Consider the following 144,179-nt stretch of genomic DNA (forward strand, 5'->3'; position numbering starts at 1 on the left):
AAGGAGGCCCGGCGACGGCGACCCAGGCGGCGATGGTCTCCCCTGTCGCGCTCTCCCTCTCACTGCTGTGCAAACTCCCGTCTCCCTCTCTCTTCGTGCTCGCCGGCAGAGGCAAGATGGCGGCGACTCAGCAAGGATGAGCTCCTCTGGTTCGGTGACAGATGCGCGGCTCAGGCTCCAGGGACAGGACGGCGGCAGACCCTAGTAGCAGCGGCAGCAGGTGTGGCTTCGACAACACCCAAGCGCGGTGAGGATGCAGCAGAGCCTTGCGACGGTGACTGGCGGCGACGCTCCTCCTTCCCCTCTTCACCGCAGCTTAGTCCCCCTCTCCCTCTCTTCTACCCTTTCCCGACTCAGCCTCCCCTTTCTTTTTCTTTTCTTTTGTTCAAGAAGAAAAGCAAGCTGCGCTTGCTATTGCTGCTGGGTGAGGGAAACATTGTGGGTGTTACGGCTGGGTCTTGGGGGAAAATGGGTCGGGTTATGATTTTTAGGGTTAGGGTTTCATTTTCAAAAATTAAGGTTAGGGGTAAAATGGTAATTTCAAATGAAATTAGAGATAATATAGTAATTAGAAATAAATTCTAGTCCAACAATAATAATGTATAAAAATACTATTTGCTCCTCTATTTTTACAAATTATTTTTAATAAAATGTCCCAACCAAATAATTAGAAATAATATACTTAATTTCTTCATTTTCCAAAATAGCAGTAATAATATTTAAAATATTACTTATCTAATCCAATTCATATAAAATCCTTATTATTTCATAACTATCAACCTTATACTTTAAATATAGAAAATAATCCAATAATTATAAAATTGGATAATAACCATAACTTATCTCAAATCCAATAAATCAAAACTTGCCTTAATTATCTTTAATAAAATAATCTCTGAAATTAAGGCTATAAATAATTGTAGGATTTGAGACTTGATCATAATAAGACTTTTCAAAGATTCTGGGCCTTACATTATCCATATGTATTTACACAAGTAGGATATACTTCCAATACATATGTCTTGAAATAAACACTCTTGGACTCTCTTTGTAGTGTATTTGTTGGAATAAATGAAGTCTCAACTCAAAGTTGCTGCTGTTGTTGCTATTAGCTAGCTTTGGATTCAGCACTCATTCCATGGTTAGTGTCACTATTGACAATACATTTGGTTTTTGTAGAGCAATTGGTAATTGACTCTCTAATTGATGTAACTACACTAGAAGGATAACTTAATATTAATGATATTTAAGCATTTGTATTTGATATAGTAAGAAGTGTATTATTTTAGTGATTACTAGTTTACACCCTTTTGAAATTTTTTCTGTATCTTTCATGAGAATTGTGATTCATTTACGGGTAGTAGGCTATATTAATCTGTTTTTGACTAAATTGGCTTAACTTTGAAGCTTACAATTGTGTATTGAATTTAATTGGATTATCTTGTTTTGTGGTGATTTTATGGAATTTCTGAACCGAATTGGTGTTTAAGACTTATCTTTGAGTGTGTTTACTATTTTTGATATTAAAAAAATAAATTTTTAATTTGAGAGTATGTAAATGAGATGAGATTAATGAATGGTTTGAAATTAAAAATAAATAAATAATTACAGAGTTTGTGGAGGTTTGAAAATCTCACAAAATAGTTATTTTGTTAAATTAAAAAATTAATTTGTGGAGGTTTTAAACTGCCACAAAAGTGATAGTATTACTTTGTTGTATATGTAAAATGACTAAAATCATATTACTTTGTTGTATATGTATCAATTTTTTCCCACAAGTTTATGTACTAGTCATTCTACAAACATTTTATGATGAGTAAACATTTTTAAGTGTAAAATTATAAAAAAAATAAATTTCTTTAGAATAAAATTAATGTGATTAAGTGTAATTTACTTAGATGTGATTAAAAAATAATTGAATAACTATGTACCATAAAAAAATGATATTATTGAAGGATAAAATTAAAATTTATTTCTATGTATCGTTTTTGTTCCCAAAGTGTTTGTCCTATTTAAGTCCCTAACGTTTCAAAATCGTCTCAATTTTGTCCCGCCGTCAATTCCGTTAACAGATTCCTAACAGTAGGACAATATTAAGTCAATTTTGAAACGTTAAGGACTTAAATAAGACAATTCAAACGTTAGGGACAACTTTAAAACTTACCCCAAACGTTGGGAACAAAAACGATACTTAACTCATATATAAATACACGCAGTGATTGATGTAATAACTAATTTTTAGCTAGTATCCATGAAATATTTTAGAATAATATATAAAAGATGGTTATTAGTGATCAGGTCACTATAACTCGGTGGTTATAAGCTATAATTTGAAAATTAGATCAAAAGAACGTTACGATTTTCATGACTTATAAACAACCATAACTCGCATTGTTGCACATAACTCGGCCATTACAATCCGGTTCATCTCGTATTACTCGATAATTGCCACCTATAACTCGGAGAACAAGTCAAACAAATAGATATAATCATTCAAGTAAAATAGAAAAATAACTTCCTCGTACGTCATCCTAATAGCTCGAAGAAGTAATCAAAACAGACATTGGAACTTTAAACATGACCTCACTATAGCCCACATACGTTCTCACTAGCAACCAAATATATTTGAAAATGATAATATCTCCATAAGTAAATCTATATAAGGTAAATCAAGGTAAAAGATAAAATATATCTGAAAATTTAATACTCACTCACGTCACTCTCACTTTTTTCTTTGAAGTATTACTGACTTGAGTGTCAAAATACTTTTTGTAGTTATCCAACTCATCTGATGTTCTTTAGAGTTCGATGTATACCTCATTCGTGGAAAAGATAGGACATGTCTTCCCTTCTACGATGAGCTATCCCTTGGACAGACCCTTTTACAGCAAGAACAATTAGTTTAAGTCAGATAAACAGATACTAAAAATACCCGGAATCATTAAATTTGTGTAATCTATCTATTTATATTTCTAATATAAATTGTAATATGAAAAATTAATCTTAAGGACCACTTATAAGATTTAATTATTAAAAGAGTTTTCTATTTAAATTATTAAAAAAGGTCTATTTAAAAAAGTATATAAGAAGAAAGACGAAAATTTTATTATAAATAGACAATAATACTCTTTTGTTAGATTTCCCTATATTTCTCCTATCACAGGCTTGGTATGACAATTTTTTAAAGAGGTGTTTGCATTTTTCAAAAGTAGAAACACTACTTTATTTGTATTTGATAAATAAAGAAGTTTATGCGTTTGTAAAATTGTAGTTTTTTAAAAGTTAATGTGTTCTTTTTGAAAGTACTTAACGAGAAATTTTTTAAAGTTAACTTATGCTTGTCAAAATTAAAAAATTTAATATAATTTCATATACTAAAAATTCTGTATTTAGGAAGAAAGTAGGCTAAGCTAATGTAAACAATCATTTTTCCTCTATCCTTTTATGAAATTTATCGATTTTTAGAAATACTTAGCAACAATATAGAAAGATAAAGAAACATGCGACTATAGTGTGTGATTCACGTAAATAAGACCAATTAATCACTAGACCAACTTAGTTAGATTTAGTTATCATAAGAATTTATTCATGTAATTAACAAGACCATAAATAAAAATAATAAATTAATACCCTTGTTAGCATAACTAATATTATTGAATATTTTAACAAGGAAAAAATTTAAGAAAAAAAATTGAAATAAGTAATGTAATAAAACAAATATCATTAATATTAGAGAGACAATAATTAGTAATTATCTTATTTAACTTAATATGAATATTTTCATGCATATAACATCTACAATTATGCATTTATTATATTTAATATTTACTCAATTATTCAAATAGAAATTAAGAAATGCAAAATAAAGAATCTTTGCATAATAATAAAATATTTTTGTTCAAATATACAATGAATGGATGGAATTTAATATAAATGAAGAAATTAATTTCTATTTTTCAACTTGTTAATTTTTTATAATAAATTTTATAAACATCTTTTCCCCATTTATGAAAAAAATCTTCTTATTTAATGTATTTTGACTTGAAAAAATTTATTCAAAATTTCTGTTTATTGTCCTTCCATATTTGCCATGAATTACGTCAACATTTTTTTGTTCTTTGTAGAACCATTATAAATAGGATGATTGAAAAAACTTGAAACATCACAGAGTTTGTTATTCTTATGTATTCTCTAAATAGTTTTAGGGCTAATGACTTCTTTCTCTTATCAATGCCATTCCAAGAATCGTTGCTTGGTATCAATGATTTTTCAACATTATATACAGAGATGATGATAATGATCATGACAAAATCAAATCACTTCAATAAAGTACCAAAAATTTCTATTATTATACTTGAGGAGGTAATTATCCATATGATTTTTTTCTAAATTTAATTTTTTAGCTATACACAACATGTCGTATTACAAATAATATCTTGCCAGTGCCATGAACAAACTAAAATAGCTGGAGCAATATGCATGACTTATGTTTTTTCTTTTGAATTCAAGATGTGTTGCAGCTGAAGGAGTCCTTGCAATTCATTATCTCAAGATAAATGTGATGATGGTAGTGAAAGTGGTGGTGGTGGTGGAATTGTTGGAGGGAGGAGTAGATAATAATAAGTGAAGGTATAAAAATAAATAGATAAAATTAGAATATAAAAATGAATTTAGATAATAGAGATAAAATTAAAATTTATTTTAGAAAAATGTTACAGGATTATAAGAATTTATTATGTTTAGCTATCATTTTTAATTATAGCATCAATCTAATAATTCATTTAATTTGGTAATTCAACAATATATTTTAGTCTATATTTTTAAAGATCAATGCCTAGCTAATTAATAATTAAAAACAATAAATTCTGATCTTCTAATATATTCTTATTATTTTAAGTATTCAGGTAAAATTAGAAAGCATTTATGATTAGCTAATGATGAACATGTGGCTAGAAATGGAAAAAGAAAATTTTCAATTTGTTTAGGCAAAGATTTTTCTCATATCTACATATATTTCTCATGCAACTATATTACGTGATAAAAAAAATACATGAACATGCCAAATATGAAAGGCAATTAATGAAAATTTAGAATAAATTTTCAAGTCCAACTATTACATTAAGTTCCCGCTATTCACAGTATATTTTAATTATTTTTTGTTAAAATAACTTTAATGCATGATACAAGAATGTATTTATATGACTTGACTTTTATTTATAACTTGAGATATTGGTAATATATTATCAACGCAAAGACTAACAAACATTTTGTTTAATTACATAAGGGATTTTGCAACACAATCTTCACGTACAATATTTAAGAATGGAAAATTGTGGTCGTTAGCGAAGATAGATGGGTTTTTTTTTGTTATCTTTTCATCAAATCATTATGTGCATAGACAAAAAAAAAAAAAGAAATCATAATGCACATGAATCATTTTTAGCATCTTGAAGCAAAATAATATTACCACTATCTCCAAATCTTCAAACTTAGATCCAATATTCGATCTCCACTGATTGGATCCGTTCATCATATATTACATCTTTGATAAAAAAGGAAATAAAATAAATTTCAAATAAAATGAAATCATTCATAAAATTATAAGCTTATAATTAAAGAATCATCATAATTGGTATACCTTACAATTTAATGAAAATACTTAGAACATGTGTACATAGCATCATAGTACACTACAAGAAAACCATAATTTTGCTACGCTTTTAAAGCATGGCGAAAAGTGAAAAAAAGCGTAAAGATAGCTTTTTCGCTACGCTATTTGAGCAACCAGCACGCTTTTGAAAGGGTCACATCTGCTAGTATGCCGGTTGCTCTATTGCAATGCTTTTGGTGACTATGGCCACGCTTTTTTTGTCGCCACGCTTTTATCTATTGCCACGCTTTTAAGCGTGGCCGTATGCGAGAGGATATGGCTATGCTTTTAAAGTGTGCCAGTAGTTAGATACGGCTACGCTTTTAAAGTATGACAATAACGAGAGATATGGCTACGCTTTTAAAGGGTGCCAATAGCTAGAGATATGACTACTCTTTTAAAGCGTGCCAGTAGCTAGATACGGCTACGCTTTAAAAGCGTGCCAGTAGCTAGAGATATGGCTACGCTTTAAAGCGTGGAGAAAAGTGGCTATTGTATGGAATAGCGACGTTTTCAAAGCGTGGCTATAAGTTTGTTCAAGTTCAATTATTTTTTTTAATCTTCGTAATAAAACCTAACAAAATTCATAGATAATGTAAAATTTAGACAATATACAACCTTCATAACAATTTTAATTACGATTAACAATATAAAACCTTCATAAACTTGTACACCAAATATAGTGGTTGATAACATGACAAGCTCTAACAAAAAACCAAAGTCATAATAACTACCCATAACTTTGTAATACATGCATTACAATTCCAACAACTATTACATTATCTATTTCCTTTACATACTTAACTACAAATATGAAACTTCATGATTACTAATCATCCATTACAAATATGAAGCTCACATGCCTCCATATTGTTTGACATAAAAGAGTTGATCTCCAGAAGGATAGGGTTTGTGATAAGACCATATGTTGTTGGATCAATTTTTCGCAGATCCCCTCCATACATTAGGGGAGACTTTTGTAACACCCTACCACACAGGGCTTTACACCTAGGATGTAAAATAGAGGTGGCGAGGTGCTACGACCTCTAAAAATAAAATACATACATATAATAGTAGAAATAATATAATAAACTAGGAGCCTTGGAAAACGGGTAAACAAATTTTGCAAAAGAAAAAGCGCATCGCTCGAGGAAAAGAATTACTTGCGAGCTAAGAAACCTAAAGGTTCAAGATAAAAATAGACGAAAGAGTAACAAGAGTGCCAAGAATACAATGAAACTAGATCTTGACTCAGCCTGCGAAGCCAAGGTTGGCCGGAGAATATTTACATATATATATATATATATAAAATACAGAGAAAGGACCTTAGCCCTCCTATAACCTCTAAGGGGAACAAAATAATCAAGTATCTTGGAGAGCAAGCTAAGTACATATATACATATATAAGTAAACAGAAAACCCAAAATATCCCAGACTACTCTGCTTCAGGAAATCCAGACGCCTAGCGAGGAGCCTCTCAACCTGCATCTGAAAACAACAACACAGTTTGGGATCAGAACCGGAGGTTCTCAGCATGGTTAAGGTGCCACGCGTATAATAAATAAGGTCCTGGGAATGCCAGAGGCAATCTAAGAAAAAGCCATAATTAGGGGTAGGTAATCTAAGCTATTCCTAAACTTACTCAAATTCAAACCAAATATAACTAACAAACCTTTTTCACCCTTCCTCCGTTCCTCCGCCATCCATAAATCATGCAGAGACAAGCAAACAAACAATTTCACTCACAAGTAAGAAGCAGATAGTGCAAATAGCAAGGATAGCAGGTAGCAGGATATATATTCAATTAGGCAATCTCAGATAATGCATAGTAATCAAAACAAACAAATGCACATGATGCATGCCTGTCCTATGGCTGATGAGGCTCATCTGTCGGTTATCCAACAAACCCGACAAGTCCAAAAACCTTAGACTGTCCCCCATCACGCATCCCCATGAGTCTATGCATAGATTTCACATTCATATATCATTCAAATCACTCACTGGGGCTATCCATACCCGAGAATTTATACGTGACTGGTCACCCTTACGACGTAGGGTCAACAGAGTATCGAGATCCAACCTGGAACACGTGGTGGCGAGCCACAGTTCTGTTACCCAGGGAAACTCATATCTCAGATATCATTCATAAGCCATTTCATATTTATAATCAATATATCATCATTTATCAAGCCATGGCATTAAACTTCCTTTAACATTCTCATCTTCTTTATAAAACTCCTTATTTTACCACTTACTTCACCCCCAAGTTATCTTATTTTCCTAGCTTCAACTAGCTATTGGTCTTAGTACCAGACCTTAAGTCTAAAAGGGAGAAAATGAAGGTTTAAAAGTGGAAATTTGGTATGAAACAGCCAAAATCCAGTTTTGCAGCAGGCAGTAGTCATACGTACGCGTATGCCACGCGTACGCGTGGAGCATACAGCAAGTCATGCGTACGCGTGATCGTGCGTATTAGCTTTTCACGCGCGCGCATGGCTTCTCGGGCATACGTCGCTAAAATGCCACGCCACGCGTATGCGTGGATGGACGTTTTCCCAAAATGCAGAATGCCCAGAAAGCTACATAACCAGTTTTTAACCTGCATTAATCCAGTTTCATACACCAATTTTCTAACGTCCATAACTTGCTCTACAAAATTCCGTTTTTCACAAAATTGATATCGTTTAAATGCTTGTAAAACCATCTTTCATTTAAAATAGATCACATTTCCATCCAATATTTGAGGAGCAAGTTATGGACTTCCAAAGTTCATTAAAATCCACATTTTACCAAAAACATACCAACCCCACTTTTGCCAAACTTACTTATCATCACTCACAAAATTTGCATATTTTCCATATATTAAGCCTTATTCCATTAATACTATTCACCAATACATTCATATTCACACCAATACAGAAAACTCATGCAATAGTCATAAATCCACCCTTTCCAACCATAAGCTTCCATTTCAAGAATTCATTAACCTATTTCCTTCATCCATTAATAACACTCATAAATCACCTTTAACTAACTCAACAAGCCATAATCACCAAATTCCATTAACATATATCAGTGTCATCATCCACCTTTCTTTAACAATTCCAAAAGCACATATATATCTAACAATGTCAACATCTCATACTCATAATTTTTCATCACAAACTCAAGCATTAATATACCCAATATCATCATAAAGCTAACCATTTAATGCATATAACTACTTCAACTTATCCTATAAGGCACTAGCCTTAGTTTTCACACAACCTTACATATTAAACACGCGAAACCTAAACCATACCTTGGCCGATCACTTTATTCAATCTAAGGCAGCCTCACAAGCAAGAACACAGCCCCCAACGCTCAAAGAAACCAGCCACAAACCAAGCTTCAATCACCCATAAGCCTTCAAACACTCACTTTTCACTTCCAATGCATATATATGGGCTTAATTTGTACCTAATACACACATATATATACCTTACCACTCCCACACACGTAGCAACTCAAATCTAGTAAGCTCCACAAGCTAAATCGAGCCTAAAACACCAAAATTGAACAATTTTCAACATAATTGTTCATGAATTTTCAAAATTGGGGGAAGCTGGCTGAGAAGGAAATAGTGATTTACCTACCAAATTGTTCCTTGGGTTTTGTAGAGCTCGTTGCGGTGAACGCGTAGTCACAAACGGTTCGTCAATCGGAACTCCGGATCAAAAGTTATTGAGAGATGAAATTGAGTGAGGGTTTGGAAGCTTACCACATGTTCTTCCCCCTCCTTTGCATCCTCAGCGTGTTTTACATGCTGGAAGGAAATAAAATAAGCTTCAGTTCATTATATATAATAAGTTGGTTGGGCCCACGGGCCTAGTTCGGGTCTGGTTCGACTGGTTTGGCCCGTTCGGCGCAATTTTGGGCCAAATTCTTTGAAATTAGTGTCAAAATTCTCGTTTTAAAGAGCTCTATCCTATTTTGATATTATTTTTGCATTTTTAATTTTCCTAATTAAAATTCAATTTATTGTCTAATTATTTACGGATTTTAGCGGGGTTTACATCCTACCTACCTAATTAGGAATTTTGCGCTCAAAATTCAGATTCAGTTATCTGAAAAGAGGTGTAGGTAGTCCTTCGGTATAGTCAGAGTTTCTTGAAGCTGACCCCGTTACTCGAAACGTCCATCTCCTTTCATTTAAACTGGCTTAGGTTGTAAGAGATGAATTTGTTTTAGAAGCGTGTTTCAGAAGTTACGAGATATGGAGTACGTTGAATAGGTTCAAAAGGTACAGTAGAAAATTATTTGGTACGCCACTAACTATCAATATTCTCCAAAAATTGAAATGATCTAACTTAGCGGGGTTTAACTTCATAGTTCTTGATTGCTCATCTAATTCTAGTTCGTTGAAGTAATCTTCAGAAATAGGTATCTTCTTCCTTCCAACTTGAGAAGTCTTCTTCTTAGATCTGCCTATCTCTTTTGTCGGCTTTCATATTGAGAATCCTAACTCAAATTTGTGTAACTTTTTCTCTGTTGTCTCGGCTATCACATTCAGGAACTAAGACGTTCGACGTTTCGGTTTTTGATTAATTCAGAGGTGTTTAGCATACTGTGAAGTCTCACCTTCTTCCTGATGTATAGTCTTATTAATATCCCTAATAAGTAGTTTGCTTCGATAGGGAAAATGGGTCTGGTCACTTGGTTCACGATTCCCTAACAGTATCACCTTTTGTCCTAGACCTCGGCAATCTACTACAAAATTGATGGCTATTCTCTTTTACCTTTAATGTAGAACCTTCGATGGTTGTAGCATTTCGCACGGCTTCTAGTGGTCTCTCTTTTCTTTCCCATGCGTTGAACATGTAATCACATAGATTGTCACTTCGTTCTTCACTCTGGCTGCTCAAAGTATCTTTTGGATTCGTGATATGTTTTATAAATCTCAAGGTAACTTCAAAAATCCTCTCTTGTAAGCTTCGGACAACAGTTTCTCATTTCGACTTCCGATTTTGACACATAACCTCTCTTGGCATCTTCTTGATTCAACCGGCTTCAGCACCCTTAGTAGCTCCTTATCACCGTTATTGCACTCCTTAAGTCCTTGACTCTACGATCTCTATTTCGGCATTAGGCATATAAATCTCTTCTTAGTTCCCTTTTGTTTACCAGGCTTCGACATCTTCGGTAGATCTTTACCGTCTTCTTACGCCCCGAGCATTTCGTCCTTGCTACATTTTAAGACCGCAATAGATTTAGTTTGACTCCTTTAGCTATACCCTTGATATCCAATTTAAAGTGCCAATTTACCTAGCCTTCCTTCCTCTGAAATTTATATCCAAGCATTCCCTAGAAACTTCTTACTCAGGGCGTCGATTACCATTTCATGATGTTGTATTTACACGTATCCTAAACCCTCTGGTAATGTATCGCACTACTTCTGAGTTGTTAACTAAGTTCGGGTATCCTGATTACTGGATTTGGGGTTAATCCTTCTCTTGGAGTTCGAAAGCTCTCTTTATATTTGGGTATCCATGTAACCGATGTATTTCTAGCGCGTTAAACTAATCATAGGCTTTGTGGTCGGCAAGAATGTAAAGCTCCAAAACTCTTTTTGACGGTGCACGCTTACATGCTTCATCTTCCGTGTCCAAAAGTCTTGCTCTTAAGGAATCAACATCTCAACAGTTGCAGCTATAATTTATACGTGATACTAATATGGGCTCGAGTTAATTTTCAAAAGAACATTAAGCTCGAAAAATGAATGAGCATTACAAACGGTGTTCGTAATAAGTTAGAAAGAAAATCTTGTATACGGTTAATCAGGATTATACCGAAATGATGGAATGCACAAGGAGAGGAACCTAGGTGCATCTCAAGAAAAGAGTTCAAATTAAAGACCTTTGGTAGAAAGAACAGGGTGTATAGAGTTAAAGAAGTCTCAGCTGATTCTGAAGAACATGGTTTGCGAATAAGGGCAACTCTAGTCATAGCGAGCATATAAGATTCAAGGATTGCGCGTTTATACCAAGACAAGCTCAGACTCATCCTGGAAGAAACAAAATTCATGCACATAAGGAGTAAAGTTAGAAAGATAGTCAAGCCATTTAGGAAGAGCTCCGGATAGAATGTCAATGTAGGTTTCAAAAGAAGGATTAGATCGAGTCGCGAAGGTTCGTTAGCACACTCTTTCTGCATATGGCTTCCTGCCGTTCTCTTCCTTATTCTCTGGCATAACCAGTGCTTCCCACAAATAAATAGTTGGTTAGATGATTCCCTCTTCTAGTACTCCCTTTCACTCAAACTTAAATTCTACCGATTATAATAATGTCTTTGCTTGTGGTGCGATTGAAGTTAATCCGGCTTCCGGTACTAAGCTTATCGCAAACTCGCTTTCTCTCTGAAATGGAAGTTCTGACACACCTTCAAGAATTGTCTTAGAAACTTTCTCGTATAGGGATTTGGTTTCATCTTCACTTTCCTCTTAACAATTAATAGCTAAAGGTTGAATTTGCTCTATTCCTCTTCCTCAAAGTTTCACCGTCACTAGATTCCGAACAATAACTCCGCGTAGCCCTCAACACTCCTGATTACTTAGATATGGTCCAACCTGCTTCCACTATACGGTCCAACCTGCTTCCACTACTTCACTTAATCCTTAACCTTCAAAAGCCTAACCACTCCTCTAGGTTAGCTAAGTATCACTTCGTCTCAACAACCAATAGTTTTCGAATAATTATCGACTTGGGCCTCATGATTACTGAAACTTGTCATGCGTCACGAACGAATATTACATATCAATGGTATGCAAGGAAGTTAAAAATTCAACTGCTGGTTCATAATTACCTCGGGTCTAAAAATCGGATTCGGTTGCATTCTGGCTTCCTCTGTATGAACAATTCCAAGACATATGCCCTGGTCTCCCGCACTTGTAACATACGCCTAATCCGGCCCTGCATGGTCTGTTTGGATGGTACTTCTTGCATCTTGAGCACCTTAAGTCATCCGGTTGAGCACTAGTTTGCCCTTCTGAATTTAGATCCGAACGGTTGTCGTTCCTTCGGTCATTGTTCTGGCACGGGGAATGTGAAGCAACAAAACGATTCTTTTTGAAATTTTGGCTCCTAGGTGTAATATGTCCCTTTTTCTTTGTAAAGGATTCCCAACGATTATTCCTTGCTGCCTCAGTCCTCCTTGAGCTTTCTCCCGTCGCCTGACCCGTGTTAACTTGCTCCGAATAACCCACTGGCTCCCATGTATTCGGAACATTATGTTCACCTTCATATTCATTATCACCATCATTGCCAGTTCCAGCTTGTGGTTCCATCCCATCCATCACTCGGATGGTCGCAGCAGCAACAATACCAATGGCAGCAACAACACTCGTCATTGCGGTTACGATATTAGTCAAACTACCTAACGGTATGGTCACCTCATTAGCTCTCCGTCCTCGACCTCGATTACGCCCAGGACCACGCCCACGAGATGCCATTTGGTTCCTGTTCACACCAAATAAGTGATATCAAGGTGATCAGTCTCAATATCGCGAGTCTAGTGTTTCACAATTCCAAATGCATGCTCATGAGCATTCATGCCACTTATATCAGTTAGATACCCTATATAGCATGTATAGACACCCGGAGTATGCCTAGAAGTATAGTCAGTCCGTCCCTCAGGCTCAATAGGAACGAACTGCTCTGATACCATAATGTAACACCCTACCACATAGGGTTTTACACCTAGGATGTAAAACAGAGGTGGCGAGACGCTACGACCTCTAAAAATAAAATACATACATATAATAGTAGAAAGAATATAATAAACTAGGAGCCTTGGAAAATGGGTAAACAAATTTCGCAAAATAAAAAGCGCATCGCTCGAGGAAAAGAATTACTTGCGAGCTAAGAAACCTAAAGGTTCAAGATAAGAATAGACGAAAGAGTAACAAGAGTGCCAAGAATACAGTGAAACTAGCTCTTGACTCAGCCTGCGAAACCAAGGCTGGCCAGAGAATATATATATATATATATATATATATATATATATATTAAGTATCGCAAATACCCAAAATACAGAGAAAGGACCCTAGCCCTCATAACCTCTAAGGGGAACAAAATAATCAAGTATCTTGGAGAGCAAGTTAAGTACATATATACATATATAAGTAAACAGAAAACCCAAAATATCCCACACTACTCCGCTTCAGGAAATCCAGACGCCTAGCGAGGAGCCTCTCGACCTGCATCTGAAAATAACAACATAGTATGGGATGAGAACCGGAGGTTCTCAGCATGGTAAAGGTGCCACACGTATAATAAATAAGGTCCTGGGAATGCTAGAGGCAATCCTAGAACCCCGTCATAAAATTACAAAACTTAATTTCTAAGCAAAAGCCATAATTAGGGGTAGGTAATCTAAGCTATTCCTAAACTTACTCAAATTCAAACCTAACATAACCACCAACCCTTTTCCACCCTTCCTCCGCCATCCATAAATCATGCAGAGACAAGCAGACAAACAAGTTCACTCACAAGTAAGAAGCAGATAGTGCAAATAGCAAGGATAGCAGGTAGCAGGATATATATTCAATTAGGCAATCTCAGATAATGCATAGCAAAAAAACAAACAAATGCACATGATGCATGCCTGTTGGTGCACGAAATTGTGATGTCCAGGCTCGAACAATCCCTGGCAACGTGAGCAACTTGGTACGCGTAATCGTGATTACACTTGAATGATGTAGAATTCATGGCTCTTTCTTTCCCTGGCAATGGTGCCAAGAACATGGTGCCAATACCATGGTTCACAACTTCGATACAACTAACCAGCAAGTGCACTGGGTCGTCCAAGTAATACCTTACATGAGTAAGGGTCGAATCCCACGGAGATTGTCGGTATGAAGCAAGCTATGGTCACCTTGCAAATCTCAGTCAGGCAGATATAAAGTGATAATGGTGTTTTCGAATATTATATAATAAAATAGGGATAGAGATACTTATGTAAATCATTGGTAGGAATTTCAGATAAGCGAATGGAGATGCTTTTCGTTCCTCTGAACCTCTGCTTTCCTGCTATCTTCATCCAATCAGTCTTACTCCTTTCCATGGTTGGCTTTATGTGATACATCACCACTGTCAATGGCTACTTTCGGTCATCTCTCGGGAAAATGATCCAATGCCCTGTCACGGCACGGCTATTCATCTGTCGGTTCTCGATCATGCTGGAATAGGATTTACTATCTTTTTGCGTCTGTCACTAACGCCCTGCAATCGCGAGTTAGGAGCTCGTCACAGTCATTCAATCATTGAATCCTACTCGGAATACCACAGACAAGGTTTAGACTTTCCGGATTCTCTTGAATGCCGCCATCATTCTAGCTTACGCCACGAAGATTCTGGTTAGGAGATATAAGAGATACTCATTCTAGCTTATTTCATTTAGAACAGAAGTGTTTGTCAGGCACGCGTTCATAAGGGAGAAGGATGATGAGCGTCACACATAATCATCACCTTCATCACGTTCTTGGGTGCGAATGGATATCTTAGAAGCGAAATAAGAATTGAATAGAAAACAGTAGTACTTTGCATTAATCTTTGAGGGACAGCAGAGCTCCACACCTTAATCTATGGAGTGTAGAAACTCTACCGTTAAAAATACATAAGTGAAGGTCCAGGCATGGCCGAGATGGCCAGCCCTCTAAAACGTGATCAAAGGATCATAAGGTAATCCAAAGATGCCTAATACAATAGTAAAAGGTCCTATTTATAATAAACTAGTCACTAGGGTTTACATGAGTAAGTAATTGATGTATAAATCCACTTCCGGGGCCCACTTGGTGTGTGTTTGGGCTGAGCTTAAGTGTGGCACGTGTAGAGGTCCTCCTTGGAGTTGAACGCCAGTTTTAGTGCCATTTTGGGCGTTCAACTCTGGTTTTGGCTCCTTTTCTGGCGCTGGACGCCATATTTGGGTAGGAAGCTGGCGTTGAACGCTAGTTTACGTCGTCTATTCTTGGCCAAAGTATGAACTATTAATTATTGCTGGAAAGCCCTAGATGTCTAATTTCCAACAAAATTGGAAGCGCGCCATTTCAAGTTCTGTAGCTCCAGAAAATCCACTTTGAGTGCAGGGAGGTCAGAATCCAACAACATCAGCAGTCCTTCTTCAACCTCTGAATCTGATTTCTGCTCAAGTCCCTCAATTTCAGCCAGAAAATACCTGAAATCACAGAAAAATACACAAACTCATAGTAAAGTCCAGAAATGTGAATTTAACATAAAAACTAATGAAAACATCCCTAAAAGTAACTAGATATTACTAAAAATATACTAAAAACAATGTCAAAAAGCGTGTAAATTATCCGCTCATCACAACACCAAACTTAAATTGTTGCTTGTCCCCAAGCAACTGAAAATCAAATAGGATAAAAAGAAGAGAATATACTATAAATTCCAAACTATCAATGAAACAGAGCTTCAATCATATGAGCGGGACTTATAGCTTTTTGCCTCTTGAATAGTTTTGGCATCTCACTTTATCCATTGAGGTTCAGAATGATTGGCATCTATAGGAACTTCAGATTTCGAATAGTGTTATTGATTCTCCTAGTTCAGTATGATGATTCTTGAACACAGCTTCTTTATGAGTCTTGGCCGTGGCCCTAAGCACTTTGTTTTCCAGTATTACCACCGGATACATAAATGCCACAGACACATAATTGGGTGAACCTTTTCAGATTGTGACTCAGCTTTGCTAAAGTCCCCAATTAGAGGTGTCCAGGGTTCTTAAGCACACTCTTTTTTTGCTTTGGACCTTGACTTTAACCGCTCAGTCTCAAGTTTTCATTTGACACCTACACGCCACAAGCACATGGATAGGGACAGCTTGGTTTAGCCGCTTAGACCAGGATTTTATTCCTTTAGGCCCTCCTATCCACTGATGCTCAAAGCCTTGGGATCCTTTTTATTTGCCCTTGCCTTTTGGTTTTAAGGGTTATTGGCTTTTTGCTCTTGCCTCTTGGTTTTAAGAGCTTTTGGCTTTTTCTGCTTGCTTTTTTCTTTTTCTTTCTAATTTTTTTTTCGCCTATTATTTTTTTTTTCTGCAAGCTTTGTTTTTTTGCTGCTTTTTCTTGCTTCAAGAATCATTTTTATGATTTTTCAGATTATCAAATAACATGTCTCCTAGTCATCATTCTTTCAAGAGCCAACATATTTAACATTCTTAAACAACAACTTCAAAAGACATATGCACTGTTCAAGCATACATTCAGAAAACAAGAAGCATTGTCACCACATCAATATAATTAAGCTAATTTCAAGGATAAATTCGAAACTCATGTACTTCTTGTTCTTTTGAATTAAAACAGTTTTTATTTAAGAGAGGTGATGGATTCATAGGACATTCATAACTTTAAGACAAAGTTACTAACTACTAATGATCATGTAATGAAGACACAAACATAGATGAGCACATAACATAGAAAACGAAAAACAGAGAAAGCAAGAACAAGGAATGAATCCACCTTAGTGATGGTGGCGTTTCCTTCTTGAGGTACCAATGATGTCCTTGAGCTCTTCTATGTCTCTTCCTTGTCTTTATTGCTCCTCCCTCATTGCTTTTTGATCTTCTCTTATTTCATGAAGCATGATGGAGTGCTCTTGATGTTCCACCCTTAGTTGTCCCATATTGGAACTCAATTCTCCTAGGGTGGTGTTGATTTGCTCCCAATAGTTTTGTGGAGGAAAGTGCATTTGAGGCATCTCAGGGATCTCATGGAAATGAGCTTCTTGCGCCTCTTGAGCTCCATGACTGGGCTCTCTTGCTTGCTCCATCTTTTTCTTAGTGATGGGCTTGTCCTCTTTAATGAGGATATCTCCCTTTATGTCAATCCCAGCTGAATTGCATAGGTGGCAAATGAGGTGAGGAAAGGCTAACCTTGCCATGGTGGAGGACTTGTCAGCCACCTTGTAGAGTTCTTGAGGTATAATCTCATGAACTTCCACCTCTTCTCCAATCATGATGCTATGGATCATGATGGCCCGGTCTATAGTAACTTCAGACCGGTTGCTAGTGGAAATGATTGAGCATTGAATGAACTCCAACCATCCTCTAGCTACAGGCTTGAGGTCCAATCTTCTCAGTTGAACCGGCTTGCCTTTGGAGTCAACCTTCCATTGAGCTCCTTCTACACATATGTCCATAAGGACTTGGTCCAACCTTTGATCAAAGTTGACTCTCCTTGTGTAGGGGCGTGCGTTCTCTTCCATGTTTGGCAAGTTGAACGCCAACCTCACATTTTCCGGACTAAAATCCAAGTATTTCCCCCGAACCATTGTAACATAGTTCTTTGGATCTGGGTTCTTACTTTGATCATCGTTCTTGGTGATCCATGCATTGGCATAGAACTCTTGAACCATTAGGATGCCGACTTGTTGGATGGGGTTTGTTAGAACTTCCCACCCTCTTCTTTGAATTTCATGTCAGATCTCCGGATACTCATTTCTTTTGAGTTTGAAAGGGACCTCAGGGATCACCTTCTTCTTGGCCACAACATCATAGAAGTGGTCTTGATGGGCTTTGGAGATGAACCTTTCCATCTCCCATAACTCGGATGTGGAAGCTTTTGTCTTCCCTTTCCCTCTTCTAGAGGATTCTCCGGTCTTAGATGCCATCAATGGTAATGGAAAAACAAAAAAGCTATGCTTTTACCACACCAAACTTAGAATATTGCTCGCCCTCGAGCAATAAACAAAATAATAGAAGAAGAAGAAGAAGAAGAAGAAGAAATATGGAGAGGGAGAGGGAGATGTGGTTTCGGCCAAGAAGGGTGTAGAGGGGTGTGTTGTGTGAATTTGATGAAGAATGGAGGTCTTTATATAGGGAAGGAAGGGGGGTTAAGGTTTGGCCATATGGGTGGGTTTGGGTGGGAAATTGGTTTTGAATTTTTGAAGGTAGGTGGAGTTTATGAGGTAGGTTTATGGGGAAGAGTGGATGGATGTGAGTGGTGAAGAGGTGATGGGGAAGAGAGATTGAGGTGATTGGTGAAGGGTTTTTGGGGAAGAGTGTTTATGGGGTTATGTGAAAGAGAGTGGTGAGAAGAAATGAGTGGAGGTAGGTGGGGATCTTGTGGGGTCCACAGATCCTGAGATGATCCTGTGGGGTCCACAGATCCTGAGGTGTTCAAGGAATTACATCCCTGCACCCATTAGGCATGTAAAAATGCCTTTGTACCCAACTCTGGGCGTTCAGCGCCAGGTTGGTGGCCATTTTGGGCGTTCAACGCCCATTTGTGTGCCATTTTTGGCGTTGAACGCCAGAACCATGCCTGTTCTGGCGTTCAGCGCCCAGAAGCTGCCCATTTTGGGCGTTCAGCGCCAGCATCATGCTCTGTTCTGGCACTGAACGCCAGACAGATGCTCCTCCAGGGTGTGATTTTTCTTCTGCTGTTTTTGATTTCGTTTTCAATTTTTATATTTATTTTGTGACTCCACATGATCATGAATCTAAGAAAACATGAAAAACAATGAAAATAAAAGTTAGATAAACATTGGGTTGCCTCCTAACAAGCGCTGCTTTAATGTCAATAGCTTGACAGTGGGCTCTCATGGAGCCTCACAGATGTGCAGAGCTTTGTTGAGACTCTCCAACACCAAACTTAGAGTTTGGATATGGGAGTTCAACACCAAACTTAGAGTTTGGTTGTGGCCTCCCAACACCAAACTTAGAGTTTGACTGTGGGGGCTCTGGTTGACTCTGCTTTGAGAGAAGCTTTTTCTGCTTCCTCTCCATGGTTGCAGAGGGAGATCCTTGAGTTTTAAACACAAGGGAGTTCTCATTCCATTAAAGGACTATTTCACCTCTGTCAACATCAATCACAGCTCTTGCTGTGGCCAGGAAAGGTCTTCCTAGGATGATGGATTCATCCTCTTCCTTTCCAGTATCCAGGACTATGAAATCAGTAGGTATGTAAAGGCCCTCAACCTTTACTAATACATCTTCTACTTGTCCATAAGCCTGTTTTCTTGAGCTGTCTGCCATCTCTAGTGAGATTTTAGCAGCTTGCACCCCATAGATTCCCAGTTTCTCTATTACAGAGAGGGGCATGAGGTTTATTCCTGAACCAAGGTCACACAGAGCCTTAAAGATCATGGTGCCTATGGTACAGGGTATTATGAACTTTCCAGGATCCTGTCTCTTCTGAGGTAATTTCAGTTGATCCAGATCCCTTAGTTCATTGATGAACAAGGGAGGTTCAACTTCCCAAGTATCAATGCCAAATAATTTGGCATTCAGCTTCATGATTGCACCAAGAAACTTGGCAGTTTGCTCTTCAGTAACATCCTCATTCTCTTCAGAAGAGGAATACTCATCAGAGCTCATGAAGGGCATAAGAAGGTTCAATGGAATCTCTATGGTCTCTAGATGAGCCTCAGAGTCCTTTGGTTCCTCAGAGGGAAGCTCCTTATTGACCACTGGACGTCCCAGGAGGTCTTCCTCCTTGGGATTCACGTCCTCTCCTTCCCTTACAGGTTCGGCCATGGTGCTTATGTCAATGGCCTTGCACTCTCCTTTTGGGTTCTCTTCTGTATTGCTTGGGAGAGTACTAGGAGGGATTTCAGTGATCCTTTTACTCAGCTGGCCCACTTGTGCTTCCAAATTTCTAATGGAAGATCTTGTTTCATTCATGAAACTTACAGTGGCCTTGGATAGATCAGAGACTAGATTTGTTAAATTAGAAGCATTTTGTTCAGAGTTCTCTGTCTGTTGCTGAGTGGATGATGAAAAAGGCTTGCTATTGCTAAACCTGTTTCTTCCACCATTGTTAAAGCCTTGTTGAGGCTTTTGATCCTTCCATGAGAAATTTGGATGATTTCTCCATGATGAGTTATAGGTGTTTCCATAAGGTTCACCTAAGTAATTTACCTCTGCTATTGCAGGGTTCTCAGGATCATAAGCTTCTTCTTCATGAGAAGCCTCTTGAGTACTGTTGGATGCAGCTTGCACTCCATTCAGACTCTGAGAAATCATATTGACTTGCTGAGTCAATATTTTATTCTGAGCCAATATGGCATTCAGAGTATCAACTTCAAGAACTCCCTTCTTCATAGGCGTCCCATTACTCACAGGATTCCTTTCAGAAGTATACATGAACTGGTTATTAGCAACCATGTCAATGAGTTCTTGAGCTTCTGCAGGCGTTTTCTTTAGGTGAATGGATCCACCTGCAGAGGTATCCAATGACATCTTTGATAACTCAGATAAACCATCATAGAATATATCCAGGATGGTCCATTCTGAAAGCATGTCAGAAGGACACTTTTTGGTCAACTGTTTGTATCTTTCCCAAGCTTCATAGAGGGATTCACCTTCTTTCTGTCTGAAGGTTTGAACATCTGCTCTAAGCTTGCTCAGCTTTTGAGGAGGAAAGTACTTGGCTAAGAAAGCCGTGACCAGCTTATCCCAAGAGTTCAGGCTGTCTTTGGGTTGAGAATCCAACCATAATCTAGCTCTGTCTCTTACAGCAAAAGGGAAAAGCATGAGCCTGTAGACTTCAAGATCTACTCCATTAGTCTTAACAGTATCACATATCTGCAAGAATTCAGTTAAGAACTGAAAAGGATCTTCAGATGGAAGTCCATGAAACTCGCAGTTCTGCTGCATCAGAGAAACTAACTGAGGTTTCAGCTCAAAGTTGTTTGCTCCAATGGCAGGAATGGAGATGCTTCTTCCATGTAAATTGGAATTAGGTGCAGTAAAGTCACCAAGCATTCTCCTTGCATTGTTGTTGGGTTCGGCTGCCATTTCCTTTACTTGTTCGAAATTTTCAATCAAGTTGTCTCTGGATTGTTGTAATTTAGCTTCTCTCAGTTTCCTTTTCAGAGTCCTTTCAGGTTCTGGATCAGCTTCAACAAGAATGCCTTTTTCTCTGTCCCTGCTCATAAGAAAGAGAAGAGAACAAGAAAAGAAGAGGAATCCTCTATGTCACAGTAAAGAGGTTCCTTATTGTTAGTAGAAGAAAAGAAGAAGAAATTCGAACACAGATAGAAGAGGGGGTTCGAATTTGGTGATGATGTGAGGAAGAGATGTTAGTTAATGAATGAATAAATAAAATAAGATGAGAGAGAAGGAGGGAATTTTCGAAAATAATTTTTGAAAAAGAGTTAGTGATTTTTTTGAAAATGGTTTTTGAAAAAATGTTAGTAATTTTCGAAAATTCAAATTTAAAAATTAAAATAATTAATAAATTAAAAAGAAATTTTGAAAAAGGGGGAAGATATTTTCGAAAATGAGAGAGAGAGAGTTAGTTAGGTGGTTTTGAAAAAGATAAGAAACAAACAAAAAGTTAGTTAGTTAGTTGAAACAAATTTTGAAAGGATAAGAAGTTAGGAAGTTAGAAAAGATATTTTGAAAAGATATTTTTGAAAAAGATAAGATAAGAAGATATTTTTGAAAAGATATGATTGAAATTAGTTTTGAAAAAGATTTGATTTTTAAAATCTCAATTAATGACTTGATTCATAAGAAATCACAAGATATGATTCTAGAACTTAAAGTTTGAATCTTTCTTAACAAGCAAGTAACAAACTTGAAATTTTTGAATCAAAACATTAATTGATTATGTTATTTTCGAAAATTTGATATAAAAATAAGAAAAAGATTTTTGAAAAATATTTTTGGGATTTTCGAAAATAACTAAGAATTTTGAAAAAGATTTGATTTTTGAAAAAGATTTTGAAAAAGATAAGATTTTCAAATTGAAAATTTGATTTGACTCATAAGAAACAACTTGATTTTAAAAATTTTTGAAAAAGTCAACTCAAATTTTTGAATTTGATGAGAGAAAAAGGGAAAGATATTTTTTTGATTTTTGAATTTTTATGATGCAAGAGGAAAACACTAAAAAGATGCAATGCATGAAATTTTTAGATCAAAACATGTGATGCATGCAAGAATGCTATGAATGTCAAGATGAACACCAAGAACACTATGAAGATTATGATGAACATCAAGAACACATTTTTGAAAAATTTTTAATGCAAAGAAAACATGCAAGACACCAAACTTAGAATTCTTTAATGCTTAGACATTAAGAATTCAAGAATGCATATGAAAAACATGAAAAGACACAAAACAAAAAATCATCAAGATCAAACAAGAAGACTTACCAAGAACAACTTGAAGATCATGAAGAACACTATGAATGCATGATATTTTCGAAAAATGCAAGATGCATATGCAATTGACACCAAACTTATGATATGACTCAAGACTCAAACAAGAAACAGAAAAATATTTTTGATTTTTATGATTTTCTAATTTTTTTGGATTTTTCGAAAATTATATGAAAAAAAAGAAAAAATAAGGATTCTAAAATTTTTAATATGAATTCCAGGAATCTTGCATTCTTAGTCTAAAGCTTCAGTCCAGGAATTAGACATGGCTCACTAGCCAGCCAAGCTTTCAATGAAAGCTCCAGTCCAAAACACTAGACATGGCCAATGGCCAGCCAAGCTTCAGCATTTAACACCAGAGTATATTGCTCTTGATAACAAATTGCTGCTCATCATTTATCAAGTATGTAACTTACCTCTGATGGTTTGGAAGCCTCAGTCCAAAAGAATTTAGACATGGCTTTACAGCCAGCCAGGCTTCACATGCTTCATGAAACACTAGAATTCATTCTTAAAAATCTTGAATAAAATTTTTGAAAACATTTTTATTTTTTTTCCGAAAACAGATGAGAGATTTTTGAAAATATTTTTGAAAAAAAAAATTTTTTTTTTGAAAACAAAACGAAAAGAAAATTACCTAATCTGAGCAACAAGATGAGCCGTCAGTTGTCCAAACTCGAACAATCCCCGGCAACGGCGCCAAAAACTTGGTGCACGAAATTGTGATGTCCAGGCTCGAACAATCCCTGGCAACGTGAGCAACTTGGTACGCGTAATCGTGATTACACTTGAATGATGTAGAATTCATGGCTCTTTCTTTCCCTGGCAATGGCGCCAAGAACATGGTGCCAATACCATGGTTCACAACTTCGATACAACTAACCAGCAAGTGCACTGGGTCGTCCAAGTAATACCTTACGTGAGTAAGGGTCGAATCCCACGGAGATTGTCGGTATGAAGCAAGCTATGGTCACCTTGCAAATCTCAGTCAGGCAGATATAAAGTGATAATGGTGTTTTCGAATATTATATAATAAAATAGGGATAGAGATACTTATGTAAATCATTGGTAGGAATTTCAGATAAGCGAATGGAGATGCTTTTCGTTCCTCTGAACCTCTGCTTTCCTGCTATCTTCATCCAATCAGTCTTACTCCTTTCCATGGCTGGCTTTATGTGATACATCACCACTATCAATGGCTACTTTCGGTCATCTCTCGGGAAAATGATCCAATGCCCTGTCACGGCACGGCTATTCATCTGTCGGTTCTCGATCATGCTGGAATAGGATTTACTATCCTTTTGCGTCTGTCACTAACGCCCTGCAATCGCGAGTTAGGAGCTCGTCACAGTCATTCAATCATTGAATCCTACTCGGAATACCACAGACAAGGTTTAGACTTTCCGGATTCTCTTGAATGCCGCCATCATTCTAGCTTACGCCACGAAGATTCTGGTTAGGAGATCTAAGAGATACTCATTCTAGCTTATTTCATGTAGAACAGAAGTGTTTGTCAGGCACGCGTTCATAAGGGAGAAGGATGATGAGCGTCACACATAATCATCACCTTCATCACGTTCTTGGGTGCGAATGGATATCTTAGAAGCGAAATAAGAAGAATTGAATAGAAAACAGTAGTACTTTGCATTAATCTTTGAGGGACAGCAGAGCTCCACACCTTAATCTATGGAGTGTAGAAACTCTACTGTTAAAAATACATAAGTGAAGGTCCAGGCATGGCCGAGATGGCCAGCCCTCTAAAACGTGATCAAAGGATCATAAGGTAATCCAAAGATGCCTAATACAATAGTAAAAGGTCCTATTTATAATAAACTAGTCACTAGGGTTTACATGAGTAAGTAATTGATGTATAAATCCACTTCCGGGGCCCACTTGGTGTGTGTTTGGGCTGAGCTTAAGTGTGGCACGTGTAGAGGTCCTCCTTGGAGTTGAACGCCAGTTTTAGTGCCAGTTTGGGCGTTCAACTCTGGTTTTGGCTCCTTTTCTGGCGCTAGACGCCCGATTTGGGTAGGAAGCTGGCATTGAACGCTAGTTTACGTCATCTATTCTTGGCCAAAGTATGAACTATTATATATTGCCGGAAAGCCCTGGATGTCTACTTTCCAACGCAATTAGAAGCGCGCCATTTCGAGTTCTGTAGCTCCAGAAAATCCACTTTGAGTGCAGGGAGGTCAGAATCCAACAGCATCAGCAGTCCTTCTTCAACCTCTGAATCTGATTTCTGCTCAAGTCCCTCAATTTCAGCCAGAAAATACCTGAAATCACAGAAAAACACACAAACTCATAGTAAAGTCCAGAAATGTGAATTTAACATAAAAACTAATGAAAACATCCCTAAAAGTAACTAGATCCTACTAAAAATATACTAAAAACAATGTCAAAAAGCGTATAAATTATCCGCTCATCACCTGTCCTATGGCTGATGAGGCTCATCTGTCGGTTATCCAGCCAACCCGACAAGTCCGAAAACCTTAGACTGTCCCCCGTCGCGCATCCCCATGAGTCTATGCATAGATTTCACATTCATATATCATTCAAATCACTCACTGGGGGCTATCCATACCCGGGAATTTATAGTGCCCGGTCACCCTTACGACGTAGGGTCAATAGAGTATCGAGATCCAACCTGGAACACGTGGTGGCGAGCCACGGTTTTGTTACCTAAGGAAACTCGTATCTCAGATATCATTCATAAGCCATTTCATATTTATAATCAATATATCATCATTTATCAAGCCATGGCATTAAACTTCCTTTAACATTCTCATCTTCTTTATAAAACTCCTTATTTTACCTCTTACTTTACCCCCAAGTTATCTTATTTTCCTAGCTTCAACTAGCTATTGGTCTTAGTACCATACCTTAAGTCTAAAAGGGAGAAAATGAAGGTTTAGAAGTGGAAATTTGGTTTGAAACAGCCAAAATCCGGTTTTGCAGCAGGCAGTAGTCACGCATACGCGAGTCATGCGTACGCGTGATCATGCGTATTAGCTTTTCACGCGCGCGCATGGCTTCTCGCGCATGCGTCGCTAAAATGCCACGCCACGCGTACGCGTGGGCCACGCGTATGCGTGGATGGACGATTTTCCAAAATGTAGAATGCCCAGAAAGCTGCATATCCAGTTTTTAACCTGCATTAATCCAGTTTCATACACCAATTTTCCAACGTCCATAACTTGCTCTACAAAATTCTGTTTTTCACAAAATTGATATCGATTAAAAGCTTGTAAAACCATCTTTCATTTAAATTAGATCACATTTTCATCCAATATTTGAGGAGCAAGTTATGGACTTCCAAAGTTCATTAAAATCCACATTTTACCAAAAATATACCAACCACACTTTTGCCAAACTTACTTATCATCACTCACAAAATTTGCATATTTGCCACATATTAAGCTTATTCCATTAATACTATCCACCAATGCATTCATATTCACACCAATACATAAAACTCATGCAATAATCATAAATCCACCCTTTCCAACCATAAGCTTCCATTTCAAGAATTCATTAACCTATTTCCTTCATCCATTAATAACACTCATAAATCACCTTTAACTAACTCAACAAGCCATAATCACCAAATTCCATTAACATATATCAGTGTCATCATCAACCTTTCATTAACAATTCCAAAATCACATATCTAACAATGTCAACATTTCATACTCATAATTTTTCAACACAAACTCAAGAATTAATATACCCAATATCATCACAAAGCTAACCATTTAATGCATATAACTACTTCAACTTATCCTATAAGGCACTAGCCTCAGTTTTCACACAACCTTAAATATTATACGCGTGTTCATACCCTGGGTCAAGCTGTCCGACCCGGGATGTTTAGCGACAAGCCGACCGACCTCTTCAGGTCAGACTATCCGACCTCTTCTCAAAGAGCTCGGCCAAATCGACAGGAAAGCCCAATAAAGGGCCCAAATAGGGGAACACGACCCAAATCCAAAGGCAGTCCAAGCCTATAGAGATAAAGGCGGTTCCCTTAAAGATAAGCTGACCTCACCCAAAGATAAGATAAGATAAGATAACTAACTTATCTTATCGGAAAGGTCAGCCCACACTACTATAAATACACTGGAGCACCCAGGTATAACTCATACTCTGATTCTACATAAAACATGTTTAATACCCATGCTAACTTAAGCATCGGAGTCTCTTGCAGGTACCCCCCACCTTCTGGTGACCAAGGATCAGAAGTGTAGCCAGTCCAACAAGTCGGACACAACAGCTCCGGCTGCCACCAGCCAGCCGGACACGTCATCTCCGACCAGAACTGAAGATCTCATCCGAGATCGACCTACAATTTCAGGTAACCCTCGGAACATTGGCGCCGTTGCCGGGGAACCTGGAAGTCATCCCATCACCATGGCGGACGACCACGACAACGATCACAACTCTGGTTTGGTGGACAGAACACCAAATAAAGATACGGACGCCACCTCCAAACACAGAAATTTTGGAAGCTATCCGTAAGCAACAGAATCGCCTTAAACAGCTGGAACAAAAAGCTAAGAGAAACCTCCGGAGAGAAACCAGGCGACCTCGAAAGCTAGAGGACAAGCTCCTAAAGCTCGAGACTGATCTCAAAGCCAAAACCATTCAACCTAGTCACGATGACGACTCTTACAAGGACAAAGATCCCTTCACCAAGGAGATCATGAAAGCTAAAGTCCCAAAGGACTTTAAAGCTCCCGACATGACCCCGTACGACGGCACATCGAATCCAAGCCATCATCTCAGCATTTTCAGAAGCATAATGTATCTCACCGATGCCTCGGACGCCATTCGATGCAAAGCCTTCCCGACTACCCTAATAAAGACGGCAATAAAGTGATTCGACAGTTTGCCTCCAAAATCCATCACAAGTTTTGACGACCTTGCTAAAAAAGTTCCTCGCCAGGTTCTCCATCCAGAAGGATAAAACCAAGCATGCCCTGAGCTTACTAGGGATTAAGCAAGGAGATCGGGAAAGTCTTCGCAACTACATGGAAAGATTCAACAAAGCATGTCTGGACATACAAAGTCTTCCAACAGAAGCGGCCATCATGGTACTCATAAATGGCCTCAGAGAAGGACCTTTCAACCACTTAATATCTAATAAGTGCCCAACATCTCTAAACGAGGTCCGACAAAGGGCGGAAAAATATATCAATATGGAGGAGAACTCCATGTTGGGAGATAGCTCAAAAACTGGATTCTCCTAACCCACCACGGGATAAGGATAAAGAATTCAGGAAGAAAGAAGACCAACCCACTGAGAAACCTATCTCCTGTGAATGTCTACCGAGAGATATACAACACTGAGAAGATCCTACCACCTCGCCCAATCAAAAACAAAAGAGGTCGGACAAGTTGAAGGTCCACCTCACAACAACGAGGTCGGGCGAGTTGAAGGTCCACCTCACACCGAAGAGGTCGGGTGAGTTAAGGTCCACCTCACACCAAAGAGGCCGGACAAGTTGAAGGTCCACCTCACACCAAAGAGGTCGGACAAGTTGAAGGTCCACCTCACAACAAAGAGGTCGGACAAGTTGAAGGTCCACCTCACACCAAAGAGGTCGGACGAGTTAAACATCCACCTCACACCAAAGAGGTCGGACGAGTTGAAAAGGACAACAGAATGCGAACAAGCCTTCTGAGATTTCAAAAATTCTTGGGGCAACCACCCATTCTCACCAGACCCCGGGAAAGTGAAGAACTCATATTATACCTCGCAGTGGGAAGTCGGTCAATAGCCTTAGCGCTAGTCAGAGAAGACGAAAGTGGGCAACAACCCGTCTACTTCATCAGCAAAGCTCTACAAGGGGCCGAACTAAACTATCAAAAGATAGAAAAAGTTCGCCTATGCCTTCATACTCACCTCTCGACGACTCCACCTATACTTTCAAGCTCACACTATCAGAGTTTGGACCAACCAGCCCATAAAAGGCATCCTACGGAAAATAAACTTAGCTGGAAGAATCCTACAGAAGACAGCTCGGATAATTTGGGGGACCCTGGATAAAACCAGAGAACATCTCGGACAATTCGGGGGACCCTGGACAAAAACAGAAAACAGCTCGGACAAATCGGGGAAAATGAAGTCCGACACATAGAATGTCCGAGCTGATGCATTTTCAAAACCAGCCAGCACCAACAACTCAGACAAAATCGGGGAAAATGAAGTTCGACACATAAAATGCCCGAGCTGATGCATTTTCAAAACTAGCCAACACCAAACCAGGGGGCAATAACAGAAGCCTCATCCAGGCTACATTACAAGACCACAACAAGTCGATCTCGAAGGCGGTATAAGGAATGTACTCAGGGTCAGCCACAGTAAAACGCATTAAAACTATGAAATCCAGCCAATCAGGCATGCTGTCCGGGATCTTAGTAGACATCTCAAAGACATAGGTCGACTATGGGGTTACTACCAAACAACTCAGGAAAATAAGAAAACAACTCGGATAATAATAGCAAAATATCAAGTGACAGATGTGGCAGTAAAAGAGAAACCCCAAGACTCACACGAAAGTCCAGGGGCACCCTTTGGAGGCAACAACAGGGCAAGAACACAGAAAAAAGAAGTCGACAATCTATACCCAAACAGTCTGAACACCTCTCAAACAAAAGGTCAAAACAAAAGCTAGAACTTTTGTACAAAAGGAGTTAGGCAACGATGAAAAGAAACAGGAACAGCAACCAAACCCTAAGCAAAGCACACATTCTTCTCAAAGGCGAATGAAAAGTGACAACAAACGATCAAAGATGCAAACTTTTTGCAGAAAGAACCAAAGTTCTTCAGAGCAAATACAAAGTCAAAGCTTTACATTAAAAGCATGCCAACTTCCCTATAGCCCCACCTGAAGAGCTCCCACAAGTCCTATGGGCATATCAGACAACCCCACACTCCACTACAAAGGAATCACCCTTCCGATTAGCTTACGGAATGGAGGCAATGATCCCAGTGGAGGTCAAAGAAGGATCGCCCAGAGTGATCCACTACAGTGAAGAGGCCAACTCCCAACTTCAAAAGAAAGAACTCGACCTACTTCCAGAAACCCGAGAAAGAGCTTGGATCAAGGAAGAGGTGTTAAAACGTCAAATGGCCTCAAGATACAATCGGAAGGTAATCTAGCAACAACGATCTCATTCTAATTCGAAAGGACATCAGAATAGGTCGGTCAGGAGAAGAGAAGCTAGCAGCCAACTGGAAAGGACCATACCAAGTTGTTCAGAAGAATTGGGAAAGGTTGCTACAAAGTGTCCAACCTCGAGGGGCAAGAGCTACCAAGGTCATGGCATGCCTGCAATCTAAAAAGGGCGCCAGGCCGAGATCCAAAAAGATTGTCCGACCTAGAAAGGTAAGTACTAACATGTACACACTCTTATCTTCATTTTATTGTTTAAAAGATTGTAGATTCCCTAAAAAGTTTCCTACCAAGACGCCCGACTACGGCAGGTCGGCAAGGTGAACACCAAATTCACCGCCCGATCATGACAAAGTCGGCAAGATGAAAACCAAATTCATCGTCTGATTACAAAGCGACAAGTCGGCAAGGTGAAAACCAAGTTCACCGCCCGACCACGACAGAAACCGAATTCATCGTTTGATTTCGACAAAGGTCGACAAAGTGAAAACTAAATTCACTGCTATACCAAGACACATTAATCTGAAACGCAAATTTCACTGCCGGATCACGACAAGGTCGGCGAGGTGAAAACCAAATTCACCGTCCGATCACGATAAAAGTCGGCGAAGATGAAACCAGAATTCATCACCCGATTTCGACAAGGTTGGCAAAAAAGTGAAAGAAGAATTCATCGCCCGATTATAAAGCTACAGATCGGCAGAAAGTAAAAATCAAATTCACTACACGATCACAATAAAGATGATCGTCCGATAAAGATGAAAATGCGATTCATCTAAAGGACGATCGAACAAAGATAGAAATCACCTTCTACAAATCGGCAAAGATGAACACAGAATAATGCAAGAAGTTATCGAAAGTGATCCGAAAAAGAACCTGACGAGGTCTTATAGATTGCTAAATAGTAACCTAAAGACTGGCCGACGTTAAGAAGTCGGACCAAGTCAACCCAAGTTATAAGTAAACCCTGGAAAGAGGTCTGGCCAACCCTATTAAAGAGGATTACTTTAACTTAGAAGGGCCCGACAAGACAAAGTCGGCCCAAAACAAAAAAGTTATAAAAGTAATCCCTGAAAGAGACCTAACAAAGGTCCAAGAAAGAGGATTACAAAATAACTTAGAAGAGATCGATATGACGAAGTTGGTCTCCTACAAAAAATAAGTTATAGAAGTAATCCCTGAAAGAGACCTGAACAAGATCCAAGAAAGAGGATTACAAAAATAACTTAGAAGGGCCCGACATGAAAAAGTCGGCCCAAAACCAAAAAGTTATAAAAAGTAATCCCTGAAAGAGACTTGACAAAGGTCCAAAAAAGAGGATTACTAAAAATAACTTAGAAGGGACCGACATGACGAAGTCGGCCCAACCAAGCTACAAAAGTTATAAAATGTAATCCATAAAAAGAGACCTGACAAAGGTCCAAATAAAATGGATTACTAGAAATAACTTAGAAGCGACCGACATGAAGAAGTCGACCCAAAGCTACAGCTTGGACCGACAAGAAGAAGTCGGACCAACGAAAGCTACAGCTTGGACCGACAAGAAGAAGTCGGACCAACGAAAGCTACAGCTAGGACCGACATGAAGAAGCCGGACCAACAAAAGCTACAGCTTGGACCGGCAAGAAGAAGTCGGACCAATGAAAGCTACAGCTCGGAACGACACGAGAAATCGGACCAACGAAAAGCGTGCGCTAAAAGGGACATAGCTTTGCCCAAAAAGCCACGGCTCCATGACAAAGCTATCAAAATTGTTCAGAATGACTAAAAAGTGTTCTAAGAGAACACTAAAAAGTTGTCGTACAAGTTAGCCCCAAGGACCACCTCGACCAAGCCGAAAGTGGACAAAACCAGAAGTGATCAAAAAAGGTCGGACAACAAAGTACCGACACTCTACAAAGATCCACAAAAAGGGACAAAGACATCTCACAAAGGCCCAAGAAAGGTCAAAAGACCAAAGCCTGAAGTGCTTCGCTGAAAAGTACGAAGTCTTGAAAAAAGACACTACTTAAAAAGCGAAAAGCACAGCCTCAAAGACAGAGCTAAAAAGTCATCCAAACAAACTATAAAAAGGTTCCCCATCGGAACACTACCTAAAAATTTGTTGGATTATGACTAAAAAGCTCGAGCAGTGAAGACAAACAAGTCGGAAGAAGGCTGAAAAGACCTCTCACCAAAAAGGGGCAATGCCAAACTCGCACAAGGAGAAACTACTCAAGATCGACCAAAGTCAGGATGCTTGAGCACGACTTCCTCAAAGAGATCGAAGCTCTGAAAGCACGATCTCACGGAAAAGTCCGAACTCAAGCAGGGGCAAAGTCATACAGGTCGATGTCAGCTAAGAAGAGGCACAAAAACGATCTCAAAAAAGCCAAAAGGTTGGAAAACAACTTAAGGCTCAAATGTGCTTAGCTAAAAGGGATAGAACCCCACTCAAGGAAGGCACAATCTCAAACAGGGCTACGTACGTTATCCGAGACTAAAAAGGGTTCTATATAAAGAACACTAAAAAGTCATTGGACAATTCACTAAAAAGCCCGGATATCAAGCCACAGGGATAACTTCGCCAAAGCAGAGGGTTGTCAACACAAACTTAAAGCAAGGCATGATCCAGAAGGCAAGGGTAGAAAACCCACACTACAACTCAAAAGAGGTTGGACTGTGAAGTACCAAACCTCTAGAAAATCTGCAAAGATTGCAAAGCAATGAAGAAACAAGCCAGATAGATGCTTGAGCACGACTTCCAAAGAGATCGAAGCTCTGAAAAGCACGATCTCACGGAAAGATCGAACTCAAGCAGGGGCACTGTTCATACCCTGGATCAAGCTGTCCGACCCGGGATGTTTAGCGACAAGCCGACCGACCTCTTCAGGTCAGACTATCCGACCTTTTCTCAAAGAGCTCGGCCAAATCGACAGGAAAGCCCAATAAAGGGCCCAAATAGGGGAACACGACCCAAATCCAAAGGCAGTCCAAGCCTATAGAGATAAAGGCGGTTCCCTTAAAGATAAGCTGACCTCACCCAAAGATAAGATAAGATAAGATAACTAACTTATCTTATCGGAAAGGTTAGCCCACACTACTATAAATACACTGGAGCACCCAGGTATAACTCATACTCTGATTCTACATAAAACCTGTTTAATACCCATGCTAACTTAAGCATTGGAGTCTCTTGCAGGTACCCCCACCCTCCGGTGACCAAGGATCAGAAGTGTAGCCAGTCCAACAAGTCGGACACAACAGCTCTGGCCGGACACGTCATCTCCGACCAGTACTGAAGATCTCATCCGAGATCGACCTACAGTTTCAGGTAACCCTCGGAACAACGCGCGAAACCTAAATCATACCTTGGCCGATCACTTTATTCAATCCAAGGCAGCCTCACAAGCAAGAGCACAGCCCCCAACACTCAAAGAAACCAGCCACAAACCAAGCTTCAATCACCCATAAGCCTTTAAACACTCACTTTTCACTTCCAATGCATACATATGGGCTTGATTCGTACCTAATACACACATATATTACCAATTCAAATTTCACCTAATAGATTAATAGTTAAATTTAAGATTAGGGTAACCTTACTGCTCCCACATGTGTAGCAACTCAAACCCAGTAAGCTCCACAAGCTAAATCAAGGCTAGAACACCAAAATTGAACAATTTTCAACATAATTGTTCATGAAGTTTTGAAATTGGGGGAAGCTGGCTGAGAAGGAAATAGTGAGTTACTGATGAGCGGATAATTTATACGCTTTTTGGCATTGTTTTTAGTATGTTTTTAGTAGGATCTAGTTACTTTTAGGGATGTTTTCATTAGTTTTTATGTTAAATTCACATTTCTGGACTTTACTATGAGTTTGTGTATTTTTTTGTGATTTCAGGTATTTTCTGGCTGAAATTGAGGGACTTGAGCAAAAATCAGATTCAGAGGTTGAAGAAGGACTGCTGATGCTGTTGGATTCTGACCTCCCTGCACTCAAAATGGATTTTCTGGAGCTACAGAACTCAAAATGGCGCGCTTCTAATTGCGTTGGAAAGTAGACATCCAGGGATTTCCAGCAATATATAATAGTCCATACTTTGCCCAAGTTTAGATGATACAAACTGGCGTTCAACGCCAGCTTTCTGCCCAATTCTGGCGTCCAGCGCCAGAAACAAGTTGCAAAGTGGAGTTCAACGCCCAAACTGGCACAAAAGCTGGCGTTCAACTCCAAGAATGACCTCTCCACGTGTAGACTTCAAGCTCAGCCCAAGCACACACCATGTGGGCCCCGGAAGTGGATTTATGCATCAATTACTTACTTCTGTAAACCCTAGTAGCTAGTTTATTATAAATAGGACCTTTTACTATTGTATTAGACATCCTGGATTGTATTCTGATCCTGTGATCACGTTTTAGGGGGATGGCCATTTGGCCATGCCTGGACCTTTCACTTATGTATTTTTAACGGTAGAGTTTCTACACTCCAGAGATTAAGGTGTGGAACTCTGCTGTTCCTCAAAGATTAATGCAAAGTACTACTGTTTTCTATTTAATTCATCTTATTTCGCTTCTAAGATATTCATTCGCACTTCAACCTGAATGTGATGAACGTGACAATCATCATCATTCCCTATGAACGCGTGCCTGACAACCACCTCCGTTCTACCTTAGATTGAATGAGTGTCTCTTAGATCTCTTAATCGGAATCTTCGTGGTGTAAGCTACAATGATGGCGGCATTCAAGAGAATCCGGAAAGTCTAAACCTTGTCTGTGGTATTCCGAGTAGGATTCAATGATTGAATGACTGTGACGAGCTTCAAACTCGCGAGTGCTGGGCGTAGTGACAGACGCAAAAGGAGGGTGAATCCTATTCCAGCATGATCGGGAACCTCAGATGATTAGCCGTGCCGTGACAGGGCATCTTGGACCATTTTCACAAGAGGAGGGGATGTAGCCACTGACAACGGTGATGCCCTTGCATAAAGCCAGCCATGGAAAGGAGTAAGACTGATTGGATAAAGACAGCAGGAAAGTGGAGGTTCAGAGAAACGAAGGCATCTCCATACGCTTATCTGAAATTCTCACCAATGATTTACATAAGTATTTCTATCCTTCTTTTATTATTAATTTCGAAAACTCCATAACTATTTTATATCCGCCTGACTGAGATTTACAAGGTGACCATAGCTTGCTTCATACCAACAATCTCCATGGGATCGACCGTTACTCACGTAAGGTTTATTACTTGGACGACCCAGTGCACTTGCTGGTTAGTTATGCGAAGTTGTGAAGATATGTTTAGACCATGGTTTTGTGCATCCGTTTTTGGTGCCATCACCAGGGAATCAATTTCGAACAATAATTCACAACCTGAGTAACAATTTCGCATACCAAGTTTTTGGCGCCGTTGCCGGGGATTGTTCGAGTTTTCGGCAAGCTTTTGGTCCGGTAACATCAGTGCCAAGTTTTGATCCGGCAACAACACCAAGTTATTGGCGCCGTTGCCGGAGATTGTTCGAGTTTGGACAACTGACAGTTCATCCTGTTGCTCAGATTAGGTAATTTTCTTCTTATTTTGTTTTCAAAAGGTTTTCAAAAATATTTCAAAAATTTTTCTTTTGTTTTCGAAAAAATTAAAAGAAAATACAAAAAAATTAGAAAATCATAAAAATCAAAAATATTTTTTGTGTTTCTTGTTTGAGTCTTGAGTCATGTTATAAGTTTTGTGTCAATTGCATGTTCATCTTGTATTTTTCGAAAAAATTCATGCATTCATAGTGTTCTTCATGATCTTCAAGTTGTTCTTGGTAAGTCTTCTTGTTTGATCTTTGCATTTGCATGTTTTGTGTCTTTTCTTGTTTTTCATATGCATTCCTGAATTCTTTATGTCTAAGCATTAAAGAATTCTAAGTTTGGTGTCTTGCATGTTTTCTTTGCATTAAAAATTTTTCGAAAATGTGTTCTTGATGTTCATCATGATCTTCATAGTGTTCTTGGTGTTCATCTTGACATTCATAGCATTCTTGCATGCATTCATTATTTTGATCCATAACTTTCATACATTGCATCATTTTTCTTGTTTTTCTCTCTCATCATAAAAATTCAAAAATCAAAAAAATATCTTTCCCTTTTTCTCTCTTAAAATTTCGAAAATTAGATTTGACTTTTTCAAAAATTTTTAAAATCTAGTTGTTTTTATGAGTCAAATCAAATTTTCAATTTAAAAAAAAATCTTATCTTTTTCAAAATCTTTTTCAAAAATCAAATCTTTTTTCAATTTTTTAAGTTATTTTCTAAAATTTCAAAAATATTTTTCAAAATTCTTTTTCTTAATTTTACATCATATTTTCGAAAATAACATCAGCAATTAATGTTTTGATTCAAAAATTTCAAGTTTGTTACTTACTTGTTAAGAAAGATTCAAACTTTAAGTTCTAGAATCATATCTTGTGATTTCTTGTGAATCAAGTCATTAATTGAGATTTTAAAAATCAAATCTTTTTCAAAAAACTAATTTCTATCATATCTTTTCAAAAATATCTTCTTATCTTACCTTTTTCAAAAAAATGATTGCAAAATATCTTTTCTAACTTCCTAACTTATTATCTTTTCAAAATTTGTTTCAACTAACTAACTAACTTTTTGTTTGTTTCTTACCTTTTTCAAAACTACCTAACTAACTCTCTCTCTCTAATTCTCGAAAATATCTCCCTCTTTTTCAAAAATTCTTTTTAATTAATTAATTATTTTAACTTTTGATTTTAAACTTTTCAAAAAAAATTACTAACTCTTTTTCAAAAATTATTTTCGAAAATCCTCTCCCTCTCTCATCTTATTCTATTTATTTATTCATCTACTAACATCTCTTCCTCACATCACTCACCAAATTTGAACCCCCTTTTCTATCTGTGTTCGAATTTTTTTTCTTCTTTTCTTCTTCTACTAACAATAAGGAACCTCTTTACTATGACATAGAGGATTCCTCTTCTTTTTTTTCTCTTCTCTTTCTTATGAGCAGGGACAAAGAAAAAGGCATTCTTGTTGAAGCTGATCCAGAACCTGAAAGGACTCTGAAGAGAAAACTAAGAGAAGCTAAATTACAACAATCCAGAGACAACCTTATTGAAAATTTCGAACAAGTAAAGGAGATGGCAGCCGAACCCAACAACAATAATGCAAGGAGAATGCTTGGTGACTTTACTGTACCTAATTCCAATTTACATGGAAGAAGCATCTCCATTCCTACCATTGGAGCAAACAATTTTGAGCTGAAACCTCAGCTAGTTTCTCTGATGCAGCAGAACTGCAAGTTTCATGGACTTCCATCTGAAGATCCTTTTCAGTTCTTAACTGAATTCTTGCAGATCTGTGATACTGTTAAGACTAATGGAGTAGATCCTGAAATCTACAGGCTCATGCTTTTCCCTTTTGCTGTAAGAGACACAGCTAGAATATGGTTGGACTCTCAACCCAAAGACAGCCTGAACTCTTGGGATAAGCTGGTCACAGCTTTCTTAGCCAAGTTCTTTCCTCCTCAAAAGCTGAGCAAGCTTAGAGCTGATGTTCAAACCTTCAGACAGAAAGAAGGTGAATCCCTCTATGAAGCTTGGGAAAGATACAAGCAGCTGACCAAAAAGTGTCCTTTTGACATGCTTTCAGAATGGACCATCCTGGATATATTCTATGATGGTTTATCTGAGCTATCAAAGATGTCATTGGATACTTTTGTAGGTGGATCCATTCACCTAAAGAAAACGCCTGCAGAAGCTCAAGAACTCATTGACATGGTTGCTAATAACCAGTTTATGTACACTTCTGAGAGGAATCCTGTGAATAATGGGACGCCTATGAAGAAGGGAGTTCTTGAAATTGATACTCTGAATGCCATATTGGCTCAGAATAAAATATTGACTCAGCAAGTCAATATGATTTCTCAGAGTCTGAATGGAATGCAAGCTGCATCCAACAGTACTCAAGAGGCATCTTCTGAGGAAGAAGCTTATGATCCTGAGAACCCTGCAATAGCAGAGTTAAAATACATGGGTGAACCATATGGAAACACCTACAATCCATCATGGAGAAATCACCCAAATCTCTCATGGAAGGATCAAAAGCCTCAACAAGGCTTTAATAATGGTGGAAGAAACAGGTTTAGCAATAGCAAGCCTTTTCCATCATCCACTCAGCAACAGACAGAGAATTCTGAGCAGAATCCATCTAGCTTAGCAAATTTAGTCTCTGATCTATCTAAGGCTACTGTGAGTTTCATGAATGAAACAAGCTCTTCCATTAGAAATTTGGAAGCACAAGTGGGCCAGCTGAGTAAAAGGATCACTGAAATCCCTCCTAGTACTCTCCCAAGCAATACAGAGGAGAATTCAAAAGGAGAGTGCAAGGCCATTGAATTAATTACCATGGCCGAACCCACAAGAGAGGAGAAGGACGTGAATCCCAAGGAGGAAGACCTCCTGGGACGTCCAGTGATCAATAAGGAGCTTCCCTCTGAGGAACCTAAAGAATCTGAGACTCATCTAGAGACCATAGAGATTCCATTGAACCTCCTTATGCCATTCATGAGCTCTGATGAGTATTCCTCTTCTGAAGAGAATGAGGATGTTACTAAAGAGCAAGCTGCCAAGTTCCTTGGTGCAATCATGAAGCTAAATGCCAAATTATTTGGTATTGAGACTTGGGAAGATGAACCTCCCTTGTTCACCAATGAACTAAGTGATCTGGATCAACTGACATTGCCTCAGAAGAAACAGGATCCTGGAAAGTTCATAATACCTTATACCATAAGCACCATGATCTTTAAGGCTCTATGTGACCTTGGTTTAGGGATAAACCTCATGCCCCTCTCTGTAATAGAGAAACTGGGAATCTATGGGGTGCAAGCTGCTAAAATCTCATTAGAGATGGCAGACAATTCAAGAAAAGAGGCTTATGGACAAGTAGAGGACATGTTAGTAAAGGTTGAAAACCTTTACATCCCTGCTGATTTCATAATCCTAGATACTGGGAAGGATGAAGATGAATCCATCATCCTTGGAAGACCCTTCCTAGCCACAGCAAGAGCTGTGATTGATGTGGACAGAGGGGAATTAATCCTTCAACTAAATGAGGATAACCTTGTGTTTAAAACTCAAGAATCTCTCTCTGCAACCATGGAGAGGAAGCATGAAAATCTTCTCTCACTACAGAGTCAACCAGAGCCCCCACAGTCAAACTCTCAGTTTGGTGTTGGGGGGCCACAACCAAACTCTAAGTTTGGTGTTGAACTCCCATACCCAAACTCTAAGTTTGGTGTTGGGAAGTCTCAACAAAGCTCTGAACATCTGTGAGGCTCCATGAGAGCCCATTGTCAAGCTATTGACATTAAAGAAGCGCTTGTTAGGAGGCAACCCAATGTTTATTTATCTAATTTTGTTTTTGTTTTTCATGTTTTCTTAGGTTCATGATCATGTGGAGTCACAAAATAAACGAAAAATTTAGAAACAGAATCAAAAACAGCGGAAGAAAAATCACACCCTGGAGGAAGCACCTGTCTGGCGTTCAACGCCAGAACAGAGCATGATTCTGGCGCTGAACGCCCAAAATGGGCAGTATCTGGACGCTGAACGCCCAAAATGGGCAGCATCTGGGCGCTGAACGCCAGAATTGCACCCTGGAGAAGAGCTGGCGCTGAACGCCCAGAACAAGCATGGTTCTGGTGTTCAACGCTAGAAATGGGCAACAAATGGGCGTTGAACGCCCAAAATGGGCACCAACCTGGCGCTGAACGTCCAGAGTTGTGTGCAAGGGCATTTTACATGCCTAATTTGGTGCAAGGTTGTAATTCCTTGAACACCTCAGGATCTGTGGACCCCACAGGATTATCTCAGGATCTGTGGACCCCATAGGATCATCTCAGGATCTGTGGATCCCACAAGATCATCTCAGGATCTGTGAATCTCACAGGATCCCCACCCACCTCACCCTCTCTCTCTCCATTCATGGTCATCCCTTCTGTTTTCCATTCACCACTCACATCCATACACACATCCCTCTATCTCCTCCATATCTTCTTCTTCTTCATCTATTCTTTCTTCTCTTGCTTGAGGGCGAACAATATTCTAAGTTTGGTGTGGTAAAAGCATAAGCTTTTTGTTTTTCCATTACCATTAATGGCACCTAAGGCCAAAGAAACCTCAAGAAAGGGGAAAGGGAAGACAAATGCTTCCACCTCTGAGCCATGGGAGATGGAAAGATTCATCTCACAAGCCCATCACTAAGAAAAGGATGGAGCAAACAAGAGAGCACATTCATGAATCTCAATAGGCACATGAAGAAGCTCATCATCAAGAAATCCCTGAGATACATCAAGGGATGCACTTGCCTCCACAGAATTTTTGGGAGCAAATCAACACCTCCCTAGGAGAATTAAGTTCCAACATGGGACAACTAAGGGTGGAACATCAAGAGCACTCCATCATCCTTCATGAAATAAGAGAAGATCAAAAAACAATGAGGGAGGAGCAACAAAGACAAGGAAGAGACATAGAAGAGCTCAAGGACATCATTGGTTTCTCAAGAAGGAAACGCCACCATCACTAAGGTGGACTCATTCCTTGTTCTTACTTTCTCTGTTTTTCGTTTTCTCTATGTTAAGTGCTTATCTATGTTTGTGTCTTCATTACATGATCATTAGTAGTTAGTAACTTTGTCTTAAAGTTATGAATGTCCTATGAATCCATCACCTCTCTTAAATGAAAAATGTTTTAATTCAAAAGAACAAGAAGTACATGAGTTTTGAATTTATCCTTGAACTTAGTTTAATTATATTGATGTGGTAACAATGCTTCTTGTTTTCTGAATGTATGCTTGAACAGTGCATGTGTCTTTTGAAGTTGTTGTTTAAGAATGTTAAATATGTTGGCTCTTGAAAGAATGATGACTAGGAGACATGTTATTTGATAATATGAAAAATCATAAAAATGATTCTTGAAGCAAGAAAAAGCAGCAAAGAACAAAGCTTGCAGAAAAAAAATAATAAAATAGGCGAAAAAAAAAAGGAAAAAAAAAAGCAAGCAGAAAAAGCCAAAAGCTCTTAAAACCAAAAGGCAAGGGCAAATAAAAAGGATCCCAAGGCTTTGAGCATCAGTGGATAGGAGGGCCTAAAGGAATAAAATCCTGGTCTAAGCAGCTAAACCGAGCTGTCCCTAACCATGTGCTTGTGGCGTGTAGGTGTCAAGTGAAAACTTGAGACTGAGCGGTTAAAGTCAAGGTCCAAAGCAAAAAAAGAGTGTGCTTAAGAACCCTGGACACCTCTAATTGGGGACTTTAGCAAAGCTGAGTCACAATCTGAAAAGATTCACCCAATTATGTGTCTGTGGCATTTATGTATCCGGTGGTAATACTGGAAAACAAAGTGCTTAGGGCCACGGTCAAGACTCATAAAATAGCTGTGTTCAAGAATCATCATACTGAACTAGGAGAGTCAATAACACTATCTAAACTCTGAGTTCCTATAGAAGCCAATCATTCTGAACTTCAATGGATAAAGTGAGATGCCAAAACTATTCAAGAGGCAAAAAGCTACAAGTCCCGCTCATCTGATTGGAGCTATATTTCATTGATAGTTTGGAATTTATAGTATATTCTCTTCTTTTTATCCTGTTTGATTTTCAGTTGCTTGGGGACAAGCAACAATTTAAGTTTGGTGTTGTGATGAGCGGATAATTTATACGCTTTTTGGCATTGTTTTTAGTATGTTTTTAGTAGGATCTAGTTACTTTTAGGGATGTTTTCATTAGTTTTTATGTTAAATTCACATTTCTGGACTTTACTATGAGTTTGTGTGTTTTTCTGTGATTTCAGGTATTTTCTGGTTAAAATTGAGAGACTTGAGCAAAAATCAGATTCAGAGGTTGAAGAAGGACTGCTGATGCTGTTGGATTTTGACCTCCCTGCACTAAAAATGGATTTTCTGGAGCTACAGAACTCAAAATGGCGCGCTTCCAATTGTGTTGGAAAGTAGACATCCAGGGCTTTCCAGAACTATATAATAGTCCATACTTTGCCCAAGTTTAGATGACACAAACTGGCGTTCAACGCCAGCTCTCTGCCCAATTCTGGCGTCCAGCGCCAGAAACAAGTTGCAAAGTGGAGTTCAACGCCCAAACTGGCACAAAAGCTGGCGTTCAACTCCAAGAATGACCTCTCCACGTGTAGACTTCAAGCTCAGCCCAAGCACACACCAAGTGGGCCCCGGAAGTGGATTTATGCATCAATTACTTACTTCTGTAAACCCTAGTAGCTAGTTTATTATAAATAGGACCTTTTACTATTGTATTAGACATCCTGGATTGTATTCTGATCCTGTGATCACGTTTTAGGGGGATGGCCATTCGGCCATGCCTGGACCTTTCACTTATGTATTTTTAACGGTAGAGTTTCTACACTCCATAGATTAAGGTGTGGAGCTCTGCTGTTCCTCAAAGATTAATGCAAAGTACTACTGTTTTCTATTCAATTCATCTTATTTCGCTTCTAAGATATTCATTCGCACTTCAACCTGAATATGATGAATGTGACAATCATCATCATTCCCTATGAACGCGTGCCTGACAACCACCTCCGTTCTACCTTAGATTGAATGAGTGTCTCTTAAATCTCTTAATCAGAATCTTCGTGGTGTAAGCTAGAATGATGGCGGCATTCAAGAGAATCCGGAAAGTCTAAACCTTGTCTGTGGTATTCCGAGTAGGATTCAATGATTGAATGACTGTGACGAGCTTCAAACTCGCAAGTGCTGGGCGTAGTGACAGACGCAAAAGGAGGGTGAATCCTATTCCAGCATGATCGGGAACCTCAGATGATTAGCCATGCCGTGACAGGGCATCTTGGACCATTTTCACAAGAGGAGGGGATGTAGCCACTGACAACGGTGATGCCCTTGCATAAAGCCAGCCATGGAAAGGAGTAAGACTGATTGGATGAAGACAGCAGGAAAGTGGAGGTTCAGAGGAACGAAGGCATCTCCATACGCTTATCTGAAATTCTCACCAATGATTTACATAAGTATTTCTATCCTTCTTTTATTATTAATTTCGAAAACTCCATAACTATTTTATATCCGCCTAACTGAGATTTACAAGGTGACCATAGCTTGCTTCATACCAACAATCTCCATGGGATCGACCCTTACTCACGTAAGCTTTATTACTTGGACGACCCAGTGCACTTGCTGGTTAGTTATGCGAAGTTGTGAAGATATGTTTAGCCCATGGTTTTGTGCATCCGTTTTTGGTGCCATCACCAGGGAATCAATTTCGAACAATAATTCACAACCTGAGTAACAATTTCGCATACCAAGTTTTTGGCACCGTTGCCGGGGATTGTTCGAGTTTTCGGCAAGCTTTTGGTCCGGTAACATCAGTGCCAAGTTTTGATCCGGCAACAACACCAAGTTATTGGCGCCGTTGCCGGGGATTGTTCGAGTTTGGACAACTGACGGTTCATCCTGTTGCTCAGATTAGGTAATTTTCTTCTTATTTTGTTTTCAAAAGGTTTTCAAAAATCTTTCAAAAATTTTTCTTTTGTTTTCGAAAAAATTAAAAGAAAATACAAAAAAATTAGAAAATCATAAAAATCAAAAATATTTTTTGTGTTTCTTGTTTGAGTCTTGAGTCATGTTATAAGTTTGGTGTCAATTGCATGTTCATGTTGCATTTTTCGAAAAAATTCATGCATTCATAGTGTTCTTCATGATCTTCAAGTTGTTCTTGGTAAGTCTTCTTGTTTGATCTTTGCATTTGCATAGTCTTGAGTCATGTTATAAGTTTGGTGTCAATTGCATGTTCATCTTGCATTTTTCGAAAAAATTCATGCATTCATAGTGTTCTTCATGATCTTCAAGTTGTTCTTGGTAAGTCTTCTTGTTTGATCTTTGCATTTGCATGTTTTGTGTCTTTTCTTGTTTTTCATATGCATTCCTGAATTCTTTATGTCTAAGCATTAAAGAATTCTAAGTTTAGTGTCTTGCATGTTTTCTTTGCATTAAAAATTTTTCAAAAATGTGTTCTTGATGTTCATCATGATCTTCATAGTGTTCTTGGTGTTCATCTTGACATTCATAGCATTCTTGCATGCATTCATTGTTTTGATCCATAACTTTCATACATTGCATCATTTTTCTTGTTTTTCTCTCTCATCATAAAAATTCAAAAATCAAAAAAATATCTTTCCCTTTTTCTCTCTTAAAATTTCGAAAATTAGATTTGACTTTTTCAAAAAATTTTAAAATCTAGTTGTTTTTATGAGTCAAATCAAATTTTCAATTTAAAAAAAAATCTTATCTTTTTCAAAATCTTTTTCAAAAATCAAATCTTTTTTCAATTTTTTTTAGTTATTTTCTAAAATTTCAAAAATATTTTTCAAAATTATTTTTCTTAATTTTACATCATATTTTCGAAAATAACATCAGCAATTAATGTTTTGATTCAAAAATTTCAAGTTTGTTACTTACTTGTTAAGAAAGATTCAAACTTTAAGTTCTAGAATCATATCTTGTGATTTCTTGTGTATCAAGTCATTAATTGAGATTTTAAAAATCAAATCTTTTTCAAAAAACTAATTTCTATCATATCTTTTCAAAAATATCTTCTTATCTTACCTTTTTCAAAAAAATGATTGCAAAATATCTTTTCTAACTTCCTAACTTATTATCTTTTCAAAATTTGTTTCAACTAACTAACTAACTTTTTGTTTATTTCTTACCTTTTTCAAAACTATCTAACTAACTCTATCTCTCTAATTTTCGAAAATATCTCCCTCTTTTTCAAAAATTCTTTTTAATTAATTAATTATTTTAACTTTTGATTTTAAACTTTTCAAAAAAAATTACTAACTCTTTTTCAAAAATTATTTTCGAAAATCCTCTCCCTCTCTCATCTTATTCTATTTATTTATTCATCTACTAACATCTCTTCCTCACATCACTCACCAAATTCGAACCCCCTTTTCTATCTGTGTTCGAATTTTTTTTCTTCTTTTCTTCTTCTACTAACAATAAGGAACCTCTTTACTGTGACATAGAGGATTCCTCTTCTTTTTTTTTCTCTTCTCTTTCTTATGAGCAGGGACAAAGAAAAAGGCATTCTTGTTGAAGCTGATCCAGAACCTGAAAGGACTCTGAAGAGAAAACTAAGAGAAGCTAAATTACAACAATCCAGAGACAACCTTATTGAAAATTTCGAACAAGTAAAGGAGATGGCAGCCGAACCCAACAACAATAATGCAAGGAGAATGCTTGGTGACTTTACTGCACCTAATTCCAATTTACATGGAAGAAGCATCTCCATTCCTACCATTGGAGCAAACAATTTTGAGCTGAAACCTCAGCTAGTTTCTCTGATGCAGCAGAACTGCAAGTTTCATGGACTTCCATCTGAAGATCCTTTTCAGTTCTTAACTGAATTCTTGCAGATCTGTGATACTGTTAAGACTAATGGAGTAGATCCTGAAGTCTACAGGCTCATGCTTTTCCCTTTTGCTGTAAGAGACAAAGCTAGAATATGGTTGGACTCTCAACCCAAAGACAGCCTGAACTCTTGGGATAAGCTGGTCACGGCTTTCTTAGCCAAGTTCTTTTCTCCTCAAAAGCTGAGCAAGCTTAGAGCTGATGTTCAAACCTTCAGACAGAAAGAAGGTGAATCCCTCTATGAAGCTTGGGAAAGATACAAGCAGCTGACCAAAAAGTGTCCTTCTGACATGCTTTCAGAATGGACCATCTTGGATATATTCTATGATGGTTTATCTGAGCTATCAAAGATGTCATTGGATACTTCTGTAGGTGGATTCATTCACCTAAAGAAAACGCCTGCAGAAGCTCAAGAACTCATTGACATGGTTACTAATAACCAGTTTATGTACACTTCTGAGAGGAATCCTGTGAATAATGGGACGCCTATGAAGAAGGGAGTTCTTGAAATTGATACTCTGAATGCCATATTGGCTCAGAATAAAATATTGACTCAGCAAGTCAATATGATTTCTCAGAGTCTGAATGGAATGCAAGCTGCATCCAACAATACTGTGAGTTTCATGAATGAAACAAGCTCTTCCATTAGAAATTTGGAAGCACAAGTGGGCCAGCTGAGTAAAAGGATCACTGAAATCCCTCCTAGTACTCTCCCAAGCAATACAGAGGAGAATCCAAAAGGAGAGTGCAAGGCCATTGAATTAATTACCATGGCCGAACCCACAAGTGAGGAGAAGGACGTGAATCCCAAGGAGGAAGACCTCCTGGGACGTCCAGTGATCAATAAGGAGCTTCCCTCTGAGGAACCTAAGGAATCTGAGACTCATCTAGAGACCATAGAGATTCCATTGAACCTCCTTATGCCATTCATGAGCTTTGATGAGTATTCCTCTTCTGAAGAGAATGAGGATGTTACTGAAGAGCAAGCTGCCAAGTTCCTTGGTGCAATCATAAAGCTAAATGCCAAATTATTTGGTATTGAGACTTGGGAAGATGAACCTCCCTTGTTCACCAATGAACTAAGTGATCTGGATCAACTGACATTGCCTCAGAAGAAACAGGATCCTGGAAAGTTCATAATACCTTGTACCATAGGCACCATGATCTTTAAGGCTCTGTGTGACCTTGGTTCAGGGATAAACCTCATGCCCCTCTCTGTAATAGAGAAACTGGGAATCTATGGGGTGCAAGCTGCTAAAATCTCATTAGAGATGGCAGACAATTCAAGAAAAGAGGCTTATGGACAAGTAGAGGACATGTTAGTAAAGGTTGAAAGCCTTTACATCCCTGCTGATTTCATAATCCTAGATACTGGGAAGGATGAAGATGAATCCATCATCATTGGAAGACCCTTCCTAGCCACAGCAAGAGCTGTGATTGATGTGGACAGAGGGGAATTAATCCTTCAACTAAATGAGGATAACCTTGTGTTTAAAACTCAAGGATCTCTCTCTGCAACCATGGAGAGGAAGCATGAAAAGCTTCTCTCACTACAGAGTCAACCAGAGCCCCCACAGTCAAACTCTCAGTTTGGTGTTGGGAGGCCACAACCAAACTCTAAGTTTGGTGTTGAACTCCCATACCCAAACTCTAAGTTTGGTGTTGGGAAGTCTCAACAAAGCTCTGAACATCTGTGAGGCTCCATGAGAGCCCACTGTCAAGCTATTGACATTAAAGAAGCACTTGTTGGGAGGCAACCCAATGTTTATTTATCTAATTTTGTTTTTGTTTTTCATGTTTTCTTAGGTTCATGATCATGTGGAGTCACAAAATAAACGAAATGGGCAGAGCATGGTTCTGGCGCTGAACACCCAAAATGGGCAGTATCTGGGCGCTGAACGCCCAAAATGGGCAGCATCTGGGCGCTGAACGCCAGAATTGCACCCTGGAGAAGAGCTGGCGCTGAACGCCCAGAACAAGCATGGTTCTGGCGTTCAACGCCAGAAATGGGCAACAAATGGGCGTTGAACACCCAAAATGGGCACCAACCTGGCGCTGAATGCCCAGAGTTGTGTGCAAGGGAATTTTACATGCCTAATTTGGTGCAAGGTTGTAATTCCTTGAACACCTCAGGATCTGTGGACCCCACAGGATCATCTCAGGATCTGTGGACCCCACAGAATCATCTCAGGATCTGTGGACCCCACATGATCATCTCAGGATCTGTGAATCTCACAGGATCCCCACCCACCTCACCCTCTCTCTCTCCATTCATGGTCATCCCTTCTGTTTTCCATTCACCACTCACATCCATACACACATCCCTCTATCTCCTCCATATCTTCTTCTTCTTCATCTATTCTTTCTTCTCTTGCTTGAGGGCGAGCAATATTCTAAGTTTGGTGTGGTAAAAGCATAAGCTTTTTGTTTTTCCATTACCATTAATGGCACCTAAGGCCAGAGAAACCTCAAGAAAGAGGAAAGGGAAGATAAATGCTTCCACCTCTGAGCCATGGGAGATGGAAAGATTCATCTCACAAGCCCATCACTAAGAAAAGGATGGAGCAAACAAGAGAGCACATTCATGAATCTCAACAGGCACATGAAGAAGCTCATCATCAAGAAATCCCTGAGATACATCAAGGGATGCACTTGCCTCCACAGAATTTTTGGGAGCAAATCAACACCTCCCTAGGAGAATTAAGTTCCAACATGGGACAACTAAGGGTGGAACATCAAGAGCACTCCATCATCCTTCATGAAATAAGAGAAGATCAAAAAACAATGAGGGAGGAGCAACAAAGACAAGGAAGAGACATAGAAGAGCTCAAGGACATCATTGGTTTCTCAAGAAGGAAACGCCACCATCACTAAGGTGGACTCATTCCTTGTTCTTACTTTCTCTGTTTTTCGTTTTCTCTATGTTAAGTGCTTATCTATGTTTGTGTCTTCATTACATGATCATTAGTAGTTAGTAACTTTGTCTTAAAGTTATGAATGTCCTATGAATCCATCACCTCTCTTAAATGAAAAATGTTTTAATTCAAAAGAACAAGAAGTACATGAGTTTTGAATTTATCCTTGAACTTAGTTTAATTATATTGATGTGGTGACAATGCTTCTTGTTTTTTGAATGTATGCTTGAACAGTGCATGTGTCTTTTGAAGTTGTTGTTTAAGAATGTTAAATATGTTGGCTCTTGAAAGAATGATGACTAGGAGACATGTTATTTGAAAATCTGAAAAATCATAAAAATAATTCTTGAAGCAAGAAAAAACAGCAAAGAACAAAGCTTGCAGAAAAAAAAATAATAAAATAGGCGAAAAAAAAGGAAAAAAAAAAGCAAGCAGAAAAAGCCAAAAGCTCTTAAAACCAAAAGGCAAGGGCAAATAAAAAGGATCCCAAGGCTTTGAGCATCAGTGGATAGGAGGGCCTAAAGGAATAAAATCCTGGTCTAAGCAGCTAAACCGAGCTGTCCCTAACCATGTGCTTGTGGCGTGTAGGTGTCAAGTGAAAACTTGAGACTGAGCGGTTAAAGTCAAGGTCCAAAGCAAAAAAAGAGTGTGCTTAAGAACCCTGGACACCTCTAATTGGGGACTTTAGCAAAGCTGAGTCACAATCTGAAAAGGTTCACCCAATTATGTGTCTGTGGCATTTATGTATCCGGTGGTAATACTGGAAAACAAAGTGCTTAGGGCCACGGCCAAGACTCATAAAATAGCTGTGTTCAAGAATCATCATACTGAACTAGGAGAGTCAATAACACTATCTAAACTCTGAGTTCCTATAGAAGCCAATCATTCTGAACTTCAATGGATAAAGTGAGATGCCAAAACTATTCAAGAGGCAAAAAGCTACAAGTCCCGCTCATCTGATTGGAGCTATGTTTCATTGATAGTTTGGAATTTATAGTATATTCTCTTCTTTTTATCCTGTTTGATTTTCAGTTGCATGGGGACAAGCAACAATTTAAGTTTGGTGTTGTGATGAGCGGATAATTTATACGCTTTTTGGCATTGTTTTTAGTATGTTTTTAGTAGGATCTAGTTACTTTTAGGGATGTTTTCATTAGTTTTTATGTTAAATTCACATTTCTGGACTTTACTATGAGTTTGTGTGTTTTTCTGTAATTTCAGGTATTTTCTGGCTGAAATTGAGGGACTTGAGCAAAAATCAGATTCAGAGGTTGAAGAAGGACTGCTGATGCTGTTGGATTTTGACCTCCCTGCACTCAAAATGGATTTTCTGGAGCTACAGAACTCAAAATGGCGTGCTTCCAATTGCTTTGGAAAGTAGACATCCAGGGCTTTCCAGCAATATATAATAGTCCATACTTTGTGATACGTAAAAAGTTAATTTCACGCAATTACCGGCAAGTATACCGGGTCATATCAAGTAATAAAACTCACTAAGAGTGAGGTCGATCCCACGGAGATTGGTAGATTAAGCAACTTTAGTTAAATGGTAGATTTAGTCAAGCAAACATGGTTTTGAATTCATGAGATTTGATTTTTGAATGTAATTGCGGAAAGTTAAATAACAAAGAATTTAAAGAACTAGAATAAAGAAGAACAATGAAAGTAAATAACTGAAACTTAAAATGCAAGAAACTTAAATGACATTAAAGATAGCTTGCAAGAAAGTAAAGATTGCGCGATTATAAAGAGCAGAAGAGTAAATTGCAAGAATTAGATAAACAGAATGTAAATGGTAAGAATGATAAATTGCAAGAAGATAAAAGGGGATTGGGTAATGGGTATTCAAAACAACTAAAGAGCAAAAGAGGTGAGAATTAATGATGGAGAGATCATTAGGGATCAGAGATGCAAATTTTCATGAATTGATATTGATCAATTCCTTCTCAATCATGGGTATAGATCCATGGCAAATTATGGGTAATTGAGTCCCAATCTCTTGGTAACTCAATTTCTCTCAACACAACCAATTGCCACTCTCGTGATCTAATTGTTCATGAGAAGAGATGAAGTTCACTTCCTTAACCAAGCCACACAACTTCCATAATCTCAACCAAAGGAGGTTACATCTCACATACCAACCAAGGTGTATTGATTAAGAAAATCATGAGAGGATGAACTCTAAACTGAATTATGTGGCTCCTTGTCCAAATTCACCACATGATTCACATAGATTAATCCCTCTCTCGATGGTGATTGAATCTTTGAAGAACAAGAATCTCCTCTTGGATCAACCACTTGAATTAAGAAGGAGAAGAAGAGTTATCAATTCAATCCAATAAACAAAGCTCCTCCCCCTAATGAAAATGGGGTTTAGTGAATCATAGCTCTAAATTCAACAACAAATGCAAAAGTAAACATGAGAATTGAGTAGAGAAGAATGAAGAAGATAAAGAAGAAGAAGATCTTAAAACTGTAATTCAAAGTTGCAAGAAAACAAAATAGAAAACCGGTGAGAAAATGTCTAAGTGTCCAAAAATCTCAAAACAAGTTACAAGCAAAATGTAGTGTAAAAAAAAGAGTCCTTCTAAGTATCAAACTTTTCTCTATTTATGCTACTCCTAAAACTCCTTCAGAGGTCTTTAATTTGGGCTAGCAATGTGGGCTTTCTCTTTGTTGAATTTCTGGTTCAATTGAAGAAGTTGCTGGCCTTTGTGAGGAACAGAGGAAGCAGAGCAAGTTTGTCATCAATTCTGGCCCATGAGTGGCGTTATTGGCAATAACTCCAGGCTTAATGCACGTTGGCAACGTGCATGTGGTTTTCCTGGGAGTGAGCTTTGAGACTTGGGCGTTGTTGGCCCAAGTTGTTGCAAACAACTTGCTCTTCTTCTTCTTGACTCTTCTCTCATGCCTAATGTTTCCCAGAATTTGAGTTTCAATCCTTTGCCTAAATATGAACTATGATAAATCATTGGAAAGCTCTTGATATCTACTTTTCAATGCCACTGGAATCACCTCATTTGGACCTTCCTAGCTCAAGTTATGCTCCGTTGAAGAGGGTAAGGTCAGGCTGCCTTGGTTGGGCGTTTTTGCCAAACACTTCACCAATAACGCCCATGACAACGCCTCTAGCCCAGATTTCTTGGCCTGGGCGTTGTTGCCCAAGTTGCCAAGGAACACGCCAGGCCATTTTAGCCTTGGCAACGTGTTCGACCCCCTCTCTTGGCTCATTCATTCTTCCTTGAATCTCAACCTCATTTCCTTGTTTTTGGGGCCTAAAGATGACTCTGATTTGAGCTTCTATTTCATGCTTCACTATGGACTATTATATATGGTTGGAAAGCTCTGAATGTCAGCTTTCTAATGAAACTGAAATCACTCAATTTGGATCTCTACAACTCAAGTTATGCTCGTTTGAAGGAGACATGGTCAGGCTGCCAAAATCGCACACGTTTTTGGTAAAAACGCCCTTGTTTCCAGCGTTGCCAACGCCAGCTTTTGAAGCTTCAAAATGAATGCCAACCCCATACTATGATATATGGTTAGAAAGCTCTGGATGTCTACTTTCAAATTCCATTGAAATCACCTCATTTGGAGTTTTGTAGATCAAGATATACTCCATTGAAGGAGGTAAGGTCAGGCTGCCTTGTTGGAGTTGTTGTGGATAACGCCCCTATATTCCAAGTTGGCAACGCCAGCTTCCTTTTCTTGGACATCCTCCATGCTTGGGCGTTGTCACCAAACACTCTAGCTCTCCCTGGTGTTGGCAACGTGCTCGACTACTCTTCAATGCTCCATTCTTGTTGCTTGGCGTTGCCTTGGATAACGCCTATGGTTCCTGGCGTTGGCAACGCCAGCTCCTCTTCCTCCTGGGCCAAGCCTTGCTTGTGTGCGTTGCCAAGGAACACGTCCCTTGTTTCTGGCGTTGGCAACGCCCTCGACCTTCTCCTTGGCTCAGCTCCTTGCTTGCCTGCGTTGCCATCAAACACTCACTCCTTTCTCCAAGTTGGCAACGCCAACATTTGCTCTCCAGGGTGCTTTGCGTTGCCATCAAACACTCACCCCTTCCTCCAAGTTGGCAACGTGCAAGTCCTCTGCCTCCTTGCCAAGCTTGATGTATTCTCAAGGCTTCTTGCTCCAATTCTTGCTCCATGACCTTCTTGCTTCATTACCTATCATTAACCAAAGAATTTGCTTCAAAGTTTTGCCATTCTATGCAACAATTTTCAAGAGATTCATTCATGCTAATTCATTTGTCAACTCCTTGAATTCTTTGCACAAATATGGCCAAATTCCACCTAGTTCTTGGTTCATGAATGCATGGAGAGAAAACTCACACAAATGCTTATTTATTTCAAAGAAAGTGAATGAAATTAAGCTAAAACTACTTAAACTAATTAGCTAATATAGCAAAGATGCAAATGCATCACAACACCAAACTTAAACCTTGCTTGTCCTCAAGCAAGAAAAGAACTATGCACACAGGTTTCTTTTAATTGGAACAAGTTGAGGGATAACTTGTAATGCCTTGGTGAGTGAAGTGATTAAGTGATAGTGGGGTGAACTCTGAATTATATGCTAATGCAAGGGTTCCAGTGCTTATTAGTCCCTACATTTTGGAAGTCTTAGATCTTAGGATTTTCATTCAAATGATATCATGGAAATCTCTCTATAGGTAATCACCTTGAAGCAGTCTTATAATTTTTGTGTCTTGGCCTTGACTCTAAGTGTCATGTCTCAAAGCGGCTCTTTAGATAAGCTTTCAATCAATACTCCCAAACCAGTTAGTTTTAAGGTATTAGGTGTTGAAGCACCCCTTAGGATTTACTTGCTCAAGCCTCTCTCTTTGACACAATTCTACCACAAGCATTTAACTAGGATAATAACTCTTTGAGTTCTTATTTCTTTCTTTTTCTTCCTAGTAATTGATGCTCAGAGCCTTTTTCCATGTTCTTTTTTTTTTTTTGCTGCTTCTTGGATCAAAAGATTTTTGAGAATATCCACAATACTTCTTTGAACTCTGTTTCCTGCCTATGAGCTCCCATGCAGGTTTTCACAAACATGCAACCTCAATACACAATCATACAACTAGAACCACCACTTCTCTTTATCTTTTGCTTGCCTCAAAACAAATTTTTGACTCCTCAATCATTCTTTTTCAAAGAAATGTTCTCTGTTTGCATTCTTATAGATATTGAGTGCAAGCAATTTCAAGAGTATGGTGTTATGATATATCAAACATCTTAGTTATTGAACTACAAAGAGGTCATACTAAGCAGATAAACAGGGGTACAATATCACTTTCAATCATAACAGTTTTAAGTAAAAGACAATCACTTAACAATACAACCTTTTGGAGTTCACTTGCTTTACTCCTTATCATCATCATTGTTGGTCTTTACATCCTTCTTTGCCTCTTTGATTGATGATGCTTAATCCTTCCCAAGATTGAAGTGACTGCCTACAATGAACTTTGAAAGTTGCTTGTCCCCAAGCACTTGAAGAATGGTTAGCATGCATGAATTATTTGTGGGCTTTTGAACTTACTTTGGTGTGGGAACACCAAACTTAGTACCTTGCCGATGGTTCTCATGCATCAAATCAACCATATATGGAACTTCTTTTTCTTTGCCAAAGGTAATAGAACTAAAAACTAGGAAACAGTAAAATAGTTAACTAGTTTATCTAAATGCTTGAAGCTAGCATTATGCAGAAGGTGAGAATATGTTTTATGATGAGATTTTGGTGGAACACCAAACTTAGAATCCTTCATTCTCCCTTATATTGTTTTGGTGTGCAACACCAAACTTAGCTTCTTTCAATATGGATAAAGGTAATTAACCTTTTTATTAAACTAGCTATGAAAAGAAAACTACCTCAGGTTGGGTTGCCTCCCAACAAGCGCTTCTTTATCGTCATTAGCTTGACGGTTGTCCCTCTTTAGGGAGGATGATGATCATAGTGCCTCAATCCTTCCCCTCTCACCGTGAGCTTCCTTCCAGTGTCTCTCTTGATGATTTCCACATGTTCAAGTGAGAGGATTTTGTTCACTGTGTAATATCCAGAAAAGTGTGGAGATGTTTCCATTGGTTGGTAAGTTAGCATCACTTTATCCCCTGGTGAGAAGCCTTCAGTGGGGATTTTTTTGTTTCTCCATCCTCTTGGCACTTTCTTCTTGGGACTCTTTTCTTTTTTAGGAAGTAGTTCAGGTTTCGAAGCCTCAATTTTTGGAATGTTCTTGCTGAGAATCTCAAATGCAGGTTTTGGTTGTAGCTTCTCCTCTATTCTTTGAGCTTGTTGCACCACTTCTACCTCTTCCTTTCTTTTCCAGCATGAGCTTAGGTGCATTGGAAGTGTTTCATCAGGTGCCTCTTTTAAGTTTGGGTCTATGGAATCAATCTTCATACACTCTTCCTCTTGGGTGGAAAGTTGCAAATTCTTGAAGACATGGAATACTATATGCTCTTCATGCACCCTTAGCATCAATTCTCCTTTTTCAACATCTATCAATGCCCTGGCAGTAGCTAAGAAAGGTCTCCCTAGGATGATGGGAGTGTTGTCATCTTCCTCTATGTCTAGAATGACGAAGTCAACTGGGAGGAAAAATTTGTCCACTTTCACCAATACATTCTCCACAACCCCAAGTGCTTGCTAAATAGATTTGTCCGCCATTTGAAGGGCTATTTTTGTGGGTTTCAATTCATGAATCTGAAGCTTCCTCATCAAAGATAGAGGCATCAGATTTATGCTTGCACCAAGGTCACAAAATGCTCTCTCAATCATCATGTTGCCTATGGTGCAGGGGATATGAAAGCTCCCTGGGTCCTTCCTCTTTCTTGGCAACCCTCTCTGGATGATGGCACTACACTCCCTGGTCATCACAACCGTTTGTCCCTCTTTCAAGGATCTTTTCTTTGTCAACAATTCCTTCATGAACTTAGCATATAGGGGCATCTATTCAAGTACTTCAATGAAAGGGATGTTGATGTGTAGTGTCTTGAATATCTCCAAAAATTTGGAGTATTGCTTCTCTTTGTTCTCTCCCTTGAACCTTTGAGGGTATGGAATCATTGGTTGATATGATTTCATTGCCTCCTTCTTAGCTAATTTATCACTTTGTGTAGAGGTTTCTATCACCTCCTCTTTTAAGCCTTCTTTGTTGTGCTCTTCTTTAGTGATGGCTTCTGTCTCCACTTTCTTCCCACTTATCAGAGTGATTGCTTTGCACTCCTCCCATTCTATGGCTTTTCCCGTGTCCTTTGGATTGGAGATTGTATCACTTGGGAGAACATTGGTTGGCCGTTCAGCTTGTTTGGCCAATTGTCCCACTTGTCTTTCAAGGTTCTTCATGGTGGCTTCATGTCTCTCTTGTCCTTTGAGCAAAATCTCTTGCCCCTTGGCTAAACCTTGAGTGGTCTGGGCAAGTGACTGTGTGTTTTGGGTAAGGGCTTGCAAGGCTGCTTCAAGACTTGAGATCCTGGTTTCATGATGGTCAGTGGGTGGTATGGTAGGGTATGATTGTTGTGGCTGGAAATTGTTTGGAGCATTGAGGTGGGCATTTTGTGAGTTGAATGGTGGTGTGGAGAAGTTATTTTGGTGAATTTGTGAATTATTGTGGGGTGGTTGATATGTGTTTTGTGGTTTCTTGTATTGGTTAGTGTTGTTAGATGAATAATTTTGGTTGTGTGTGTTGCGGGAATGGTTGGAGTTGTTATTTTTCTGCCACTGGTTTTGATTATCACCCCATCTCAGGTTGGGGTGGTTCCTCCAGGATGAGTTGTATGTGTCACCATGGAAGTCATTTTGAAAAGAACTTAAGGTATTTTGCATGTATTGCACTTGTTCTTGTTGCTGCTCAACATTGCCTGCTTCATTTTGACCCCATTCAATTGAAGCTTGATTTGTTGTGCTCACTAAAGCTAGTTGGAGGCTATCTATTCTCTTAGCCATCATTTCCATGTGCTGTTGGATCTGTTGGTGCATCAACTTGTTCTGTGCCAAGATTGTGTCCACTCCTTCTAGTTCCAATACACCCTTCTTTTGCACAGGTTGGCGTTGCCTTTGATGAGCAAAGAAGTATTGGTTATTTGTCACCATGTCTATGAGATTCTGAGCTACTTCGGCTGTATTCATCAATTGTAGTGAGCCTCCTGCAGAGTAATCTAAAGACTCTTGAGATTTTTCAGTCAACCCTTCATAGAAATTTTGAAGCTTATCCCATTCACTGAACATCTCAGGTGGACATTTTCTAAGCAGAGCTTTGTATCTTTCCCATGCCTCATACAATGTTTCCCCATTCATTTGAGTAAACGTTTGCACTTCTGTTTTCAACCTGATGATCCTTTGAGGTGGATAGAATTTGGATAGGAATTTATTCACCAAATCATCCCAAGTGTTGATACTTTCCTTGGGGAATGTTTCTAGCCATTGAAATGCCTTGTCTCTCAAAGAGAATGGAAATAATAGTAGCTTGTAAACATCTGGATGCACACCATTTGTCTTGACAGTTTCACAAATCCTCAGGAAGACAGATAGGTGTTGATTTGGGTCCTCAAGTGGGCCTCCTCCATAGGAACAATTGTTTTGCACAAGGGTGATGAGTTGAGGCTTCAATTCAAAATTATTTGCATGAACATTGGGGGCAAGTATGCTACTCCCACAGTGTCTTGGATTTGGGAGGGTGTAAGAAGCTAGAACTCTCCTTTGAGGTGGGTTGTTATTGTTGGCAACTCCTTCAGGGTTGTTATTGTTGGCAACTCCCTCAACATGATTATGTGAAGTGCCCTCCATGACTTGTTCTTCTTCTTCTGAATCCTCTTCTCCAACAATGTATTTCCCTCTTTCAGCTCTTCTTAATCTCCTGAGGGTTCTTTCGTCTTGTTCACAAAAAGTGGGTATAGTTCTCCTTGTACCTGACATGCAACCAAAGCATAAGAATCACACACACCAAGAAGACAACAACACTTCAATCCATGACTGAAATGAAATGTTAGTTGGTTTAAGCAAAAATTCAAACAGTTTGTGTGTTAGTAAAGAGTCAGAGAACAAAATTAATAAAAAAAATGCTAGATCTAGATCTTCATTTCACTTAATCATTGTCAATCTTTTCCAATCCCCGGCAACGGCGCCAAAAACTTGATACGTAAAAAGTTAATTTCACGCAATTACCGGCAAGTATACCGGGTCGTATCAAGTAATAAAACTCACTAAGAGTGAGGTCGATCCCACGGAGATTGGTAGATTAAGCAACTTTAGTTAAATGGTAGATTTAGTCAAGCAAACATGGTTTTGAATTCATGAGATTTGATTTTTGAATGTAATTGCGGAAAGTTAAATAACAAAGAATTTAAAGAACTAGAATAAAGAAGAACAATGAAAGTAAATAACTGAAACTTAAAATGCAAGAAACTTAAATGACATTAAAGATAGCTTGCAAGAAAGTAAAGATTGCGGGATTATAAAGAGCAGAAGAGTAAATTGCAAGAATTAGATAAACAGAATGTAAATGGTAAGAATGATAAATTGCAAGAAGATAAAAGGGGATTGGGTAATGGGTATTCAAAACAACTAAAGAGCAAAAGAGGTGAGAATTAATGATGGAGAGATCATTAGGGATCAGAGATGCAAATTTTCATGAATTGATATTGATCAATTCCTTCTCAATCATGGGTATAGATCCATGGAAAATTGTGGGTAATTGAGTCCCAATCTCTTGGTAACTCAATTTCTCTCAACACAACCAATTGCCACTCTCGTGATCTAATTGTTCATGAGAAGAGATGAAGTTCACTTCCTTAACCAAGCCACACAACTTCCATAATCTCAACCAAAGGAGGTTACATCTCACATACCAACCAAGGTGTATTGATTAAGGAAATCATGAGAGGATGAACTCTAAACTGAATTATGTGGCTCCTTGTCCAAATTCACCACATGATTCACATAGATTAATCCCTCTCTCGATGGTGATTGAATCTTTGAAGAACAAGAATCTCCTCTTGGATCAACCACTTGAATTAAGAAGGAGAAGAAGAGTTATCAACTCAATCCAATAAACAGAGCTCCTCCCCCTAATGAAAATGGGGTTTAGTGAATCATAGCTCTAAATTCAACAACAAATACAAAAGTAAACATGAGAATTGAGTAGAGAAGAATGAAGAAGATAAAGAAGAAGAAGATCTTAAAACTGTAATTCAAAGTTGCAAGAAAAACAAAATAGAAAACCGGTGAGAAAATGTCTAAGTGTCCAAAAATCTCAAAACAAGTTACAAGCAAAAAGTAGTGTAAAAAAAGAGTCCTTCTAAGTATCAAACTTTTCTCTATTTATACTACTCCTAAAACTCCTTCAGAGGTCTTTAATTTGGGCTAGCAATGTGGGCTTTCTCTTTGTTGAATTTCTGGTTCAATTGAAGAAGTTGCTGGCCTTTGTGAGGAACAGAGGAAGCAGAGCAAGTTTGTCATCAATTCTGGCCCATGAGTGGCGTTATTGGCAATAACTCCAGGCTTAATGCACGTTGGCAACGTGCATGTGGTTTTCCTGGGAGTGAGCTTTGAGACTTGGGCGTTGTTGGCCCAAGTTGTTGCTAACAACTTGCTCTTCTTCTTCTTGACTCTTCTCTCATGCCTAATGTTTCCCAGAATTTGAGTTTCAATCCTTTGCCTAAATATGAACTATGATATATTATTGGAAATCTCTTGATGTCTACTTTCCAATGCCACTGAAATCACCTCATTTGGACCTTCCTAGCTCAAGTTATGCTCCATTGAAGAGGGTAAGGTCAGGCTGCCTTGGTTGGGCGTTTTTGCCAAACACTTCACCAATAACGCCCATGACAACGCCTCTAGCCCAGATTTCTTGGCCTGGGCGTTGTTGCCCAAGTTGCCAAGGAACACGCCAGGCCATTTTAGCCTTGGCAACGTGTTCGACCCCCTCTCTTGGCTCATTCATTCTTCCTTGAATCTCAACCTCATTTTCTTGTTTTTGGGCCTAAAGATGACTCTGATTCGAGCTTCCATTTCATGCTTCACTCTGGACTATTATATATGGTTGGAAAGCTCTGAATGTCAGCTTTCCAATGAAATTGAAAGCACTCAATTTGGATCTCTACAACTCAAGTTATGCTCGTTTGAAGAAGACATGGTCAGGCTGCCAAAATCGCACACGTTTTTGGTAAAAACGCCCTTGTTTCCAGCGTTGACAACGCCAGCTTTTGAAGCTTCAAAATGAATGCCAACCCCATACTATCATATATGGTTGGAAAGCTCTGGATGTCTACTTTCAAATGCCGTTGGAATCACCTCATTTGGAGTTTTGTAGCTCAAGATATACTCCATTGAAGGAGGTAAGGTCAGGCTGCCTTGTTGGAGTTGTTGTGGATAACGCCCCTATATTCCAAGTTGGCAACGCCAGCTTCCTTTTCTTGGACATCCTCCATGCTTGGGCGTTGTCACCAAACACTCTAGCTCTCCCTGGTGTTGGCAACGTGCTCGACTACTCTTCAATGCTCCATTCTTGTTGCTTGGCGTTGCCTTGGATAACGCCTATGGTTCCTGGCGTTGGCAACGCCAGCTCCTCTTCCTCCTGGGCCAAGCCTTGCTTGTGTGCGTTGCCAAGGAACACGTCCCTTGTTTCTGGCGTTGGCAACGCCCTCGACCTTCTCCTTGGCTCAGCTCCTTGCTTGCCTGCGTTGCCATCAAACACTCACTCCTTTCTCCAAGTTGGCAACGCCAACATTTGCTCTCCAGGGTGCTTTGCGTTGCCATCAAACACTCACCCCTTCCTCCAAGTTGGCAACGTGCAAGTCCTCTGCCTCCTTGCCAAGCTTGATGTATTCTCAAGGCTTCTTGCTCCAATTCTTGCTCCATGACCTTCTTGCTTCATTACCTATCATTAACCAAAGAATTTGCTTCAAAGTTTTGCCATTCTATGCAACAATTTTCAAGAGATTCATTCATGCTAATTCATTTGTCAACTCCTTGAATTCTTTGCACAAATATGGCCAAATTCCACCTAGTTCTTGGTTCATGAATGCATGGAGAGAAAACTCACACAAATGCTTATTTATTTCAAAGAAAGTGAATGAAATTAAGCTAAAACTACTTAAACTAATTAGCTAATATAGCAAAGATGCAAATGCATCACAACACCAAACTTAAACCTTGCTTGTCCTCAAGCAAGAAAAGAACTATGCACACAGGTTTCTTTTAATTGGAACAAGTTGAGGGATAACTTGTAATGCCTTGGTGAGTGAAGTGATTAAGTGATAGTGGGGTGAACTCTGAATTATATGCTAATGCAAGGGTTCCAGTGCTTATTAGTCCCTACATTTTGGAAGTCTTAGATCTTAGGATTTTCATTCAAATGATATCATGGAAATCTCTCTATAGGTAATCACCTTGAAGCAGTCTTATAATTTTTGTGTCTTGGCCTTGACTCTAAGTGTCATGTCTCAAAGCGGCTCTTTAGATAAGCTTTCAATCAATACTCCCAAACCAGTTAGTTTTAAGGTATTAGGTGTTGAAGCACCCCTTAGGATTTACTTGCTCAAGCCTCTCTCTTTGACACAATTCTACCACAAGCATTTAACTAGGATAATAACTCTTTGAGTTCTTATTTCTTTCTTTTTCTTCCTAGTAATTGATGCTCAGAGCCTTTTTCCATGTTCTTTTTTTTTTTTTTGCTGCTTCTTGGATCAAAAGATTTTTGAGAATATCCACAATACTTCTTTGAACTCTGTTTCCTGCCTATGAGCTCCCATGCAGGTTTTCACAAACATGCAACCTCAATACACAATCATACAACTAGAACCACCACTTCTCTTTATCTTTTGCTTGCCTCAAAACAAATTTTTGACTCCTCAATCATTCTTTTTCAAAGAAATGTTCTCTGTTTGCATTCTTATAGATATTGAGTGCAAGCAATTTCAAGAGTATGGTGTTATGATATATCAAACATCTTAGTTATTGAACTACAAAGAGGTCATACTAAGCAGATAAACAGGGGTACAATATCACTTTCAATCATAACAGTTTTAAGTAAAAGACAATCACTTAACAATACAACCTTTTGGAGTTCACTTGCTTTACTCCTTATCATCATCATTGTTGGTCTTTACATCCTTCTTTGCCTCTTTGATTGATGATGCTTAATCCTTCCCAAGATTGAAGTGACTGCCTACAATGAACTTTGAAAGTTGCTTGTCCCCAAGCACTTGAAGAATGGTTAGCATGCATGAATTATTTGTGGGCTTTTGAACTTACTTTGGTGTGGGAACACCAAACTTAGTACCTTGCCGATGGTTCTCATGCATCAAATCAACCATATATGGAACTTCTTTTTCTTTGCCAAAGGTAATAGAACTAAAAACTAGGAAACAGTAAAATAGTTAACTAGTTTATCTAAATGCTTGAAGCTAGCATTATGCAGAAGGTGAGAATATGTTTTATGATGAGATTTTGGTGGAACACCAAACTTAGAATCCTTCATTCTCCCTTATATTGTTTTGGTGTGCAACACCAAACTTAGCTTCTTTCAATATGGATAAAGGTAATTAACCTTTTTATTAAACTAGCTATGAAAAGAAAACTACCTCAGGTTGGGTTGCCTCCCAACAAGCGCTTCTTTATCGTCATTAGCTTGACGGTTGTCCCTCTTTAGGGAGGATGATGATCATAGTGCCTCAATCCTTCCCCTCTCACCGTGAGCTTCCTTCCAGTGTCTCTCTTGATGATTTCCACATGTTCAAGTGAGAGGATTTTGTTCACTGTGTAATATCCAGAAAAGTGTGGAGATGTTTCCATTGGTTGGTAAGTTAGCATCACTTTATCCCCTGGTGAGAAGCCTTCAGTGGGGATTTTTTTGTTTCTCCATCCTCTTGGCACTTTCTTCTTGGGACTCTTTTCTTTTTTAGGAAGTAGTTCAGGTTTCGAAGCCTCAATTTTTGGAATGTTCTTGCTGAGAATCTCAAATGCAGGTTTTGGTTGTAGCTTCTCCTCTATTCTTTGAGCTTGTTGCACCACTTCTACCTCTTCCTTTCTTTTCCAGCATGAGCTTAGGTGCATTGGAAGTGTTTCATCAGGTGCCTCTTTTAAGTTTGGGTCTATGGAATCAATCTTCATACACTCTTCCTCTTGGGTGGAAAGTTGCAAATTCTTGAAGACATGGAATACTATATGCTCTTCATGCACCCTTAGCATCAATTCTCCTTTTTCAACATCTATCAATGCCCTGGCAGTAGCTAAGAAAGGTCTCCCTAGGATGATGGGAGTGTTGTCATCTTCCTCTATGTCTAGAATGACGAAGTCAACTGGGAGGAAAAATTTGTCCACTTTCACCAATACATTCTCCACAACCCCAAGTGCTTGCTGAATAGATTTGTCCGCCATTTGAAGGGCTATTTTTGTGGGTTTCAATTCATGAATCTGAAGCTTCCTCATCAAAGATAGAGGCATCAGATTTATGCTTGCACCAAGGTCACAAAATGCTCTCTCAATCATCATGTTGCCTATGGTGCAGGGGATATGAAAGCTCCCTGGGTCCTTCCTCTTTCTTGGCAACCCTCTCTGGATGATGGCACTACACTCCCTGGTCATCACAACCGTTTGTCCCTCTTTCAAGGATCTTTTCTTTGTCAACAATTCCTTCATGAACTTAGCATATAGGGGCATCTATTCAAGTACTTCAATGAAAGGGATGTTGATGTGTAGTGTCTTGAATATCTCCAAAAATTTGGAGTATTGCTTCTCTTTGTTCTCTCCCTTGAACCTTTGAGGGTATGGAATCATTGGTTGATATGATTTCATTGCCTCCTTCTTAGCTAATTTATCACTTTGTGTAGAGGTTTCTTGCTCCTGCTTTTGTTCTATCACCTCCTCTTTTAAGCCTTCTTTGTTGTGCTCTTCTTTAGTGATGGCTTCTGTCTCCACTTTCTTCCCACTTATCAGAGTGATTGCTTTGCACTCCTCCCATTCTATGGCTTTTCCCGTGTCCTTTGGATTGGAGATTGTATCACTTGGGAGAACATTGGTTGGCCGTTCAGCTTGTTTGGCCAATTGTCCCACTTGTCTTTCAAGGTTCTTCATGGTGGCTTCATGTCTCTCTTGTCCTTTGAGCAAAATCTCTTGCCCCTTGGCTAAACCTTGAGTGGTCTGGGCAAGTGACTGTGTGTTTTGGGTAAGGGCTTGCAAGGCTGCTTCAAGACTTGAGATCCTGGTTTCATGATGGTCAGTGGGTGGTATGGTAGGGTATGATTGTTGTGGCTGGAAATTGTTTGGAGCATTGAGGTGGGCATTTTGTGAGTTGAATGGTGGTGTGGAGAAGTTATTTTGGTGAATTTGTGAATTATTGTGGGGTGGTTGATATGTGTTTTGTGGTTTCTTGTATTGGTTAGTGTTGTTAGATGAATAATTTTGGTTGTGTGTGTTGCGGGAATGGTTGGAGTTGTTATTTTTCTGCCACTGGTTTTGATTATCACCCCATCTCAGGTTGGGGTGGTTCCTCCAGGATGAGTTGTATGTGTCACCATGGAAGTCATTTTGAAAAGAACTTAAGGTATTTTGCATGTATTGCACTTGTTCTTGTTGCTGCTCAACATTGCCTGCTTCATTTTGACCCCATTCAATTGAAGCTTGATTTGTTGTGCTCACTAAAGCTAGTTGGAGGCTATCTATTCTCTTAGCCATCATTTCCATGTGCTGTTGGATCTGTTGGTGCATCAACTTGTTCTGTGCCAAGATTGTGTCCACTCCTTCTAGTTCCAATACACCCTTCTTTTGCACAGGTTGGCGTTGCCTTTGATGAGCAAAGAAGTATTGGTTATTTGTCACCATGTCTATGAGATTCTGAGCTACTTCGGCTGTATTCATCAATTGTAGTGAGCCTCCTGCAGAGTAATCTAAAGACTCTTGAGATTTTTCAGTCAACCCTTCATAGAAATTTTGAAGCTTATCCCATTCACTGAACATCTCAGGTGGACATTTTCTAAGCAGAGCTTTGTATCTTTCCCATGCCTCATACAATGTTTCCCCATTCATTTGAGTAAACGTTTGCACTTCTGTTTTCAACCTGATGATCCTTTGAGGTGGATAGAATTTGGATAGGAATTTATTCACCAAATCATCCCAAGTGTTGATACTTTCCTTGGGGAATGTTTCTAGCCATTGAAATGCCTTGTCTCTCAAAGAGAATGGAAATAATAGTAGCTTGTAAACATCTGGATGCACACCATTTGTCTTGACAGTTTCACAAATCCTCAGGAAGACAGATAGGTGTTGATTTGGGTCCTCAAGTGGGCCTCCTCCATAGGAACAATTGTTTTGCACAAGGGTGATGAGTTGAGGCTTCAATTCAAAATTATTTGCATGAACATTGGGGGCAAGTATGCTACTCCCACAGTGTCTTGGATTTGGGAGGGTGTAAGAAGCTAGAACTCTCCTTTGAGGTGGGTTGTTATTGTTGGCAACTCCTTCAGGGTTGTTATTGTTGGCAACTCCCTCAACATGATTATGTGAAGTGCCCTCCATGACTTGTTCTTCTTCTTCTGAATCCTCTTCTCCAACAATGTATTTCCCTCTTTCAGCTCTTCTTAATCTCCTGAGGGTTCTTTCGTCTTGTTCACAAAAAGTGGGTATAGTTCTCCTTGTACCTGACATGCAACCAAAGCATAAGAATCACACACACCAAGAAGACAACAACACTTCAATCCATGACTGAAATGAAATGTTAGTTGGTTTAAGCAAAAATTCAAACAGTTTGTGTGTTAGTAAAGAGTCAGAGAACAAAATTAATAAAAAAAATGCTAGATCTAGATCTTCATTTCACTTAATCATTGTCAATCTTTTCCAATACCCGGCAACGGCGCCAAAAACTTGATACGTAAAAAGTTAATTTCACGCAATTACCGGCAAGTATACCGGGTCGTATCAAGTAATAAAACTCACTAAGAGTGAGGTCGATCCCACGGAGATTGGTAGATTAAGCAACTTTAGTTAAATGGTAGATTTAGTCAAGCAAACATGGTTTTGAATTCATGAGATTTGATTTTTGAATGTAATTGCGGAAAGTTAAATAACAAAGAATTTAAAGAACTAGAATAAAGAAGAACAATGAAAGTAAATAACTGAAACTTAAAATGCAAGAAACTTAAATGACATTAAAGATAGCTTGCAAGAAAGTAAAGATTGCGGGATTATAAAGAGCAGAAGAGTAAATTGCAAGAATTAGATAAACAGAATGTAAATGGTAAGAATGATAAATTGCAAGAAGATAAAAGGGGATTGGGTAATGGGTATTCAAAACAACTAAAGAGCAAAAGAGGTGAGAATTAATGATGGAGAGATCATTAGGGATCAGAGATGCAAATTTTCATGAATTGATATTGATCAATTCCTTCTCAATCATGGGTATAGATCCATGGAAAATTGTGGGTAATTGAGTCCCAATCTCTTGGTAACTCAATTTCTCTCAACACAACCAATTGCCACTCTCGTGATCTAATTGTTCATGAGAAGAGATGAAGTTCACTTCCTTAACCAAGCCACACAACTTCCATAATCTCAACCAAAGGAGGTTACATCTCACATACCAACCAAGGTATATTGATTAAGGAAATCATGAGAGGATGAACTCTAAACTGAATTATGTGGCTCCTTGTCCAAATTCACCACATGATTCACATAGATTAATCCCTCTCTCGATGGTGATTGAATCTTTGAAGAACAAGAATCTCCTCTTGGATCAACCACTTGAATTAAGAAGGAGAAGAAGAGTTATCAATTCAATCCAATAAACAGAGCTCCTCCCCCTAATGAAAATGGGGTTTAGTGAATCATAGCTCTAAATTCAACAACAAATACAAAAGTAAACATGAGAATTGAGTAGAGAAGAATGAAGAAGATAAAGAAGAAGAAGATCTTAAAACTGTAATTCAAAGTTGCAAGAAAAACAAAATAGAAAACCGGTGAGAAAATGTCTAAGTGTCCAAAAATCTCAAAACAAGTTACAAGCAAAAAGTAGTGTAAAAAAAGAGTCCTTCTAAGTATCAAACTTTTCTCTATTTATACTACTCCTAAAACTCCTTCAGAGGTCTTTAATTTGGGCTAGCAATGTGGGCTTTCTCTTTGTTGAATTTCTGGTTCAATTGAAGAAGTTGCTGGCCTTTGTGAGGAACAGAGGAAGCAGAGCAAGTTTGTCATCAATTCTGGCCCATGAGTGGCGTTATTGGCAATAACTCCAGGCTTAATGCACGTTGGCAACGTGCATGTGGTTTTCCTGGGAGTGAGCTTTGAGACTTGGGCGTTGTTGGCCCAAGTTGTTGCTAACAACTTGCTCTTCTTCTTCTTGACTCTTCTCTCATGCCTAATGTTTCCCAGAATTTGAGTTTTAATCCTTTGCCTAAATATGAACTATGATATATCATTGGAAAGCTCTTGATGTCTACTTTCCAATGCCACTGAAATCACCTCATTTGGACATTCGTAGCTCAAGTTATGCTCCGTTGAAGAGGGTAAGGTCAGGCTGCCTTGGTTGGGCGTTTTTGCCAAACACTTCACCAATAACGCCCATGACAACGCCTCTAGCCCAGATTTCTTGGCCTGGGCGTTGTTGCCCAAGTTACCAAGGAACACGCCAGGCCATTTCAGCCTTGGCAACGTGTTCGACCCCCTCTCTTGGCTCATTCATTCTTCCTTGAATCTCAACCTCATTTCCTTGTTTTTGGGGCCTAAAGATGACTCTGATTCGAGCTTCCATTTCATGCTTCACTATGAACTATTATATATGGTTGGAAAGCTCTGAATGTCAACTTTCCAATGAAACTGAAATCACTCAATTTGGATCTCTACAACTCAAGTTATGCTCGTTTGAAGGAGACATGGTCAGGCTGCCAAAATCGCACACGTTTTTGGTAAAAACGCCCTTGTTTCCAGCGTTGCCAACGCCAGCTTTTGAAGCTTCAAAATGAATGCCAACCCCATACTATGATATATGGTTGGAAAGCTCTGGATGTCTACTTTCAAAGGCCGTTGAAATCACCTCATTTAGAGTTGTGTAGCTCAAGATATACTCCATTGAAGGAGGTAAGGTCAGGCTGCCTTGTTGGAGTTGTTGTGGATAACGCCCCTATATTCCAAGTTGGCAACGCCAGCTTCCTTTTCTTGGACATCCTCCATGCTTGGGCGTTGTCACCAAACACTCTAGCTCTCCCTGGAGTTGGCAACGTGCTCGACTACTCTTCAATGCTCCATTCTTGTTGCTTGGCGTTGCCTTGGATAACGCCTATGGTTCTTGGCGTTGGCAACGCCAGCTCCTCTTCCTCCTGGGCCAAGCCTTGCTTGTGTGCGTTGCCAAGGAACACGTCCCTTGTTTCTGGCGTTGGCAACGCCCTCGACCTTCTCCTTGGCTCAGCTCCTTGCTTGCCTGCGTTGCCATCAAACACTCACTCCTTTCTCCAAGTTGGCAACGCCAACATTTGCTCTCCAGGGTGCTTTGCGTTGCCATCAAACACTCACCCCTTCCTCCAAGTTGGCAACGTGCAAGTCCTCTGCCTCCTTGCCAAGCTTGATGTATTTTCAAGGCTTCTTGCTCCAATTCTTGCTCCATGACCTTCTTGCTTCATTACCTATCATTAACCAAAGAATTTGCTTCAAAGTTTTGCCATTCTATGCAACAATTTTCAAGAGATTCATTCATGCTAATTCATTTGTCAACTCCTTGAATTCTTTGCACAAATATGGCCAAATTCCACCTAGTTCTTGGTTCATGAATGCATGGAGAGAAAACTCACACAAATGCTTATTTATTTCAAAGAAAGTGAATGAAATTAAGCTAAAACTACTTAAACTAATTAGCTAATATAGCAAAGATGCAAATGCATCACATTGCCCAAGTTTAAATGACGCAAACTGGCGTTCAACGCCAGCTCTCTGCCCAATTCTGGCGTCCAGCGCCAGAAACAAGTTGCAAAGTGGAGTTCAACGCCCAAACTGGCACAAAAGCTGGCGTTCAACTCCAAGAATGACCTCTCCACGTGTAGACTTCAAGCTCAGCCCAAGCACACACCAAGTGGGCCCCGAAAGTGGATTTATGCATCAATTACTTACTTCTGTAAACCCTAGTAGCTAGTTTATTATAAATAGGACCTTTTACTATTGTATTAGACATCCTGGATTGTATTCTGATCCTGTGATCACGTTTTAGGGGGATGGCCATTCGGCCATGCCTGGACCTTTCACTTATGTATTTTTAACGGTAGAGTTTCTACACTCCATAGGTTAAGGTGTGGAGCTCTGCTGTTCCTCAAAGATTAATGCAAAGTACTACTGTTTTCTATTCAATTCATCTTATTTCGCTTCTAAGATATTCATTCGCACTTCAACCTGAATGTGATGAACGTGACAATCATCATCATTCCCTATGAACGCGTGCCTGACAACCACCTCCGTTCTACCTTAGATTGAATGAGTGTCTCTTAGATCTCTTAATCAGAATCTTCGTGGTGTAAGCTAGAATGATGGTGGCATTCAAGAGAATCCAGAAAGTCTAAACCTTGTCTGTGGTATTCCGAGTAGGATTCAATGATTGAATGACTGTGACAAGCTTCAAACTCGCGAGTGCTGAGCGTAGTGACAGACGCAAAAGGAGGGTGAATCCTATTCCAGCATGATCGGGAACCTCAGATGATTAGCCGTGCCGTGACAGGGCATCTTGGACCATTTTCACAAGAGGAGGGGATGTAGCCACTGACAACGGTGATGCCCTTGCATAAAGCCAGCCATGGAAAGGAGTAAGACTGATTGGATGAAGACAGCAGGAAAGTGGAGGTTCAGAGGAACGAAGGCATCTCCATACGCTTATCTGAAATTCTCACCAATGATTTACATAAGTATTTCTATCCTTCTTTTATTATTAATTTCGAAAACTCCATAACTATTTTATATCCGCCTGACTGAGATTTACAAGGTGACCAAAGCTTGCTTCATACCAACAATCTCCGTGGGATCGACCCTTACTCACGTAAGGTTTATTACTTGGACGACCTAGTGCACTTGCTGGTTAGTTATGCAAAGTTGTGAAGATATGTTTAGACCATGGTTTTGTGCATCCGTTTTTGGTGCCATCACCAGGGAATCAATTTTGAACAATAATTCACAACCTGAGTAACAATTTCGCATACCAGTTACCTACCAAATTGTTCCATGGGTTTCGTAGAGCTCGTCGCGGTGAACGCGTAGTCGCAAACGGTTCGTCAATCGGAGCTTCGGATCAAAAGTTATTGAGAGATGAAATTGAGTGAGGGTTTGGAAACTTACCACACGTTCTTCCCCCTCCTCGGCATCCTCAGCATGTTTTACGTGCCGGAAGGAAATGAAATGAGCTTCAGCTCAGTATATATAATAAGTTGGTTGGGCCCACGGGCCCAGTTCGGGTCCGGTTCAACCAGTTTGGCCTGTTCGGCCCAATTTTGGGCCAAATTCTTTGAAATTAGTGTCAAAATTCTCGTTTTAAAGAGATCTATCCTATTTTGATATTGGTTTTGCACTTTTAATTTTCCTATTAAATTCAATTTATTGACTAATTATTTACCGATTTTAGCGGGGTTTACAACTTTGCTATCGCCCAAAGTATTATCTGTAAGTCAATACAACCAGTCAGTGTGTACTGATAATATATGTCATACATCAAAATTTGCATGACAATATGGGAAAGCAACTTAATTGTGCTTTCACAAATACCTGTGTCTTTTGCTTTTCTAGATTGAGTCTACAATACCTATGTGGACCTTCATTTACACCTACCAGATTTTGATGATCATCAACATTACTATGAGTATCATTTTTAAAACGAGATTGTAGCAGTTATCAATGATAGATGATTTTAAACATCTTTTGTGTTTGTAAACAAACAAAATCAGTGAAGCAACAATATCTTCATATTAACAGAATAAATATGTCTGATGAGAATCCTCCATAGTTCTAGTGCTTTATGATTCGGGTATCTAACAAAAAGTAATTTCTATATAATACCAGGATTTGTTAGCCATCCAAATGGAAGCATGTCCAAATCATGCCAGGATTTCCCATTTAAGCCAGTTTCTCCTATCAGATTAGCAATTGCAAAATCCCTGATTCAAAATTGAATAAACTAACTTTATTGTATAGCCAAGGATGGAGAAGCATCATTATTGAAAGGTAATATGAAGTGATACAATGCAAGCACCCAAACTGAAATAGATCAATTTAATAACCTCGTTACGTCGAATTGACGTTTTACATCCCACCATGTATCCCATTCATCTCCTATAATACGATACATGCTGACCAGTCCAATGACATCCTTGGCCATGGCTGGTGTCACACTAGTTCCAGGAGACAAGGAATATAGAATGGAGCGATCAAGCTTCCTTAGAACCTGAAATGACATGTCACATTGTAAATTGGTCAATGAATCTGCCAAGATATTTACTGATCAGGAGTAAAGGAAACTGCATAATACCTCTGATACATAGCTTATTTCACTTAAATCTAAGTCATCACCAAATACACAGTCATATTTCACTGCAAGTATAAAACAAATTACTGGTTGCTAAATTTTAAATACCATTGAGTAATTTCTTCATACATGAATAAACAAATATAATCTTCTTTACCTTTTTTAATTCAGAGTATCCCTTAATTAGTACATAAAAAATAATCAATCTAATCTTCAAGATTTACTCACCTATCTAACAAATGAAAACATAATCCATGGTTGACTATTTTTAAAAGTGTGGCCAAAAGATAATCCTTTTCTTAATTTTAGTTGAACTAGAAGCTTTGAAATTTGATATATGAAAACACTGACTGAAAGTTATAGAACCACTAAAATATCAACTCTATCTCACTCTTCCTAAACAACAATCTCCCAAAAAGAAATAGTACACATAGTGTATAGAAGGAAAGCTGATGCATTATACTGTTTAAATTTATCTGAGACATGAGTATGATGATTATCACATATATAAATTGACTATAAATTGTATCTCAATTACCAAAATAAACACCCCATGAACCATACTACTCATAAAGGGATCTCAATAAAGCTTTCCCAGCTCCTAATGATGTACTTACACTCACGAAACCATGAGGCATCCATGCACAAGCCCTTGCTGGGATTGCTATCTCTTTGGCACCCCAAACTCGACCAAATTCTTGATAAGCACCTCCCTTATAAATTGAAAGAAGAGGAATTGAAGGTCAGCAACAAAATTTAGCTTAAGGTAAAAACAACATTCCCAAATCTTTATCCAAGAAACTCAGCTGCCATGACCAACATTAGCTTGGAAAGAACAATGACTTATCTCTAAAAACAACATTCCCAAATCTAATTTTTTTTATATGCGCTATTGTGACTAAACTACAAATGGTAGTTAGATTAGTTGTTTACTGATTAACAATGCTTAGTTAAAGTAGTGATTAACTAGATTAGTAGTTTTTCTAGAGTTTAGGTAGGTTTCTAATGTTAGATTAAATAGGCAGTAGAAATAAAATGAGAATGTAAATTAGTTTAATTTTTTAGATTTAATGTAATTCTTAAGCTTTAGGTTAAAGGCCTAGTAATTTAGTTAAAAATCTAAGTCGTTCAAAATTTATTTAGTTTGGGTTGGTTAAAATTTTTAATAATTTAATTTAGCTTAATTTATTTAGAATTAATATATTTAGGGTTATTTAGGATTAATTATTTAGGATTAAATTATTGAGGATTAATTTATTTAATGTAACTTGTGATGGTTCTAAAATAAATTTTTTCATCATGGTACAGCCAGATCGATGTATTACCAGCATGAGGAGGCAGCATGGTATGACCCTAGATGACAGGTTCATACCATACCTGCACATGGCCGGCTTAGCCCCCCTTGCGAGGCTCAACGACCACTAGTTTTGGTTGGATAAGCTGCTGGTCAGTGCATTTTTAAAGCGGTGATGGCCTGAGACTCACACTTTTCATATGTCATTCGGAGGGTGTAGGATTACGCTTTAGGATGTTGTGTACCATTAAGTGCTTCCCATCGACGGACATTACGTCAGCAGATGCTTGACAGAATTCCAGCAGTTCATTGATGGCGGGAGACCTGCATGGGATTGGTTCCAGGAGTTGTTGGGTGTGTTGCCTTCGGCGGATTGCATCGACAAGTTCATGGTGAAGTGCACTTGGATGCAGGAGACATTCAGTCACCTTTCCCACGATGCAGACGAAGAGACAGTTAGGAGGTATGTGAGGGCACACATCAGGATGCTATTATCCACCCAGCTCTTCGGTGACAAGTCCGGTACACGCATGCATATCCGGTGGCTACCATACGTTGCAAGATTGGAGGATATAGGTGGATACAGCTGGGGATCTGCTGCTTTGTCGTGGTTATACCGATGCTCATGCCGTGTGGCCAGCAGGTGTAACAGCCCAGACCACCCGCTAACACGATATTGTCCGCTTTGGCACACAAGGCCTCACGTTTTTCCATTGACGATAGGGATGATAGCCGAAGCCCCCACACTCACTTGTCAAAACGCGTCATGGTAGGGAGAGGTATCCACACCCTTATAAGGCATGCTTCATTCCCCTCCCCAACCGATGTGGGACCTTACAATCCACTCCCCTAAGGGAGCCCAGTGCCCTCGCTGGCACATCGATTCGGGCTCCGGCTCTGATACCATCTGTAACAGCCCAGACCACCCGGTAGCACGATATTGTCTGCTTTGGCACACAAGGCCTCACAGTTTTGCCTTTGACAATAGGGATGATAGCCGAAGCCCCCCACACTCACTCGTCAAAATGCGTCATGCTAGGGAGAGGTATCCACACCCTTATAAGGCATGCTTCGTTCCCCTCCCCAACCGATGTGGGACCTTACAGCAGGAATATGGTTAAGTTAGTCGGTCCGTTGCAGCTCCTCCAGTCATGGATCTTTTGGCGGTTCCTGGGTTTTAGGCTGGATGGGTTTGACGCCTTTCATTAGCCATTGGTAGTGAAATAAAACTTGCAAATATTTGTCACTGTATATCACAAATGAGTCGTACTTCACCCCATCTCGAATAATAGAAATCGGGATTTGATAATATAACTTCTCAATCCGTTTCATTCCATGCAGACCTAATTTCTGTAGTACAGTATTATGATAATCAACTAGGCTCATAGAAGGTCTGATAAAGATGCTCAACGAATCTTTATCAATAAACTTAATTCTCGATCGCGTTTTTTTCTTAATTGTGCCTTTGTAGTGCACAAGAACTAGAAAGCTATCCTATGTAGCCATTTTAAGTGTCACTCTAATTGAGGATTCAACATGTTGTTGGTATTTATATAAGTTAGACATCTACTTTAAATCGAATTAAATTAATTTGATTTAGAATTTAGTAGAGTCGATTTACCCTATGGTCTTTTCTTCCGTAAATTGAATTCACTTCATTCGATTTACTTTAGTGCATGCATTATACCAAGTAAATCGAATCTAATAAGGTCGATTTACTACCATCAACCCTAAATTGAATTTCATTAATTCCATTTACTACGAAAACCCTAAATCAAATGTATTCAATTCGATTTACATATGCATGACTAAATCGACATAAATGAATTCGATTTATATTAAAATAGGCTACCCACGTAACGCTTCTTAGTTTAGGAGATTCATGTAAATTTGGTTCTTATTTCATTTGTTTAAGTGATTTGCCCTATATTATTAATATTATAAACCAATCATATATAATGATAATTATTTGTTCTTAAAATAGATAATTAAATCTTTTTAGTAGTAATTAAAAATGTTTTTTTCTATTTTAAAGGATCACAATTCTATTATATTATTATATTGTATGAATGTAGAATTAAGTAAAACTAATATTAAAAACATTAATATGAAAGAAAATTATCAGTTAAAAAAATATTATCATATATAATTAGATTATATATCAATCTTGCATAATTAAAATTATTTGTTCTTAAAATAAATAATTAAATTAATTTACTATAATTAAATTTTTTTATTTTAAAATAGACCAATCATATCATTATTACCGTTATATATGAATGCATAATTATAATTGACAATATTTTATATAATTATAATACTTTGCGTAACTATCATTATTTCTATTATTTAAATTATCAATACACAAAACCTAACTCATTTAAAATATTTTTAATTGTACTAATTTTTTTATTAATGTTATAATAAAATATCTATATAGAAAGAGAAAAATATATTATTAGTTGCACTAAAAATTTTTATTGATGTTTTTCTTTGATCCAATCATGCAGAATTATACTTATTTATCTTTAAAATTGTTAATCAAATTAATTTAGCATTAATTAAAAAAAAATATTTTTCTATTATCAATATTATTAAACTACTATTATATGAATGCATATTTATTTTAATCAATTATGTAAGTTAATATTAAGAAACATTAATACAAAAAAAAATATCATTTAAAAATAAACTATCGTATATTATTATTTATTATATACCAATTACGTATAATTATAGTTATTTTTTTTAGAGATAATATTTAATTTTGTCCAAAAATTCGCATGTGAGTTTCAATTTAGTCTTTGAAATTTCAATTGTTTCTATTTAGTCTATAAAATTTTACAAACATGACTCATGTTAGTCTCAAAAAGCAGATACCACATTGAATTCTTAAAAACGATGTTATTTCAGTTTTGGCACTCAAAAAGCCCATAAAATAATGTCGTATCAACCCTCTTTTGGCATATTAATATTGACTGTTCTTCTTCTTTCCTCCAATTAAAAGCAAGTGATACAACGTTATTTTCGGGCTATTTGAGCACCAAAAATAAAATAACATTAACAGAACGCTTACCTACTAGACAGTTGAGTGCCGCATTAGACTAATAAAAATGATGTTATTTTGCTTTGGGCACTCAAATAACCCAAAAATAATGTCATATCACTTGCATTGGGAAATAAGAAGAAGAACAGTCAACATCCACGCCAAAAGAGAGTTGATATGGCGTTGTTTTTTTACATTAATTTAGCATTAATTAAATTTTTTTTCTTATTATCAAACCTATTCAATTGCTATTATATGAATGCATAATTATTTTAATCAATTATGTAAGTTAATATTAAGAAACATTAATACAAAAAGAATTTATCATTTAAAAATAAACTATCGTATATTATTATTTATTATATACCAATCATGCATAATTATAGTTATTTTTCTTAGAGATAATATTTAATTTGGTTCCAAAATTCGCATGTGAGTCTTAATTTAGTCTTTAAAATTTTAATTGCTTATATTTAGTCCATAATATTTACCAACATGACACATGTTAGTCTCTGAGATACTCATGTTGGCCTGGACAAGCAGTTACCACACTAAATTCTAGAAAACGATGATGTTTCGGTATTGGCGGTAAAAAAGCTCAAAAAATAATGTCGTATCAACCCTCTTTTGGCACATTGATGTTGACTGTTCTTTTTTCCTCCAAAAGCAAGTGATATAACGTTATTTTTGGGCTATTTGAGCGTAAAAAAACAAATAACATTAATGGAGCACTTAACTATTAGACAGTTGGATGACACATTAGACTCCTAAAAATGACGTTATTTTGGTTTTGGCGTTCAAATAATCGAAAAATAATGTCGTATCACTTGCTTTGGAAAGGAAGAAGAAGAACATTCAACATCCATGCCAAAAGAGAGTTGACACGCTGTTATTTTTTTTTTCCTATTATCAAACTTATTCAACTACTATTACATAAATGCATAACTATTTTAATCAACTATGTAAGTTAATATTAGGAAACATTAATACGAAAGGAAGTTATCATTTGAAAATAAGCTACCATATTTATATATTAATCATGCATAATTGTAATTATTATAATGATTTGTTTTTAGATATAATACTTAATTTGGTCTTTAAATTCGCACACGAGTTTCAATTAATCTTTGAAGTTTCAATTGCCTCTATTTAGTTCCCAAATTTTGTAAATGTGACTTGCGTTAATCCCTGGGATAATTTTCGGCAAAGAAATGGTAACAAAACATTAGCGTGGATAGGTGGATACCACGCTGAACTCTTGAAACGGTGTCGTTTTGGTTTTGCTAGTTTTCGGAAATTAAATAAGGACAATTGAAACTCCAGGAACTAAATTGAAACTTGCAAGCAAGTTTAGAGACAAATTGAGTATTATTTCTTTGTTCTTAAGATACTATATCAAAATAAATTTAGTATTAATTAAAAAAAATTTCTTATTTTAAAGCATATCAATCCTCATATGCTACTATTGTATGATGCATAATTATTTTAATCAATTACGTAAAATTAATGTTAATAAACATTAATATAAAAAGAAACAATTATTTAAGAAGAAATTATCGTATATTATTAATATTATAAACCAATCATGCATAATTATAATTATTTGTTCTTAAAATAGATAATCAAATCTATTTAGCACTAATTAACTTTTTGTTTAGCATTAATTAAATTTTTTTCTATTTTAATATAGATAAATCCTATTATTATTACTATTATATAAACTAATATTGGCGATATAACATAAAATTTTGATTGTTTACAGAAAAATGTGTACACACATTTTCTCTTAAAAATAAAGACATTTGTTTGCTGCATACTACGCTTTTTTTTATTTAACCAAAATATTTTGTTAATTTCTTTATTATATACTTATGTTTTATTTTTGGATGACAAAATAAAATATATGAACTTAATTTAAAGTTAAATATATCGATGAATATTTTTTCCATTAAATATATCTAGATCATAAATAAAAAATAAATATTTTTTTGTACATCGCACAGATACATACATTAGTTTAGTTAGAAAATGTGTGAAATAATATGTATAAATATATAAATACATAGTGACTAATTTAGTGATAAATTTTTAATGTACATAAAGTATTTTAGAATAACAAAAGATGATCATCATTAGTTTCGGTCAAATACTGAAGTTTGGATGTCAATTTCAGTCTTTGAATTATTCGTTTTAAATTGGATTGTATCCATTTGATTTGATCATTCCGATCGAGTAAAATTACTTAGAATCATTAAATTTTTCCAATATTTCTCCATTTTTAGGCTTGGTGTGACAAATTTTTTTGAAAATGTGTGTGTTTTTAAAAAGTACAAGATCTCATTTTGTGTTTGGTAGATAAAAAAGATCATGTGCAAGTGTTTGTAAATTTTAAAAGTTAGGGTGCTTTTGAAAAGACTTAAAGAGGAGTTTTTTAAAATTGACTTGTACTTGTCAAAATTAAAAAATCTCATATAATTAACTTCATATATAATAAAATTCTGCATTTAGGAAGAAGGTAGACGTGACCCAAAAAAAAAAAAAGATAAACTAAGCTACTGTAACAATTATTTTTTCCGTATTCTTTCATGGAATTTTATTAGTTTTTTGTTTTGTTTTTTTGTTCTCTTCCTATTTCCTTCCTCTTCTTTTTTTTTATTTCTTCATGAAAACACAAATAAAATGTATGATTCACGAAAATAAAACCAATTAGTCATTGAATTAATTTAATTTGACTAGTTAGCAAAATAACTTATACATGTAATATCAAATAAAATAAAAAATTGACAGGCTTACATTGTTACCATCACTAATATTGAACATTTTAACAAGAAAAGAAATTATAATACGAGTGAGTTGACCACTCGGCCAACCCAAATTGATTACGCACTTATTAAATCTAATATTATTCTATTATTTAAACGGTAATTAAGTAATACAAAATAAGATAACTTTGCAAAATAATAAAGTATTTTTGTACAAATATACAATGAATGGATAGAATTTAATGTAAAGGAAGAAATTAATTTCTATTTTTCAACTTGTTAATTTTTTATAGTAAACTTTATAAAAGTCGTTGCCCTATTAATGAAAAAAATCTTTTTGTTTAATGCATTTTGACTTAATAATTTTATTCTAAATCTATTCGTTTATTGTCCTTCCATATTTGCGATGATTAAGTTTACTTCTTTTGTAAAATCAATATAAATAGGATGACTGAAAAACTTTGAAACATCATATAATTTATTAATCTTATGTATTCTCTAAATGATTTTAGGGTTAATGGCTCTTTTATCTTGCCAATGTCATGTAAAATATTGTTGCTTAATTTTAATAATTTTTCAACATCTTATAAAGAGGAGATGATAAGGATCATGACAAGATCAAATCAAGTCAATAAAGTACCAAAACTTTCATTGTTATACTTGAAGAGGTAATTAGGTAATCTATTCATTTCTAAAAAACATTACACATGCATTTTCTTTTAATTTGTTAGCTATACACAAGATGTCGTATCAAAAATAACTTTTATACAAATAAAATATCTGTTTGTTGGCTTTTGTCTCTATAACTTTTTCTTTTTAAATTTGGTTCAGTAAATTTAAAAAAAAATGATTTTAAATTTTTGTTCTTAGTTTGCTCGAGATTAAATGATAACATGAAGCTGAACTATTAATATGGCAAGACGTGCCACATCAATATTTAATTCATATGTTAGCAACTTACTTTGTATAAACTAACAGTAGATACTGAAAAAAAAATGTTTAAATTTTAATGAAAAAAAAAACAGATATTTTATAAGACCAAAAACTAATGATAGAAACTAAAACTAAGTTTTTTTAAATTTTACTCAACCAAAACTAAAAAGCAAGTTTTTTATACAAATCAAAATCTTATTTAAGCCATCAAGTAATCAATTTTTTAAACTCTTGAATACGTTAACATTTAAATTTGACCATGAGGATATTAATTACCATTATTACATCTTTTATCTGGTAAAAATAATGTGTTATATAGTCATAGGTGTCACTCACATACCAAATGAGAAACAAGAATAGGCATTTTTGCTATACAAGACGTGTATAATAAGGGTGAACAACTCACATATGATTATTGGTATTTTAATACTTACCAGTTCTTAATTATTGCATTTACAGACACATTTTTGCATTCTAATTCTTTCTCCAAATAGAAAATCTTGTAATTATTGATGTTGTTTAATTGAATTAATTTTTTATGCACAGGCAGCACAATTAATATAAAAATATCTTACAAGTACATTCAATTATATATTGTATATATCAACAAAATAATTATTTTTCTCACTTATTGCATAAATAGTAAATTAATAATTAAAAAAAGAGGATTAGATAATTATATTAAATATTTTTAATATCAATATATTAAAATTAAACTAAGTGTAATTTGTATAATATATTCTAACTAAACGATAATTAACAGGTTTCTTCAATTTGGTGCAGGCTAAGGATGAAACTGTGATCACACACACAAACCCTTACTCTTCAGCTTGTGCTTGTTGAAAAAGTTACGTCAAATTCAGGGTTTTCTTTCCTCTCCCACTTACTCCTTGCGTGCATTCACGCCATCACTAATTTAGTGGTGTCCTTCACTTGCATGCTGCATGCTTCGCTTTCTTAACCACGATCGAGCTGATTCAACCAAGATATCTGCCCATTGAAATGATTTTCGAAAGAATGCAAATTAAATGCAGACGTGTTTGGAGAGGAAAAGAAAACCAAAGCAAGAGCCTCTTTTGGGTTTGTGTAATTTTTTGCATAGGCTTTCTTTTTTCTTTTTATTTGTCTTATACTATTTTCTTACTTTGGAAGTTTATCAAAGATCGAATTTCGGACCTTTTGGACATAAAACTCTAATACTTTATCATGAATTTACTCATCTCAAAAAAGTTAAGCAGATAGAAGAAGACAACATAAGTGAAGAATCTGGGATCTGAGTTTGAAGATTTTGAGATAATAGTGGTACCATTTTGTCTCAAGATCTTGAAAATGATTCATGCATGATGACTTGATGAAAAGATCTGTAACTTTAGAATTAACCACAAATTTCAATTCTTAAGGATTGTATGTAAAAATTGGATTGCAAAATCCCTCATGGAATTAAATCAAATATTTGTTAGTCGTTTCTTTGTTTAATTTATTATCAATATCTCAAGCTATAAATAAAAGTGAGGTCATATGCATACATTCTTGTAGTATGTATTAAAGTTAACAAAATTATATATATCTATAACATTTATGTTTCTTTAGAAAGATAAATTCCCACAATTAATATATAGTGCTATTGACTTGGACTTTATTTCTCAAATCTAATGGAGACACAATTAATCAAGAGTAAATCAATTTAGTTTTTTTTATTCTGAAGAGAATGTTATCTTAAGTCTTAACCCTAATATCTTAAATAAATATAGCATGTTATAGAAGAAGACTAACATGAAACTATATAAGTTCGTATATATTTTAATGGTTATTCTCTTTATGACTACGGCAAGTAAAAGAATGAAATAAAAAATAAAATAAAAAATTGTAATTGCATGTAAGTTTATATTAAGGTTCTCAACACCTTAATTAATTAATTATTAGTTGATCACAACAATGTTTCAAAACATAGGATCATCTAACTACACATAATATCTATATTAACGTTTGATCATGTCCTATTCATCAAGTTTGTTTAATCAAACCCTTTAATTTTGGGAGCTTCTTTTAAACGCTAACGTAACCGAAACAAGATAAGAGTAAGTTAAGCATGGATATATATATATATATACAAGAGCGTTTCAAGATACAAATAACAAAGATTCTGATCTGGCTTGCAAAGTTAAAACCGGACAGAGCATATATACATATCTATATATATACATGAAAATTCTAAAAAGACCAAAAATACTGTTTAGAAAACCTGTTTCTCCAAATGAACCTCTAAGAGGGATAAAACATAATATATACAGTGAAGATATAAAGTATATATATATATATCAAAAACCAAAATAGAATCCCAAAAGGTAAGAGTTCTTCACGTCAAAAATTTCCAGAATGCCTCAGCGAGTTGCCTCACATCCTACATCTGAAAATCACAAAATATGTATGGGATAGAAACCAGAGGTTCTCAACATGGTAACAGTGTTCACATAACTAACATAAAGGTACCGGGAAAGCCAAAGGCGATCCTAGAACTTCCGACAATAAATTCATACTTAAAACTAAAAATGAAAGTCATAAATGGGGGTAAGGTATCTAAAGGTTCTTGATTCTATCTCAATTCTAACTTAATCGCTAAAATCATCGCCTTTCCTCCAACCCTTCGAAACTCCGGTGGAACTGCCCTCGTCACTCCTCCTCTAGACAAGGGGCATCTCAGTTGCACAGACAAACAATGCATACAAAGAAAACACAGGTAGTTTATAGATACAACAAACAGGATATATAGCAGTTAAGCATGAAATAACAAGTATGCAGTCCCAAGAATGCAAACCAAAGCAAACAGACAAATGCATATAATGTATGCCTGTCTTATAGCTGATGAGTCTCATCTATCGGTTATCAAGCCAACCCGACATGTCCGATAGCGAACCCTTGACAGTCCCTGCGGTGCATATACTCAAAGCAGATGCACATATAATTATTCATTCATTCATCGCGTGGCAGGGTCAACAAAAACTCAAGTCTCAACCTGGAGCAAGTGGAGTCAAACCACTGTGTTTACCTAGAGAAACTTGTGAATCAAATAATTGTTTAAATCATATATCATCTCGACCGAGAGCAAGTGGGGGCGAGCCACTGCATCTATCCCGGGAGGCTAAATCAAATCACAATTACCAACCTGGAGCAAGTGGCGTGACCACTGCATCTATCTAGGAGGCTCAAAATCATCTCAACCTGGAGCAAGTTGGGTGAACCACAACCCTTGTATCTATCTAGGAGGTACGGAGGGGATCCTAACCTCCCACTATCTCGCTGGAGGCAATTTTACAATATCAGAAGGAACAAGGAAGGGGATCCTCACCTTCCACTGTCTCTCTGGGGTCGCACTTTCGAGAAAGATGACTCGAGATATAACAATCTTTCAAATTCATATAATAATTAACAGCCATGATTCATTATCAAGATAGCCATCCGGCCCATTACATAAACAAGACTTCCGCCATTATCAACATTCACTTTAACTCTTTCTACATCAACAAGATACTTCCTTCATCTCCAAGTTACCGCCCCTTCTTAACTTCATCTCATAACTTAACATACAACTAAGGTCTAGGGGCTAAAAGAGTAAAAATAGAGGTTTAGAAGTCTCAAATTATAATTTAAAATCATAAAATCCTTTTTTATTTAAAGCAGGGGCTTCGCGTATGCAAGGATGGTCTTGTGTATGCGGGGGTGTGTTTTTCATTGCTTGCGTATGCATGCACTTGCTCGCGTAAGCGAGGCACCAAACCCGAAAGGAATGGCCGCGTCGCGAGCAAGTGTTTGCGTACAACCCCTTAAAAACCCAGTTCTCGTGTACGCATACCCTGCTCGTGTATGCGAGACCCCAAATCCAAAAGGAATGGCCACGTCGATTGCAGGTGGTCACATATGAGAATTCTACAGGATGGAAAATTGGCTAAGTGCTGCAGAATTTCAGTTTTGCACACTAAAATTCCGACACGCATAACTTATTCGTTTTAAAATATTTTTCCTCCATTCTTTGAACGGTATAAACATCTCGGACCCAATTTTTATTCAAGACAAGTTAAACAAAAATTGGGGGCTGAAAGCCAAGTTATGGCTCGCCGAAGTTCAGTAAAAATCAATTTTTCATAAAATTTCACAAGAAGTCTAAACCTCAATTTTCACAACATATCAATTCAACCCTTTTTAAAACTTACCAAATGTGTCTCCAACCAAGTTCAACCCTTCATCAACACCCCTCAACTTTATCATACATACCAACGTACATTTATAATTCCATTCTAACACAATAACCCATACCAAAACAACATTATATAAAATCATCAACCACATGCATATACACTTCATCATTCTCCAAAAAATTTGCATTATTTCACCAAGAACACCCTTAATTCACTAAGCTTCATAAATACTAAGCAACCCCAAATCATCAACAACATCAATATTCCAATAACATTATCATTACCATTTACCAATTTCAAGCAACAACATAAATAATTCAATCTTATCCTACGATCAACTAACCTAAGTTTTCACGACATATTAAATTTTAGTTACGAGAAACTGAAACCGTACCTTGGCCGATTCCTCGTTAATCCCAGAACACGTCAAGCATTCACCGTACCACAAACTCCACAACTTCGGCTCCCCACCAACGAAACCCAGCCTCCAAAGCTTGATCTCAAGCTTCCAAGTTCTCAAATTGACTCCATTCAACAACCAATTTCAATCTAACATCATAATTATTACTATAATAAATATAGAGATCACTAATTCAATATTACACAAGGGTTTTGAGGGTGCTTACCTAACCCACAGCTCCAATGAGCTAGACCCGATAATATCCACAAGCTAATTCAAACCTAAAGACCGAAATCATACAAAATTTAACATAATCACACATTGAATTTTGAAATTTTGGTAGGAGAGAACTAAAACTGAAAAGTGAATTACTTACCAAATTAGTTCTCAAGTTCTGTAGAACTTGTTGCATGGCCGCAAACGGTGCGGCGATCGGAGCTCGTAGCAAGAAGTTATGACAACGTGAATGGAGGACAAGGGTTTGAGCTCCATCCCCAAGCTCTTCCCCCTTTTGTTGTGTAACACCCTAATATTCAAATCCTTATGCTCGAGTCATAATTCAATGATAATAAGGTGGTACGACTCTCAAGGTGGATTTTTAATACATAATATAAGTAAAATTGAAAGGAGTATTAATCGAGAAGCCTGAAAAGAGTAAAAATAAAATCGCGAGGTCGTAGCACTCACATATCGACAACTAAAAGATAAAGCACGAAGTCGAAAGCGATATATAGAAAAAGGCATTAAGGAGAATAAGAGAAGGACAATATATAGATATATAACATAAGTAAATAGCCACTAGTCGTGACCCGCGATGTCTAGGTCGGCTAGGGTACAGTATGAAAGTAGTTGACAACGGCATATCCTAATCTCTCCCAAAAGAAACATAAAAACCTCTATAGGCAAGTTCAAAAGAGTTCAATACATAATAAAGACTTTTTAAAATAAGGATGGAGAGATTCTAAGCAAAATATAAAGTAGAGAATATAAAGATCTTCACAGTCTCTCAGATGAACCACAGCTCACTACTGAGCACCTGGATCTGTATCTGAAAAATAAGAGATATATACGGAATGAGAAACCCCGACCCATGGGTTTTCAGTACGGTAAAAGTGCCAAATAAATACAATGCATTGTAATAAAAACTCACTAAGCCTCCTAAACTTCCTTTTTCCAAATATTCATCCTATGTTCTCACTAATTCGTAAATAGGCAACTGTCATAAGGGAATGATAAATCTAATACATCTTCCTCTTGCTTCCCAACGTTCTAACTCTCCAACGAATCAGAATTAGAATCATAAATAAAACCATCACCAGTTATTCTGTCTCAGTAATTCTATATCAATACTTCATATCCTCACCTGGAGCAAGTGAAATCACTTCACTGCGTTTACCCAGGGAGCTCAAATTACCTCATTCAATAATTGTCATTTTAAATTAATCATATCATTACTCCATCTCAACAAGAACAGCCTTTAGCATCAAACAACATCAGCATGAGGGACCTCTCAGTTGTACAAACACAAACAATACAGCCAAGTAATACACAATAAGGTACAAGTAGAACAAGTAGCACATAATCAAGTAACATAGCATATATGATATAGCCATCCAAAATAAATAGGCAAACCCAAACAATTCAAACATATGCAAATGATGTATGCCTGCCCTATGGCTGATGATATCATCTGTCAGTTATATAGCCAACTCGACACGTCCTGGTAGCTAACCATGGATAGAAACACCCATCGCAGAGCAAGTAGGTTTGAGCTACAACCCCTTTGCTACTACCCGCTCAACCCAGAGCCAGTAGAATAACCATTACTGCGGCTACTACACAAGAGGGTGTTTAAAAACTCAACCAGGAGCGAGTGGAATCACCACTACTGCCGCTACTACCTAAGCGTCACAATCTCTGACCTGGTGCAAGTGGGATGAACCACAACCCTTGCTACTACCCAGGATCTCAAAACATACATTCATTCAGTTTAAAATCGATCATCATTGTTATCAAATCTCAAATATTAACCTGGAGCAAGTGGGACAAGCCACCACCCTTGCTACTACCCAGATATCACAAATACACATTTATTCATAATCACCCTTCGTAATTACCAATTCTCAGACAATGACCTGGAGCAAGCGGAACGAACCACGACCCTTGCTACTACCCAGGCACAGTCATACATTCATTCAAAACTCCATAATTAAACTCATTTATCATAATTCTCCTTCCCCATCTCAAACCGGAAGCAAGTGAACAACGCCACTACCTACTACCCGGGGTCACACGTCACATTCAACATTTTCCATCATTAATCATTTACCACATTCATTAATTAATTATATATGCACCTTCGGCATACTCACCACATGTTCAAGCCTCCTCAATCAATCATAATCATTTAATCATTAATCATATACACATACATACTCAGCCATAACTGAATGCTTATCACAGCCATCCGGCTCATAACATACACAGCACCTTCACCATCATCCTTAGGAACTCATACAATCATCATTACTCATCATTCATCATTGATTCTCAGTTTACTTCATCCACAAGTTACCACATGTCCTAGTTTCTTCTCATTATTAGGCATACTATAAAGATTTAGGACTTAAAAGATGAAAATGGAAGCTTAGAAGTCTAAATTTTGACTTTAAAAACTCACAAATCAATTTTTGCTGAAAACAAGATCACACGTGCGCCTCACCCATGCACACGCATTGGAGGCAGAGAGGTGGAGTGACACATGCGCGTCAGCCACGCGTATGCGTGGGTACGTTTTGTGCTCCTCGCACAAAACCAGCACAGTACCAGCGCAACTCTCTGGATTTTCTACTGGGCACTTGCATCAATACAGCGACGCATACGCGTCGGCTAGGCGCACGCGTGAGAGAGTAAAAATCATGAGTGACGCGTGCACGTCGGCCATGCGTGCGCGTCGGAGTACATTTTCTTAAAAAATTTACTAAGTTTGAAAAAGCTACAGAATTTCATTTTTAAGCCTCAAACTTTCGCTACACATAAATTATTCTACAAAATTCCTTTTTCAACCATTTCTGAACTGTTGGAAAGATCGTTGAATGAACTTTCATACAAATCCGGTTTAGAAGAATTCCTATATCTGATGACCGAGTTACGGACCGCCAAAGTTGGTCAAAAATCAGTTTTTATCCAAAAATAGAAATCACCAATTATTCCAATGTTCACAAGCCAAATTCATTTCCAGTCATCCAAATGACTACAACCCAACCACATTCACATAATTACACTCAACTAAAACCAAACCTACCTCATCTACACAATTTCACCCAAAACTATCAAATTCCATACCTCAATTCCTCAAACCTTATTATTCAATAATCAAACCAATTATTCACACATTCAATATCTAAAATCCATCCAATCTCTTATATCATCACACAATACACACATCAACTTACCTTACTTACCTCTTTCTGGCCTCCGGCCCAAGATTCATAGCCTCAGGCCCAAATTCACAATTTAAATGCATATTCTACAAACCAATATTCATTATCCACTTCATCAAATTCTTAATACACCAAACATACAAATTCACACAATTCTCAACCCAATCATTATTAATTCACATTACATATCAACTATACATATTAGTACCAACCATTTACACAATCCAAACTTAATCCTAGGGGCATCTAGCCTAAGAATTCTCATCACACCACACGGTTCTTAAATGAAACTTAAACCGTACCTCTTGTAGCCAAAATAATTGAGCTTCTTCTTGGAAGTCTCCACCAACCCTTAGCTCCAAGCCTCCCCAAGGCCCCACAAGCAATATCAATCTTCCAATTGTGTACCAAAATCACCCAATACTCTAACATAATCAATTTTCACACTTATAATCAACCTAGGATTCATGAAATTGATAAATCACAAGAATTAGAGGGTTTCTTACCTTAACCCATGAAATTGGTTGATGGAACTCACCAATGGCTCATACTAGAGCACTCCTAAATAACCAAAATCATAAAATCACTCAACACCCATAGCCAATCACGTTTTCAAAGGAAAAAAAATCAAAACTGGGCAGAGAAGAACGAAATAATCACCATAAAACTTAAATAGAATTGTAGAGGATGAGAAGAGTGACGCGTGGTCGCAAACGGCTCATCAATCGGAGTTCCGGAGAGAAAGTAATGGTGATTTCAAGTTTAGAAAGCTAGGTTTTCTTTTTCTCTTCTCTCTATCCGCCCCACACCCTTTCTTTAGGGTAAATGAGCTGAAATGCTGATAACTAATGTGTATATATGTTGGATGTTGGGCCCGATTCACTTGGTTTAGTCCGTTGGCCCAATTTTGGGCCAAAACCTTTAAGATTAGAGTTTTAAATCGTATTTTAAATATTTCTATCTTCCCAAATTATAAATTCTTATTTCTTAAAATTATTCACTTCTAATTAATTTTCTCAGCCACAGTACCAGACAGATCACAGCCGGTACTGTTGGTCAAATTTTTAATGCGCATTTTTATTCAGAAAACTATGTTTTTCGACTCAGAAAAATTCACTGAGTCCAAATATCATATTTAAATTATCAAATTCTAATTGCTAAATTTTCAAATCATATTCGCTCCTATTTAATTTATTATTTAATTAATTACGGTTTGACCAGGTTTTACATGCTTAGTTTCAGCCTGTTTGCAAAAGGAAGGAGGGAGAATGAGCTGAAGCTCATTAAGTTAAGTGGGTTGGTTGGGCTCACAGGTTTGGTTTGGGTCCGGTTCATTCGGTTCAGTCTGTTTGGCCTAATCTTGGACTGAATTCTTTAAAATTAATGTCAAAATTCTTATTTTAATTAGCTCTATCTCATTAAACTATAAAATTCTATTTTCTAATTATCTTGATTATTAATTCATTTATTCGCTAATTAATTGGAATTTATACTTACTGGATAAACACAATGGGTTCATTTATGGGTTACAAATAGTTATATAAGTTTAAACTGTATAATTGGAGAATAATAGGAGGACAACATTATAGAAAAAAAAAATAAAGCATTAACTAGTATTATAATTATTTATTTTTAAAAGAGCTAATTAAATTAATTTAGCATTAATTAAAATTTTCTTTTCCTGTTATAAGGTATATCAATCCAACTATATTACTATTGTATGAATGCATAATTTTTTAATTAATTATGTACGTTAGTATTAAGAAACATTAGTATGAATGAAAATTATCATTTAAAAATAAATTATCGTATATTATTATTTATTATACACCATTAACTAATAAATTAATTATGAGTCAAAGAAAGTAGAAAATTAAATATTATATTTTGAAGAAGTAAAAACAATTAAAATACAATTTAAACGCTAATTTTAAATATTGTGGCCCAAAATTAGGCCAACTGGCTAAATTGGTTAAACCAGAGGGCCCAAGGCCCAACTTATATAAGTCCTAACTATGAGCATTAAGCTCATTTACATCAAAAGAAAGAGTGAGGGCTCGTGGAAGAGAAGAAGAGAAAGAGAGTTTTGTGTATTATTCATCACCACTGTAAATTGCCCATAACTTTCAATCTGGAGCTCTGATTGACGAGTCGTTTGCGACCATACGGTCCTCTTGTCGAGCTCTTCGATTCTATCCAAATAAGATGGCAAGGAATTCTGAATTTTATGCCTAGTTCTCACCTCCCTTCAATTCTGGGATTTTGGTTTTGAATATTGAGAGATTTTATAATTTTGATGATTTAGGGGTACTCTAGTGCAAGATATAGTCGAGTATTATTCAATTACTCAGTGGGTAACGGTAAGGAAATCTTATCCCTTGTGAATTCTTTAATTCTATGAAGTTAGGTATTGAATTTGGCAGTTGTATATGTAATTGTGTGAAATTAGGTTAAATATATGTGAAATTAATGTCAAATTGGTGAATTAGAAAAAAGTTATAGTGATTGAAGCTTATTGAGTTAATTTGGAACCTTTAGCAGCTTGTCAAGTGGACTTTGGAGGCTTGGAGAATTGTGGAAACCAGGTTTCATGGTGCTTTGTGGCTTGGGAGCTAATCGACCAAAGTATGATTTTTGTTTCCTGTATTTAATTTGTAATATTGCGTGAAAACTTAGGCTAGTTGCCATAAGATAGGCTTGAATGTTTTGAAATGTTGGTTTTGGTGGATTAAATTTTTACAAATGTGATGTTGATATTGATTGGTGAAGTTGGTGGTTTTATGTGTGAAAATGGATTGAATGGATTGACGAAAATGTGTTAGAATAATTGAGAATTGGATAATGAAAATGTCATAGTGTGAAAGAATGTTTGGTGTTGAACTAGTTAGGGTTTGGTTGGTTTGATTGGTTAGATATGATATGTACATGTGATGTGAATTATTGATGTTAAATGTTAGAATTGGTGGAAATTTTGAGTGAAACTCGTTGAATAAATTGATGAATTTAGGTGTCGTTGTGTTTGTGGAGTGATGGAGAAGTGTGTGTTAATGTTTATGAGTAATTGGTATTGTTTTGGTTGTGATTTGATTGGTTTTGTATTGAAAATTTTGAAAACTAGAGAAGTTGGTATAATTTGGTAAAAACAAAATTTTAACCAATTTTGGTAGGACATAACCTGGCCCTCGAGATTTGGAATTGAGTAAACTTGGTTTTAGGTTGAAGATGGTTATGAGAGCTTTAAAACAGTATAAAGATAAAGGAAATTGAAGTTTTGTAGAGAAAGTTATGAACGTCAGAAGATAGGTATAAAGATGAAGGAAATCGCACAGAACAGGACGTGTGATGAGACTCGTACCTATGCATGAGGGGTGTCGCTACAAAAAAAGGGACATAAAATGGCATTAATATTACGGCGGTTTCATAAAAATGTCATAATATCCGAGTATTATGATGTTTTTTTATTGTTGCCATAATTGAATTGCATTTAATGGTGGTTTTTGTTGATTCTGGTGGTTTTAAAACGCCATTATCATTGCTATAAAAAAAAGCCTAACCGTAATCCAATTCTCATTTTCCATTGAAACGCAAAGGTTGAATCGCTGCCACAGTGATCTTCGCTGACCAATCTCCTCCGGTGATGACCTCCTCTGACCGATCTCCTCCTCCGACGACCTCCTCCAACAACGACCTCATTCGGTAATGTCTTCTTCAGTGGCTATCTTCTCTGGTGACCTCTCCCCCAACGACAATCTCCTCCTGCGATGGTTTCCTCTGGCGACATCTCCTACTCGGATGATCTCCTCCGGTGGCATTCTCCTACACTGACAATCTCGTCCATCGAGCTACTGTGCTGTGAGATTCTCCTCCCACAAGCTGGCGAGGTAGGTTCTTCTCCCTCTTTTCCTTTGTTCTCTTGAAAATAGTTTACTCTACATCCTTCGATCTCTAGAATTATTGATAAAAAATTTCAGAATACATGATAGATTTTGGGAAATGGCAACTACAACTACTAAAACTGCAGGAACTGGGTTTCTGAGGAAGGGATCGTTGAAAATAGATTATTGATACCTTAGAGGGTTATACTTTATATTAATTTCTTCATCATCAAAAGTTTGGATAATGATTCTTTAGATGCTAAGGAGTCAATGATAATTGTTAATGAATTTTACCGTTTATCGTTCTATTTTAAATTCATAAGTTTATAAAAACACAGATTTTCTGAAATTTGAACTAAAACACAAATTTTGAATTTCTATTTTTATTTGTTTTGATTTTTTAATATTATATTTGAATCCAAATAAGGATATTTCTTTAATAACATATTTATTTTTTGCTGGTCCAATTTTGCTACCACTATTTGCAAAATTGAAAACTTAAATTTTCTTTTTCTATTTTGCGGTCATTGATTGAAAAATTGAGTACCTACAAAATTGAGAAATACTACATAAAATGATAAATATTTTTATTTTAGTATAAAATAGTAAATATGAATTTTTTATATATTTTAAAAAAAGTCTTGACATTTCTAGAAATTATTTTTCATATGGAGAGTTTGTTGGTGTTTTAGCTGAATATTGGACAGTGGGGTGTTTTGCTGGTGTGTGGAGGTCACGGTCAACACGCAGGAGGTGTGGTACCACTGCTCGTCAGAAGCGTGTCAGCACCCCAGCAACACGCTGGGGGCGTGGTGATGTGGTGCGCATGCAGCTCCCTGGCAACACGCAACGGGCGTGTTGGAGCAGGCTTTGCAGATTCCCAATGTGCTGCAGCAACACGCGGTAGGTGTGTTGGAGACTGTCTGCATGCATGGAAGAGCTCCTCCACCCTGGTAAACAGCAAACGTTGCTCATGGCTCTATAAAAAGAGAGCCTCCCCACTCCCTCGGTATATGCATTAGAGTGTGTTAGTGAGAGAAGGGTTGCTATTAGTTTTTGTTAGAGAAAAAAAAGGGGTCTTCAAGGAAAGAAAGAAGGGTGGGAAAAAATATAGGAAAAAAATATTAGTTTGTATTTATTTTTAAAAATGGTCCGTAATTATACGACTCCAGAGAAACATATTATAAATTATTTGGATCATTCAATTTATGTAAGTTGGTCAATTATATTTTATTTATGTATTTAAATTTTTTTAATTTTTGTTATTTAACATGTTAGAATATAATATTTTTGTTATTTTTTGATTAATTTTCTGTTATAAAAATACTATAATGGAATATATATTTTATAATTTTTGTTATGAATATACTAATGAATAAATAAATATTTGAAGTTTTTGAAAATAAATATGCATGTCGAACATGTATGTTCAAACTTTTAATAAATAAATATTAAAATAAATATATAAATATTTAAAAAATATATTGTTATTAAATATTAAAAAAATAAATATTTTGATCTCGGGAAAAAAAATCAATCATTTATATTTATTTATTTAAAAAAAAAGTATATATAATATTTAAAAAAAAATGTTAATATATAATTTTTTTATTATTTTTATTAGAATGAAATTATTTTTTGGGGAGTTTAATTAATAAACAGTTTGTATATTAATAAATAAATGCATACACTTTTTAAATAAATATGCTAATATTTGTTAAATATTTTAATAAATAAAATATTAAAATAAATATGTGAATATTAATAAATGAATACATACACTTTTTAAATAAATATGCTAATATTTGTATATTAATAAATAAATATTTATTATTTATTTAATCTAACAAATATATTTTTATTGATGCAGCCTAATAGGAATTTGTTGGTGCATAAACTGGATCCGCCACAAACGTGGAACCCGATGGTCGAAAACTATTTACGCGCCACAGGATTCTACCACGTATTTAGGATTGGGTTGATAAGAGGATTTCACCCCTTATTAGCTACTCTGGTTGAAAGGTGGAGGCCGGAAACTCACTTTTGTATTGCCGGTGGGTGAGGTTACAATGACATTGGAAGATGTCGCTCATATATTTGGCCTACCCATTGATGGAGAGCCTGTGAGTGGATGGACTGATAGTAGTAGCAACTTCCTGCAGAGCCAGAGCATCGTGATATTCGGTCGTGAAGCAGAAGTCAGTCATTCTTCGAAATCCTATATAAAGCAGAAGTCAGTCATTCTTCGAAGTCAGCCATTAGGAGATACGTCAGATGTCATATTTTCTGTTTGTTATGTTCGACCCTATTTGCGGATAAGTCGACCGCATACCCCCACGCGAAGTATCTACTGTTGCTTTGTGATTTCGAGTGGATCCATACAAATAGTTGGGGGGTCAGCATGTCTCGCACATCTTTACAGAGCACTATGCCGTGCATCACAATATGATACAAAGGAGATGTATAGCTCTCTTAATCTGTTGTTTGTTTGGGCATGGGAGCGAATGCCGTGTATTGCGCGTGTACCGAGATATACCCTTCCACCGGCTAAGATACCAGTTGCCATAAGGTAATAATTCTTATTTTAGTCCTGCGTTATATTCACTATGCATGTTTGATTTATAGTCACTTATGTAAAGTTTTTCAATGTATCATGTTTCAGGTGGAGTCATTCGAAACGGACCACAGCGTGGTTATCGAAGACCGTAGCGAGATTTAGGCATGATATAGACTACATGGAGGAGGTAAATATTTATGGGTCTTGTGATTCCTATTTCCAAACGTTAATGTTAGGGTTCTAATAGACCAATGGTATGAACTCAAATCTATATACCTTACGAACCTCTGTTATCTTGTACACATCATGTACATACAACTGCCAATCGAGACGCTGGTTAGCACAGTGATAATGAGATAATCGTCGTGTCGGTCTAGAATTTCTCTTATAGAAATAAGAACTTCGCTGTAAGCATAGCTCCAAACCAACAAACAATTCTCACATAAAAAATTTGGTTTTGTCACAAGTACAAACCCCAATAAAAATTAACCGAAGTATTTAAACCTCAGGTCGTCTCACAAGGAATTGCAATGAAGTGAATGATTATTGGCTATGAAGGAATACCGGGGGGGTTTGATTTGATGAAAAGAACAAGAAAATAAATGACAAGAAAAGTAAAGAAAGCAACTAAAGAAAGCAATTAATAAAAGAGAGACATTCATGGCAAGGATTGAGATCATAGGCTTTCTATCCTAGTCACTAATAGCAATGATTAACAAGAATTTATCTTATTTCGTCATCTCTAGCAACGGAAGAAGGTAAAATATTATCTTCACATTGAGAGAACGTCAAACAAGACTAGCTAATCTCAATCCAAAAGTCCTAATCAACTTACTAATTGAATTAGTAAGAGATTAGAGTCAATGGAGACAATACTAGCTAACAACTCTAGATCACCAACATAGGTTGGGTCTTATGACTCAAGATTGCCTAATTCCTCTTTCCAAGCCAAGAATGCTCAAAAACTCTACTCTAACATCCAACCAAGCATTTTATCAAATACCACTACAAGAAAAACACCCATTCAGGTACACTTGAAAAGTGTAGCCAAAAGTTGAAAAAAGTGATGCCTTAGGCTACGGCTACGCTTTCTGGGCTACGGCTACGCTTTCTGGGGTGATTCCTATTCGGCCGTTGCCTATTCTCAAAGGCTACGCTTTTCTGCACCAAGGGCTACGCTTTTGGCGTTTGGGAATAGGGTACGCTTTTCAAGTGATGCTATTCAAGACCAAAGGCTACGCTTTTCAGCTTCCATTTTTGCCAGAATAGGCTACGCTTTTCAACGCTACTGCATCACCTGTAAAGCGTAGCCACATTGTATACCATGGCTACTTTTTATAAGTGTAGCCTTAGGTCCCTCGTTTTTTTTTTTGTATACTATAGCTACTCTATATAAGTGTAGCCTTAGGTCCCTCATTGTTTTTTTTTTTAATTTTCTATATATATATATATATATAATATTCTAATAATTTTTTGTACAACATAATATTTATAATATGATTATATATATAATTATGTATTTTTAATTAAATAAATTAAATATTATAAAATAAAAATAAATACACAATTATACTAAACTAAAAAATATTCTAGCAAAACATAGCAAATACATTCTAAAGATTCACAAGCACTATACTATTACAATATATTAGTACATAAAACAATGGATCAAACTATTCAATTGAACAATCATTCAACAATAGAGTAAAAAAAAATGAAACATGTCTAAACTACTACTTTCCATGTATCAATGAATATAAAGAGGATTACAAATTAAATCTATTATTAAAATAAATAAAAGAAAAGAGAATAAACAAAGACCTTAGTGCCCTGAGTACTAAGTCCCTATGAGTTGTGTGCCTGAAAATCATTTGAACGTACCCCACAAAGAAAGGATTTTTTTGTTGGAGCCACTTATGTTGCCTCCTAGTGCCTTCATGAAGTGCTGAATAAATTCAGGGTGCCCTTCATAAGTGGCGGCAGTAATGAGATTACCATCTTTTGCTGCTATGGTGTCTGGTTCAACCCAATGAGTACCGGAGGCAACCAATGCCGGTTTAACAGGAGGAAAAGCGGTGCACTTGCGATCTTTAGCTACACCTGCAGCCGCCAGAATCAACCGTCCAAAGAGCATTCTAGAGGTGATTCCTAATTCCTCGTGCCAAGAATTCATTCCAAACAAACATGGTCTCATAAAGGACATGGCCTGTCTCATTATCACACATGTTTCTTTGAAGACTACACATAATGTGATATGAGTAGCTGAAAAAGAAATACATTGATATAAATTGATAACAATTTAAGTGTCATGAAACTGAAAATCTGAGCCTAAAAATATGAACATTTTAACCTAATAAAACTGTCACATGGAAATAAATTGATAACAATTTAAAATATAAGATTATAAGCAAATAAACTGAAAATCTGAGCCTAAAAATATAAACATTTTAACCTAGCAACTAAAAATAGTGACATGAGTTTGAATTAAATGCTGAAGATTAAACGATACCTAATTTCATGTCCTGGTCCACAAAAAATTCAGCTCTAGATTGTAAACCAGTTTTTTCTTCATTTGTTTAGATTCTTCAACTGTGGTAGTGTTTAGCTTTATCCCAAGTTCAGCTGCAGTTGTCACAATCTCCATGGGAAACAATAACCTGTTTATAGATCAGTCAACTACAAAACTTCATTTAATATCAGCTCAAACCTTGACAATTATTTCCATCATAAGGTACAAAATTCTTCTTGCTTTTTTTCATACAAAAATAAAAATAGCAATAATCATCATCATTATCATGCAGGAAAAAAGTTGATAGCATTATTTGGTAAGCTTCTCCCTTGAAGTTCATGGGCTTGATACCTTAAATCATATTAAATCTGTAGTCCCACCATGCTTGATCAGGTTAGGAGAAGCTATGAATACATTTTAGTCTATTGGCAATCCCTCAATCTCATAAACTTTGATCTTCTACATGTAAAACACTAATATGTATTATGCAAGTCACTTAAGAAGAATAAACCACGGAATAAAAAAGAAACTATTTCCTAAGTGTGCATTATTTGACTGCCTATGCAATTGGGTAGGAAAAAAAATCATATATATTTTTAATATATTTCAAGAGTCCATACAGTTGAACCAATTAAATGCTCACTAAGCCATGCATATCCAAAGAATTCAATGCCCATTTGCATGCAGGTATAGCATATATAGATAAAGGTACAAAATGAAGTACCCTTTAACTTAATCCAAATGGAAGCATGCATTTCGCATCACAGTTAGTCTGTAATGGTAAAGTTTAGTACTTGCCGTCCAAACATGAATATAAAGATGAAGAGAAGCTCTTGAGTTACCCTGAAATACCACATGAAGAGAAGCTCTTTAGCAGAAGCTACACTTACTAATAGTTTCTCCTCTTTTTCGATTAAATGTCACTGAGAGAAAATGAAAGTCTGCTGCTCGGCATTGATCATGCAGTATAACGCGAATCGGAATCCCAAACCTCTCAAATTTCACTTAACCATAAAATCAGAACCCTAAACCACAGGAAACCATCAAATTGAATAAAGAACAAAATTAGAATTCAACACTAATAATAACAAGCAGCGCTCAAATGCGATTCTGCACGAGAAAATGAGACACTTTTTTTGCCATTTATTATAATTCTAGGCAGAATAAAAAATTAAAATAAACACTCAAGAAGCTAGGTAGCATAAAGATTTCTCCACTGGAATATCATTTGGATAGGGGAGGTAATCTTAAGTATTTATGTTAGTTATGTTTTATTCAAAGTCCACCGAATTAAGATCTAAATTCAAGAAAAACTTCAACATGCAAAGGAATTGAAATACCGTACTTCTGTTCAGCTGGCATGTAATTATTTCCCCCTTACACAACTAGCAAGAAACTAGTAAGCACGTTAAATATTTTCAAGGATAATGTTCAATGCATACCTCCTTATGCGAATAAGAACTTGATGGACTGATATTAGCGAAAGTTGGCCTCTGTTCCCGGATTCCAAACTAAGGGGAGCAAAAAATATATATAAAAGAATATCCATTATGAGGGAAGAATAATACAATGAAATGGAGGATAAAATATATATATATATACACACACACACAGAGACCAACCAAAAGGAATAGCTATCCATTTTAATGGGAATTAATTAAATATCCTCCAATTTAAAGTTGTCAAGAGAGAACATCACAATGAATATCATCAATACAACCAGTTTAACATAATGACTACAACTCACAAACTTAGCAAAAAGTAATAATTTATTTGAGTAATGATACTTAAACAAACAAATACTCCTCACATCCTCCATCCAAGCCACAGCATAACACCCTGAAGTTTTTGAAAGTATCTTTCTTCTATTTAATATTTTTTAACAATCATGATCCATGTGGCAAACCATACGGAAAAAATGCCACAATACAATGTTAATGCTTTTACTTTCATATTCTCACTAAAAATATATATCTTGTGAAATAAAAGAGATCTATTTATTAACAACCTTAGGTTAGAAATTTATATCAGACAAAAGGCAACATGCAGTTTTCTTTCCCTTTTCTTTTTTTTTTTTTTTTTTGCGTGTGCCACCGGGGGAAGGAGGTGGTTAACCACACCAGCGCAATTATATCTATAATGTGACAGTGCTAAGTTACTACAAATCATGGCTACCTGAAAGCAATAAAGCAAAACAGAGAAATACCACTTCGGCAAGCCTGTCCTCGAATGACCCGACATTTGCATCAGCACGCATGAATATCTTCCGATAGGCTGCTTTAAGGTTCCTGATCTGGATAATTAAACAAGAGAGAAGTTTAGTTGCAATGAAAAACAATCGAAGACGAGTAATTTTAAAATTTTTGTTAGTATAACCTCTGCAGTGCTGAATCCACGTCGAGTCAGGCCCACTAAATTTAGACCCCGAAGCTCCACTCTTTCTCCGGCTACCATTGTGTACTTTTGAACATCTTGTGAAACCTGCATGTATATAAGAATATGACATTGTAGTTGCACACCTGAGTAATGTTAAATCATTTGGCATGGTAACAGTATTTGCTTTAACAAGTTATATAAGGAAAATTCAATATCAATAACACATTAGACCCAGTTTAATCAACTTTCTATTAATCATCCCGATGACCAATAATGCTCTATTGAATTCCAAAATCAAGAACAACCATATTCCTCATACAATACTTACTAATCACAGCCTTCATAAACTTTTTTCTAATTGGCTTAAGTGTTATATACTATCCTTACATGATATCATAACAATCATATCTTTTTTGTGACAAACAGAAAAATTCAAAACAAAGAGATTCAAAGTAAAACGTACCACAGAACCACCACTAAGAAAAGAGAAAGAGCCAAGATGGCAGAATTGATGAACAATAGTCACTCCTGCAGTGTGAACATAGCCTTACATATGAAAAACATTAATTATTTTCCAACTATAGAATACAAGTTCATTAGAGGAAGCACTAGCAATTATAGCATACAACAAAGACGTATGGACCTAGCATAAGCTTGCGACTCTCCTTAAACATGCTGGGTTGCAGAAAAATTTTGTTCCTTCCTTAACACAGCACCTAATGATTAAAGCAATAAATTTAGCAATATACTCAACCATTAAAAAAAAAGTTCATCATCAGATTGCACAAGCAGCGGCGGATTCAAAGGAGAAAATGGAACCAGAATACGCAGAGGCAAGAAGAACGAGTAGACGCGGATGGAAATAAATAAATAGCATGTATGTTCATCAACAATACATAGGTTGTTCATCAAATCATAATTCACAATTGCATATAAACCAGATAAAAAATCCCCAAATTAAAAACCCTAAAATTGGAACCCTAACTACCCAAATTTCAGAACCATACAGAAATCTATAGATACCTTCTCAACGATGTGAGCCTAGAGAGATGAGCTGAGCGCAGAGAGGATGAGCTAAGGGCAGAGACGACGATGGTGCGAACAGGAGGGCGTAGCTGACGGTGAGTGGCGAAGTCGTGAGTGGTGAGTGCTGAGTGGGGAAGGAGCGACGGTGAGTGGGGACGGTGAGTTGCGAAGGTGAGAGGTGAGGGCACGAAAGGTTTCTCTGATGGGGAATCGAAGGTGAGGGTGCGATATGATCAGTGTGCTTTGGGGGAAAAGGGTAAAAAAATCCCTAAGTGTGCTTTGGAGAGCTGTGTCAATGCCTCCCTTGAAAGAACGTATTTGTGTTGGTGGAGCCCTAGCAGCGGCGGTGGAGCTTCAGCGGCAACAGAGCACCCCTTTCTTCTCTCCTCCATTGCGTTTTCTCTCTTCCTCGAGCTCTCTCTCTCTCTCGTTGGCATTCGAAGACGACGGCGGCAGAGCGTATTTGGAGTTTAATTTCTGGCGACACCGATGGTTCTTGAGTGGATAGTGCAACGGCAGAACGTATCTGGGGTTTGATGAGATAGGCGACGAAGTGTTGGTGGTGACAAGTTAGGTGACTTCTGAGCTTTGGAGGGAAAATTTTTACGAAGTGTGAGCTTACACCGGTAAAAAGTTAAGAGGGAAATTAAAAAATTCACCAAGTGTCAAATTTTTCGCTCTAGAAACATTAGGCATCACTTTTAAAACGCACCCAAAACTTAATAAATAGGCTACTCTTTAAAAGCGTTCCCTTTGATACAAAAAGTGAACCTATAGATATCAACCTACGGCTACATTTTATAAGTGATTTCTAAAATACCTAAGGCTACACTTTTTAAATGATGCCACAATTGTGTATCCTTTTCTCTTATAAAAAGGCAACACGGAGAAAAGCGTAGCCTATTCATAGAATAGGCTACGCTTTTCAAATGTAATTTAAAAAAAGTGTGGCTGAATGGGTATTTTTCTTGTAGTGTACTTGGAAGACATAAAAGGAAAGCATAATAAATTGCAAGGAAGAATAAAATCTACTAACTACCAATTGCAAGGAATTAATAATAACAACTCAATTCAACAATAAAAGAACATCAAACATTAAATTGCATTAAAAGATATCCAAATCCAACATGAGTTCATTAACATAAAAGAGGCATAAAGGGGAAATTAACATGAAAACTAAGAGAATCAAACTACTAGAGCATGAAAATGTAAAGAAAACAAGATGAGAACAATAAATTGAACCTAGATCTAAGATGCAAAGTACCTTAGGAACCCTAATTCTAGAGAGAAGAGGGAGCTTCTCTCTAGAAACTAAACTACATGATGCTAAGCTACAACTAAGTGCTCCACCCTTGCCCAAGCTTGAATTCTGCATGAAATACCCTCAGAAACGAGTTGGATTTGGGCCTGGGCAGCTCAGAAATCGCCTCCAGCGATTTCACTTTAAGTGGGTCACGTGTCGAGCGTCACGCGTACACGTGGGGGACGCGTGCGCGTCGTTGGCCAAAACTCCTACTCACGCTTACGCGTGGGTGGCGCGTGCGCGTGGCTTGCAAATCTTCAACGCACGCGTACGCGTGGATGACGCGTGCGCGTGGCCCTCAATTCTCCAAATGCTCATTTCTTCATGAATTCTCCACTTTGCATGCTTTTCTCTTCACTTCTTCCATCAAATACTTTCCTTATGAACCTGAAATCACTCAACGAACACATCAAGGCATCGAATGGAATTAATGTGAATTAAAATCACCAATTTAAGGGCATAAAAAGCATGTTTGTACACTTAGGCACAATTTAAGGGAGAATTACAAAACCATGCTATTTCGTTGAATAAATGTGAGAAAAGGTGATAAAATCTTCCAAATTAAGCACAAGATAAACCACAAAATTCGGGTTTATCACGCAGCAAGCAATAACATGGCGACATGGTAGTCGTTCCACCTGAAAGTGCCCACAGTCAAAATGATTATATTCTGGTGGCAGTTTCTTTTATAAGTAAGATATGTGAAGTAAGATATATAATATGTGGTGAATGATTTTGTATTTTTGAAAATAATTAATTTTTAAAATAAAAAAATAAACGATCTAATTACGTGAACAAAAAAATAGTTATTAATAAGCTATTATTGAGTATAGAAACATATATTTAGTATCTCACAAAAAATTTTTATTATACTATTGTAAACAATTTGATTATTTCTTTATTGTATATTTGATTATTCTACTATGGTAGATTGGATTATTCTAGTAGCTGTTTATTTAGTAAGAAAACGTACGAAATAATATGTATAAATATATAAATACATAGTGATTGATTTAGTAACTAATTTGTACTATCCATGAAGTATTTTAGAATAATATATAAAAGACGGTTATTAGTGATCCGGTCACTATAACTCGACCTCTATAAATTATAATTTGAAAATTAGGTCAAAAGAACGTTAGAGTTTTCATGACTTGTAAACAACCATAACTCGAATTGTTGTGCATAACTCAGCCATTACAATCCGATCCATCTTATATTACTCGGTAACTGTCACCTATAGCTCGAAGAACAAGTCAAACAAATAGATATAATCATTCAAGTAAAATAGAAAAATAACTTCCTTGTACGCATCCCTAATAGCTCGGAAAAGTAGTCAAAACAGATATTGGAACTTTAAACATTACCTCACTATAGCCCACATACGTTTTCACTAGCAACCGAAGATATTTAAAAACGATAATATCTCCATAGGTAAATCTATCTAAGGTAAATCATGGTAAAAGATAGAATATATCTGCAAATTTAATACTACCTTAAGTCACTTTCACTCTCTTATTTGAAATATTACTGACTTGAGTGTCAAAATACCTTTTGCAGTTATCCATCCCATTTGATATTCTTTAGAGTTTGATGTATACCTCATCCATGGAGAAGATAAGACATGTCTTCCCTTTTACAATGAGCTAAACCTTGTACAAACCCTTTTATAGCAAGAACAATTAGTTTTAGTGATCAGATGCTAAAAATACCCGAAATCATTAAATTTGTCTAATTCATCCATTTATATTTCTAATACAAATTGTAATATGAAAAATTAATCTTAAGGATCATTAATAATATTTAATTATTAAAAAATATCTATTTAAAAAAATATATAACAGAAAGACAAAAATTTTATTATAAATAGACAATAATACTCTTTTATTAGATTTTCCAATATTTCTCCTATCATAGGCTTAGTGTGACAATTTTTTAAAAAGGTGTTTGCGTTTTTTAAAAGTAGAAACACCTTATTTATGTTTGGTAGATAAAGAAGATTATGTGTTTATACTTGTAGTTTTTAAAACTTAAGATTCTTTTTGAAAGCACTTAAAGAGAAGTTTTTCAAAGTTGACTTATGCTTGTCAAAATTAAAAAATCCAATATAATTTCATATACTAAAAATTCTGTGTATAGGAAGAAAATAGGCTATTGTTCCTTTATCCTTTCATAAAATTTTATCGTATTTAACTTAATATGAATATTTTCATACATATAACATCTACAATTACAGATTTAATATTTTTAATATTTATTCAATTATTCAAATAGAAATTAAGAAATGCAAAATAAAGAATCTTTGCATAATAATAAAATATTTTCATTCAAATATACAATGCATGGATGGAATTTAATATAAATGATGAAGAAATTAACTTTTATTTTTCAACTTGTTAATTTTTTACCATAAATTTTATAAACATCTTTTCCCCATTTATGAAAAAGATCTTCTTATTTAATGCATTTTGACTTGAAAAAAATTATTCAAAATTTTTGTTTATTGTCCTTCCATATTGCCATGAATTATGTCAGCATTTTTTTGTTCTTTGTAGCCTAGTTATCAGAATTGGACTGGACCAGTCAGTTTGATTGAAAAACCGATGAACTGGTAGTCTGACCGATTGATGATTTGGAGCGGACTTTGTTGTCCAGCGCAGGTCCACGATGCACCCACGTGCCGCTGAACCACCGAAAGAGCTCTGCATGTCCACTTCAACAGTAACAGAAATTAAACTAAGGTTCGAACATGGGACATTGTGAATGCAGCGCCCCCTTCCTTACTATATGTGACAAAAGATAATTATGTAATAAACCTTGAATGAATTTTATTTTTACTTCCATCTTTTTAAATATGGAATCACATGGATACCAAATTTGATATATCCATTATGTTATGTTTTTCTCTCTCTCTCTCTCTCTCTCTCTCTCTCTCTCTCTCACTCTCTTTCATTTAAATTGAGAAAGTATTTTGTACTAGTGACTAATTTATTATCTCTTTTGCATCATAAATTATATCTAAGAATTGATACATGATACTTGATTGTTATTAATATATTTGTAAAGATATGTATTTTAAGTTTTAAGTTTTAATTTTAATTTTATTTTTATAATTTTATATTTTTATTTAATTATGACTGGGTCAACCAGGTGAATCAATAACTCACCAGTTGACCTAGTGATCCGATCGTATGACCGGGTTAATTATCGATTCGGTTCTGATAACTATACTTTGTAGTACTATTATAAATAGAATGATTGAAAAAACTTAAAACATCACGGAGTTTGTTATTCTTATGTATTCTCTAAATAGTTTTAGGGCTAATGACTTCTCTCTCTTATCAATGCCATTCTAAAAATCGTTGCTTGGTATCAAGAATTTTTCAACATCATATACAGAGATGATGATAATAATCATGACAAAATCAAATCACTTCAATAAAGTACAAAAAATTTCTATTATTGTACTTGAGGAGGTAATTATCCATATGAATTTTCTTTAAATTTAATTTTTTAGCTATACATAACATGTCGTATTACATATAATTTCTTGCTAGTGTCATGAACAAATTAAACTAGCTGGGGCAATATGCACGACTTATGTTTTCTCTTTTGAATTCAAGATGTGTTGCAGTTGAATTCAAGATGTGTTGCAGTTGCAATTCAATATCTCAAGCGTTACCTTTGGTAGACCATCCCTTTGGCAACAACAATAGTAGTGGTGGTAGTGGAATTATTGGAGGAAAGAGTAGATAATAATAAGTGAAAGTCTAAAAATATACCGATAAAATTAGAATATAAAAATGAATTTAGATAATAGATATAAAATTAAAATTTATTTTAGAGAAATGTTAGAGGACTATTAGAATTTATTAGTCTTCGCTTTTAACTATAACATCAATCTAATAATTTATTTAGTTTGGTAATTTAACAACATATTTTAGCCTATATTTTTAAAGATTGATGGTTAACTAATTAATAATTAAGAATAATAAATTCTGTAGTCTTCTAGTATATTTTTATTATTTTAAGCATTTAGGTAAAATTAGAAAACATCTTTGATTAGCTAATAACGAACATGTGGCTAAAAATGGAAAAAGAAAATTTTCAATTTGTTTAGGCAAAGATTTTTCTCATATCTACATATATTTCTCATGCAACTATATTACGTGATAAAAAAAATTACATGAACATGCCAAATAAGAAAGGAGAATTAATGAAAATTTAGAATAAATTTTCAACTCCAACTATTACATTAAGTTCCCGCTATTCGCTGTATATTTTAATTATTTTTTGTTAAAATAACTTTAATGCATGATACAAGAATGCTTTTATATGACTTGACTTTTATTTATAACTTAAGATATTGGTAATATATTATCAACGCAAAGACTAACAAACATTTTGTTTAATTACATAAGGGATTTTGCAACACAATAATCTTTACGTACAATATTTAAGAATGGAAATTTGTGGTCGTTAGTGAAGATAGATGGTTTTTTTTTTAATCTTTTCATCAAATCATTATATGCATAGACAAAAAAAAAAAAAAAGAAATCATGATCCACATGAATCATTTTAGCATCTTGAAGCAAAATAATATTATCACTGTCTCCAAATCTTCAAACTTAGATCCAATATTCGATCTCCACTGATTGGATCCGTTCATCATGTATTACTTACTTTGATAAAAAAGGAAATAAAATAAATTTCAAATAAAATGAAATCATTCATAAAATAAGCTTATAATTAAAGAATCATCATAATTGGTATACCTTACAATTTAATGAAAATACTTAGAACATGTGTACATAGCACCATAGTACACTACAAGAAAACCATAATTTTGCTATGCTTTTAAAGCATGGCAAAAAGTAGAAAAAAGCGTAGCGATAGCTTTTCGCTACGCTTTTTGAAAGGGTCACATCTGCTAGTATGCCGGAAGCTCTATCGCCACGCTTTTGGTGACCTATGGCCACGCTTTTTTTGTCGCCACGCTTTTATCTATTGCCACGCTTTTAAGCGTGGCCGTATGCGAGAGGATATGGCTACGCTTTTAAAGCGTGTCAGTAGTTAGATACGGCTACGCTTTTAAAGTGTGACAATAGCGAGAGATATGGCTACGCTTTTAAAGGGTACCAATAGCTAGAGATATGGCTATGCTTTTAAAGCGTGCCAGTAGCTAGATACGGCTACGCTTTAAAAGCGTGCCAGTAGCTAGAGATATGGCTATGCTTTAAAGCGTGGTGAAAAGTGGCTACTGTACGGAATAACTACGCTTTCAAAGCGTGGCTATAAGTTTGTTCAAGTTCAATTATTTTTTTTAATCTTCGTAATAAAACCTAACAAAATTCATAGATAAAGTAAAATTTAGACAATATACAACCTTCATAACAATTTTAATTACTATTAACAATATAAAACCTTCATAAACTTGTACACCAAATATAGTGGTTGATAACATGACAAGCTCTAACAAAAAAACAAAGTCATAACAACTACCCATAAATTTGTAATACATGCATTACAAATCCAACAACTATTACATTATCTATTTCCTTTACATACTTAACTACAAATATGAAACTTCATGATTACTAATCATCCATTACAAACATGAAGCTCACATGCCTCCATATTGTTTGGGCTAAAAGAGTTGATCTCTAGAAGGATAGGGTTTGTGATAAGGCCATATGTTGTAGGATCATTTTTCGCAAATCCCCTCCATGCATTAGGGGAGACTTTGCTATCGCCCGAAGTATTATCTGTAAGTCAATACAACAAGTCAATGTGTACTGATAATACATGTTACACATCAAAATTTGCATGACAATATGGGAAAGCAACTTAATTGTGCTTTTACAAATACCTGTGTCTTTTGCTTTTCTAGATTGCGTCTACAATACCTGTGTGAACCTTCATTTACACCTACCGGATTTTGATGATCATCAACATTACCATGAGTATCAATTTTTAAAACGAGTTTGTAGCAATTATCAATGATAGATGATTTTAAACATCTTTTGTGTTTGTAAACAAACAGAATCAGTGAAGCAACAATATCTTCATATTAACAGATTAAAAATGTCTAATGAGAATCATCCATAGTTCTAGTGCTTTATGATTCGGGTATCTAACAAAAAGTAATTTCTATATAATACCAGGATCTGTTAGCCATCCAAATGGAAGCATGTCCAAATCAGGCCAGAATTTCCCATTTAAGCCAGATGCTCCTATCAGATTAGAAGTTGCAAAATCCCTGATTCAAAATTGAATAAACTAACTTTATTGTATAGCCAAGGATGGAGAAGCATCATTATTGAAAGGTAATAATAAGTGATACAATGCAAGCACCCAAACTGAAATTTATCAATTTAATAACCTCGTTACGTCGAAGTGACCTTTTACATCCCACCATGTATCCCATTCATCTCCTGTAATACGATACATGCTAACCAGTCCAATGACATCCTTGGCCATGGCTGGAGTCACATTGTAAATTGGTTAATGAATCTGCCAAGATATTTACTGATCAGGAGTAAAGGAAACTGCATAATACCTCTGATACATAGCTTATTTCACTTAAATCCAAGTCATCACCAAATACACAGTCATATTTCACTGCAAGTATAAAACACATTACTAGTTGCTAAATATTAAATACCATTTAGTAATTTCTTCATACATGAATAAACAAAGATAATCTTCTTTACCTTTTTTAATTCAGAGTATCCCCTAATTAGTACATAAAAAATAATCAATCTAATCTTCAAGATTTACTCACCTCTCTAACAAATGAAACATAATCCATGGTTGACTACTTTTAAAAGTGTGGCCAAAAGATAATCCTTTTCTTAATTTTAGTTGAACTAGAAGCTTTGAAATTTGATATATGAAAACACTGACTGAAAGTTATAGAACAACTAAAATATCAACTCTATCTCACTCTTCCTAAACAACAATCTCCCAAAAATAAATAGTACACATAGTGTATAGAAGGAAAGCTGATGCATTATATTGCTTAAATTTATCTGAGACATGAGTATGATGATATATCACATATATAAATTGACTATAAATTGTATCTCAATTACCAAAATCAACACCCATGAAGCACACTGCTCATAAAGGGATCTCAATAAAGCTTTCCTAGCTCCCAATGATGTACTCACACTCATGAAACCATGTGGCATCCATGCACAAGCCCTTGCTAGGATTGCTATGTCTTTGGCACCCTAAACTCAACCAGATTCTTGATAAGCACCTCCTTCATAGATTGAAAGAAGAGGAATTGAAGGTCAGCAACAAAATTTAGCTAAAGGTAAAAACAACATTCCCAAATCTTTATCCAAGAAACTCAGCTGCCATGACCAACATTAGCTTGGAAAGAACAATGACTTATCTCTAAAAACAACATTCCCAAATGGTAGTTAGATTAGTTGTTTACTTATTAACAATGCTTAGTTAAAGTAGTGATTAACTAGATTAGTAGCTTTTTTGGAGTTTAGGTAGGTTTCTAATGTTAGGTTAAATAGGCAGTAGAAATAAAATGAGAATGTAAATTAGTTTAATTTTTTAGATTTAATGTAATTCTTAAGCTTTAGGTTAAAGGCCTAGTAATTTAGTTAAAAATCTAAGTCGTTCAAAATTTATTTAGTTTGGGTTGGTTAAAATTTTTAATAATTTAATTTAGTTTAATTTATTTAGAATTAATATATTTAGGGTTATTTAGGATTAATTATTTAGGATTAAATTATTGAGGATTACTTTATCAAATTATTTAATGTAGTTTACTTTTATTAAATTGTTAATTTATTTAATGTAACTTGTGATGGTTCTAAAAGAAATTTTTTTGTCACGGTACAGCCACATCGATTTATTACCAGCATCAGGAGGCAGCATGGTATGACCCTAGATGACAGGATCATACCATACCTGCACATGGCCAGCTTAGCCCTCCTTGTGAGGCTCAACGACTACTAGTTTAGGTTGGATAAGCCGTTGGTCAGTGCATTGGTAAAGCAGTAATGGCCCGAGACTCACACTTTCTATATGCCATTCGGAGAGTGCACGATTACGCTTTAGGATGTTGTGTACCATTTAGGGCTTCTCATTGACAGACATTACGTCAGCAGATGTTTGACAGATTTCCAGCGGTTCATTGATGGCAGGAGACCTGCATGGGATTGGTTCCATGAGTTGTTGGGTGTGTTGCCTCCGGCGGACTGCATCGACAAGTTCATGGTGAAGTGCACTTGGATGCAAGAGACGTTCAGTCACCTTCCCCACGACACAGACGAGGAGACAGTTTGGAGGTACGCGAGGGCACACATCATGATGCTATTATCCACCCAGCTCTTCGGTGACAAGTCCGGTACACGCATGCATATCCGGTGGCTACCATACGTTGCAAGATTGGAGGATATGGGTGGATACAGCTGGGGATCTACTGCTTTGTCGTGGTTATACCAATGCTTATGCCGTATGGCCAGCAGGAATCTAGTTAAGTTAGTCGGTCCGTTGCAGCTCCTCTAGTCATGGATCTTTTGGTGGTTCCTGGGTTTTAGGCTGGATGGGTTTGACGTATTTCATTATCCATTGGTAGTGAAATAAAACTTGCAAATCTTCGTCACTACATATCAAAAATGAGTCGTACTTCACCCCATCTCGAATAACAGAAATTGAGATTCGATAATATAACTTCTCGATCCGTTTCATTCCATGCAGACCCAATTTCTGTAGTACAGTATTATGATAATCAACTAGGCTCATAGAAGGTCTGATAAAGACGCTCAACGGATCTTTATCAGTAAACTTAATTCTCGATCGCATTTTTTTTTAATCGTGCCTTTGTAGTACACAAGAACTAGAAAGCTATCCTCTGTAGCCATTTTGAGTGTCACTCTAATGAGGATTCAACATGTTGTTGGTATTTATATAGGTTGGACGCCTACTTTAAATTGAATTAAATTAATTTGATTTAGAATTTAGTAGAGTCGATTTATCCTATGGTGTTTTTTTCCGTAAATCGAATTCACTTCATTCGATTTACTTTAGTGCATGCATTATACCAAGTAAATCGAATCTAATAAGGTCGATTTACTACCATCAACCCTAAATTGAATTTTATTAATTCCATTTACTACGAAAATCCTAAATCAAATGTATTCAATTCGATTTACATATGCATGACTAAATCGACGTAAATGAATTCGATTTATATTAAAATAGGCTACCCATGTAACGCTTCTTAGTTTAGAGAATTCATGTAAATTTGATTCTTATTTCATTTGTATAAGTGATTTTCCCTATATTATTAATATTATAAACCAATCATATATAATGATAATTATTTGTTCTTAAAATAGATAATTAAATCTATTTAGTAGTAATTAAAAATGTTTTTTCCTATTTTAATGGATCACAATTCTATTATATTATTATATTGTATGAATGTAGAATTAAGTAAAACTAATATTAAAAACATTAATATGAAAGAGAATTATCATTTAAAAAAATTATCATATATAATTAGATTATATATCAATCTTGCATAATTAAAATTATTTATCTTAAAATAAATAATTAAATTAATTTACAATAATTAATTTTTTTTATTTTAAAATAGATCAATCATATCATTATTACCGTTATATATGAATGCATAATTATAATTGACAATATTTTATATAATTATAGTACTTTGCGTAATTATCATTATTTCTATTATTTAAATTATTAATACACAAAACCTAACTCATTTAAAAAAATTTTAATTGTACTAATTTTTTTATTAACGTTATAATAAAATATCTATATAGAAAGAGAAAAATATATTATTAGTTGCACTAAAAATTTTTATTAATGTTTTTCGTTGATCCAATCATGCAGAATTATACTTATTTATCTTTAAAATTGTTAATCAAATTAATTTAGCATTAATTAAAAAAATATTTTCCTATTATCAATATTATTAAACTACTATTATATGAATGCATATTTATTTTAATTAATTATGTAAGTTAATATTAAGAAACATTAATACAAAAAAGTTATCATTTAAAAATAAACTATCGTATATTATTGTTTATTATATACCAATTACGTATAATTATAGTTATCTTTTTTAGAGATAATATTTAATTTTGTCCAAAAATTTGCATGTGAGTTTCAATTTAGTCTTTGAAATTTCAATTGCTTCTATTTAGTCTATAAAATTTTAGAAACATGACTCATGTTAGTCTCAAAAAGCAGATACCACATTGAATTCTTAAAAACGATGCCGTTTCAGTTTTGGCGCTAAAAAAGCCCAAAAAACAATGTTGTATCAACCCTTTTTGGGCATATTGATATTGACTGTTCTTCTTCTTTTCTCCAAAAGCAAGTGTACAACGTTATTTTCGGGCTATTTGAGCACCAAAAATAAAATAACATTAACGGAACGCTTACTTACTAAACAGTTGAGTGCCGCGTTAGACTACTGAAAATGATGTTATTTTGCTTTGGGCGCTCAAATAACCCAAAAATAATGTCATATCACTTGCTTTGGGAAAGAAGAAGAAGAACATTCAACATCCACGCCAAAAGAGAGTTGATATGGCGTTATTTTTTTTACATTAATTTAGTATTAATTAAATTTTTTTTCCTATTATCAAACTTATTCAATTGCTATTATATGAATGCATAATTATTTTAATCAATTATGTAAGTTAATATTAAGAAACATTAATACAAAAGAAAGTTATCATTTAAAAATAAACTATCGTATGTTATTATTTATTATATACCAATCATGCATAATTATAGTTATTTTTCTTAGAGATAATATTTAATTTGGTTCCAAAATTTGCATGTGAGTCTTAATTTAGTCTTTGAAATTTCAATTGCTTTTATTTAGTCCATAATATTTACAAATGTGACTCATGTTAGTTGTAACAGCCCAGACCACCCGCTAGCACGATATTGTCCGCTTTGGCACACAAGGCCTCACGGTTTTGCCTTTGACGATAGGGATGCTAGCCGAAACCCCCCACACTCACTCGTCAAAACGCGTCATGCTAGGGAGAGGTATCCACACCCTTATAAGGCATGCTTCGTTCCCCTCCCCAACCGATGTGGGCCTTACAATCCACCCCCCTAAGGGAGTCCAGCGCCCTCGCTGGCACATCGATCCGGGTTCTGGCTCTGATACCATCTGTAACAGCCCAGACCACCCGCTAGCACGATATTGTCCGCTTTGGCACACAAGGCCTCACGGTTTTGCCTTTGACGATAGGGATGCTAGCCGAAACCCCCCACACTCACTCGTCAAAACGCGTCATGCTAGGGAGAGGTATCCACACCCTTATAAGGCATGCTTCGTTCCCCTCCCCAACCGATGTGGGCCTTACATTAGTCTCTGAGATACTCATGTTGGCATGGACAAGCAGTTACCACACTAAATTCTAGAAAACAATGACGTTTCGGTATTGGCGGTCAAAAAGCCCAAAAAATAATGTCGTATCAACCCTCTTTTGGCACATTGATGTTGAATGCTCTTCTTTTTTCCTCCAAAACCAAGTGATATAATGTTATTTTTGGGCTATTTGAGCGTAAAAAACAAATAACATTAACGGAGCACTTAACTACTAGACAGTTGGATGACACATTAGACTTCTAAAAATGACGTTATTTTGGTTCTGGCGCTCAAATAACCGAAAAATAATGTCGTATCACTTGCTTTGGGAAGGAAGAAGAAGAACATTCAACATACATTCCAAAAGAGAGTTGACACGCCGTTATTTTTTTCCTATTATCAAATTTATTCAACTACTATTACATGAATGCATAACTATTTTAATCAACTATGTAAGTTAATATTAAGAAACATTAATAGGAAAGGAAGTTATCATTTGAAAATAAGCGACCATATTTATATATTAATCATGCATAATTATAATAATATTTTTTTGTTTTTAGATATAGTACTTAATTTAGTCTTTAAATTTGCACACGAATTTCAATTTAGTCTTTGAAGTTTCAATTGCCTCTATTTAGTTCCCAAATTTTGTAAATGTAACTTGCGTTAATCCCTCGGATAATTTTTGGCAAAGAAATGGTAAGAAAACATTAGCGTGGATAGGCGGATACCACGCTGAACTCTTAAAACGGTGTTGTTTTGGTCTTGCTAATTTTGGGGAACTAAATAGGGACAATTAAAACTTCAGGAACTAAATTGAGACTTGCATGCAAGTTTAGGGACAAATTGAGTATTATCTCTTTGTTCTTAAGATACTATATCAAATTAATTTAGTATTAATTAAAAAAATTCTTATTTTAAAGCATATCAATCCTCATATGCTACTATTGTATGATGCATAATTATTTTAATCAATTATGTAAACCCCGTTAAATTAGTAAATAATTAGTCAATAAATTATTTCTAATAAGAAAAATTAGAAATGCGAATATTGTATTAAATTGGGATAGAGCTCATCAAAACGAGAATTTTGACACTAATTTCGAAGAAAACGGTCCAAAATTGGACCAAACGGGCCGAACCGATTGAACCGGGGCCAAACCGGGCCGAACCTTTAATTGAACCCAAGCCATTCTCTCCCTCATTTTAGCAGAAATGAAGTTGAAGGCTTCCAGGGGAGAAGAGAAACGAAAATTTCCCAACCCTCATACGGTGATTTCAAAATCCCGTAACTTCTCCGTCCGAGCTCCGATCGCCGCACCATTTGCGGCTACGCGTCCACCACGTCGAGCTCTACGTTTCTACTGGAACAATTTCATAGGTAAGCCATTAATTACTCCCAGTACTCTTTCCCCCAATTTTGGAAAAATTGAAAGAGATGTTGAATTTCTTTAATTTAGGATGTTTTAGGATCCAATTAGCTTGAGGAAAACATTCACTCTTACTTATGTGAAGCTTGGGTAAGGTGAGAAAACCATAATTCCATTTTAATTTCACTGAATTTGAGATTTGAGTATTAAATTGGGTATATATGTGTTATAAATGTGTATTAAGTTGTGAATAAATAATTGGAGCTTGAAATTGTGAATATTAGAACTTGGAGGAAGTTGAGCCTAGAGTTTATTGAGCTTTTAAGGGGCTATCTTGGTTTTAATTAAATTGCTTTGGTCGCTACGTGGAAATCGGCCAAGGTATGGTTTAGGTTTCTTGCATTTAATATATAATGTCCTGTGAAAACTTAGGCTAGATGACCATAGGATAAGCTGAAACGCACAGAATTGTACAATGCTTAGTACTCTTGATATCTACGATGTGATTTGATTATGTAATAGAGATCATTATTATATTGACATTTCAATGAGATTTGAGTAAGTTGGTGATTATAGGTTTACAAGCATATTGAATGAAGGCTTGATGGATTTGTTGAAATGTATAATATTGATGAATGGTGGTTGATAAATGGTGTAAAGTTTTGTTGATTTTTGTCACTGGCATATGGAGTTGGCTTTGGCAAGTTTGGTAAGGAATAGAATGAAGATTTTGGAATGTAAATGAGGTTTAAGAGGTTTTGTAAATTTGGTTTTTGGCCGAACTTCGACGAGGTATAACTTGGCTTCCAGATCCTCAATTTGTTTCTAACTTGTTTTAAAGTGATCCACGCGCACGCGTGACATGAAATTTTCACCTACGCGTATGCATGACACAGGATGCGCACGCGAGCTGCACCTACACTCTCCCACGCATACGCGTGGCACGCGTACATGTACACGTGAGCCACGCGTACGCGTGGCCTCTATTTTAGCAAACATTGTTTTTTTAGAATTTTAAACTGCACTTCAAGCTTCTAAACCTCTATTACCGTTTCTTTAGTCATAAACAGTAATATTAAACCTGATAATCAGATGAAGTTAGAAAATTGGGATAACTTGGAGGTGAAGTAAAGTTGAAAAATGATAAATTGATTATGAAATTTTACGAATGATTATATATGGTACTTGGTTTGATAATCAGATGAACGATCATGTATGATACTTGGCTTGAATGATTAAATGATCTGAGATACGAGATTCCCTGGGTAAAGTATCGTGGCTTGCCACCACGTGTACCAGGTTGAAAACTCGATACTCTGTTGACCCTACGACATAAGGGTGTCTGGGCACTTATAAATTCCCGAGAATGTTAACCCCCATTGAGCAATACTGATTATTTGAGAAAAAGCTATGCATGGACTCTAAGGGATGCACGTCGAGAGATAGTCTAAGGTTTTCGGACTTGTCAAGTTGGCTGGATAACTAATAGATGAGCCTCATCAGCCATAGGACAGGCATGCATCATATGCATATTACTTGAATTACTTGTTTGTGCTTTAACTGCGTGTGCCTAAGTGTACTTGTCATGCTAAATGTATATTTGTTACTTGCAGTATTTGTAACCTTCCTGTGCTTGCCTTTATTTGTTTATTTGTCTATGAAATGCTGACGGAGTTGGAGGTATGGAGGAATGACAGTATGGGACTTAGATTTAAGGTTAATTTAAGTTAGGCTTAGATACTTTTAGAAAACCACCTTTTATGGTTTCTGTTTAATACTTTAAGCTCTATAATCTGAGTGTCGGTATTCTAGGATTGCCTCTGGCATTCTTAGGACCTTATATTTTATGTGTGTGGCACCTTTACAATACTAAGAACCTTCGGTTCTCACCCCATACTATGTTGTTATTTTTCAGATGTCGTTCGAGAGGCATATCGTTAGGCGTCTAGGCACCTGAAGTGAAGTGGTTATTGGGTTATTTTGTTGTACAGTGATGTATATATATGTACTTAGCTCTCTCTCTCCGCATAACTTGTTCTTTTGGTCCTCTTAGAGGTTTATGGAAAGACAGGATTTCGTTTATGTACATTTGGATTTTGATATGTATATATATATATATATATATGTGTGTGTGTGTGTGTGTGTGTGTGTGTGTGTGTGTGTGTGTGTGTGTGTGTGTGTGTGTGTGTGTGTGTATGTGTGTGTGTGTGTGTGTAAATATTCTTCGCAGGCTGAGTTGGGAGCTTGTTATTTTGTATCTTTGGCACTTTATTCCTACTTGTATTATCTTATGTTTGATAGTTATAGTCTTCTTAGCACGCAAGTTAACTCGTTTCTTGAGCGTTGTGCTTTTATTTCACGATTTTTATTTCCTCTATTCTTCAAGGCTCCTAGCATATTATAATCTTTCTGCTATCATATGTACACATTTTATTTTAGAGATCGTAATACCCCACCACCTATGTTTTATGACTTAAGCGTAAAGCTCAGTGTGGTAGGGTGTTACATTATGGTATCAGAGCAGTTCGTTCCTATAGAGCCTGAAAGACGGACTGATTATGCTTTTGTGCATTCTCTGTATATATGGTTTTGTGCTATTAGGATATCTGACTGATATATATGGCATAAACGTTTGTGAGCATGCATTTGGAACTTAAAGTATTAGACTTGCGATATTGAGACTGATCAACTCAATATCACTTGTTTGGTGTATATAAGGACTAGATGTCGACTCGCAGATGCGGTCACGGGCGAGGTAGAGGTAGGATAGGCACCGTTACTCCTGGCCGGGCAGGGAATGATCCAGTAGATTTTATGGCTGCCCTGGGAAATATGGCTGCAGCTATGCAGGTGACAGCCGAGGCTCTGGGTAATCAGATAAACCAGGATAATCACGGGAACAATAATGATGAGGACGGTCCTATGACACTTGCAACATTTCTGAAAGTTCACCCTCCAACTTTTAGGGGAACCTCAAATCCCACTGATGTAGACAATTGGATTCAGGCTATGGAACAGGCATTGCCTGCTCAACAAGTTCCTGAAGAGCAATGGGTTGAATTTGGAACTTATCAGCTGCAAAGTGAGGCTTAGTATTGGTGGCAGGGAACACGACATATCCTGCCGCTAGATAGCTCTGCGATTCCTTGGGAGGTTTTTCGGACAGAGTTCTATAAGAAATACTTTCCTAATAAAGTCAGAAATGTCAAGGAGCTTGAATTGATGCAATTAAAGCAGGGCCAAATGACTGTTACTGAGTATACTAGCTGGTTTGAGGAGTTATGTCGCTTTTCTCGTATCTGTCAAGGTGCGCCCGAGGACTTTGCGGAGTGGAAATGTATTAAGTATGAGGGAGGTCTTTGGAGCGATATTCTGGGCTTTGTTGCACCAATGGAGATCAGAGTTTTTTCTGAATTGGTGAATAAGAGTAGGGTGGCAGAGGAATGTGTGAAAAAGCGGCAGCAGAGAAAGGAAGTTTGAGGGTGCCTTTTCAGAGGCCTTCAGGGAGGAACTTTGCTCTGAGAGGTAGGAATTTCAAGTGTAGAGGCTTTGTTCTATAGCAGAGTCAAGGCGAGGGTAATTATAGAAGGCCGAATACTAATGTTAATCAGGGAAGAAGGTTTAGAAAGCAGCCACAGCAAGATTTGAACTGTCAAAGGTGCAGAAAGTATCATCCTAGAGTTCCGTGCAGATTAGGACTTGGGGTATGCTATTATTATGGACAGCCCAGGCACTTGGCCAATAATTGTCCGGAGAAGAAGAAATATGAGACTGGTAGGGTACATCAGCCGGGGAGAGTGTATACCACTTCTGCAGCAGGTGCTGAGGGATTTAAGACACTGATTAGAGGTAATTTTGAAATGGCTGGTAAAATCTTAAATGCTTTATTTGATTCAGGAGCAACTCATTCATTTATTGCATTTGAAAAGGCTAATGAGTTAGGATTGAGGATGGTGGTTTTAGATTATGATTTGAAAGTGCATAATGCTACTCATGAAGCTATGGTGACTAGGTTAGGATTTCCACAAGTTCCATTTCGAGTACAACAACGTGAATTTATGCATGATTTGATTTGTTTGCCGATAACTGGTCTTGATCTCATTTTGGGATTGGATTGGTTATCTAAGAATCATGTTTTGCTTGATTGTTTTGATAAGTCAGTACAGTTTATGTCGGAAGGGTCAGAAGCACAGGTGGTGGTGAATAGTTACTATTTGAAATTTATGATAGTAAACTATTCTGGAATTGAATGTCAGGGTATTATGTTATTAACTACGGGAGTATCAGGTAATGATAAGAGTTTAGAGCAGATTCCGATTGTATGTGAATTTCCAGATGTATTTCCAGATGATATTAATGAATTTCCACCTAACTGGGAGGTTGAATTTGCAATTGAGTTGGTACCTGGAGCCGGTCCAATTTTGATTACTCCTTATAGGATGTCACCTTTAGAAATGGCTGAACTGAAAGCTCAGCTGGAAGATCTGTTGGGTAAGCACTTTATTCGACCAAGTGTTTCTCCGTGGGGAGCGCCAGTGTTATTGGTAAAAAAGAAGGATGGAAGTATGCGCTTGTGTGTTGATTATCGGCAACTGAATAAGGTTACTGTGAAGAATAAATATCCGCTACCTAGAATTGACGACCTATTGGATCCGTTACAAGGTGCCGGTGTCTTTTTTAAGATTGATTTGCGATCCGGGTATCATCAGATAAGGTTAAAGATGAAGATATTCTGAAAACTGCTTTCAGAACACGTTATGGTCATTATGAGTATACAGTGATGTCTTTTGGGTTAACCAATGCTCCGGCAGTATTCATGGATTATATGAACAAGGTCTTCCGGCCATACCTAGACAAGTTTGTTATTGTCTTCATTAATGATATTCTTGTTTATTCTAAGACTGAGGAGGAGCATGCTGATCACTTACGAACTGTGCTACAAATTCTAAGAGACAGGAAGTTATACACTAAGTTATCTAAATGCGAGTTCTGGAAGAATGAGGTAAAGTTTCTTGGTCATGTGGTGAGTAAGCAGGGAATAGCTGTGAATCCTGCTAAGGTGGAAGCAGTAATGAATTGGGAGCGACCAACTTCAGTGACAGAGATCAGGAGTTTCCTAGGTTTGGCGGGGTATTATCGGAGATTCATTAAGGGATTTTCAAATCTCGCCTTACTTTTAACTAAGCTGGCTAGGAAGGATACGCCTTTTGTCTGGATTTCAGAGTGTGAAGAGAGTTTTCAAGCATTGAAGCAAAAGTTGACTTCTGCAACCGTATTGGTATTGCTTGAGCCAAGTGAATCGTTTGAAGTGTACTGTGATGCATCATTAAAGGGTTTGGGGTGCATTCTAATGTAGCATCAAAATGTTGTAGCATATGCCTCACAGCAATTATGGCCGCATGAGATGAACTACTCGACTCACAATTTAGAACTTGTTGCTGTTGTGTTTGCACTAAAAATCTTGAGGCATTATCTCTTTGGCGTTAAGTTTCATGTCTTCTCAGACCATAAGAGTTTGAAGTATCTCTTTGAGAAGAAAGAGTTGAATATGCGTCAGAGGAGATGGATGGAGCTTCTGAAGGATTATGATTTTTAATTGAATTACCATCCAGGAAAAGCGAACATTGTGGCGGACGCCTTGAGTTGGAAGTCTTTATATGCAGCATGGATGATGTTACGAGAAGAAGAGTTACTAAAGGCATTTCAAGGTTTGAAACTGGGAGTTAGGGAAGAATCCAGAATTCTATGTTTGAGTCAGTTGCAGATTTCAAGTGATTTTAAATCAGAACTTCTGAAGGCTCATCAAGATGGTGAAGCGTTACATAAGGTATTGCTAGCAATTGAACAGGGAAAATAGTGGAGAGTGTCAGAAGGTCAGGATGGTTTATGGAGGTTCAAGAACCGGATTATTATGCCAGCTGTCGGAGACCTGCGACAAAGTATCTTGAAGGAAGCTCATAAGAGCGGGTTCTCAATTCATCCAAGAAGCACCAAAATGTACCAAGATCTGAAAGCGATGTTCTGGTCGCCAGGAATGAAGAATGATGTGGCATTGCATGTATCTAAATGTTTAACGTGTCAGAAGGTTAAGATTGAGCATCAGAGACCATCAGGAACCCTTCAGCCTTTAGAGATTCGACAATGGAAATGGGAGAGTATTGCAATGGATTTTGTGACAGGTTTGCCTAGGACTCGGACTGGTTATGACGCTATTTGGGTGGTTGTGGATCGACTGACAAAATCAGCTCATTTTCTTCCCATTCGAATAAGCTGCACAATTGAGGAATTGGATCGAATGTACATCAAAGAGATTGTCAGACTGCACGGCGTGCTATCTACCATTATATCTGACAGAGATCCTCGTTTCACCTCAAGGTTCTGGGGAGCCTTTCAGCGTGCATTTGGGACTTAGTTAAGTTTGAGTACTGCGTATCACCATCAGATAGATGGTCAATCAGAGAGAACTATCCAGACCTTGGAGGATATGCTAAGGGCTTGTGTTTTGGACTAGCCGGCGAGCTGAAATCGGTATATGCCATTTGTAACACCCTACCATACAGAGACTTATGCTTAAGTCATAATTCAGAGATGGCAAGGTATTACGACCACTAAAACAAAAATTTAGTACATATAGTAGTATGAATAATTGATTATAACTAGGAGCCTTTGTAGAAAAAGGGGTAAACAAAAACCGCAACTCGAAAGCGCAACACTCCGATCGATAACGTAACGAGCAAAGGATAAGCTAACACAAGATTATATGTATAAAGAGTGTCAAAAACGGGAATATAAAGACTCAAAATCCGGATGCGAAGATAACCGGTCCGAGCATAGCAATATATACATATAATAAAATAAGGAAAACCCCAAGGAAAACCCAAAGGGACACAAGTACAGAAACCTATTCTCCAAAACCTCCTATAAGAGGAGTCATCACAGTTTGTATTATTTAATGGAGATAAAAGTATCTAAACAAGATATATAACCCAAAACAGAGTCCCGAGAACAAAGGATCTTCGCTAATCCAGAAGTCTCCAGCAGGCCTCAACGAGAAGCCTCGCGTCCTGCATCTGAAAACCACAAAATCCGCATGGGTGAGAACCAGAGGTCCCCAGCATGGTAACAGCTTCCACATATATAATACATAATAATAGAGGAAAGCCGAAGGCAATCCTAGAACTTCCTCCAGATAATATCAAAGCTTATAAACAAGCTAAACCGTAAGTGGCAACTGGCTAAAGATTCTTTAGTCTAACTAATACTTCCCTTTCCAATTCCTTCAGACCTCCCAACCACCAGCAGGAGTATAATATAGCAAACACAGTTATATCAGACAAGAAATTTACAAATAGGAACAGATAGGGCATTTAGTCAATTAGCAAGTAATATGCAGTCAAATAGGCAATCTCAAACAATTCATGTAGTATGCTTATGATGCATGCCTGTCCCTAGTGGCTGATGATATCATCTGTCGGTTATAGAGCCAACCCGACAAGTCCTGGTAGCTAACCATTGGACTGTCCCTCTGTCGTGCATCCCCAACTCGAGTTATACTCATCATAAATTTGATCATAATCATGATCCATATCCATCACCCTCACTGGTGAATATTTATCCATCACCATCACTGGTGAATATTTATGGGGGCGAGCTCATCCGGGCCTTTCACAGTGTCCGGCCACACTTACGACATTGGGTTAACAGAGCTTCGAGTCTCAACCTGGAGCACATGGTGGCTAGCCATTGCTACTACCCAGGGAAACCCTCATCTCCAATGGTGGAAGTGCAAACATTCACAATTCATTCAACAGCATATATGCATTTATACTTAGCCATAAACATGGCTCCGCCGTCACACGGCAATAATCTAGCCATCCGGCTCACGGTTAAATCCATAACCAGCCAATTCATTAACATTTACGGCCCCTCGGCCCATGGCACAACAAGCACTTCCACCGCCATCCTCCGCATCTCGCGTAATCATCTTTGATCCTCAATGATCATTCATTTTTCCCCTTGCTTCACTCGCAAGTTACCACATTCACTAGCCCTTTTTCTCATGCTAGGCATATCATAATGATTTAAGACATAAGTGGTGAGATCGAAGGCTTAGAAGTATGAGATTTGGCTTTTAAAACTCAAAAATCAACTTTGCGATGAAAACAGGTCCACGCGTACGTGCACTCCACGCGCACGCATGGATGGCCACAAAGCTCATCGATGCGCAAGCGTCATACGCGCGGACGCGCGGGTTGAAAAATAGCCAAACGGCGCGCACGCGTCAGCCACGCGTACGCGTGGGTGCTCTTGCGCCCAGGCACAAAACTGGCACAACTCTGGCACAACTCTCTAGAAAATGGCTGGGCATATGGCGCAGCGCATCGACGCGCCCGCGCACACCACGCGCACGCGTGGATGGTGCTTCCTGGAAGAATGGCGCGCACGCGCCAAGTGCGCCTACGCGCGGAGGGTTATTCTGCTAAAAATTTTCTAAGTTAAAAGCTGCAGAATTCACAGATTCAACCCCCAATCTTCCGACGGTCATAACTCTCTCATTTTAAATCATTTTTCACCCATTCTTCGAACGGCATGGACATCCCGGATCCAATTTCATTTCTAAACAGATTTGGCACAAATCAGAGATCCGTAGTCTAAGTTATGTCCCGTCAAAGTATGCCCAAAAACCATGTTTTCATACAAAACCACAAAGTGCCATTTTCAAAACAAGCCACTTTCAACTCTTTTCAAAATCAATCAAAACATGCCAATTTCATCCCTTTTCTTTGAAATCAATCAAAAGGTACCAAAATCAACATCAAGCCATCCTCAACTCACACATTGACATTTTACCAAAATTCCCAAAACCACATCTAACCATTTTAACACTTCTCGATCAAATGGCTAAAGGACAAACATAATATCATGTCATACATCCTTCCTCATCCCAATTTCCAATAATACCATTTCCAATCAACCATCATTATACATGATCAACATCATACTCACCATCAACATGGTACCACCCATCAATTCAACCTCAATCATCCATCAAGCATATATCACACAATCAAGGCATCAATATTCATAATCACATATATGAACACATCATATATCTCGACCATTCAACAACATCAACAATTCAGTGCCTATCTTAGGGCCTCTAGCCTAAGTATTTCCTACCACATTACATATTAGATACGGGAAACCGAAACCATACCTTAGCCGATTACCCAAGCTCAACCGGAGCACTTCTAAACCACTTGTCCACAAGCTCTCAAGGTCTCAATACCTCCAAGAACAGATTTTATCACACAAAACCCTCTTCCAAGCTTTCCAAAATCACCAATCAAGCTCCAATATTCACACATACACAACCTAAGCCACAATCATCATATCCATACACAACATCTCAATACCCAAACATCATAGAACAACAAATTACACTAGGGTTGAGAATCTTACCACACCCAAGGTCCAAGGAGACAAGATTAACCTTCTCCTTCAAGAGAGTTGGGTCCTATAACATCAAAGAGCCCAAAATCTCAACATTTTTGCTCATGAAACTCGAAATCAAGGCTGGAAATTCGAAGAGCAAAACGTGGCTTACCTCAAGATTGATTGTATGGGTTTTGTAGAGCTCTCCGCGGTGAACGCGTGGCCGCAAACGGTGCAGGGATCGGAGCTCTAGATCAAAAGTTATGGTGGTTTGAAGATCAAGTGAGAGAAAGAACTTGAGAGAGTGTTCTTCCCCCCTCCATACCAATTTCAGCGTGTTTGAGTGTGTCAAGTGAGGAGAGAGAGTGCTGAAAACTAGGGTTTTGGTTTAGTTTAGTTGGGCCAAGGGCCCACTTTGGGTCCGGTTGGCCCGGTTTGGCCCGTTCGGTCCAATCTTGGTCCGATTTCTATAAAATTGGTACCGAAATTCTCGTCTCAATTTCCTCTATCATATTAAGCCATAAAAATAACATTTTTGGCTTTCTAGAATAAATTCTCATTTATGGGTTAATTAGCCGTTAATTAACCGGATCTTACACCATTAGTGGAGTTTGCTTATAACAATAGTTACCATTGCGAGCATTGGAATGGCTCCATATGAGGCTTTCTATGGCAGGAAATGTCAATCTCCGCTATGTTGGTATGAAACTGGAGAAAAGAGCTTGTTAGGGCCTAAGATGATAGCTGAAACTACTGAGTAGATAAAGAAAATTCGTAACCGAATGCTTATAGCCTAAAGCCGTCAGAAGAGCTATACTGATCAAAGGCGAAAGCCTTTAGAGTTTGAAGAAGGGGAGCATGTCTTTCTGAAGGTTACACCAACTACTGGAGTGGGAAGAGCTATTAAGCCTAAGAAATTGAATCCCCGTTATATTGGACCGTTTAAGATCCTGAAAAGAATTGGGCTAGTAGCTTATAGAATTGCCTTACGGCCATATCTTTCGAACTTGCACGACGTGTTTCACGTATCACAGCTTCGGAAGTATACTCCTGACGTGAGTCATGTTTTGGAACCGGAACCGATTCAAGTAAGAGAAGATCTGACACTTCCAGTAATTCCGGTGAGAATTGATGACACTAGTATTAAACGATTGCGCAGGAAAGAAGTATCATTGGTAAAAGTAGCCTGGAGTCGAGCTGGTATTGAGGAACATACTTGGGACTCGAATCAAATAAGCGGAAAGACTACCCACATCTCTTTTCAGGTAACTAAATTCAAATTTTGAGGAATGGTACACGAAATCGTGATCACACACTTTTCACACAACTCCGTGCAGCTGACCAGCAAGTGCACTAGGTCGTCCAAGTAATACTTTACGTGGTAAGGGTCGATCCCATGGAGATTGTCGGCTTGAAGCAAGCTATGGTCATCCTTGTAAATCTCAGTCAGGCGGATTCAAATGGTTATGGGATTTTGATAATTAAAATATAATTAAAATAGAAAATAAGATAGAAGCACTTATGAAATTCATTGGTGGGATTTCAGATAAGCGTATGAAGATGCTTTGTTCCTTCTGAACCTCTGCTTTCCTATTGCCTTCATCCAATCATTCATACTCCTTTTCCATGGCAAGCTGTATGTTGGGGGATCACCGTGGTCAATGGCTACCGTCCGTCCTCTCAGTGAAAATGGTCCAAATGCGCTGTCACTGCACGGCTAATCATCTGTCGGTTCTCACTCATGTTGGAATAGGATCCATTGATCCTTTTGTGTCTGTCACTACGCCCAACACTCGCGAGTTTGAAGCTCATCACAGTCATCCCTTCCCAGATCCTACTCGGAATACCACAGACAAGGTTTAGACTTTTCGGATCTCAGGAATGACCGCCAATAATTCTAGCCTATACCACGAAGGTTCCAACTTAGATTAGAAACCAAAGAGATATGCATTCAAGCTCGTTTTCATGTAGAACAGAAGTGGTTGTCAGGCACGCGTTCATAGGTGAGAATGGTGATGAGTGTCACTAGTTCATCACATTCATCATGTTGAAGTGCGAATGGATATCTTAGAGAGGTAGTATGCGTGAATTGAATAGAAAACAGTAGTACATGTATTAATTCATGAAGAACAGCAGAGCTCCACACCTTAATATATGGGGTGTAGAAACTACACCGTAGAAAATACATAAGAACAAGGTCTAGGCATGGCCGTGAAGCCAGCCTCCAAACGTGAACATACAAGTTCCAAGGATGAAAAGTATATATCAAATACAATAGTAAAAGGTCCTATTTATAATGAACTAGTAGCCTAGGGTTTACAGAAATAAGTAAATGATGCAGAAATCTACTTCCGGGCCCACTTGGTGTGTGCTTGGGCTGAGCATTGAAGCTTTCACTTGTAGATACTTTTCTTGGAGTCAAACGCCAGCTCTGGTGCCAGTTTGGGTGTTTAACTCCAGCTTTTATGTCAGTTCTGGTGTTTAACGCCAGAATAGGGTAGAAAGTTGGCGCTTAAACGCCAGTTTGCGTTATCAAAACTCAGGCAAAGTATGGACTATTATATATTGCTGGAAAGCCTAGGATATCTACGTTCCAACGCAATTGAGAGCACACCAATTGGGCTTTTGTAGCTCCAGAAAATCCACTTAGAGTGCAGGGAGGTTAGAATCCAACAGCATCTGCAGTCCTTTTTCAGCCTCTGAATCAGATTTTTGCTCAGGTCCCTCAATTTCAGCCAGAAAATACCTGAAATCATAGAAAAACACACAAACTCATAGGAAAGTCTAGAAATGTGATTTTTATTTAAAAACTAATAAAAATATAATAAAAAGTAACTAAAACATACTAAAAACTACCTAAAAACAATGCCAAAAAGCGTATAAATTATCCACTCATCACAACACCAAACTTAAATTGTTGCTTGTCCCCAAGCAACTAAAAAAATAGGATAAAAAGAAGAGAATATACAATAAATTCTGAAAACATCTATGAAGATCAGTTTTAATTAGATGAGCAGGGCTAGTAGCTTTTTGCTTCTAAATAGTTTTAGCATCTCACTTTATCCTTTGAAGTTCAGAATGATTGGCATCTATAGGAACTCAGAATTCAGATAGTGTTATGGATTCTCCTAGTTCAGTATGTTGATTCTTGAACACAGTTACTTTATGAGTCTTGGCCGTGACCCAAAGCATTTTGTTTTCCAATATTACCACCGGATACATAAATGCCATAGACACATAACTGGGTGAACCTTTTCAGATTGTGACTCAGCTTTGCTAGAGTCCCCAATTAGAGGTGTCCAAAGCTCTTAAGCACACTCTTTTTGCTTTGGACCACGACTTTAACCGCTCAGTCTCAAGCTTTTCACTTGACACCTTCATGCCACAAGCACATGGTTAGGGACAGCTTGGTTTAGCCGCTTAGGCCAGGATTTTATTCCTGTGGGCCCTCCTATCCATTAATGCACAAAGCCTTGGATCCTTTTTATTTTACCCTTGCCTTTTGGTTTAAAGGGTTACTGGCTTTTTCTGCTTGCTTTTTCTTTTTCTTTCTTTTTCTTTTTTTTTCGCCATTTTTTCTTCTTTTTTTTTCTTAAGCTTTTCACTGTTTTTTTCTTGCTTCAAGAATCAATTTTATGATTTTTTAGATTATCAAATAACATTTCTCCTTTTTCATCATTCTTTTAAGAGCCAACAATTTTAACATTCATAATCAACAAATTCAAAAATATGCATTGTTCAAACATCCATTCAGAAAACAAAAGGTATTGCCACCACATCAAAATAATTAAACTAATTTCAAGATAGAATTCGAAACCATGTACTTCTAGTTCTTTTGCAATTAAAACATTTTTCATTTAAGAGAGGTGATGGATTCATAGGACATTCATAGCTTTAAGACATAGACACTAGACACTAATGATCATGTAATAAAGACGCAAACATAAATAAAACATTAAGCATAGTAAAAGAAAAACAGAAAATAAAGAGCAAGGAAATTAAAGAACGGGTCCACCTTAGTGATGGTGGCTAGTTCTTCCTCTTGAAGATCTTATGGAGTGCTTGAGCTCCTCAATGTCTCTTCCTTGCCTTTGTTGCTCCTCCCTCATGGCTCTTTGGTCTTCTCTAATCTCATGAAGGAGGATGGAATGCTCTTGGTGTTCCACCCTTAGTTGTCCCATGTTGGAACTTAATTCTCCTAGGGAGGTGTTAATTTGCTCCCAATAATTTTGTGGAGGGAAATGCATCCCTTGAGGCATCTTAGGGATTTCATGATGAGGAATTTCCTCATGCTCTTATTGAGGTCCATGAGTGGGCTCTCTTGCTTGCTCCATCCTTTTCTTAGTGATGGACTTGTCCTCTTCAATGAGGGTGTCTTCCTCTATGTAAATTCCAACTGAATTGCAGAGGTGACAAATGGGATGAAGGAAGGCTAATCTTGCCAAAGTAGAGGACTTATCTGCCACCTTGTAGAGTTCTAGGGATATAACCTCATGCACTTCTACTTCCTCTCCATTCATGATGCTATGGATCATGATAGCCCGGTCTATAGTAACTTCAGACCGGTTGCTAGTGGGAATGATTGAGCGTTGAATGAACTCCAACCATCCCCTAGCCACTGGCTTGAGGTCAAGCCTTCTTAGTTGAACCGGCGTCCCTCTTGAATCTCTCTTCCATTGAGCGCCTTCCATACAAATGTCCATAAGGACTTGGTCCAACCTTTGATCAAAGTTGACCCTCCTAGTGTAGGGGCGTGCATCTCCTTGCATCATTGGCAAGTTGAATGCCAATCTTACATTTTCCGGACTGAAATCTAAGTATTTTCCCCGGACCATTGTATGCCAATTCTTTGGGTCTGGGTTCACACTTTGATCATGGTTTTTGGTGATCCATGCATTAGCATAGAACTCTTGAACCATTAAGATCCCGACTTGTTGAATGGGGTTGGTGAGAATTTCCCAACCTCTTCTTCAAATCTCATGTAGGATCTCCGGATATTCACTCTTTTTGAGCTTAAAGGGAACCTCGGGGATCACCTTTTTCTTTGCCACAACTTCATAGAAGTGGTCTTGATGCACCTTTGAGATGAATCTCTCCATCTCCCATGACTCGGAGGTGGAAGCAATTGCCTTTCCTTTCCTCTTTCTTGAGGTTTCTCCGGCCTTTGGTGCCATTAGTGGTTATGGAAAACAAAAAGCTTTAGCTTTTTCCACACCAAACTTAGAATGGTTGCTCGTCCTCGAGCAAAAGAAGAAAGAAAAGAGTAGAAAAAGAAGTAATGGAGGAGATGGAAGGTTGGTGTAGGTTCGGCTAAGTTGGAGAGAGGTGTGTATGATGTGTGAAAATGAAGGTAGTGAGGAGGGGTATTTAGGGAAGAGGTAGTGGGTTTTCGTGTATTAGGGGTTGGGTTTGGGAGGGAAAGTTTTTTTTTAATTTGAATTGTGAGGAGGTGATTGGTGAAGAGGTGATGGGGAAGAGAAGTGGAGGTGATTGGTGAGGGGTATTTGAGGAAGAGGTATTGAGGTGATTGGTCAATGGTGGGTGGGAAAGAGTATTATGGAAAGGTGTGAAGAGGAGAGAAGAAGAGAGAGAGAGAGTTGAGGTAGGTGGGGATCCTGTGGGGTCCACAGATCCTGAGGTGTCAAGGATTTCTCATCCCTGCACCATGTTGGCGTGTAAACGCCCCTTGGACTGCCAATCCTGGCGTTAAACGCCAGGTTGCTGCCCATTTCTGGCGTTTAACGCTAGCTTTTCTTCCTTTTCTGGCATTTAAACGCCATCTTTGTGCCTTTTTCTGGCGTTAAACGCCCAGAATGGTGCCAGACTGGGCGTTTAATGCCCATTCTGCTACCCTTACTGGCGTTTAAACGCCAGTAAGCTCCTCCTCCAGGGTGTGCTATTTTTAATGCTGTTTTTCATTCTGCTTTTGATTTTTCAGTTGTTTTTGTGACTTCACATGATCATCAACCTAAAGAAAACATAAAATAACAATAGAAAATAGAAATTTAACATAGATAAGTAAAGATTGGGTTGCCTCCCAATAAGCGCTTCTTTAATGTCAATAGCTTGATAGTGGGCTCTCATGGAGCCTCACAGATACTCAGAGCATGATGATGGCCTCCCAACACCAAACTTAGAGTTTAAATGTGGGGGCTCTGTTTGACTCTGCATTGAGAGAAGCTTTTCATGCTTCTTTTCCATGGTTACAGAGGGAGATCCTTGAGCTTTGAACACAAGGTAATCCTCATTCACTTGAAGGACCAACTCTCCTCTGTCAACATCAATCACAGCTTTTGCTGTGGCTAGGAAGGGTCTGCCAAGGATGATGGATTCATCCATATTCTTCCCAGTTTCCAGGATTATGAAATCAGCAGGGATGTACTGGCCTTCAACCTTCACCAAGACATCCTCTACAAGTCCATAAGCCTGTTTCCTTGAATTGTCTGCCATCTCTAGTGAGATTCTTGCAGCTTGCACCTCAAGAATCCATAGTTTCTTCATTACAGAAAGGGGCATGAGGTTTATACTTGACCCTAGGTCACACAGAGCCTTCTCAAAGGTCATGGTGCCTATAGTACAAGGTATTGAGAACTTTCCAGGATCCTATCTCTTCTGAGGTAATTTCAATTGAACCAGATCATTCAGTTCATTGATGAGCAATGGAGGTTCATACTCCCAAGTCTCATTACCAAATAACTTGGCATTTAGCTTCATGATTGCTCTAAGGTACTTAGCAACTTGCTCTTCAGTAATATCTTCATCATCTTTAGAGGAGGAATACTCATCAGAGCTCATGAATGGCAGAAGTAGGTTCAATAGAATCTCTATGGTCTCTGTATGAGCCTCAGATTCCCTTGGTTCCTCATTAGGGAACTCCTTGGAGGCTAGTGGACGTCCATTGAGGTCTTCCTCAGTGGAAATCACTGTCTTTCCCTCCTCTATACATTCGGCCATGTGGGACATGTTTATGGCCTTGCACTCTCTTTTTGGATTCTCTTTTGTATTGCTTGGGAGAGTACTAGGAGGGAGTTCAGTAACTTTCTTACTCAGCTGACCCACCTGTGCCTCCAGATTTCTAATGGAGGACCTTGTTTTAGTCACGAAACTAAGAGTGGCCTTAGATAAATCAGAGACTATGTTTGCTAAGTCAGAATGACTCTGCTCAGAGTTCTCTGTTTGTTGCTGAGAAGATGATGGAAAAGGTTTGCTATTGCTAAACCGATTTCTTCCACTATTATTGTTGTTGAAGCCTTGTTGAGGCTTCTGTTGGTCCTTCCATGAGAGATTTGGATGATTTCTCCATGAAGGATTATAGGTGTTTCCATAGGGTTCTCCCATGTAATTCACCTCTTTCATTGCAGGATTCTTAGGATCATAAGCTTCTTCTTCAGAAGATGCTTCTTTAGTACTGCCTGTTGTTGCTTGCATTCCAGACAGACTCTGAGAAATCATATTGACTTGCTGAGTCAATATTTTATTCTGAGCCAATATGACATTCAAAGTGTCAATCTCAAGAACTCCTTTTTTCTGAGTTGTCCTATTATTCACAGGATTTCTTTCAGGAGTGTACATGAATTGGTTATTTGCAACCATTTCAATGAGTTCCTGAGCTTCTTCAGGTGTCTTCTTCAGAGTGAAGAGATCCACCAGCAGAGTTGTCCAATGACATCTTGGATAGTTCAGACAGATCATCATAGAATATGCATATGATGCTCCATTCTGAAAGCATGCCAAAAGGACACCTTCTGATCAACTGCTTGTATCTTTCCTAAGCTTCATAGAGGGATTCACCTTCCTTCTGTCTGAAGGTTTGGACTTCCACTCTAAGCTTACTCAATTTTTGAGGTGGAAAGAACTTTGCCAAGAAGGCATTGACCAGCTTTTCCCAAGAGTTTAGGCTTTCTTTAGGTTGTGAGTCCAACCATGTCCTAGCTCTGTCTCTTACAGCAAAAGGGAAGAGCATAAGTCTGTAGACCTCAGGGTCAACCCCATGGGTCTTAATAGTGTCACAGATTTACAAGAATTCAGCTAAAAACTGATGAGGATCTTCCAGTGGAAGTCCATGATACTTGCAATTCTGCTGGATTAGAGAAACTAATTGAGGCTTAAGCTCAAAGTTGTTTTCTCCAATTGCAGGAATTGAGATGCTCCTTCCACAGAAGTCAGAAGAGGGTGCAATAAAGTCACCAAGCATCTTCCTTGCATCTCCACCATTGTTGTTGGGTTCGTCCATGTTTGTTTTGTCTGCTTCCTTTTCAAAAATTTCTATTAGGTCCTCTCCAGAGAGTTGTGCTTTAGCTTCTCTTAGCTTCCTCTTCAAGGTCCTTTCAGGTTCAGGATCAGCTTCAACAAGAATGCCTTTGTCCTTGTTCCTGCTCATAAGAAAGAGAAGAGAACAAGAAAGTATGAAATCCTCTATGTCACAGTATAGAGATTCCTTGAGGTGTCAGAGGAAAATAAGAATAGAAGGATGAGGTAGATAGAGAAGAATTCGAACATATAAAGAAGGAGAGAGTTCGAATTGTTAATTGAGGAGGAGTGTTAGCCTTTAAATAGAAGAAGGTGAGGAGGGGGAAATAAGATGAAATTTAAAAACTAAATAAATTACTTAATTAAAAAGATTTTTGAAAAAGTGGTTAGTGATTTTCGAAAATTAGAGAGAGAAAAGTAGTTAGGTGGGGTTGAAAAAGATATGATTGAAATAGAAAACTTTTAAAATAAAAAATCAAGTAGTTAATTTGAAAAGATTTGAAAATCAATTTTGAAAAGATAAGAAGTTAGAAAAGATTTTGAAATTGATTTTGAAAAAGATATGATTGGAATTTATTTTGAAAAAGATGTGGTTGAGAGGATATGATTGAGAATATATGATTGAAAAACAATTTAAGAAGATTTGATTTTGAAAATTAAAGTTGATTACTTGACTAACAAGAAACTAAAAGATATGATTTCAAAATTTAAAAATTGAACCTTTCTTAATAGGCAAGTAACAACTTGAGAATTTTGAATCAATCACATTAAATATTAGCATTAATTTTGAAAATGAAATAAAAATAAGAAAAAAAATTTTGAAAATCAAATTTTTGAAATTTTTGAAAAACAGAAAAGAAGAATGAAAAATGTTTGATTTTTGGAAAAGATTTGAAAAAGATTTGAATTAAAAACTAACTTACCTCCCTTGTGTTGTTCTGGCGTTAAATGCCCAGAATGGTATCCATTCTGGCGTTTAACGCCCAAAATACTACCCTTTTGGGCATTTAACGCCCAGCCAGGTACCCTGGCTGGCGTTTAAACGCCAGTTTTTCTTCCTCACTGGGCATTTTGAACGCCCAGCTTTTTCTCTGTAATTCCTCTGTTGTATGTTCTGAATCTTCAATTCTCTGTATTATTGACTTGAGACATAATTTTGAAAAAAAAATTTTAATTTTTAATGATGAGAAAGAAAAACAACAGAATGAAACTAAACATGGAAAATTAAGATCAAAACAAATAATGCATGCAAGACACCAAACTTAGAAGTTTGTATACTAGGGACAATAACAATTTGAAAATGCATATGAAAAATAACAAAAGACACCAAATAGGAGAATTTAAAGATCAAAATAAAGAAAATCATCAAGAACAACTTGAAGATCAATGAAGAACACAAGAACATACTTTCAAAAAATGCAAGAAGAATAAAGACATACAATTGACACCAAACTTAAAATTTGACACTAGACTCAAACAGGAAACACAAAAATATTTTTGATTTTATGATTTTATTAATTTTTTTTGTATTTTTCAAAAATTAATTGGAAAAAGAGAAAATAAATAAATTCAAAATTTTTTTAATAGGAATTCTAGGAATTATGCAATGTTAGTCTAAAACTCCGGTCCAAGAATTAGACATGGCTTACTAGCCAGCCAAGCTTTCAGTGAAAACTTCGGTCCAAAACACTAGACATGGCCAATGGCCAACTAAGCTTTAGTAGATCATTACATTCAACAGCAAAATTGATAGAAATCAACAAGTTCTTGTGATGATAAGTTGAAACCTCGGTCCAAAAGATTAGACATGGCTTCACAGCCAGCCAGACTTCAAAATAAAGAAAATCATCAAGAACAACTTGAAGATCAATGAAGAACACAAGAACATACTTTCAAAAAATGCAAGAAGAATAAAGACATACAATTGACACCAAACTTAAAATTTGACACTAGACTCAAACAGGAAACACAAAAATATTTTTGATTTTATGATTTTATTAATTTTTTTTGTATTTTTCAAAAATTAATTGGAAAAAGAGAAAATAAATAAATTCAAAATTTTTTTAATAGGAATTCTAGGAATTATGCAATGTTAGTCTAAAACTCCGGTCCAAGAATTAGACATGGCTTACTAGCCAGCCAAGCTTTCAGTGAAAACTTCGGTCCAAAACACTAGACATGGCCAATGGCCAACTAAGCTTTAGTAGATCATTACATTCAACAGCAAAATTGATAGAAATCAACAAGTTCTTGTGATGATAAGTTGAAACCTCGGTCCAAAAGATTAGACATGGCTTCACAGCCAGCCAGACTTCAACATATCATCATGAAACTCTAGAATTCATTCTTAAAAATTCTTAAAAAAAAATTTTTTTCGAAAATAAAAAAATAAAAGCTTAAAATAAAATAAAATTACCTAATCTGAGCAACAAGATGAACCGTCAGTTGTCCAAACTCGAATAATCCCCGGCAACGGCACCAAAAACTTGGTACACGAAATCGTGATCACACACTTTTCACACAACTCTGTGCATCTGACCAGCAAGTGCACTGGGTCGTCCAAGTAATACCTTACGTGAGTAAGGGTCGATCCCACGGAGATTGTCGGCTTGAAGCAAGATCTGGTCATCCTTGTAAATATCAGTCAGGCGGATTCAAATGGTTATGGGATTTTGATAATTAAAATATAATTAAATCAGAAAATAAGATAGAAGCACTTATGTAACTCATTGGTGGGATTTCAGATAAGCGTATGAAGATGCTTTGTTCCTTCTGAACCTCTGCTTTCCTATTGCCTTCATCCAATCATTCATACTCATTTCCATGGCAAGCTATATGTTGGGGGATCACTGTTGTCAATGGCTACCGTCCGTTCTCTCAATGAAAATGGTCCAAATGCGTGTCACCGCACGGCTAATCATCTGTCGGTTCTCACTCATGTTGGAATAGGATCCATTGATCCTTTTGCGTCTGTTACTACGCCCAACACTCGCGAGTTTGAAGCTCGTCACAGTCATCCCTTCCCAGATCTTACTCGGAATACCACAGACAAGGTTTAGACTTTTCAGATCTCAGGAATGACCGCCAATAATTCTAGCCTATACCACGAAGGTTCCAACTTAGATTAGAAACCAAAGAGATATGCATTCAAGCTCGTTTTCATGTAGAACAGAAGTGGTTGTCAGGCACGCGTTCATAGGTGAGAATGGTGATGAGTGTCACTAGTTCATCACATTCATCATGTTGAAGTGTGAATGGATATCTTAGAGAGGTAGTATGCGTGAATTGAATAGAAAACAGTAGTACTTGTATTAATTCATGAAGAACAGCAGAGCTCCACACCTTAATATATGGGGTGTAGAAACTACACCGTAGAAAATACATAAGAACAAGGTCTAGGCATGGCCGTGAAGCCAGCCTCCAAACGTGAACATACAAGTTCCAAGGATGAAAAGTATATATCAAATACAATAGTAAAAGGTCCTATTTATAATGAACTAGTAGCCTAGGGTTTACAAAAATAAGTAAATGATGCAGAAATCCACTTCCGGGCCCACTTGGTGTGTGCTTGGGCTGAGCATTGAAGCTTTCACATGTAGAGACTTTTTTGGAGTTAAACGCCAACTCTGGTGCCAGTTTGGGCGTTTAACTCCAGCTTTTATGCCAGTTCTGGCGTTTAACGCCAGAATAGGGTAGAAAGTTGGCGTTTAAACGCCAGTTTGCATTATCAAAACTCGGGCAAAGTATGGACTATTATATATTGCTGGAAAGCCCAAGATGTCTACGTTCCAACGCAACTAAGAGCATGCCAATTGGGCTTCTGTAGCTCCAGAAAATCCACTTCGAGTGCAGGGAGGTCAGAATCCAACAGCATCTGCAGTCCTTTTTCAGCCTCTGAATAAGATTTTTGCTCAGGTCCCTCAATTTCAGCCAGAAAATACCTGAAATCACAGAAAACACACAAACTCATAGTAAAGTCTAGAAATGTAATTTTTATTTAAAAACTAATAAAAATATAATAAAAAGTAATTAAAACATACTAAAAACTACCTAAAAACAGTGCCAAAAAGCGTATAAATTATCCGCTCATCAAGGACAAAGTTCTTTGTTAGGTGGGTAGGATTTAAACCCCGTTAAATTAGTAAATAATTAGTCAATAAATTAGTTTCTAATAAAGAAAATTAGAAATGCGAATATTGTATTAAATTAGGATAGAGCTCATCAAAACGAGAATTTTGACACTAATTTCGATGAAAACGGTCCAAAATTGGACCGAACGGGCCGAACCGGATAAATTGAGCCCAAACCGGCCCCGTCGGTCCAACCGGACCAACCTTTAAATGAACCCAACCCCTTCTCTCCCTCATTTCAGCAGAAACAAAGCTGAAGGCTTCTAGGGGAGAAGAGAAACGAAAATTTCCCAACCCTCTTACGGTGATTTCAAAATCCCGTAACTTCTCCGTCCGAGCTCCGAAGAGCTGCACCGTTTGTGGCCACGCGTCCACTACGTCGAGGTCTACATTTCTACCAGAAAAATTTCATAGGTAAGCCATTAATTACTCTCACCCACTCTTTTCCCCCAATTTTCAAAAAATTGGAAGAGATGTTGAATTTCTTTAATATATGATGTTTTAGGATCCAATTAGCTTGAGAAAAACGTTCACTCTTACTTATGTGAAGCTTGGGTAAGGTGAGGAAACCGTAATTCCATTTTAATTTCACTGAATTTGAGCTTTGAGTATTAGATTGGGTATATATGTGTTATAAATGTGTATTAGGTTGTAAATAAATAATTGGAGCTTGAAATTGTGAATATTGGAACTTGGAGGAAGCTGAGCCTAGAGTTTCTTGAGCTTTTGAGGGGATGTCTTGGTTTTAATTAAATTGGTTTGGTCGCTACATGGAAATCGGACAAGGTATGTGATGAATCCACATTTCATGGTATTTATTTGCTCTATTTGGGTGGATTTGATCAACTTTTCCTACACTTATTCAATGAAATAGCATAGTTTCATGATTTTTTCCTAAATTGTGTAGGAAAGTGAAAAAATGCTCTTTTGTCCTTAATTCTAGTCAATTTTATTCACTTTAATCCCATTTGGTGCCTTGATGTATTTGCTAAGTGATTTCAGGTTCCCAAGGCAAGTATGGGTTGAAGAAGTGAGAAAAAGAGCATGCAAACGGGAAGAAACCATGAAGAAATGGAGTTTGGAAATTCCAGCATGTGTGCGCACACACAACTATGCGTGCGTACGCACAAAGAATATTTGCGAGCGACGCGTACGCGTGGAAGTGAATTGCGCCAAACGACGCGTACGTGTGACCCACGCGTACGCGTGACACAAGGCACGTGAGCTCATTAATGCAAATCGTTGGGGCAAATTCTGGGCCTCCAAAACCTAGTCCAACTCATTTCTGAAGCTATTTCAACCCCAATTTAAGTGGAAACAAGGGGGCAATTAGGGTTAGCTTTTGTTATATTTTCTCTTAGTTTCTAGAGAGAGAAGCTCCCCCTCTCTCTAGAATTAGGATAGGTTCAGTTAATTTCTCTTTAATTTTTGTCTTTAGTTATTGTTTTAATGTAGTTTTATTTATGTTTCTATGCTTTCTTTTCTTTATCTTCTTCATCTCTTTTGTTATTTTCTCTTTTATGTCAATTTTTATGTTATGAACACTTTTGTTATTTTAATTCTAATTAATGCAAATTTATGTTTCCATGTCATTTATTACTTTCTTTGGTTGTTATTGCTATTTTCTTGCTTTGGTAGCTTTAGAATTTATTTTAACGCAATTTAATGTTATTTTATTTTCATGCACACCAAGTGTTTGATAAAATGCTTGGCTTAGTTTTTGCTTAGTTTTCCCTCACTCTTGGCTTGAAATTGATGACTTTGGTGACCCTTGAGTCCTTGATGTTCATTCTTGTTTGATATATTAGAGTAGTTAGTTGATTTGGTCTCCCTTGACACTATGTGAGCCCTTAGTATTGACATAGGACTTAGGGATTGAAATCAACTATGCCTATTTGACTTATCTTCGATGTAAGGTTGACTAAGTAGGATTAACTCTTCATAATCATCATGTGTTTGTGGTCAATGACTAGGATAGGTAACCTTAGCTCTCAATTACTTTCCAAGAGGTTTCTTGCATTTTAAGTTTCCTTTCCTTGCTTTTACTTGCTTTGAATTTTATTGCTTTGATGTTTAATTTCTTGCATGTTTAGTTTTCACACTCTTGGTTAAGAAATTGGTTGTTTGGGTGGAATTGAGTTGTGGATGTCCATTCCGCATTGTGTAAGGATTGTTAATTGGTTTGGTTTCCCTTGACTCTAGGTGACCCACTAGTGTTGACTTAGGACTTAGGGATTGGAATCAATTATGCTCTTTTGACTAATTCTCAAGTAGGATTGATTAATTGGGATTGATTCCACACAATTACCATGTTTGTGGTCCATAACTAGGATAGGAAGCCTAAATTCCCCAATTCTCACCAAGAGTTCTTTTTAGCATTTAATTTCCCTTTTATTGCTTTAATTGCTTTGACTTTTGATTCCTTGCATGCTAAGTTACCTTCTTGCACTTCAATTTCTTGCCAGTTATAGTACTTGCTCTTTCTTGCATTCCCAACCCCCAATTCTCTCATAGCCAATAACTTGACACTTAATTGTAACTCCTAGGGAAGATGACCCGGGAGCTAAATACTCTCGGTTTATATTTGGTTTGAATTGTGATAACATTTGATTGATGGTCAATTTGTTGGGTTAGGACTATACTTACAACGCCAATTCCATTTGATAATCAAATTCCTAACCTATGCAAATTGGCCATTGTCAGTATGGTTTAGGTTTCTTGCATTTAATATATAATGTCATGTGAAAATTTAGGCTAGATGACCATAGGATAAGCTGAAATGCACGGAATTGTACAATGCTTAGTACTCTTGATATCTACGATGTGATTTAATTATGTAATAGAGATCATTATTATATTGACATTTCAATGAGATATGAGTAAGTTGGTGATTATAGGTTTACAAGCATATTGAATGAAGGCTTGATGGATTTGTTGAAATGTATAATATTGATGAATGGTGGTTGATAAATCGTGTAAAGTTTTGTTACTGGCCTATGGTGTTGGGTTTGGTGTAACACCCTACCATACAGAGTCTTATGCTTAAGTCATAATTCAGAGATGGCAAGGTATTACGACCTCTAAAACAAAAATTTAGTACGTATAGTAGTATGAATAATTGATTATAACTAGGAGCCTTTGTAGAAAAAGGGGTAAACAAAAACCGTAACTCGAACGCGCAACACTCCGATCGATAACGTAACGAGCAAAGGATAAGCTAACGCAAGATCATATATATAAAGAGTGTCAAAAACGGGAATATCAAGACTCAAAATCCGGCTGCGAAGATAACCGGTCCGAGCATAATAATATATACATATAATAAAATAAGGAAACCCCAAAGGAAACCCAAAGGGACACAAATACATACAACCTATTCTCCAAAATCCCCTCTAGAAGGAGTCATCACAGTTTGTATTATTTAATGGAGATAAAAGTATCTAAACAAGATATATAAACCAAAACAGAGTCCCAAGAACAAAGGATCTTCGCTAATCCAGAAGTCTCCAGCATGCTTCAGTGAGAAACCTCACGTCCTGCATCTGAAAACCACAAAATCCGCATGGGTGAGAACCAGAGGTCCCCAGCACGGTAACAACTTCCACATATATAATACATAATAATAGAGGAAAGCCGAAGGCAATCCTAGAGCTTCCTCCAGATAATATCAAAGCTTATAAACAAGCTAAACCGTAAGTGGCAACTGACTAAAGATTCTTCAGTCTAACTAATACTTCCCTTTCCAATTCCTTCAGACCTCCCAACCACCAGCAGGAGTATAATATAGCAAACACAGTTATATCAGACAAGAAATTTACAAATGGGAACAGATAAGGCATTTAGGCAATTAGCAAGTAATATGCAGTCAAATAGGCAATCTCAAACAATTCATGTAGTATGCTTATGATGCATGCCTGTCCCTAGTGGCTGATGATATCATCTGTCGGTTATAGAGCCAACCCGACAAGTCCTGGTAGCTAGCCATTGGACTGTCCCTCTGTCGTGCATCCCCAACTCGAGTTATACTCATCATAAACTTGATCATAATCATGATCCATATCCATCACCCTCACTGGTGAATATTTATCCATCACCATCACTGGTGAATATTTATGGGGGCGAGCTCATCCGGGCCTTTCACAGTGCCCGGCCACACTTACGACATTGGGTTAACAGAGCTTCGAGTCTCAACCTGGAGCACATGGTGGCTAGCCATTGCTACTACCCAGGGAAACCCTCATCTCCAATGGTGGAAGTGCAAACCTTCACAATTCAATCAACATCATATATGCATTTATACTTGGCCATAAACATGGCTCCGCTGTAACACGGCAATAATCTAGCCATCCGGCTCACGGTTAAATCCATAACCAGCCAATTTATTAACAATTACGGCCCTTCGGCCCATGGCACAACAAGCACTTCCACCGCCATCCTCCGCATCTCACATAATCATCTTTGATCCTCAATGATCATTCATTTTTCCCTTGCTTCACTCGCAAGTTACCACATTCACTAACCCTTTTTCTCATGCTAGGCATATCATAATGATTTAAGACATAAGTGGTGAGATCGGAGGCTTAGAAGTATGAAATTTGGCTTTTAAAATTCAAAAATCAACTTTGGGATGAAAACAGGGCCACGCGTACGCGCACTCCACGCGCACGCGTGGATGGTGCTTTCTCGAAGAACGGCGCGTACGCACCAAGTGCGCCTATGCGCGAGGGGTCATTCTGCTAAAAATTTTCTAAGTTAAAAGCTGCAGAATTTACAGATTCAAACCCCAATCTTCCGACGGACATAACTTCCTCATTTTAAATCGTTTTTCACTCGTTCTTCGAATGGCATGGACATCCCGGATCCAATTTCATTTCTAAACAGATTTGGCACAAATCAGAGATCCGTAGTCCAAGTTATGTCCCGTCAAAGTATGCCCAAAAACCATGTTTTCATACAAAACCACAAGGTGCCATTTTCAAAACAAGCCACTTTCAACTCTTTTCAAAATCAATCAAACATGCCAATTTCAATCCTTCTCTTTGAAATCATTCAAAATGTACCAAAATCAACAACAAGCCATCCTCAACTCACACATTGACACTTTACCAAGGTTTCTAAAACCACATCCAACCATTTTAACACTTCTCAATCAAATGGCTAAAGGACAAACACAATATCATGTCATACATCATTCCTCATCCCAATTTCCAATAATACCATTTCCAATTAACCATCATTATACATAATCAACATCATACTCACCATCAACATGGTACCACCCATCAATTCAACCTCAATCATCCATCAAGCATATATCACAACATGCATTTCTCATATTTCACACAATCAAGGCATCAATATTCATAATCACATATATGAACACATCATATATTTCAACCATTCAACAACACCAACAATTCAATGCCTATCTTAGGGCCTCTAGCCTAAGTATTTCCTACCACATTACATATTAGATACGGGAAACTAAAACCATACCTTAGCCGATTCCCCAAGCTCAACCGGAGCACTTCCAAACCACTTGTCCACAAGCTCTCAAGGTCTCAACACCTCCAAGAACAGATTTTATCACACAAAACCCTCTTCCAAGCTTTCCAAAATCACCAATCAAGCTCCAATATTCACATATACACAACCTAAGCCACAATCATCATACCCATACACAACATCTCAATACCCAAACATCATAGAACAACAAATTATACTAGGGTTGAGAATCTTACCACACCCAAGGTCCAAGGAGACAAGATTAACCTTCTCCTTCAAGAGAGTTGGGTCCTATAACATCAAAGAACCCAAAATCTCAACATTTTTGCTCATGAAACTCGAAATCAAGGGCTGGAATTTCGAACAGTAAAACGTGGCTTACCTCAAGATTGATTGTATGGGTTTTGTAGAGCTCTCCGCGGTGAACGCGTGGCCGCAAACGGAGCGGCAATCGGAGCTCTAGATCAAAAGTTATGGTGGTTTGAAGATCAAGTGAGAGAAGGAAGTTGAGAGAGTGTTCTTCCCTCCATGGCCTCCATTTCAGCGTGTTTAGTGTCTCAAATGAGGAGAGAGAGTGCTGAAAACTAGGGTTTTGGTTTAATTTAGTTGGGCCAAGGGCCCACTTTGGGTCCGGTTGGCCCGTTTTGGCCCGTTCGGTCCAATCTTGGTCCGATTTCTATAAAATTGGTACCGAAATTCTCGTCTCAATCTCCTCTATCACATTTAGTCATAAAAATAACATTTTTGTCTTTCTAGAATAAATTCTCATTTATGGGTTAATTAGCCATTAATTAACCGGGTCTTACATTCTACCCACCTAATTGGGAATTTTGCCCACAAAATTCAAATTCAATTACCTGAGAATAAGTGCGGATAATCCGTTCGTATCTCCGACTCAAGTTCCCAAGTGTGTTCTTCAACACCGCCTCGACTCCAAGCCACTTTGACTAATGAAACCTCTTTTCCACGCAATCGTTTGATACTAGTATCGTCAATTCTAACTGGAGCCACTGGAAGCGTCAAATCTTCTCTTAACTGAACTGATTCAGTTTCTAACACATGGCTAGCATCAGGAGTGTACTTCCGAAGCTGTGACACGTGAAACACATCGTGCAGGTTCGAAAGATGAGGTGGTAGAGCCACCCGATACGCCACCGGCCCAATCCTCTCCAGGATCTGAAATGGACCAATGTATCGAGGATTCAAATTCTTTGCTTTAATCGCCCTACCTACTCTTGTGGTTAGAGTAACCTTCAGGAAAATATGATCTCCTTCCTCAAACTCCAAGGGCTTCCGCCTCTGATCGGTGTAACTCTTCTGGCGACTCTGCGCCGTAAGCATCCTATCTCGGATTTTCTTAACTTGATCAGTGGTCTCAGCTATCATTTCCGGCCCCAACAAGCCTTTCTCTCCAGCTTCATACCAACATAGCGGAGATTGACATTTCCTCCCATACAATGCCTCATACGGAGCCATTCCGATGCTCGCATGGTAACTATTATTGTATGCAAACTCCACTAACGGTATATACCGATCCCAACTCGCCGGTTGGTCCAAAACACAAGCTCTCAACATATCTTCTAGGGTTTGGATCGTCCTCTCAGATTGACCATCTGTTTGAGGATGGTAAGCTGTACTCAAGCTTAATCGGGTTCCAAAAGCTTTCTGAAATGCACCCCAGAACATCGAAGTGAAACGAGGATCTCTATCAGAGATTATAGTAGCAGGTACACCATGAAGTCTCACAATCTCCTTTATGTATAACCGTGCTAGCTCCTCAAGGGTGTAAGTCATCCGAACGGGTAAAAAGTGAGCTAACTTCGTCAGTCGGTCCACAATCACCCAGATAGCATCAAAACCAGTCCTAGTCCTTGGCAATCCCGACACAAAGTCCATTGCAATACTTTCCCACTTCCATTGCGGAACCTCTAAAGGTTGCAACATCCCGGAAGGTCTTTGATGTTCAATCTTTACCTTTTGACAAGTTAAGCACTTTGAAACATATTCCGCCACATCATTCTTCATACCCGGCCACCAAAACATCGCCTTTAAATCATGGTACATCTTAGTACTTCCCGGGTGAATGGAGAATCCGCTTTTGTGTGCCTTCTTTAAGATATCTTGCCTCAAAGTACCAACATCCGGCACAATGATCCTACCCTTGAATCTCCATAACCCATCTTTTTCTTCCGACACTCTCCACTGTTTTCCTTGCTCGATAGCCGGTAACACCTTCCATAACGCTTCATCATTTTCATGAGCCTTTAGGAGTTCGGACTTAAAGTCACTTGAGATTTCTAATCGGCTCAAACACAAGGTTCCTGATACTTCTCGAGCACCAATTTTTAGACTCTCGAATCCCTTGAGCAACTTCTCCTCTTGAAGCATCATCCAAGACGCATATAACGACTTCCAACTTAACGCATCCGCCACTATATTCGCTTTTCCCGGATGGTAATTCAACTCAAAGTCGTAGTCCTTCAATAATTCCATCCACCTCCTTTGCCTCATATTAAGCTCTTTCTGATCAAAGAGGTATTTCAAACTCTTGTGATCGGAAAAGACTTGGAACTTAACCCCATAGAGATAATGCCTCCACACCTTCAAGGCAAACACGACCGCAGCGAGTTCCAGATCGTGCGTAGGGTAACTAACTTCATGAGGTCTTAACTGTCGTGAGGCATACGCCACCACATTATGATGCTGCATCAGCACGCACCCTAGACCCTTTAACGAGGCATCACAGTAAACCTCAAAAGGCTCGTTCGGCTCAGGTAACACTAACACAGGTGCAGTGGTCAACTTTTTCTTCAATGTCTGAAAGCTCTCCTCGCACTCGGGAGTCCAAACAAACGGAGTGTCTTTGCGAGTTAACTTTGTCAACGGCAAAGCTAATTGTGAAAAGCCTTTGATGAACCTTCGGTAATAGCCAGCTAAACCCAGAAAACTCCTTATCTCAGTTACTGTGGTTGGTTGCTTCCAATCCATCACAGCTTCTACCTTAGTTGGATCTACTGCTATTCCCTTCTTACTCACCACGTGACCCAAAAACTTCACCTCACTCTTCCAAAACTCACACTTAGACAGTTTCGCATAGAGTTTCTTCTCCTTTAGAATCTGCAACACGGTCCTCAGGTGTTCTGCATGCTCTTCTTCAGTCTTGGAGTAAATCAGTATGTCGTCAATGAAGACAACAACAAATTTATCCAAAAACGGACGGAATACTCTATTCATGTAATCCATGAATACTGCAGGAGCGTTCGTCAACCCAAAAGACATCACAGTATACTCGTAATGACCATAACGAGTCCTGAAAGCAGTCTTAGGGATATCCTCACCCCTCACCCTTATCTGGTGATAACCGGATCGCAAATCGATCTTGGAGAAAACCCCAGCTCCTTGTAATTGATCCATGAGATCATCAATCCTCGGCAATGGGTATTTATTCTTTATGGTGACCTTGTTCAGCTGCCTGTAATCCACACAGAGCCGCATACTTCCATCTTTCTTCTTTACCAGTAATACTGGAGCACCCCA

The 144,179-nt window shown here is 37.2% G+C and overlaps 4 non-coding genes and 2 pseudogenes across 4 annotated transcripts; 2 read left to right on the plus strand and 4 right to left on the minus strand.

Moving 5' to 3' along the window:
• Positions 1-6,483: 6,483 nt before the first annotated feature.
• LOC107615293 (alpha-galactosidase 2-like) lies at positions 6,484-71,559 on the minus strand (annotated as a pseudogene).
• LOC148544035 (uncharacterized) lies at positions 12,435-13,136 on the minus strand (annotated as a pseudogene).
• Positions 20,939-21,046, plus strand: LOC148544036 (small nucleolar RNA R71). Its single transcript, XR_015901098.1, has one exon. It is a non-coding gene; the product is annotated as a small nucleolar RNA R71 (small nucleolar RNA).
• LOC148544037 (small nucleolar RNA R71) lies at positions 37,524-37,631 on the minus strand. The gene has a single exon (XR_015900795.1). It is a non-coding gene; the product is annotated as a small nucleolar RNA R71 (small nucleolar RNA).
• Positions 45,625-45,732, minus strand: LOC148544038 (small nucleolar RNA R71). The gene has a single exon (XR_015900986.1). It is a non-coding gene; the product is annotated as a small nucleolar RNA R71 (small nucleolar RNA).
• A 58,925-nt stretch (positions 71,560-130,484) lies between the features above and the next one.
• LOC148544039 (small nucleolar RNA R71) lies at positions 130,485-130,588 on the plus strand. The gene has a single exon (XR_015901250.1). It is a non-coding gene; the product is annotated as a small nucleolar RNA R71 (small nucleolar RNA).
• Positions 130,589-144,179: the final 13,591 nt, after the last annotated feature.

This window comes from Arachis ipaensis, chromosome B9 (genome assembly GCF_059453495.1).
Source record: "Arachis ipaensis isolate K30076 ecotype BB chromosome B9, ASM5945349v1, whole genome shotgun sequence".
Taxonomy (NCBI): Eukaryota; Viridiplantae; Streptophyta; class Magnoliopsida; order Fabales; family Fabaceae; genus Arachis; species Arachis ipaensis.